General features: G+C 38.4%; 1 long non-coding RNA gene across 1 annotated transcript; it reads left to right on the forward strand.

The window, feature by feature from the left end:
• Positions 1-46,795: 46,795 nt before the first annotated feature.
• LOC146730217 (uncharacterized) lies at positions 46,796-120,254 on the forward strand. Its single transcript, XR_014927777.1, has 2 exons — positions 46,796-47,072; positions 118,482-120,254. It is a non-coding gene; the product is annotated as an uncharacterized LOC146730217 (long non-coding RNA).
• The last annotated feature ends 23,925 nt before the right edge of the window (positions 120,255-144,179 follow it).

Consider the following 144,179-nt stretch of genomic DNA (forward strand, 5'->3'; position numbering starts at 1 on the left):
AATTCAGACTACATTTTTTGTTTAAATTACCTTTTACTGCTGATGAAAAAATATATTTTCATTTGTAGGTACATTGTAGGTAAAGCCATCTTTTGTAAATTTATGTAATTATTTAGCATAACAAAAGAAAATAGATATGTACAAAATAAGGATATACATACAATGTAAAATCAAACTTTTTCAGATTATATTGGAGTTTATTAGATCAGCTATTGTGAACATATGTATTTTTTTCATTATTATCCATTATTTGTGTGTGTCTTGTACGTTATTATTTTGTGAAATAACAATAAATACTGAAATACTTGAAATACTGGTTATTTTAAAATGTTTCAATCTACTAGAATTAGAAAGAAAACCATAGTCTTTATTATTTCAAAAATATTCAGAAAATTGAAAAACTTGTTATTTTGAATTTGTGTAACTCAACTAGAATTAGAAAAAATAAAACAATCTTTATTATTTCAATAATATTCAGAAAATTGAAAAACTTGTATTTTGAATTTGTGTAACTCACTAAAATTAGAAAAAATAAACCACAGTCTTTATTATTTCAATAATATTCAGAAAATTGAAAAACTTGTTATTTTGAATTTGCAACTTTGCAAGGCTGGTAATCGTGTGATCATACCAAGACTGCAGTGATTGGCGGATCGCATTTTTACTCTGCCACGCCTCAGAGACTTGACTTTTGAGATAGAGAGTTTGTAACTTTTTGTAAGAGAAGGAGAAGTGTGAGAGTACTCTACAGCGAGGGGTTACCTCAGCTGACTGATTGATAGAATAAAGTTGGACTATCTGTAATGAACTAATGTGTATTGCTTTGGGTCGAATCTGGTATCTCTACGTGTAAGTGTTATCAACATCAAGTCTTACTCTCAAATTCTGTGTGCTAGAGAGCCCATATGGAAAGATGGATTTGTCAGTTGTCTTGTCTCACAATTGACTCCCTAGCACACAGATTTTGACATCAAGACTTGATGGTGATATTGCGTCATGCTTTGCTTGTTAAATTATGTTGTCCAGGGAGCTAGTTGAGTAGGATATTCACCTCCCCACATTGCAAATTTTGTCTGCTTTATTAGCTGTTAGTGGTATGTCATCGGCTGATTCTGTGGTCCAGGGAGCCAGTTGAGTGGGATATGCACCTCCTCGCATTGCAAATCTTGTCTGCTTTATTTGCTATGAGTGGCATGTCAGCGGCTGATTCTGTGGTCCGGGGAGCCAGTTGAGTGAGATATTCACCTCCTCACATTGCAAATCTTGTCTGCTTTATTTGCTATGAGTGGCATGTCAGCGGCTGATTCTGTGGTCCGAGGAGCCAGTTGAGTGAGATATTCACCTCCTCACATTGCAAATCTTGTCTGCTTTATTTGCTATGAGTGGCATGTCAGCGGCTGATTCTGTGGTCCGAGGAGCCAGTTGAGTGAGATATTCACCTCCTCACATTGCAAATCTTGTCTGCTTTATTTGCTATGAGTGGCATGTCAGCGGCTGATTCTGTGGTCCGGGGAGCCAGTTGAGTGAGATATTCACCTCCTCACATTGCAAATCTTGTCTGCTTTATTTGCTATGAGTGGCATGTCAGCGGCTGATTCTGTGGTCCAGGGGGCCAGTTGAGTGGGATATTCACCTCCTCACATTGCAAATCTTGTCTGGTTTATTTGCTCTGAGTGGCATGTCATCGGCTGATTATGTGGTCCAGGGAGCCAGTTGAGTGGGATATTCACCTCCTCACATTGCAAATCTTGTCTGCTTTATTTGTTATGAGTGGCATCTCATCGGCTGATTATGTGGTCCAGGGAGCCAGTAGAGTGAGATATTCACCTCCTCACATTCCAAATCATGTCTACTTTATTTGCTATGAGTGGCATGTCATCGGCTGATTATGTGGTACAGGGGGCCAGTTGAGTGGGATATTCACCTGTCTGATTTATTTGTCAATTATAACCACAAGAAAGCAAAGGCTAGCAAGTCAATCTACTTTACCAGAAAAACTGTAAATTGAAGTGTCAGTAGTATCAAGTGATCTTGATATATTACCAGTGGGACCTACTAATGTATTAATGCAATAGGCACAGAATCCATCCCAGGCTGCGTTACTTCCGGTTTAGGGTCCACATATTTTGGTGCAGGTTCTGTTCATGTCTTCCCAATGTCATGCATGTTTTCCTAGTCATGGTGTATAGGATCCTTGGATAACGCCGTAATGTGATGAAGCAATAAAATATTTACATCGCTTTGAACTTTAGATGACCCCATAACGTAATGAAGCAATAAAATATTCACATTGCTTTGAACTTTAGATGACCCTGTAACATAGCGAAGCAATAACATATTTACATCACTTTGAACTTTAGATGACCCTGTAACATAACGAAGCAATAAAATATTTACATCACTTTGAACTTCAGATGACACTGTAACATAGCAAAGCAATAACATATTTACATCACTTTGAACTTTAGATGACCCTGTAACATAACGAAGCAATAAAATATTTACATCACTTTGAACTTCAGATGACACCGTAACGTACCTAAGCAATACAATTTTTACATCGCGTTGAACTTTAGATGATGCTGTAACATAACGAAGCAATAAAATATTTACATCGCTTTGAACTTTAGATGACCACATAACGTAACGAAGCAATAAAATATTTACATCACTTTGAACTTTAGATGACCCCATAACGTAACAAAGCAATAAAATATTTACAGCACATACATACGATATCCATGTACATATTGTCTTGTATACAATGTTACGTTCATTGCTGGAAAGTCAGTTAATGAGTATTTTGGAGTTTTGTGCAATAAAATATTTACATCACTTTGAACTTTAGATGACCCCATAATGTAACAAAGCAATAAAATATTTACATCACATACATACGATATCCATGTACATATTGTCTTGTATACAATGTTACGTTCATTGCTGGAAAGTCAGTTAATGAGTATTTTGGAGTGTTGTGCAATAAAATATTTACATTGCTTTGAACTTTAGATGACCCCATAACGAAACGAAGCAATAAAATATTTACATCAAATACATACGATATCCATGTACATATTGTCTTGTATACAATGTTACGTTCATTGCTGGAAAGTCAGTTAATGAGTATTTTGGAGTGTTGTGCAATAAAATATTTACATTGCTTTGAACTTTAGATGACCCCATAACGTAACGAAGCAATACAATATTTACATCACTTTGAACTTCAGATAACCCCATAACGTAACAAAGCAATAAAATATTTACATCACATACATACGATACCCATGTACATATTGTCTTGTATACAATGTTACGTTCATTGCTGGAAAGTCAGTTAATGAGTATTTTGGAGTTTTGTGCAATAAAATATTTACATCACTTTGAACTTTAGATGACCCCATAACGTAACAAAGCAATAAAATATTTACATCACATACATACGATATCCATGTACATATTGTCTTGTATACAATGTTACGTTCATTGCTGGAAAGTCAGTTAATGAGTATTTTGGAGTGTTGTGCAATAAAATATTTACATTGCTTTGAACTTTAGATGACCCCATAACGAAACGAAGCAATAAAATATTTACATCAAAAACATACGATATCCATGTACATATTGTCTTGTATACAATGTTACGTTCATTGCTGGCAAGTCAGTTAATGAGTATTTTGGAGTGTTGTACAATAAAATATTTACATCACTTTGCAGTTTAGATGACCCCATAACGTAATAAAGCAATAAAATATTTACATCACATACATACGATATCCATGTACATATTGTCTTGTATACAATGTTACGTTCATTGCTGGAAAGTCAGTTAATGAGTATTTTGGAGTGTTGTGCAATAAAATATTTACATTGCTTTGAACTTTAGATGACCCCATAACGTAACGAAGCAATAAAATATTTACATCACATACATACGATATCCATGTACATATTGTCTTGTATACAATGTTACGTTCATTGCTGGAAAGTCAGTTAATGAGTATTTAGGAGTGTTGTGCAATAAAATATTTACATTGCTTTGAACTTTAGATGACCCCATAACGTAATGAAGCAATAAAATATTTACATCACATACATACGATATCCATGTACATATTGTCTTGTATACAATGTTACGTTCATTGCTGGAAAGTCAGTTAATGAGTATTTTGGTGTATTGTGCAATAAAATATTTACATCGCTTTCAACTTTAGATGACCCCATAATGTAACGAAGCAATACAATATTTACATCACATACATACGATATCCATGTACATAATGTCTTGTATACAATGTTACGTTCATTGCTGGAAAGTCAGTTAATGAGTATTTTGGAGTGTTGTGCAATAAAATATTTACATCACTTTGAACTTTAGATGACCCCATAACGTAACGAAGCAATAAAATATTTACATTGCTTTGAACTTTAGATGACCCCATAACGTAACGAAGCAATAAAATATTTACATCACATACATACAATATCCATATACATATTGTCTTGTATACAATGTTACGTTCATTGCTGGAAAGTCAGTTAATGAGTATTTTGGAGTGTTGCGCAATAAAATATTTACATTGCTTTGAACTTTAGATGACCCCATAACGTAACGAAGCAATAAAATATTTCCATCACATACATACGATATCCATGTACATATTGTCTTGTATACAATGTTACGTTCATTGATGGAAAGTCAGTTAATGAGTATTTTGGAGTGTTGTGCAATAAAATATTTACATCGCTTTGAACTTTAGATGACCCCATAACGTAACGAAGCAATAAAATATTTACATCGCTTTGAACTTTAGATGTCCCAATAACGTAACGAAGCAATAAAATATTTACATTGCTTTGTACTTTAGATGACCCCATAACGTAACGAAGCAATAAAATATTTACATCACATACATACGATATCCATGTACATATTGTCTTGTATACAATGTTACGTTCATTGCTGGAAAGTCAGTTTATGAGTATTTTGGAGTGTTGTGCAATAAAATATTTACATCACTTTGAACTTTAGATGACCCCATAACGTAACGAAGCAATAAAATATTTACATCACATACATACAATATCCATGTACATATTGTCTTGTATACAATGTTACGTTCATTGCTGGAAAGTCAGTTAATGAGTATTTTGGAGTGTTGTGCAATAAAATATTTACATCACTTTGAACTTTAGATGACCCCATAACGTAACGAAGCAATACAATATTTACATTGCTTTGAACTTTAGATGACCCCATAACGTAACGAAGCAATAAAATATTTACATCACATACATACAATATCCATATACATATTGTCCTGTATACAATGTTACGTTCATTGCTGGAAAGTCAGTTAATGAGTATTTTGGAGTGTTGTGCAATAAAATATTTACATCGCTTTAAACTTTAGATGACCCCCATAACGTAACGAAGCAATAAAATATTTACATTACATACATACGATATCCATGTACATATTGTCTTGTATACAATGTTACGTTCATTGCTGGAAAGTCAGTTAATGAGTCTTTTGAAGTGTTGTGCAATAAAATATTTACATCACTGTGAACTTTAGATGACCCCATAACGTAACGAAGCAATAAAATATTTACATCACTTTGAACTTTAGATGACCCCATAATGTAATGAAGCAATAAAATATTTACATCACATACATACGATATTCATGTACATATTGTCTTGTATACAATGTTACGTTCATTGCTGGAAAGTCAGTTAATGAGTATTTTGGAGTGTTGTGCAATAAAATATTTACATCACTTTGAACTTTAGATGACCCCATAACGTAACAAAGCAATAAAATATTTACATCACATACATACGATATCCATGTACATATTGTCTTGTATATAATTTTACGTTCATTGCTGGAAAGTCAGTTAATGAGTATTTTGAAGTGTTGTGCAATAAAATATTTACATTTCTTTGAACTTTAGATGACCCCATAACGTAACGAAGCAATAAAATATTTCCATCACATACATACGATATCCATGTACATATTGTCTTGTATACAATGTTACGTTCATTGCTGGAAAGTCAGTTAATGAGTATTTTGGAGTGTTGTGCAATAAAATATTTATATTTCTTTGAACTTTAGATGACCCCATAACGTAACGAAGCAATAAAATATTTCCATCACATACATACGATATCCATGTACATATTGTCTTGTATACAATGTTACGTTCATTGCTGGAAAGTCAGTTAATGAGTATTTTGGAGTGTTGTGCAATAAAATATTTACATCGCTTTGAACTTTAGATGACCCCATAACGTAACGAAGCAATAAAATATTTACATCGCTTTGAACTTTAGATGTCCCCATAATGTAACGAAGCAATAAAATATTTACATTGCTTTAAACTTTAGATGACCCCCATAACGTAACGAAGCAATAAAATATTTACATTACATACATACGATATCCATGTACATATTGTCTTGTATACAATGTTACGTTAATTGCTGGAAAGTCAGTTAATGAGTTTTTTGAAGTATTGTGCCATAAAATATTTACATCACTTTGAACTTTAGATGACCCCATAACGTAACGAAGCAATAAAATATTTACATTGCTTTGTACTTTAGATGACCCCATAACGTAACGAAGCAATAAAATATTTACATCACATACATACGATATCCATGTACATATTGTCTTGTATACAATGTTACAATCATTGCTGGAAAGTCAGTTTATGAGTATTTTGGAGTGTTGTGCAATAAAATATTTACATCACTTTGAACTTTAGATGACCCCATAACGTAATGAAGCAATCAAATATTTACATCACATACATACAATATCCATGTACATATTGTCTTGTATACAATGTTACGTTCCTTGCTGGAAAGTCAGTTAATGAGTATTTTGGAGTGTTGTGCAATAAAATATTTACATCACTTTGAACTTTAGATGACCCCATAACGTAACGAAGCAATAAAATATTTACATTGCTTTGAACTTTAGATGACCCCATAACGTAACGAAGCAATAAAATATTTACATCACATACATACAATATCCATATACATATTGTCTTGTATACAATGTTACGTTCATTGCTGGAAAGTCAGTTAATGAGTATTTTGGAGTGTTGTGCAATAAAATATTTGCATCGCTTTAAACTTTAGATGACCCCCATAACGTAACGAAGCAATAAAATATTTACATTACATACATACGATATCCATGTACACATTGTCTTGTATACAATGTTACGTTCATTGCTGGAAAGTCAGTTAATGAGTCTTTTGAAGTGTTGTGCAATAAAATATTTACATCACTTTGAACTTTAGATGACCCCATAACGTAACGAAGCAATAAAATATTTACATCACTTTGAACTTTAGATGACCCCATAATGTAATGAAGCAATAAAATATTTACATCACATACATACGATATTCATGTACATATTGTCTGGTATACAATGTTACGTTCATTGCTGGAAAGTCAGTTAATGAGTATTTTGGAGTGTTGTGCAATAAAATATTTACATCACTTTGAACTTTAGATGACCCCATAACGTAACGAAGCAATAAAATATTTACATCACATACATACGATATCCATGTACATATTGTCTTGTATACAATGTTACGTTCATTGCTGGAAAGTCAGTTAATGAGTATTTTGGAGTGTTGTGCAATAAAATATTTACATCGCTTTGAACTTTAGATGACCCCATAACGTAACGAAGCAATAAAATATTTACATCGCTTTGAACTTTAGATGTCCCCATAATGTAACGAAGCAATAAAATATTTACATTGCTTTAAACTTTAGATGACCCCCATAACGTAACGAAGCAATAAAATATTTACATTACATACATACATACGATATCCATGTACATATTGTCTTGTATACAATGTTACGTTAATTGCTGGAAAGTCAGTTAATGAGTATTTTGGAGTGTTGTGCAATAAAATATTTGCATCGCTTTAAACTTTAGATGACCCCCATAACGTAACGAAGCAATAAAATATTTACATTACATACATACGATATCCATGTACACATTGTCTTGTATACAATGTTACGTTCATTGCTGGAAAGTCAGTTAATGAGTCTTTTGAAGTGTTGTGCAATAAAATATTTACATCACTTTGAACTTTAGATGACCCCATAACGTAACGAAGCAATAAAATATTTACATTGCTTTGTACTTTAGATGACCCCATAACGTAACGAAGCAATAAAATATTTACATCACATACATACGATATCCATGTACATATTGTCTTGTATACAATGTTACGTTCGTTGCTGGAAAGTCAGTTTATGAGTATTTTGGAGTGTTGTGCAATAAAATATTTACATCACTTTGAACTTTAGATGACCCCATAACGTAACGAAGCAATAAAATATTTACATCACATACATACAATATCCATGTACATATTGTCTTGTATACAATGTTATGTTCCTTGCTGGAAAGTCAGTTAATGAGTATTTTGGAGTGTTGTGCAATAAAATATTTACATCACTTTGAACTTTAGATGACCCCATAACGTAACGAAGCAATAAAATATTTACATTGCTTTGAACTTTAGATGACCCCATAACGTAACGAAGCAATAAAATATTTACATCACATACATACAATATCCATATATATATTGTCTTGTATACAATGTTACGTTCATTGCTGGAAAGTCAGTTAATGAGTATTTTGGAGTGTTGTGCAATAAAATATTTACATCGCTTTAAACTTTAGATGACCCCCATAACGTAACGAAGCAATAAAATATTTACATTACATACATACGATATCCATGTACATATTGTCTTGTATACAATGTTACGTTCATTGCTGGAAAGTCAGTTAATGAGTCTTTTGAAGTGTTGTGCAATAAAATATTTACATCACTTTGAACTTTAGATGACCCCATAACGTAACGAAGCAATACAATATTTACATCACTTTGAACTTTAGATGACCCCATAATGTAATGAAGCAATAAAATATTTACATCACATACATACGATATTCATGTACATATTGTCTTGTATACAATGTTACGTTCATTGCTGGAAAGTCAGTTAATGAGTATTTTGGAGTGTTGTGCAATAAAATATTTACATCACTTTGAACTTTAGATGACCCAATAACGTAACAAAGCAATAAAATATTTACATCACATACATACGATATCCATGTACATATTGTCTTGTATATAATTTTACGTTCATTGCTGGAAAGTCAGTTAATGAGTATTTTGGAGTGTTGTGCAATAAAATATTTACATTTCTTTGAACTTTAGATGACCCCATAACGTAACGAAGCAATAAAATATTTCCATCACATACATACGATATCCATGTACATATTGTCTTGTATACAATGTTACGTTCATTGCTGGAAAGTCAGTTAATGAGTATTTTGGAGTGTTGTGCAATAAAATATTTACATCGCTTTGAACTTTAGATGACCCCATAACGTAACGAAGCAATAAAATATTTACATCGCTTTGAACTTTAGATGTCCCCATAACGTAACGAAGCAATAACATATTTACATTGCTTTGTACTTTAGATGACCCCATAACGTAACGAAGCAATAAAATATTTACATCACATACATACGATATCCATGTACATATTGTCTTGTATACAATGTTACGTTCATTGCTGGAAAGTCAGTTTATGAGTATTTTGGAGTGTTGTGCAATAACATATTTACATCACTTTGAACTTTAGATGACCCCATAACGTAACGAAGCAATAAAATATTTACATCACATACATACAATATCCATGTACATATTGTCTTGCATACAATGTTACGTTCATTGCTGGAAAGTCAGTTAATGAGTATTTTGGAGTGTTGTGCAATAAAATATTTACATCGCTTTGAACTTTAGATGACCCCATAACGTAACGAAGCAATAAAATATTTACATCACTTTGAAGTTTAGATGACCCCATAACGTAACGAAGCAATAAAATATTTACATCACATACATACGATATCCATGTACATATTGTCTTGTATACAATGTTACGTTCATTGCTGGAAAGTCAGTTTATGAGTATTTTGGAGTGTTGTGCAATAAAATATTTACATCACTTTGAACTTTAGATGACCCCATAACGTAACGAAGCAATAAAATATTTACATCACATACATACAATATCCATGTACATATTGTCTTGTATACAATGTTACGTTCATTGCTGGAAAGTCAGTTAATGAGTATTTTGGAGTGTTGTGCAATAAAATATTTACATCACTTTGAACTTTAGATGACCCCATAACGTAACGAAGCAATACAATATTTACATTGCTTTGAACTTTAGATGACCCCATAACGTAACGAAGCAATAAAATATTTACATCACATACATACAATATCCATATACATATTGTCCTGTATACAATGTTACGTTCATTGCTGGAAAGTCAGTTAATGAGTATTTTGGAGTGTTGTGCAATAAAATATTTACATCGCTTTAAACTTTAGATGACCCCCATAACGTAACGAAGCAATAAAATATTTACATTACATACATACGATATCCATGTACATATTGTCTTGTATACAATGTTACGTTCATTGCTGGAAAGTCAGTTAATGAGTCTTTTGAAGTGTTGTGCAATAAAATATTTACATCACTGTGAACTTTAGATGACCCCATAACGTAACGAAGCAATAAAATATTTACATCACTTTGAACTTTAGATGACCCCATAATGTAATGAAGCAATAAAATATTTACATCACATACATACGATATTCATGTACATATTGTCTTGTATACAATGTTACGTTCATTGCTGGAAAGTCAGTTAATGAGTATTTTGGAGTGTTGTGCAATAAAATATTTACATCACTTTGAACTTTAGATGACCCCATAACGTAACAAAGCAATAAAATATTTACATCACATACATACGATATCCATGTACATATTGTCTTGTATATAATTTTACGTTCATTGCTGGAAAGTCAGTTAATGAGTATTTTGAAGTGTTGTGCAATAAAATATTTACATTTCTTTGAACTTTAGATGACCCCATAACGTAACGAAGCAATAAAATATTTCCATCACATACATACGATATCCATGTACATATTGTCTTGTATACAATGTTACGTTCATTGCTGGAAAGTCAGTTAATGAGTATTTTGGAGTGTTGTGCAATAAAATATTTATATTTCTTTGAACTTTAGATGACCCCATAACGTAACGAAGCAATAAAATATTTCCATCACATACATACGATATCCATGTACATATTGTCTTGTATACAATGTTACGTTCATTGCTGGAAAGTCAGTTAATGAGTATTTTGGAGTGTTGTGCAATAAAATATTTACATCGCTTTGAACTTTAGATGACCCCATAACGTAACGAAGCAATAAAATATTTACATCGCTTTGAACTTTAGATGTCCCCATAATGTAACGAAGCAATAAAATATTTACATTGCTTTAAACTTTAGATGACCCCCATAACGTAACGAAGCAATAAAATATTTACATTACATACATACGATATCCATGTACATATTGTCTTGTATACAATGTTACGTTAATTGCTGGAAAGTCAGTTAATGAGTTTTTTGAAGTATTGTGCCATAAAATATTTACATCACTTTGAACTTTAGATGACCCATAACGTAAACGAAGCAATAAAATATTTACATTGCTTTGTACTTTAGATGACCCCATAACGTAACGAAGCAATAAAATATTTACATCACATACATACGATATCCATGTACATATTGTCTTGTATACAATGTTACAATCATTGCTGGAAAGTCAGTTTATGAGTATTTTGGAGTGTTGTGCAATAAAATATTTACATCACTTTGAACTTTAGATGACCCCATAACGTAATGAAGCAATCAAATATTTACATCACATACATACAATATCCATGTACATATTGTCTTGTATACAATGTTACGTTCCTTGCTGGAAAGTCAGTTAATGAGTATTTTGGAGTGTTGTGCAATAAAATATTTACATCACTTTGAACTTTAGATGACCCCATAACGTAACGAAGCAATAAAATATTTACATTGCTTTGAACTTTAGATGACCCCATAACGTAACGAAGCAATAAAATATTTACATCACATACATACAATATCCATATACATATTGTCTTGTATACAATGTTACGTTCATTGCTGGAAAGTCAGTTAATGAGTATTTTGGAGTGTTGTGCAATAAAATATTTGCATCGCTTTAAACTTTAGATGACCCCCATAACGTAACGAAGCAATAAAATATTTACATTACATACATACGATATCCATGTACACATTGTCTTGTATACAATGTTACGTTCATTGCTGGAAAGTCAGTTAATGAGTCTTTTGAAGTGTTGTGCAATAAAATATTTACATCACTTTGAACTTTAGATGACCCCATAACGTAACGAAGCAATAAAATATTTACATCACTTTGAACTTTAGATGACCCCATAATGTAATGAAGCAATAAAATATTTACATCACATACATACGATATTCATGTACATATTGTCTGGTATACAATGTTACGTTCATTGCTGGAAAGTCAGTTAATGAGTATTTTGGAGTGTTGTGCAATAAAATATTTACATCACTTTGAACTTTAGATGACCCCATAACGTAACGAAGCAATAAAATATTTACATCACATACATACGATATCCATGTACATATTGTCTTGTATACAATGTTACGTTCATTGCTGGAAAGTCAGTTAATGAGTATTTTGGAGTGTTGTGCAATAAAATATTTACATCGCTTTGAACTTTAGATGACCCCATAACGTAACGAAGCAATAAAATATTTACATCGCTTTGAACTTTAGATGTCCCCATAATGTAACGAAGCAATAAAATATTTACATTGCTTTAAACTTTAGATGACCCCCATAACGTAACGAAGCAATAAAATATTTACATTACATACATACATACGATATCCATGTACATATTGTCTTGTATACAATGTTACGTTAATTGCTGGAAAGTCAGTTAATGAGTATTTTGGAGTGTTGTGCAATAAAATATTTGCATCGCTTTAAACTTTAGATGACCCCCATAACGTAACGAAGCAATAAAATATTTACATTACATACATACGATATCCATGTACACATTGTCTTGTATACAATGTTACGTTCATTGCTGGAAAGTCAGTTAATGAGTCTTTTGAAGTGTTGTGCAATAAAATATTTACATCACTTTGAACTTTAGATGACCCCATAACGTAACGAAGCAATAAAATATTTACATTGCTTTGTACTTTAGATGACCCCATAACGTAACGAAGCAATAAAATATTTACATCACATACATACGATATCCATGTACATATTGTCTTGTATACAATGTTACGTTCGTTGCTGGAAAGTCAGTTTATGAGTATTTTGGAGTGTTGTGCAATAAAATATTTACATCACTTTGAACTTTAGATGACCCCATAACGTAACGAAGCAATAAAATATTTACATCACATACATACAATATCCATGTACATATTGTCTTGTATACAATGTTATGTTCCTTGCTGGAAAGTCAGTTAATGAGTATTTTGGAGTGTTGTGCAATAAAATATTTACATCACTTTGAACTTTAGATGACCCCATAACGTAACGAAGCAATAAAATATTTACATTGCTTTGAACTTTAGATGACCCCATAACGTAACGAAGCAATAAAATATTTACATCACATACATACAATATCCATATATATATTGTCTTGTATACAATGTTACGTTCATTGCTGGAAAGTCAGTTAATGAGTATTTTGGAGTGTTGTGCAATAAAATATTTACATCGCTTTAAACTTTAGATGACCCCCATAACGTAACGAAGCAATAAAATATTTACATTACATACATACGATATCCATGTACATATTGTCTTGTATACAATGTTACGTTCATTGCTGGAAAGTCAGTTAATGAGTCTTTTGAAGTGTTGTGCAATAAAATATTTACATCACTTTGAACTTTAGATGACCCCATAACGTAACGAAGCAATACAATATTTACATCACTTTGAACTTTAGATGACCCCATAATGTAATGAAGCAATAAAATATTTACATCACATACATACGATATTCATGTACATATTGTCTTGTATACAATGTTACGTTCATTGCTGGAAAGTCAGTTAATGAGTATTTTGGAGTGTTGTGCAATAAAATATTTACATCACTTTGAACTTTAGATGACCCAATAACGTAACAAAGCAATAAAATATTTACATCACATACATACGATATCCATGTACATATTGTCTTGTATATAATTTTACGTTCATTGCTGGAAAGTCAGTTAATGAGTATTTTGGAGTGTTGTGCAATAAAATATTTACATTTCTTTGAACTTTAGATGACCCCATAACGTAACGAAGCAATAAAATATTTCCATCACATACATACGATATCCATGTACATATTGTCTTGTATACAATGTTACGTTCATTGCTGGAAAGTCAGTTAATGAGTATTTTGGAGTGTTGTGCAATAAAATATTTACATCGCTTTGAACTTTAGATGACCCCATAACGTAACGAAGCAATAAAATATTTACATCGCTTTGAACTTTAGATGTCCCCATAACGTAACGAAGCAATAACATATTTACATTGCTTTGTACTTTAGATGACCCCATAACGTAACGAAGCAATAAAATATTTACATCACATACATACGATATCCATGTACATATTGTCTTGTATACAATGTTACGTTCATTGCTGGAAAGTCAGTTTATGAGTATTTTGGAGTGTTGTGCAATAACATATTTACATCACTTTGAACTTTAGATGACCCCATAACGTAACGAAGCAATAAAATATTTACATCACATACATACAATATCCATGTACATATTGTCTTGCATACAATGTTACGTTCATTGCTGGAAAGTCAGTTAATGAGTATTTTGGAGTGTTGTGCAATAAAATATTTACATCGCTTTGAACTTTAGATGACCCCATAACGTAACGAAGCAATAAAATATTTACATCACTTTGAAGTTTAGATGACCCCATAACGTAACGAAGCAATAAAATATTTACATCACATACATACGATATCCATGTACATATTGTCTTGTATACAATGTTACGTTCATTGCTGGAAAGTCAGTTAATGAGTATTTTGGAGTGTTTATGCAATAAAATATTTACATCGCTTTGAACTTTAGATGACCCCCATAACGTTACGAAGCAATAAAATATTTACATTACATACATACGATATCCATGTACATATTGTCTTGTATACAATGTTACGTTCATTGCTGGAAAGTCAGTTAATGAGTATTTTGGAGTGTTGTGCAATAAAATATTTACATCGCTTTGAACTTTAGATGACCCATAATGTAACAAAGCAATAAAATATTTACATCACTTTGAACTTTAGATGACCCCGTAACGTAACGAAGCAATAAAATATTTACATCGCCTTGAACTTTAGATGACCCCATAACGTAACGAAGCAATAAAATATTTACATTGCTTTGAACTTTAGATGACCCCATAACGTAACAAAGCAATAAAATATTTACATCACATACATACAATATACATGTACATATTGTCTTGTATACAATGTTACGTTCATTGCTGGAAAGTCAGTTAATGAGTATTTTGGAGTGTTGTGCAATAAAATATTTACATCGCTTTAAACTTTAGATGACCCCCATAACGTAACGAAGCAATAAAATATTTACATTACATACATACGATATCCATGTACATATTGTCTTGTATACAATGTTACGTTCATTGCTGGAAAGTCAGTTAATGAGTATTTTGGAGTGTTGTGCAATAAAATATTTACATCACTTTGAACTTTAGATGACCCCATAACGTAACGAAGCAATAACATATTTACATCACTTTGAACTTTAGATGACCCCATAACGTAACGAAGCAATAAAATATTTACATCACTTTGAACTTTAGATGACCCCATAACGTAACGAAGCAATAAAATATTTACATCACTTTGAACTTTAGATGACCCCATAACGTAACGAAGCAATAAAATATTTACATCACATACATACGATATTCATGTACATATTGTCTTGTGTATAATGTTACGTTCATTGCTGGAAAGTCAGTTAATGAGTATTTTGGAGTGTTGTGCAATAAAATATTTACATTTCTTTGAACTTTAGATGACCCCATAACGTAACGAAGCAATAAAATATTTCCATCACATACATACGATATCCATGTACATATTGTCTTGTATACAATGTTACGTTCATTGCTGGAAAGTCAGTTAATGAGTATTTTGGAGTGTTGTGCAATAAAATATTTACATCGCTTTGAACTTTAGATGACCCCATAACGTAACGAAGCAATAAAATATTTACATCGCTTTGAACTTTAGATGTCCCCATAACGTAACGAAGCAATAAAATATTTACATTGCTTTGTACTTTAGATGACCCCATAACGTAACGAAGCAATAAAATATTTACATCACATACATACGATATCCATGTACATATTGTCTTGTATACAATGTTACGTTCATTGCTGGAAAGTCAGTTTATGAGTATTTTGGAGTGTTGTGCAATAACATATTTACATCACTTTGAACTTTAGATGACCCCATAACGTAACGAAGCAATAAAATATTTACATCACATACATACAATATCCATGTACATATTGTCTTGCATACAATGTTACGTTCATTGCTGGAAAGTCAGTTAATGAGTATTTTGGAGTGTTGTGCAATAAAATATTTACATCGCTTTGAACTTTAGATGACCCCATAACGTAACGAAGCAATAAAATATTTACATCACTTTGAAGTTTAGATGACCCCATAACGTAACGAAGCAATAAAATATTTACATCACATACATACGATATCCATGTACATATTGTCTTGTATACAATGTTACGTTCATTGCTGGAAAGTCAGTTAATGAGTATTTTGGAGTGTTTATGCAATAAAATATTTACATCGCTTTGAACTTTAGATGACCCCCATAACGTAACGAAGCAATAAAATATTTACATTACATACATACGATATCCATGTACATATTGTCTTGTATACAATGTTACGTTCATTGCTGGAAAGTCAGTTAATGAGTATTTTGGAGTGTTGTGCAATAAAATATTTACATCGCTTTGAACTTTAGATGACCCATAATGTAACAAAGCAATAAAATATTTACATCACTTTGAACTTTAGATGACCCCGTAACGTAACGAAGCAATAAAATATTTACATCGCCTTGAACTTTAGATGACCCCATAACGTAACGAAGCAATAAAATATTTACATTGCTTTGAACTTTAGATGACCCCATAACGTAACAAAGCAATAAAATATTTACATCACATACATACAATATACATGTACATATTGTCTTGTATACAATGTTACGTTCATTGCTGGAAAGTCAGTTAATGAGTATTTTGGAGTGTTGTGCAATAAAATATTTACATCGCTTTAAACTTTAGATGACCCCCATAACGTAACGAAGCAATAAAATATTTACATTACATACATACGATATCCATGTACATATTGTCTTGTATACAATGTTACGTTCATTGCTGGAAAGTCAGTTAATGAGTATTTTGGAGTGTTGTGCAATAAAATATTTACATCACTTTGAACTTTAGATGACCCCATAACGTAACGAAGCAATAACATATTTACATCACTTTGAACTTTAGATGACCCCATAACGTAACGAAGCAATAAAATATTTACATCACTTTGAACTTTAGATGACCCCATAACGTAACGAAGCAATAAAATATTTACATCACTTTGAACTTTAGATGACCCCATAACGTAACGAAGCAATAAAATATTTACATCACATACATACGATATTCATGTACATATTGTCTTGTGTATAATGTTACGTTCATTGCTGGAAAGTCAGTTAATGAGTATTTTGGAGTGTTGTGCAATAAAATATTTACATTGCTTTGAACTTTAGATGACCCCATAACGTAACGAAGCAATAAAATATTTACATCACATACATACGATATCCATGTACATATTGTCTTGTATACAATGTTACGTTCATTGCTGGAAAGTCAGTTAATGAGTATTTTGGAGTGTTGTGCAATAAAATATTTACATCGCTTTGAACTTTAGATGACCCCATAACGTAACGAAGCAATAAAATATCTACATCACATACATACGATATCCATGTACATATTGTCTTGTATACAATTTAACGTTCATTGCTGGAAAGTCAGTTAATGAGTATTTTGGTGTGTTGTGCAATAAAATATTTACATCGCTTTCAACTTTAGATGACCCCATAACGTAACGAAGCAATACAATATTTACATCACATACATACGATATCCATGTACATATTGTCTTGTATACAATGTTATGTTCATTGCTGGAAAGTCAGTTAATGAGTATTTTGGAGTGTTGTGCAATAAAATATTTACATCACTTTGAACTTTAGATGACCCCATAACGTAAAGAAGCAATAAAATATTTACATTGCTTTGAACTTTAGATGACCCCATAACGTAACGAAGCAATAAAATATTTACATCACATACATACGATATCCATGTACATATTGTCTTGTATACAATGTTATGTTCATTGCTGGAAAGTCAGTTAATGAGTATTTTGGAGTGTTGTGCAATAAAATATTTACATTGCTTTGAACTTTAGATGACCCCATAACGTAACGAAGCAATAAAATATTTACATCACTTTGAACTTTAGATGACCCCATAACATAACAAAGCAATAAAGAATTTACATTGCTTTGAACTTTAGATGACCCCATAACATAACAAAGTAATAAAATATTTACATCACATACATACGATATCCATGTACATATTGTCTTGTATACAATGTTACGTTCATTGCTGGAAAGTCAGTTAATGAGTATTTTGGAGTGTTGCGCAATAAAATATTTACATTGCTTTGAACTTTAGATGACCCCATAACGTAACGAAGCAATAAAATATTTCCATCACATACATACGATATCCATGTACATATTGTCTTGTATACAATGTTACGTTCATTGCTGGAAAGTCAGTTAATGAGTATTTTGGAGTGTTGTGCAATAAAATATTTACATCGCTTTGAACTTTAGATGTCCCAATAACGTAACGAAGCAATAAAATATTTACATTGCTTTGTACTTTAGATGACCCCATAACGTAACGAAGCAATAAAATATTTACATCACATACATACGATATCCATGTACATATTGTCTTGTATACAATGTTACGTTCATTGCTGGAAAGTCAGTTTATGAGTATTTTGGAGTGTTGTGCAATAAAATATTTACATCACTTTGAACTTTAGATGACCCCATAACGTAACGAAGCAATAAAATATTTACATTACATACATACAATATCCATGTACATATTGTCTTGTATACAATGTTACGTTCATTGCTGGAAAGTCAGTTAATGAGTATTTTGGAGTGTTGTGCAATAAAATATTTACATCACTTTGAACTTCAGATGACCCCATAACGTAACGAAGCAATAAAATATTTACATTGCTTTGAACTTTAGATGACCCCATAACGTAACGAAGCAATAAAATATTTACATCACATACATACAATATCCATATACATATTGTCCTGTATACAATGTTACGTTCATTGCTGGAAAGTCAGTTAATGAGTATTTTGGAGTGTTGTGCAATAAAATATTTACATCGCTTTAAACTTTAGATGACCCCCATAACGTAACGAAGCAATAAAATATTTACATTACATACATACGATATCCATGTACATAGTGTCTTGTATACAATGTTACGTTCATTGCTGGAAAGTCAGTTAATGAGTCTTTTGAAGTGTTGTGCAATAAAATATTTACATCACTTTGAACTTTAGATGACCCCATAACGTAACGAAGCAATAAAATATTTACATCACTTTGAACTTTAGATGACCCCATAATGTAATGAAGCAATGAAATATTTACATCACATACATACGATATTCATGTACATATTGTCTGGTATACAATGTTACGTTCATTGCTGGAAAGTCAGTTAATGAGTATTTTGGAGTGTTGTGCAATAAAATATTTACATCACTTTGAACTTTAGATGACCCCATAACGTAACGAAGCAATAAAATATTTCCATCACATACATATAATATCCATGTACATATTGTCTTGTATACAATGTTACGTTCATTGCTGGAAAGTCAGTTAATGAGTATTTTGGAGTGTTGTGCAATAAAATATTTACATCGCTTTGAACTTTAGATGACCCCATAACGTAACGAAGCAATAAAATATTTACATCGCTTTGAACTTTAGATGTCCCCATAACGTAACGAAGCAAGAAAATATTTACATTGCTTTGTACTTTAGATGACCCCATAACGTAACGAAGCAATAAAATATTTACATCACATACATACGATATCCATGTACATATTGTCTTGTATACAATGTTACGTTCATTGCTGGAAAGTCAGTTAATGAGTATTTTGGAGTGTTGCGCAATAAAATATTTACATTGCTTTGAACTTTAGATGACCCCATAACGTAACGAAGCAATAAAATATTTCCATCACATACATACGATATCCATGTACATATTGTCTTGTATACAATGTTACGTTCATTGCTGGAAAGTCAGTTAATGAGTATTTTGGAGTGTTGTGCAATAAAATATTTACATCGCTTTGAACTTTAGATGACCCCATAACGTAACGAAGCAATAAAATATTTACATCGCTTTGAACTTTAGATGTCCCAATAACGTAACGAAGCAATAAAATATTTACATTGTTTTGTACTTTAGATGACCCCATAACGTAACGAAGCAATAAAATATTTACATCACATACATACGATATCCATGTACATATTGTCTTGTATACAATGTTACGTTCATTGCTGGAAAGTCAGTTTATGAGTATTTTGGAGTGTTGTGCAATAAAATATTTATATCACTTTGAACTTTAGATGACCCCATAACGTAACGAAGCAATAAAATATTTACATTACATACATACAATATCCATGTACATATTGTCTTGTATACAATGTTACGTTCATTGCTGGAAAGTCAGTTAATGAGTATTTTGGAGTGTTGTGCAATAAAATATTTACATCACTTTGAACTTTAGATGACCCCATAACGTAACGAAGCAATAAAATATTTACATTGCTTTGAACTTTAGATGACCCCATAACGTAACGAAGCAATAAAATATTTACATCACATACATACAATATCCATATACATATTGTCCTGTATACAATGTTACGTTCATTGCTGGAAAGTCAGTTAATGAGTATTTTGGAGTGTTGTGCAATAAAATATTTACATCGCTTTAAACTTTAGATGACCCCCATAACGTAACGAAGCAATAAAATATTTACATTACATACATACGATATCCATGTACATATTGTCTTGTATACAATGTTACGTTCATTGCTGGAAAGTCAGTTAATGAGTCTTTTGAAGTGTTGTGCAATAAAATATTTACATCACTTTGAACTTTAGATGACCCCATAACGTAACGAAGCAATACAATATTTACATCACTTTGAACTTTAGATGACCCCATAATGTAATGAAGCAATAAAATATTTACATCACATACATACGATATTCATGTACATATTGTCTTGTATACAATGTTACGTTCATTGCTGGAAAGTCAGTTAATGAGTATTTTGGAGTGTTGTGCAATAAAATATTTACATCACTTTGAACTTTAGATGACCCGATAACGTAACAAAGCAATAAAATATTTACATCACATACATACGATATCCATGTACATATTGTCTTGTATATAATTTTACGTTCATTGCTGGAAAGTCAGTTAATGAGTATTTTGGAGTGTTGTGCAATAAAATATTTACATTTCTTTGAACTTTAGATGACCCCATAACGTAACGAAGCAATAAAATATTTCCATCACATACATACGATATCCATGTACATATTGTCTTGTATACAATGTTACGTTCATTGCTGGAAAGTCAGTTAATGAGTATTTTGGAGTGTTGTGCAATAAAATATTTACATCGCTTTGAACTTTAGATGACCCCATAACGTAACGAAGCAATAAAATATTTACATCGCTTTGAACTTTAGATGTCCCCATAACGTAACGAAGCAATAAAATATTTACATTGCTTTGTACTTTAGATGACCCCATAACGTAACGAAGCAATAAAATATTTACATCACATACATACGATATCCATGTACATATTGTCTTGTATACAATGTTACGTTCATTGCTGGAAAGTCAGTTTATGAGTATTTTGGAGTGTTGTGCAATAACATATTTACATCACTTTGAACTTTAGATGACCCCATAACGTAACGAAGCAATAAAATATTTACATCACATACATACAATATCCATGTACATATTGTCTTGCATACAATGTTACGTTCATTGCTGGAAAGTCAGTTAATGAGTATTTTGGAGTGTTGTGCAATAAAATATTTACATCGCTTTGAACTTTAGATGACCCATAATGTAACAAAGCAATAAAATATTTACATCACTTTGAACTTTAGATGACCCCCGTAACGTAACGAAGCAATAAAATATTTACATCGCCTTGAACTTTAGATGACCCCATAACGTAACGAAGCAATAAAATATTTACATTGCTTTGAACTTTAGATGACCCCATAACGTAACAAAGCAATAAAATATTTACATCACATACATACAATATACATGTACATATTGTCTTGTATACAATGTTACGTTCATTGCTGGAAAGTCAGTTAATGAGTATTTTGGAGTGTTGTGCAATAAAATATTTACATCGCTTTAAACTTTAGATGACCCCCATAACGTAACGAAGCAATAAAATATTGACATTACATACATACGATATCCATGTACATATTGTCTTGTATACAATGTTACGTTCATTGCTGGAAAGTCAGTTAATGAGTATTTTGGAGTGTTGTGCAATAAAATATTTACATCACTTTGAACTTTAGATGACCCCATAACGTAACGAAGCAATAAAATATTTACATCACTTTGAACTTTAGATGACCCCATAACGTAACGAAGCAATAAAATATTTACATCACTTTGAACTTTAGATGACCCCATAACGTAACGAAGCAATAAAATATTTACATCACTTTGAACTTTAGATGACCCCATAACGTAACGAAGCAATAAAATATTTACATCACATACATACGATATTCATGTACATATTGTCTTGTGTATAATGTTACGTTCATTGCTGGAAAGTCAGTTAATGAGTATTTTGGAGTGTTGTGCAATAAAATATTTACATTGCTTTGAACTTTAGATGACCCCATAACGTAACGAAGCAATAAAATATTTACATCACATACATACGATATCCATGTACATATTGTCTTGTATACAATGTTACGTTCATTGCTGGAAAGTCAGTTAATGAGTATTTTGGAGTGTTGTGCAATAAAATATTTACATCGCTTTGAACTTTAGATGACCCCATAACGTAACGAAGCAATAAAATATTTACATCACATACATACGATATCCATGTACATATTGTCTTGTATACAATGTAACGTTCATTGCTGGAAAGTCAGTTAATGAGTATTTTGGTGTGTTGTGCAATAAAATATTTACATCGCTTTCAACTTTAGATGACCCCATAATGTAACGAAGCAATAAAATATTTACATTGCTTTGAACTTTAGATGACCCCATAACGTAACGAAGCAATAAAATATTTACATCACATACATACGATATCCATGTACATATTGTCTTGTATACAATGTTATGTTCATTGCTGGAAAGTCAGTTAATGAGTATTTTGGAGTGTTGTGCAATAAAATATTTACATCACTTTGAACTTTAGATGACCCCATAACGTAAAGAAGCAATAAAATATTTACATTGCTTTGAACTTTAGATGACCCCATAACGTAACGAAGCAATAAAATATTTACATCACATACATACGATATCCATGTACATATTGTCTTGTATACAATGTTATGTTCATTGCTGGAAAGTCAGTTAATGAGTATTTTGGAGTGTTGTGCAATAAAATATTTACATTGCTTTGAACTTTAGATGACCCCATAACGTAACGAAGCAATAAAATATTTACATCACTTTGAACTTTAGATGACCCCATAACATAACAAAGCAATAAAGAATTTACATTGCTTTGAACTTTAGATGACCCCATAACATAACAAAGTAATAAAATATTTACATCACATACATACGATATCCATGTACATATTGTCTTGTATACAATGTTACGTTCATTACTGGAAAGTCAGTTAATGAGTATTTTGGAGTGTTGTGCAATAAAATATTTACATCACTTTGAACTTTAGATGACCCCATAACGTAACGAAGCAATAAAATATTTACATCACATACATACGATATCTATGTACATATTGTCTTGTATACAATGTTACGTTCATTGCTGGAAAGTCAGTTAATGAGTATTTTGGAGTGTTGTGCAATAAAATATTTACATCGCTTTGAACTTTAGATGACCCCATAATGTAACAAAGCAATAAAATATTTACATCACTTTGAACTTTAGATGACCCCGTAACGTAACGAAGCAATAAAATATTTACATCGCCTTGAACTTTAGATGACCCCATAACGTAACGAAGCAATAAAATATTTACATTGCTTTGAACTTTAGATGACCCCATAACGTAACGAAGCAATAAAATATTTACATCACATACATACAATATACATGTACATATTGTCTTGTATACAATGTTACGTTCATTGCTGGAAAGTCAGTTAATGAGTATTTTGGAGTGTTGTGCAATAAAATATTTACATCGCTTTAAACTTTAGATGACCCCCATAACGTAACGAAGCAATAAAATATTTACATTACATACATACGATATCCATGTACATATTGTCTTGTATACAATGTTACGTTCATTGCTGGAAAGTCAGTTAATGAGTATTTTGGAGTGTTGTGCAATAAAATATTTACATCACTTTGAACTTTAGATGACCCCATAACGTAACGAAGCAATAAAATATTTACATCACTTTGAACTTTAGATGACCCCATAACGTAACGAAGCAATAAAATATTTACATCACTTTGAACTTTAGATGACCCCATAACGTAACGAAGCAATAAAATATTTACATCACTTTGAACTTTAGATGACCCCATAACGTAACGAAGCAATAAAATATTTACATCACATACATACGATATTCATGTACATATTGTCTTGTGTATAATGTTACGTTCATTGCTGGAAAGTCAGTTAATGAGTATTTTGGAGTGTTGTGCAATAAAATATTTACATTGCTTTGAACTTTAGATGACCCCATAACGTAACGAAGCAATAAAATATTTACATCACATACATACGATATCCATGTACATATTGTCTTGTATACAATGTTACGTTCATTGCTGGAAAGTCAGTTAATGAGTATTTTGGAGTGTTGTGCAATAAAATATTTACATCGCTTTGAACTTTAGATGACCCCATAACGTAACGAAGCAATAAAATATTTACATCACATACATACGATATCCATGTACATATTGTCTTGTATACAATGTAACGTTCATTGCTGGAAAGTCAGTTAATGAGTATTTTGGTGTGTTGTGCAATAAAATATTTACATCGCTTTCAACTTTAGATGACCCCATAACGTAACGAAGCAATACAATATTTACATCACATACATACGATATCCATGTACATATTGTCTTGTATACAATGTTATGTTCATTGCTGGAAAGTCAGTTAATGAGTATTTTGGAGTGTTGTGCAATAAAATATTTACATCACTTTGAACTTTAGATGACCCCATAACGTAAAGAAGCAATAAAATATTTACATTGCTTTGAACTTTAGATGACCCCATAACGTAACGAAGCAATAAAATATTTACATCACATACATACGATATCCATGTACATATTGTCTGGTATACAATGTTATGTTCATTGCTGGAAAGTCAGTTAATGAGTATTTTGGAGTGTTGTGCAATAAAATATTTACATTGCTTTGAACTTTAGATGACCCCATAACGTAACGAAGCAATAAAATATTTACATCACTTTGAACTTTAGATGACCCCATAACATAACAAAGCAATAAAGAATTTACATTGCTTTGAACTTTAGATGACCCCATAACATAACAAAGTAATAAAATATTTACATCACATACATACGATATCCATGTACATATTGTCTTGTATACAATGTTACGTTCATTACTGGAAAGTCAGTTAATGAGTATTTTGGAGTGTTGTGCAATAAAATATTTACATCACTTTGAACTTTAGATGACCCCATAACGTAACGAAGCAATAAAATATTTACATCACATACATACGATATCTATGTACATATTGTCTTGTATACAATGTTACGTTCATTACTGGAAAGTCAGTTAATGAGTATTTTGGAGTGTTGTGCAATAAAATATTTACATCACTTTGAACTTTAGATGACTCCATAACGTAACGAAGCAATAAAATATTTACATCACATACATACGATATCCATGTTCATATTGTCTTGTATACAATGTTACGTTCATTGCTGGAAAGTCAGTTAATGAGTATTTTGGAGTGTTGTGCAATAAAATATTTACATTGCTTTGAACTTTAGATGACCCCATAACGTAACGAAGCAATAAAATATTTACATTGCTTTGAACTTTAGATGACCCATAACGTAACAAAGCAATAAAATATTTACATCACATACATACGATATCCATGTACATATTGTCTTGTATACAATGTTATGTTCATTGCTGGAAAGTCAGTTAATGAGTATTTTGGAGTGTTGTGCAATAAAATATTTACATTGCTTTGAACTTTAGATGACCCAATAACGTAACAAAGCAATAAAATATTTACATCACTTTGAACTTTAGATGACCCTATAACGTAACGAAGCAATAAAATATTTACATCGCTTTGAACTTTAGATGACCCCATAACGTAACGAAGCAATAAAATATTTACATCGCTTTGAACTTTAGATGTCCCCATAACGTAACGAAGCAATAAAATATTTACATTGCTTTGTACTTTAGATGACCCCATAACGTAACGAAGCAATAAAATATTTACATCACATACATACGATATCCATGTACATATTGTCTTGTATACAATGTTACGTTCATTGCTGGAAAGTCAGTTAATGAGTATTTTGGAGTGTTGCGCAATAAAATATTTACATTGCTTTGAACTTTAGATGACCCCATAACGTAACGAAGCAATAAAATATTTCCATCACATACATACGATATCCATGTACATATTGTCTTGTATACAATGTTACGTTCATTGCTGGAAAGTCAGTTAATGAGTATTTTGGAGTGTTGTGCAATAAAATATTTACATCGCTTTGAACTTTAGATGACCCCATAACGTAACGAAGCAATAAAATATTTACATCGCTTTGAACTTTAGATGTCCCCATAACGTAACGAAGCAATAAAATATTTACATTGCTTTGTACTTTAGATGACCCCATAACGTAACGAAGCAATAAAATATTTACATCACATACATACGATATCCATGTACATATTGTCTTGTATACAATGTTACGTTCATTGCTGGAAAGTCAGTTAATGAGTATTTTGGAGTGTTGCGCAATAAAATATTTACATTGCTTTGAACTTTAGATGACCCCATAACATAACGAAGCAATAAAATATTTCCATCACATACATACGATATCCATGTACATATTGTCTTGTATACAATGTTACGTTCATTGCTGGAAAGTCAGTTAATGAGTATTTTGGAGTGTTGTGCAATAAAATATTTACATCGCTTTGAACTTTAGATGACCCCATAACGTAACGAAGCAATAAAATATTTACATCGCTTTGAACTTTAGATGTCCCAATAACGTAACGAAGCAATAAAATATTTACATTGCTTTGTACTTTAGATGACCCCATCACGTAACGAAGCAATAAAATATTTACATCACATACATACGATATCCATGTACATATTGTCTTGTATACAATGTTACGTTCATTGCTGGAAAGTCAGTTTATGAGTATTTTGGAGTGTTGTGCAATAAAATATTTACATCACTTTGAACTTTAGATGACCCCATAACGTAACGAAGCAATAAAATATTTACATTACATACATACAATATCCATGTACAAATTGTCTTGTATACAATGTTACGTTCATTGCTGGAAAGTCAGTTAATGAGTATTTTGGAGTGTTGTGCAATAAAATATTTACATCACTTTGAACTTTAGATGACCCCATAACATAACGAAGCAATAAAATATTTACATTGCTTTGAACTGTAGATGACCCCATAACGTAACGAAGCAATAAAATATTTACATCACTTTGAACTTTAGATGACCCCATAATGTAATGAAGCAATAAAATATTTACATCACATACATACGATATTCATGTACATATTGTCTTGTATACAATGTTACGTTCATTGCTGGAAAGTCAGTTAATGAGTATTTTGGAGTGTTGTGCAATAAAATATTTACATCACTTTGAACTTTAGATGACCCGATAACGTAACAAAGCAATAAATTATTTACATCACATACATACGATATCCATGTACATATTGTCTTCTATATAATTTTACGTTCATTGCTGGAAAGTCAGTTAATGAGTATTTTGGAGTGTTGTGCAATAAAATATTTACATTTCTTTGAACTTTAGATGACCCCATAACGTAACGAAGCAATAAAATATTTCCATCACATACATACGATATCCATGTACATATTGTCTTGTATACAATGTTACGTTCATTGCTGGAAAGTCAGTTAATGAGTATTTTGGAGTGTTGTGCAATAAAATATTTACATCGCTTTGAACTTTAGATGACCCCATAATGTAACGAAGCAATAAAATATTTACATCGCTTTGAACTTTAGATGTCCCCATAATGTAACGAAGCAATAAAATATTTACATTGCTTTGTACTTTAGATGACCCCATAACGTAACGAAGCAATAAAATATTTACATCACATACATACGATATCCATGTACATATTGTCTTGTATACAATGTTACGTTCATTGCTGGAAAGTCAGTTTATGAGTATTTTGGAGTGTTGTGCAATAACATATTTACATCACTTTGAACTTTAGATGACCCCATAACGTAACGAAGCAATAAAATATTTACATCACATACATACAATATCCATGTACATATTGTCTTGTATACAATGTTACGTTCATTGCTGGAAAGTCAGTTAATGAGTATTTTGGAGTGTTGTGCAATAAAATATTTACATCGCTTTGAACTTTAGATGACCCCATAACGTAACGAAGCAATAAAATATTTACATCACTTTGAACTTTAGATGACCCCATAACGTAACGAAGCAATAAAATATTTACATCACATACATACGATATCCATGTACATATTGTCTTGTATACAATGTTACGTTCATTGCTGGAAAGTCAGTTAATGAGTATTTTGGAGTGTTGTGCAATAAAATATTTACATCGCTTTGAACTTTAGATGACCCCATAATGTAACGAAGCAATAAAATATTTACATCGCTTTGAACTTTAGATGTCCCCATAATGTAACGAAGCAATAAAATATTTACATTGCTTTGTACTTTAGATGACCCCATAACGTAACGAAGCAATAAATTATTTACATCACTTTGAACTTTAGATGACCCCATAACGTAACGAAGCAATAAAATATTTACATCACATACATACGATATCCATGTACATATTGTCTTGTATACAATGTTACGTTCATTGCTGGAAAGTCAGTTTATGAGTATTTTGGAGTGTTGTGCAATAACATATTTACATCACTTTGAACTTTAGATGACCCCATAACGTAACGAAGCAATAAAATATTTACATCACATACATACAATATCCATGTACATATTGTCTTGTATACAATGTTACGTTCATTGCTGGAAAGTCAGTTAATGAGTATTTTGGAGTGTTGTGCAATAAAATATTTACATCGCTTTGAACTTTAGATGACCCCATAACGTAACAAAGCAATAAAATATTTACATCACTTTGAACTTTAGATGACCCCATAACGTAACGAAGCAATAAAATATTTACATCACATACATACGATATCCATGTACATATTGTCTTGTATACAATGTTACGTTCATTGCTGGAAAGTCAGTTAATGAGTATTTTGGAGTGTTGTGCAATAAAATATTTACATCGCTTTGAACTTTAGATGACCCCATAATGTAACGAAGCAATAAAATATTTACATCGCTTTGAACTTTAGATGTCCCCATAATGTAACGAAGCAATAAAATATTTACATTGCTTTGTACTTTAGATGACCCCATAACGTAACGAAGCATTAAAATATTTACATCACTTTGAACTTTAGATGACCCCATAACGTAACGAAGCAATAAAATATTTACATCACTTTGAACTTTAGATGACCCCATAACGTAACGAAGCAATAACATATTTACATCACTTTGAACTTTAGATGACCCCATAACGTAACGAAGCAATAAAATATTTACATCACATACATACGATATTCATGTACATATTGTCTTGTGTATAATGTTACGTTCATTGCTGGAAAGTCAGTTAATGAGTATTTTGGAGTGTTGTGCAATAAAATATTTACATTGCTTTGAACTTTAGATGACCCCATAACGTAACGAAGCAATAAAATATTTACATCACATACATACGATATCCATGTACATATTGTCTTGTATACAATGTTACGTTCATTGCTGGAAAGTCAGTTAATGAGTATTTTGGAGTGTTGTGCAATAAAATATTTACATCGCTTTGAACTTTAGATGACCCCATAACGTAACGAAGCAATAAAATATTTACATCACATACATACGATATCCATGTACATATTGTCTTGTATACAATGTTACGTTCATTGCTGGAAAGTCAGTTAATGAGTATTTTGGAGTGTTGTGCAATAAAATATTTACATCGCTTTGAACTTCAGATGACCCCATAATGTAACAAAGCAATAAAATATTTACATCACTTTGAACTTTAGATGACCCCGTAACGTAACGAAGCAATAAAATATTTACATCGCTTTGAACTTTAGATGACCCCATAACGTAACGAAGCAATAAAATATTTACATTGCTTTGAACTTTAGATGACCCCATAACGTAACGAAGCAATAAAATATTTACATCACATACATACAATATACATGTACATATTGTCTTGTATACAATGTTACGTTCATTGCTGGAAAGTCAGTTAATGAGTATTTTGGAGTGTTGTGCAATAAAATATTTACATCGCTTTAAACTTTAGATGACCCCCATAACGTAACGAAGCAATAAAATATTTACATTACATACATACGATATCCATGTACATATTGTCTTGTATACAATGTTACGTTCATTGCTGGAAAGTCAGTTAATGAGTATTTTGGAGTGTTGTGCAATAAAATATTTACATCACTTTGAACTTTAGATGACCCCATAACGTAACGAAGCAATAAAATATTTACATCACTTTGAACTTTAGATGACCCCATAACGTAACGAAGCAATAAAATATTTACATCACTTTGAACTTTAGATGACCCCATAACGTAACGAAGCAATAAAATATTTACATCACTTTGAACTTTAGATGACCCCATAACGTAACGAAGCAATAAAATATTTACATCACATACATACGATATTCATGTACATATTGTCTTGTGTATAATGTTACGTTCATTGCTGGAAAGTCAGTTAATGAGTATTTTGGTGTGTTGTGCAATAAAATATTTACATCGCTTTCAACTTTAGATGACCCCATAACGTAACGAAGCAATACAATATTTACATCACATACATACGATATCCATGTACATATTGTCTTGAATACAATGTTACGTTCATTGCTGGAAAGTCAGTTAATGAGTATTTTGGAGTGTTGTGCAATAAAATATTTACATCGCTTCGAACTTTAGATTGACCCCCATAACGTAACAAAGCAATAAAATATTTACATCGCTTTGAACTTTAGATGACCCCATAACATAACGAAGCAATAAAATATTTACATCACATACATACGATATCCATGTACATATTGTCTTATATACAATGTTACGTTCATTGCTGGAAAGTCAGTTAATGAGTATTTTGGAGTGTTGTGCAATAAAATATTTACATCGCTTTAAACTTTAGATGACCCCATAACGTAACGAAGCAATAAAATATTTACATCACATACATACGATATCCATGTACATATTGTCTTGTATACAATGTTACGTTCATTGCTGGAAAGTCAGTTAATGAGTATTTTGGAGTGTTGTGCAATAAAATATTTACATCGCTTTAAACTTTAGATGACCCCATAACGTAACGAAGCAATAAAATATTTACATCACATACATACGATATCCATGTACATATTGTCTTGTATACAATGTTACGTTCATTGCTGGAAAGTCAGTTAATGAGTATTTTGGAGTGTTGTGCAATAAAATATTTACATCGCTTTAAACTTTAGATGACCCCATAACGTAACGAAGCAATAAAATATTTACATCACATACATACGATATCCATGTACATATTGTCTTGTATACAATGTTACGTTCATTGCTGGAAAGTCAGTTAATGAGTATTTTGGAGTGTTGTGCAATAAAATATTTACATCGCTTTAAACTTTAGATGACCCCATAATGTAACGAAGCAATAAAATATTTACATCACATACATACGATATCCATGTACATATTGTCTTGTATACAATGTTACGTTCATTGCTGGAAAGTCAGTTAATGAGTATTTTGGAGTGTTGTGCAATAAAATATTTACATCGCTTTAAACTTTAGATGACGCCATAACGTAATGAAGCAATAAAATATTTACATTGCTTTGAACTTTAGATGACCCCATAACGTAACGAAGCAATAACATATTTACATCGCTTTGAACTTTAGATGACCCCATAACGTAACGAAGCAATAAAATATTTACATCACATACATACGATATCCATGTACATATTGTCTTGTATACAATGTTACGTTCATTGCTGGAAAGTCAGTTAATGAGTATTTTGGAGTGTTGTGCAATAAAATATTTACATCGCTTTGAACTTTAGATGACCCCATAACGTAACGAAGCAATAAAATATTTACATCACATACATACGATATCCATGTACATATTGTCTTGTATACAATGTAACGTTCATTGCTGGAAAGTCAGTTAATGAGTATTTTGGTGTGTTGTGCAATAAAATATTTACATCGCTTTCAACTTTAGATGACCCCATAACGTAACGAAGCAATACAATATTTACATCACATACATACGATATCCATGTACATATTGTCTTGAATACAATGTTACGTTCATTGCTGGAAAGTCAGTTAATGAGTATTTTGGAGTGTTGTGCAATAAAATATTTACATCGCTTCGAACTTTAGATTGACCCCCATAACGTAACAAAGCAATAAAATATTTACATCGCTTTGAACTTTAGATGACCCCATAACATAACGAAGCAATAAAATATTTACATCACATACATACGATATCCATGTACATATTGTCTTATATACAATGTTACGTTCATTGCTGGAAAGTCAGTTAATGAGTATTTTGGAGTGTTGTGCAATAAAATATTTACATCACTTTAAACTTTAGATGACCCCATAATGTAACGAAGCAATAAAATATTTACATCACATACATACGATATCCATGTACATATTGTCTTGTATACAATGTTACGTTCATTGCTGGAAAGTCAGTTAATGAGTATTTTGGAGTGTTGTGCAATAAAATATTTACATCGCTTTAAACTTTAGATGACGCCATAACGTAATGAAGCAATAAAATATTTACATTGCTTTGAACTTTAGATGACCCCATAACGTAACGAAGCAATAACATATTTACATCGCTTTGAACTTTAGATGACCTCCTAACGTAACGAAGCAATAAAATATTTACATCACATACATACGATATCCATGTACATATTGTCTTGTATACAATGTTACGTTCATTGCTGGAAAGTCAGTTAATGAGTATTTTGGAGTGTTGTGCAATAAAATATTTACATCGCTTTGAACTTTAGATGACCCCATAACGTAACGAAGCAATAAAATATTTACATCACATACATACGATATCCATGTACATATTGTCTTGTATACAATGTAACGTTCATTGCTGGAAAGTCAGTTAATGAGTATTTTGGTGTGTTGTGCAATAAAATATTTACATCGCTTTCAACTTTAGATGACCCCATAACGTAACGAAGCAATACAATATTTACATCACATACATACGATATCCATGTACATATTGTCTTGAATACAATGTTACGTTCATTGCTGGAAAGTCAGTTAATGAGTATTTTGGAGTGTTGTGCAATAAAATATTTACATCGCTTCGAACTTTAGATTGACCCTCATAACGTAACAAAGCAATAAAATATTTACATCGCTTTGAACTTTAGATGACCCCATAACATAACGAAGCAATAAAATATTTACATCACATACATACGATATCCATGTACATATTGTCTTATATACAATGTTACGTTCATTGCTGGAAAGTCAGTTAATGAGTATTTTGGAGTGTTGTGCAATAAAATATTTACATCGCTTTAAACTTTAGATGACCCCATAACGTAACGAAGCAATAAAATATTTACATCACATACATACGATATCCATGTACATATTGTCTTGTATACAATGTTACGTTCATTGCTGGAAAGTCAGTTAATGAGTATTTTGGAGTGTTGTGCAATAAAATATTTACATCGCTTTAAACTTTAGATGACCCCATAACGTAACGAAGCAATAAAATATTTACATCACATACATACGATATCCATGTACATATTGTCTTGTATACAATGTTACGTTCATTGCTGGAAAGTCAGTTAATGAGTATTTTGGAGTGTTGTGCAATAAAATATTTACATCGCTTTAAACTTTAGATGACCCCATAATGTAAGGAAGCAATAAAATATTTACATCACATACATACGATATCCATGTACATATTGTCTTGTATACAATGTTACGTTCATTGCTGGAAAGTCAGTTAATGAGTATTTTGGAGTGTTGTGCAATAAAATATTTACATCGCTTTAAACTTTAGATGACGCCATAACGTAATGAAGCAATAAAATATTTACATTGCTTTGAACTTTAGATGACCCCATAACGTAACGAAGCAATAACATATTTACATCGCTTTGAACTTTAGATGACCCCATAACGTAACGAAGCAATAAAATATTTACATCACATACATACGATATCCATGTACATAATGTCTTGTATACAATGTTACGTTCAGAGAACTTTATCATGCAAATGTATATAAGGGGATATTCACGTCAAACCCAATAACAATCCCTATAAAAATTGGATTCCTTGTGTTTTGAACAAAGCGTGTTAATAAGTCTTTTCAAAACAAATAATATTGTTGTGTAAGATGTTAGCAAGCGGGATTAACAACTGTAATCACAGGCTAGACGTACAACGTAATCAATCAAATATTTTTTTCGTACACTGTAAAAATGTGTCATTTTTTTTGTACGTACAAAAATTCACATCCAAATAAAAAAATTGTAAAGAATAATCCAGGGAAATTACATTTTAGAAACTGTAAAACGACTAGATGACACAATTCACTACAAAATTGAATGTCAAGACGTAAAAGGCCCTCTAACCGAATGAAGAGCATTACGAGGGTAATATGCGCATGCGTCTCTTCACACGGCGCAGCAATGGTGGAGAATTTGAGTTGGACCATTCAATGTTCCATTTGTTAACACTGTAAACTGTGAAAACGTCTTTTTTTTCTTCGTAAATTGTGAAAAGCCCTTTTTATTTCCCGTAAAACCGTACCAGCTACCCCCCTTGCCTCCCCTCCTGACAAATATCTAATATTTAAAAAAACGCCTCGCGTGGTTCTGTCCTCCCATGAACGCAACTACATCAACGTTTAATCATTCTAAGGTCTATGGTTTAATCAAACACACAAGTCGTGATTTCCTCAAGTCAACGGCGCACGTTCTAGGTCGAAGTAAAAACGTGCATTCCCATTTGTCGACAGAATCCGCGTTACACTGCAGCATTATATAGGGGGATTTTGCGAAGGGCCTACTTCATTACAAAACTGTTGAAATACCACGAAATTAACGAGTTTAATTGTTGTCCATGTCTTGTCTGGGACAAAATTAATTTGAATCCAGCCATTGTTTCCATTGGCTCGCGTGTGAGTTCCTGTCTATCTGTACTGATGATAACTGTACTTCTGTGATTATTTCAACGCTAACATGTCCATTCTTATTTTAACGAAACATAACACTTTTCACTACTTATACAAGTAAAGTGGTTAGGTCGAAGTGTTTGGGGCATTGAGGCTAAGTCTTCTATTTACCCGTAAATGTTGTCTCTATCCCGCTGAAGCAACAGCAGACGCTTCTTTGTTTCAATTTGTTTCAATTTAATTTGATCGGGGTTGCGTGTAAATACACTCCATGTGTGAGGGACATCACACAACATGCACTTTATTTCTTCACCTATACTATCAATTCATGTCGATGTATTATCTTGGAATTGTACGTTAGTTTGCATTTGGCTTGTAGCAAATTTAACACCTCCCCGAGGTGTGACTATTTTTGAAGCCTGCCATTGTTTTTATTTAACCGGCGGCGTGTGACACAAGAATTCCCCTTTATAGTCGTGACCCTTCTGTGACAACCCGTTTTTACTGACTACAAGTATAATTCTATGATTCTTTAACGCAGACCACGGGTTTATACTAATTTTACCGAAACAAAGAACAATTTTCACATGTTAATGTTGAATGTGATGGCTGTTTCATGAAGACACCTTCATGACTAGCCCTGCGTACAGTGCTGTGTGTACGGGGACGCGTTCGGTTGATAGATGTCCCCACCACAGCCCTGCGAACTTCCATAGACAAAGTCCGGGACTTTGAAAAATATAACTTTTTTAATGAAATAACATGCCCAGCTACCAAAAATGATGATCGATTACCAGATATATCCAGAACTCCCAGTTCGGAGTCCAATTGTGGTTGAAATCGCCTACTTTGCCCTAAAAACAAACGCATTCTCTCGAGTGAACGAAATTAAAAATGGCGGCGTTTGGTGAATAATTCCTCCGGTACCTCCGCGTTTACAAGTTGTCCGTCTTTACTCGTCGCTTTTTAAAGACATTTCAGTTTCAGATAACTTTGTAATGGTTGTTACGGATAACTATCGTCATTTCAAAAGATTTCGACTGGAAACTACTTATTTTTAACTTGCGCACCAATTACGGTGCGCTCCCGGACTTTGCCTATGGAGGTACGCAGGGCTGTGGTGGGGACATCTATCAACCGAACGCGTCCCCGTTCACACAGCACTGTACGCAGGGCTACTTCATGACCGTTTATCAAATTATTGTGCTGTCATGTTTCCCGTGCAGTGAAGAGCAAACATCGATTCTATGCAAACGACTAAACGAACTTTTTGATATAAACACTCAAATGAATAATAAACAAAAAGCACTACATGGAAATAGTAGTTCAAGCTTCATTTATTTGCGACCTTCACAATGTTATCCGCGTACAAATATTATCTCATTATCAAAATTAAAAACAATTGATGAGAAATTAAAAGAAGAGTTTACAACTGAGTGGAAAAATGAAATAAATAATGACAATAGGAAAAAATCAAATTCTAAAAATAAACTAAGAACCTACAAACTTTTTAAAACCAAAATAGAACAAGAAAACTACTTAACAATTATGAAAAACAGTGAACTTCGCAAATCCTTAACAAAATTTAGACTTGGCAACCACTGTCTGAAAATTGAAACAGGCCGGCATACAGGATTGGATTTTAAAGACAGAGTCTGCAATATGTGCGACAATGACCATGTTGAAGATGAACAACATTTTGTCACAAATTGTCCTCATTACAATGAAATAAGATCAAAACTTTACATTGTAGCTAATAAACGTATACCAAATTTTGACAAATTTAGTAATGAAAATAAATTCATATCATTACTAAGTGACGAGAAAATGTCAATTCCTTTAGCGCAATATTTAAAAAACTGTTTTAATACAAGACAGCAGCACCTACATAAACTAAGCCAGTAATACATTCCTTGTATTCAACTTATTATCTTTTTTTTTTTTTTATGCCTTTTTGTTCCCTTACTCTTTATGTGGTTATTTTTCTTTTACTAATATCTGATTTGTAACCCTTTTCATCCCCTCCGAGGGATGTTGTGTGTTAATAAATAAAATAAATAAATAAAAAAATAAATAAAACACTGGCCGACTGTAATGTTGAGTACCGGGTTGCGTTCGCTGGCCGACACCTAGACTACTAGATCGCGTTGACACCTATTTGCCATCATTATTTTTCTATATGAATCGCCCCTAAAATAAAAGCTTTAACAACATAATGCCTTAATAATCTAACCAATCATGTACGCACCACTTCCTAATCATGGTAAATATTTGATTTTGCTATGATAAAACGCATTTGAACGTACGTTATTATGCACAAGCGAATCCAGCCATTGATCAAACAGACATTCCTGTAGTACCGAGGTCCCTAACGCATTCTAACGGATACTGTTTACCACTTACAAATGACTCATTTCACCCCTCGCATACACCCGTTTTCCCGGCCTTTGTTTTACCGCTCACAAACAACACATTTGACTCCTCGTATAGGCCTTTTTTGCCACTCGCAAATGATACATTTTACCACTCGCATATGGCATATTTTTCTACTTCTTGTCAGTTTGAAACAAATGCAGTATACGATAGAACACTGCAAAAACCTCAGGATAAAAATGATGATGTAACTGCACAAACCAATGTTTCATACATGTGGGATAATGAATCAAGGTATCGTTTCAGTTGTGCATTACAGGGCGAAAATATAAACAGGTTAATTAACAATTTCAACAATACAAATTTTTCAAACACCCAGCAGTCAATTAACACTGCAAGCATGTTATTAACTGACATATATCTTGAGGCAGCTGGTAAAAGTTTAAAAAAAAATTACCATAAAAATATAAGAAAAAAGCATAAAAAAAAGAAAAAATCAAAATGGTACAGCAATGATCTTTCAGTTATGAAAAAAGACATTCAAAAGCTGTCCAGTAAATTATGTTTAGACCCATTTAATAAAGAATTAAGATCTCAATGTTACAATCTAAAAAAGAATTACAAACATTCTCTCAAAAGAAAAAAGAGAGAATTCAATAACAGTATTTTAAATAAACTAGATAATTTGAGTAAATCAAACCCAAATGATTATTGGGACCTCATAAAAGAATTAAAATGTGATGAGAATGATACAAAAAATGAAAACATTGAGAGCCAAAAATGGTTTAAACATTTCCAGAATTTAAATTCTCAAACATCACAAAATAATATCAATGTAACCATGGATAATGAAAAAAATCAAGGTAACAGTTTCCATATAGATATTCTGGATAATCCTATTTCACAGCTTGAAATTCACAATGCAATTAACAAGTTAAAAAATGGCAAAGCCCCGGGTATTGATAAAATTACAAATGAAATGATTAAGGCAGGCAGGAACACACTAATAAAATCATTAGATAAACTTTTTAATTTGATATTAGCTAGTGGCCAATACCCTAACACCTGGGACCTAGGGATCATCACCCCAATTTTCAAAAAAGGCGACTCTACAGACCCTGGTAATTACAGGGGGATAACTCTCCTCAACACTTTAAGCAAATTGTTTACATCCATTCTCAAACAGCGTTTAAGCAACTATCTCTTGGAAAAAAATTTAATAATCAAAGAGCAGATAGGATTCATGCCAAAATTTGGGACCCGCGATCACATTTTTGTGTTAAAACAGTTGCTAACAAAATATACTACCAATGGAAAGTACCTGTTTTCATGCTTTATCGATTTCAAAAAGGCCTTTGACTCCATCTGGCATGTGGGTCTTTTACACAAGCTCAGAAACAATGGAGTCACTGGTAAATTTTATAATATTATTAAAGCAATCTATACAAACTCTACTGGATGTGTGAAGGTTAAAAACGGCTTGACCAATACTTTCCCAATTGAGAAAGGCATCAGACAGGGCGATGGTCTAAGTCCGCTGCTTTTTAATATATACTTAAATGATATTAAAAGTCATATAAATGCATCAAACAATGACCCACCAACTTTATTAAATAACCAACTTCCATGTTTACTTTATGCAGATGACTTGCTTCTCCTTTCAGAAACCAATACAGGACTTCAGAATGCGATTAATTCCCTGCAATTATACTGCCACAAATGGAAGTTGGAGATCAACATTAAAAAATCTAAAACAATCATATTTAACAAAGCAGGTAGACGCCTAGACAAATATAAATTTTTTATAAACCAGGATGTACTAGAAAGAGTGACATCATACACCTACCTTGGCATAAATTTAAATACAACAGGGAAATTAGAAAAAGCCCAGATAGACCTAAAAAACAAAGCTCTTAAGGCCTGCTTCAAAATGAATCAGCTATTATTTTCGGCAACTTGTATACCACTCAGAATTCATTTGAAGATGTTTGACGCAGTAGTTAGACCAATTCTCTTATACTGCACTGAAATATGGTCTAGTGATATTATTGCCCACACAAAACAGCTTTGGAATTTGTCAACACCCATGGAAAAACTCCATACCAAATTCTGCAAGTTTTTATTAAAGGTGAACAGCAGAGCCTCAAACTTGCCATGTTTAATTGAATTAGGGAGATACCCTCTTACAATACAGGGTACAAAACAATTGTTAAAATATTGGATGAGGGTTCAGGAAATGCCTGAAAATACATTAGTATGTGAAGCATACAAGCTTGGTATTAAGATGCATGATTCTGGTACTAAAAACTGGGTATCTGGTGTGAAAAAGATTTTGGAAAACCTAAATTTAAGTAATATCTGGAAAGATGGGCAAATTAAATACAGCAATGCTACTATTGAAGACATCACAGAAAAACTTAAAATGCAATTCCAGAAAAAAAGTAAAGAATGCATGTTTGATGATGATAAGGGCGTGCATCACAAAAACAAATTGAGAACATACAGAGAAATAAAAACTGATTTTTCTTTTGAGAAATACCTCCAAATAATTAAAAATCCACTATATCGTGCTGCAATGACTAAACTTAGAATAAGTGCCCACCGTTTACAGATTGAATCAGGCAGATACAAAAACATCTCCATCTCTGATAGAATATGCCCTGTCTGTGATCTTGGAGAAATTGAAGATGAGAAACATTTCCTTTTCACGTGCCAGCTATATGATAAAGAAAGAACCAGCCTTTTTACTAAACATAAAATGCATGGAGAGACATTAATAAACATATTAAATAATAAAAACGATCACATAATTAAAGACATTTCAAAACACATTTATACTTGCTTTATGCTTAGGGAGCAAAAAATCAAACAATAACTTCAGTACCAGCTGCCTCAAAAAAAAAAAAAAAAACCCACAAAACACAGATTTACATTTATTTACATTATATTACAATTATTCATTTATCTCTTATTGTGAGATGTGTATTTATTTCATTCATTTACTGTATTTTTAGTATTTCCTTTTATTTTCATTTTTTTATTATTACATGTTTTTGACTTTATTGTACTTTTTGTCAAGATCTCAAATGGGATACGATAGCAATAAAGAATTACTTACTTACTTACTTACTTACTTACTTACTTGCGACTCGCAACTTGGTACTCGCATATGGCATATTTTCTAGGTTGTACATATCTAGAATTCCTGCGCGTGCGGAGGTAACAACCCTCCCACTTTAAATTTAGAGAACTTTATCATGCAAATGTATATCCTCGGGGGCGGAGCTACGTCACAAGACGTTCCACGTTGCTACGACGCGCACCACTGTACGAGCCGGTGAAAATTCGAGAAAACAACACAAACTCAACTTTGAAGTAATCCCAAACAACCAAATTTATATATGTTACACACGTAGGGCTAATCTTGTTATATCCGTTCAGTTGTATCACTATGAATGTTGTATATTGCATTTCATGTATTAGATGCGGGAAACTTTATATTGGTTCTACAGTTCGTCGACTGGGTGATCGGTTTGCTGAGCATCTACGGCAAACTAGACAGAAAAATCGTTATTATCCGGTTTCACTTCATTTTAATTCTAGTGGACATAATATTACAGATATGTCTATTTCTGGTGTATGTGTTGTCAATGGCAACGAAAATCAGCTCAGGCGTGTCGAGGAGGAAACTATATTCCGCCTTGGAACTAAAGAACCCCATGGTATTAACAAACAGTTCAACTCATTTGTTGAGCTCACTACCTAAGGCGCGGTATTTGTTCTATTGTGGAATTTTTTGTGATTCTAACTTATAGTTCATGCGCGTTCTTACGTTCCTATGTTCTACCTGTACGTTATCACACTTGCTTCTATGCTATCGATAAAGAGCCATTGCTCGAAACGTCTAGCTATTTTTAATAGTTATTTAGGACTACGATTACCAAATATTATCTTCAATATATTAATCTTGTTACACTGTTCAGAGGAGTCTCAACAGTCATCCCAAAGTACCGTTTTCTGCGAGTTTTTGGGCCTTTGTTTTCACCGCCGCCGGTTGCCAGGCGGTGAAAATGCCCGGATGTCCGCCCCCGAGGATAAGGGGATATTCACGTCAAACCAAATAACAATCCCTATAAAAATTGGATTCCTTGTGTTTTGAACAAAGCGTGTTAATAAGTCTTTTCAAAACAAATAATATTGTTGTGTAAGTTGTTAGCAAGCGGGATTAACAACTCTGGTTGAAAATGAGATCAGCTGTGTATCAAGTAAACAACTGGGCAGACAGGGGCTTGTCCACTGACTACGGTTATTTTTTTAGTAACCGTGCACTGACGGAGAATCATCGGCGTGCTCTCAAAATTCACAACACCTCGGCGTTTGCTGATTTTCAATTGTCACGCAAGTAAATAAAATAAAAATATTTGTAATTTTATGGAAGTCCCAGCACAAACCTGCGTCATATGACGCCTTACTAGCCGATTTTGGCTAAAATTCCGCTCCGCCGCCTCTTTACAACAGTATTCATACGCGGAACTTGATATTGCTTTTTACAATTTGGGTTGCCTTTGAATCACATATTTTAGTGAAATATTGTTTATAGAGTGAAATATTATTGTCATACATAATTCAATCTTTGAAACAACAGAAACTAACACATAATAACGATAATCAAATTTGTGTTTGAACACAGTCCCTCTATGATAGAGCATGGATGTACTAAGTCCATGGATAGAGGGACTGTGGTTTGAAGTTGGAAAGCAGTTGCGTTATTTCCGGTTTCAACTAGTTCGAAAATAGAACGTCCTTGAGCGCAATAAAATCACGCGTCCGAACCAGACTCTAGCAGCGTAAACTTATTGCAATTTGCGCAATTTGGGCCCAGTTTGTTCTTACAAGTTTTCTAAGTTTCATTTATCATTATTTAGTAAACAGGTCTCTGGAACGATTAAATATATCCGTAAAATACGTGCCAATCGACGATTGACTTCGAAATTTCGAACAAACTCCCGGCACACCTTGCGCGATATGCGTTAATAGTAGTTTATAAATAAATAAACGCTGCTCGGACTGATAAGTATGATATATTGAAGATAATATTTGGTAATCGTAGTCCTAAATAACTATTAAAAATAGCTAGACGTTTCGAGCAATGGCTCTTTATCGATAGCATAGAAGCAAGTGCGTTAGATCGGTGATATGCGTTAGATCGGTGTAGAAGACGCCGAACTGCAGCGTCAATGCCTTCTAAGTAGAGACAATTGTTGTGACTGTTCAATCGAAATAGCCACTGAACTAACAATGAGTTTGAACAATGCTCGATCCATGACAAAAGCTAATGTTTACGAGGGATGTGACCTCAGACTACACTAGGATACTGAGTGGAGAGATCTACAACACTAACTTGGTGATAGGAATGGAGAGTTCGCAAGTCTGACAAATCTCGTTCACCGCAGTATTTTGCTGCAGTTTAGCAGCTCTTATTGGCCGCTTAAGCTATTTTGATATTACGTTGCGGCCATAGAGCTGCAGATCGCGTCCATTGAGAACCGCACAGTTCGCCGCCCCGGGATCCCGGGGCGCACGCTATTTTTGATGTTATCGAACGATTTCAATGAAATTTAAAACGAATAAAAGTTATCCTTGCAAACACAAACATCTTAGGTATCTACTGACCGAAAATGAAGGACTATTTCTTCTTGAAAAGTATATATTTCTGTGTATAATTAGACCGAACGTAATTTAATCGATTGAACGACGGATTTCAAGATGACCTCTGTCATGTGACCTGATCACATGACAATGACGAAGCATGCGCAGTTGACATTTTAACTGAAAATTGAGAATGGCAGGTTCTTGCATTCATTGTGGAGATGAGTTCCAGAAGAAAGTTAAAGGGTATCGCAGGCAATCCATTGCATCTAGACTTAAAACCTCAGAAACTGTTGACAATGCATTAGTGAATGTTCTAAAGCTGAAACCCATTACCCCGTTGGCTTGTTGTCTCTTTCCGCATAATATTGAGGAGCATTGGTGGTAAAATATACATCATACTTTTGCCATACCCTGTTGGTAATATGGCCAATGTGTGTATATTATTTAAAATACAAGTAGTACCTTCTACTTGTTGAGCTTTTAGGTAAAATTTAAAAATATCTTTCAGATTCTGGTCAAAAGATTCAACAATTTTGTCCTTTGTGAATTCCATGCTGTCTGCAGTCTGCTCCTGTGTCACTTGTAACACTCTTTGGCAAGTTACAAGATTATTTTTAGATTTTTCACAATATATAAATAAAACTGCTTGAAAAAAATATTTTTAATAATACATGTACTTTATTTGATTTTTTCAAAAAAAGATGAGTCACTTAATGGTGAAATGAAATTAAAATTATAAAAAGCCGTCTGCCGTTGTTTCGTCACATGAAGTGCTGTCCCAGACAGGCGCCGATGGCCGTCTGCTGTAGTCACGTGATTACACTCGTCACTAAAAGAGCCAAGTCACGTGATAGAGGTCGGCTTCAAAATGGCGGCGTTCAATCGGAGGTTTCACTTCGGCACAGTTTTAACGTGAAATAGTCTCATTTACACGGGCAAATTTGCTTAAAGCTTGCTGTAATCAGTAACAGATATATTTGTGAGAACATATTTGTCTATTTTTTCCTGCAAGTCGAGGTAATTTTATTACAATCACAATTTTAATGATACATAACTGGCATATTTAAAAATCTGTGCATTTCTTTAGGGAAGGGAACTGCAGCTCTCTGGTCGCCCCGCAACGTATACCACGACCAAGAGAGCTGCATAAACTGCAGCAACGCAGTATTATGTCAATCGTGGATCGGATTTACTGTATATTATGAATAAATCTACTAAGCGTTGTATACTGAACTATTCGTTTCTATTCAATGTGTCTACCGCCCTCTAACGATTCCCGTACGATTGCTGAGTTCCCTAAACTAGTAGAAACCCTGACCACACTTCGCGGTGAACCTCGACCACACTTCGCGGTGAACCTCGACCACACTTCGCGGCGGACCTCGACCACACTTGGTGGATAGCCTCGACCACACTAACACGATGTAGTATCTGAAATAGTTGAAATATAGTGTTTGTGAGGTCGAAAGTAGTAAACACAATAGGACCAGATTAAAACAATAATTCCCAGATATTATTGAAGGTAGTCATATGGTGAATACATTTTATAATTAGTTTGTAATTATACAACTTACTAAATTAATATAATAATTATAATAATAAATCCGTACCGGCATTATAATAAGACCAAACATACTGTAGAATAATTTATTTTAGTTGGAATTAATATTCGCTAAAATAATATTTTGTAAATGTAAAATATAGGACAAAAAGTTCGTTGGATTTTATTTTCACAGCTTCATTCCTTCAGTGAAAATAAATTCCATGTGAAAATAAAGTAAAATAAAATAAAATAACATTATTAAAAAATAACGGGAGACAAATGAAACAACAAACAAACACATACACGCCAGGGGCACGGAAATCTCACTCCAAGGGGAGATTTCACACACCGCCCAGAAATTTCACTCGCCACTGAGAAATTACGTCTGCCTCGGAGAATTGTTGTTATGGTGCACCGTAATGAACCCTTTCAATGTCACGCGCAATGTACCATGGGAGTATCTACCCTTGGTCCAACTTATGTTGGTTTTGATTATATAGGGGTATAGCCCTGCGTACTGTGTGTATGGGGCGCGTTCGGTTGATAGACAAAGTCCGGAACTTTGAGAAATATAACTTTTTTTAATGAAATAGCATGCCCAGGTACTAAAGACGATGATCGATTAACACATATATCCCGCACTCCCATGAGCTCGGAGTCGAACTGTGGATAAAATCGGCTACTTTGCCATGAAAACAAACGCATGCATTCTCTCGCTGTCTAATCGCAGGTTTTTCGAAAACCGCCGAAAAAAAAACACAAGAATCAGTAGAATTGTACTTATCACTAAAAAAAATAGTACAAAACTAATAAAGGAAATATTTTGCATAGTTATTCTGTCATCTAATGAGTTTCTCTCTTGATTTCAGCCACATCAATTTTCCCTTTCCCCGGGTTTCAAATGGGTTACCCCTGGCGACCATATAAGGAAACGCCGACTGTTGGAGGAAAGAATGACCATACAAACATATCGCTTACAGGCGCCATTTTCAATAGTGTTCGTAGATTTTAAATCTCACGACCCGGAAGTCATGATGAAGTACTCAGTTCTCCAATTCTACCAAGGAAACACAATTAAAGTTGAACTATTAGAGTATATTGAAGATTTGGATTGTGACTGAAATGAATATCCTGACTATTTTTTTTATTGTGATGTCGAATAACCGACCGTTCAATGTGCGACAAATCGCAGACTCGATCACATCTACTTGGAAGTAAGGTAACGTTGAGTTTATATACTTCCCATTTCAGGATATTTCGATTATAATCATGAATTTAATACAGAAAGATGTCACGTTAGTTTTGTATTTTATCACCGCAAATGACGACAAGTCAACATCGCCCGACACACTGTACACGTCATCTGTTGTATCTTTGTTATCCAAACTTGACCTCATCGATTTCCTCTTTCCCAACCAATCTTGTGTTCAGCCTCTTCCCCAGAATGCCGTAGTGTGTGTCGTGTTCTATGGGTCACCTGATTTTAAAATAAGAACACAAACAAGCGAGATCGTCCGATAGTTGGGGGTGTCCGATGGTTGGGCAAGGAAGTGTACTGTAAACTGTTGAACACACTTGGCGCAGATTTGACGGCAATAATTGTAGAAATAAATTACTATTTCACATCTCGTTTCTAAAACTTTTTTCGATGGTCCCACCGGTTTAATAATAATAAAACTACATTATGTAAAACAAACTACAGTGAGTTGTTCTATGGTCGTATAAAAATGAAATAAAATAAAATAAACTACACTAAAGATACAGTAAATTTAACCAACTAAACAGAATGCTAAATAAAGCTAAATAATATTACAAATGCATAATAAAATCACAATAAATTGGTATGGTACAGTACAATACAGTACTCTAGCTACTATTGCTAAGAAGTGAAAAAATCAAATCAATTAAAATCACATTAAAGTCAAAACTATGGTGGAAAGAATATGACAAGAACTGACAAAAATGTTAGTGTACAACTAACAACTTTTATTACTCAATCAAACCATGTTCTTGATTTGTATTCAAATTCACATAACCGCAATTTGTGTGTTTTCCTCAGTCACAGTATTTATTGTAAAATTTCTGGTATGGGTGCAGGCAAAGATACTGTATGATTTGATGCTATACAACATAAAATTGGTACATCCTGTCACTTACATGCCTGTGTCATATTTTCAGCTCACATCTCAGAACATTTTCCCCTTTCCTTTCATAATAAAGAATGACAATCAAGGGTACTTATCCTGCCATTCATTAAAACAATGGGAAAAAACACTTATTAATTAATGTTGGTTCTGAATGAAATATACTCGGGATAGAGAATCAGTATGAGTGTGGAGCTGTTCATATCTCATTTGCATACCAGTATGAGTGTTGAACACTGTGGAGCTGTTCATATCTCATTTGCATACCAGTATGAGTGTTGAACACTGGAGCTGTTCATATCTCATTTGCATACCAGTATGAGTGTTGAACACTGTGGAGCTGTTCATATCTCATTTGCATACCAGTATGAGTGTTGAACACTGTGGAGCTGTTCATATCTCATTTGCATACCAGTATGAGTGTTGAACACTGTGGAGCTGTTCATATCTCATTTGCATACCAGTATGAGTGTTGAACACTGTGGAGCTGTTCATATCTCATTTGCATACCAGTATGAGTGTTGAACACTGTGGAGCTGTTCATATCTCATTTGCATACCAGTATAAGTGTTGAACACTGTGGAGCTGTTCATATCTCATTTGCATACCAGTATGAGTGTTGAACACTGTGGAGCTGTTCATATCTCATTTGCATACCAGTATGAGTGTTGAACACTGTGGAGCTGTTCATATCTCATTTGCATACCAGTATGAGTGTTGAACACTGTGGAGCTGTTCATATCTCATTTGCATACCAGTATGAGAGTTGAACACTGTGGAGCTGTTCATATCTCATTTGCATACCAGTATGAGTGTTGAACACTGTGGAGCTGTTCATATCTCATTTGCATACCAGTATGAGTGTTGAACACTGTGGAGCTGTTCATATCTCATTTGCATACCAGTATGAGTGTTGAACACTGTGGAGCTGTTCATATCTCATTTGCATACCAGTATGAGTGTTGAACACTGTGGAGCTGTTCATATCTCATTTGCATACCAGTATGAGTGTTGAACACTGTGGAGCTGTTCATATCTCATTTGCATACCAGTATGAGTGTTGATTCCTGTGGAGCTGTTCATATCTCATTTGCATACCAGTATGAGTGTTGAACACTGTGGAGCTGTTCATATCTCATTTGCATACCAGTATGAGTGTTGAACACTGTGGAGCTGTTCATATCTCATTTGCATACCAGTATGAGTGTTGAACACTGTGGAGCTGTTCATATCTCATTTGCATACCAGTATGAGTGTTGAACACTGTGGAGCTGTTCATATCTCATTTGCATACCAGTATGAGTGTTGAACACTGTGGAGCTGTTCATATCTCATTTGCATACCAGTATGAGAGTTGAACACTGTGGAGCTGTTCATATCTCATTTGCATACCAGTATGAGTGTTGAACACTGTGGAGCTGCTCATATCTCATTTGCATACCAGTATGAGTGTTGAACACTGTGGAGCTGTTCATATCTCATTTGCATACCAGTATGAGTGCTGAACACTGTGGAGCTGTTCATATCTCATTTGCATACCAGTATGAGTGTTGAACACTGTGGAGCTGTTCATATCTCATTTGCATACCAGTATGAGTGTTGAACACTGTGGAGCTGTTCATATCTCATTTGCATACCAGTATGAGTGTTGAACACTGTGGAGCTGTTCATATCTCATTTGCATACCAGTATGAGTGTTGAACACTGTGGAGCTGCTCATATCTCATTTGCATACCAGTATGAGCGTTGAACACTGTGGAGCTGTTCATATCTCATTTGCATACCAGTATGAGTGTTGAACACTGTGGAGCTGTTCATATCTCATTTGCATACCAGTATGAGTGTTGAACACTGTGGAGCTGCTCATATCTCATTTGCATACCAGTATGAGTGTTGAACACTGTGGAGCTGCTCATATCTCATTTGCATACCAGTATGAGTGCTGAACACTGTGGAGCTGCTCATATCTCATTTGCATACCAGTATGAGTGTTGAACACTGTGGACAGTGTTCTCCCCAAAGCGTTTTAGCGTAGCGGGGCCGCTACTCCATTATTTATGCCGCTACTCTGAGAGATTGCCCGCTACTCTGTGGCATTTCCTGTTACTCTTTCTTTTAGCTTGTTAATACACGTGCGAATCTGTTAGTCAGCGTTATCAGCGTCCGGTACTGTGAGCCAAATCAGGTATGAATGGAAACATGTCAGTGATTACGCAAAGACAATGGACTAATACAGCTTCGTACTTCGACAATAAACACTTTCGCCCTATTTAATTGGGGTAATAGCGAGTATTTTCTCAGTAGCATATTTGGCTGGAAGAAGCAACGATGTCAAACAGCAGAAATACTACGTTGTGGTTCCGCGTAGAACGCCCTGCTGGGCCCCTGGTTGCGAGCGATAAACCCACCAGCAACGCGGTCACCGGTACCCCTGTCGGCAGTGGTACTAAACGTGTCCAAGATGATGTTACAACGAAAAGTGCAAAAAAATAAACTCTAGATTTGATGCACAATGGACAACAAAATATACGTGGCTGAGAGAAACATCCGATGGCAAAGGTAAAAAAAGTATTTATTTGTAGCGTTTTACTTGGAAGCGAGTTTTGACCTAGTTTAGTAAATTTTTGTATGGCTTCATTTTTTGCCGATCGTCGAAACATTTTTTTGGAAACGACCTTCTTTCTGGAAGTTCAAAAATTGTTGGCTACGATTTATCAAAGTAACTAATACTAGTATTGTGTTTTGAAATAGTTGGGTAAAGTTTATCGTGGCAATTTTTAAGTTTAGCGACTTTTCAAAATGGCGGCAATTTGTTTATTTTCGTGTTGATCGTGACGATATTTTTTAAATACAAGTATTGATTCGCTCCTATTTCTTATCTTTTAGGAATGCTGTGACACATATGTGGAAAATTCAACTTAAAAACATCCAGAAATAGTTCTTTGGTATGGAATTCTATGCCATGTATAACTATTACGAAATATGCTATCGATAAACACGCACACTCGGAGATGCACAAGAAGGCCATGTCATTTAATAGAAGTGGGAAGCAAAGAAAATCACGGCGTTCTCAAAAGCTGCAGATCACTGGGCTTCCATGAAAGTCCGAAGAATCAACATTACATAGAAATCACACAGCAGCAGATTCATTTAATCTTCTACATAAATTTGTTAAAAAATAAAGACACATTTTCATCCATGCAAGCCTGTCATTATTGTTTTCTTTATCTTCAGACAAATGCTAATGATATGTAAATTATATGCAAATTAGCCGCCACTCTGATACATTTTTCTGGGGAGAACACTGTGTGGAGCTGTTCATATCTCATTTGCATACCAGTATGAGTGTTAAACACTGTGGAGCTGTTCATATCTCATTTGCATACCAGTATGAGTGTTGAACACTGTGGAGCTGTTCATATCTCATTTGCATACCAGTATGAGTGCTGAACACTGTGGAGCTGCTCATATCTCATTTGCATACCAGTATGAGTGTTGAACACTGTGGAGCTGTTCATATCTCATTTGCATACCAGTATGAGTGTTGAACACTGTGCAGCTGCTCATATCTCATTTGCATACCAGTATGAGCGTTGAACACTGTGGAGCTGTTCATATCTCATTTGCATACCAGTATGAGTGTTGAACACTGTGGAGCTGTTCATATCTCATTTGCATACCAGTATGAGTGTTGAACACTGTGGAGCTGTTCATATCTCATTTGCATACCAGTATGAGTGTTGAACACTGTGGAGCTGTTCATATCTCATTTGCATACCAGTATGAGTGTTGAACACTGTGGAGCTGTTCATATCTCATTTGCATACCAGTATGAGTGTTGAACACTGTGGAGCTGTTCATATCTCATTTGCATACCAGTATGAGTGTTGAACACTGTGGAGCTGCTCATATCTCATTTGCATACCAGTATGAGCGTTGAACACTGTGGAGCTGTTCATATCTCATTTGCATACCAGTATGAGTGTTGAACACTGTGGAGCTGTTCATATCTCATTTGCATACCAGTATGAGTGTTGAACACTGTGGAGCTGCTCATATCTCATTTGCATACCAGTATGAGCGTTGAACACTGTGGAGCTGCTCATATCTCATTTGCATACCAGTATGAGTGTTGAACACTGTGGAGCTGTTCATATCTCATTTGCATACCAGTATGAGTGTTGAACACTGTGGAGCTGTTCATATCTCATTTGCATACCAGTATGAGTGTTGAACACTGTGGAGCTGTTCATATCTCATTTGCATACCAGTATGAGTGTTGAACACTGTGGAGCTGCTCATATCTCATTTGCATACCAGTATGAGTGTTGAACACTGTGGAGCTGTTCATATCTCATTTGCATACCAGTATAAGTGTTGAACACTGTGGAGCTGTTCATATCTCATTTGCATACCAGTATGAGTGTTGAACACTGTGGAGCTGTTCATATCTCATTTGCATACCAGTATGAGTGTTGATTCCTGTGGAGCTGTTCATATCTCATTTGCATACCAGTATGAGTGTTGAACACTGTGGAGCTGTTCATATCTCATTTGCATACCAGTATGAGTGTTGAACACTGTGGAGCTGTTCGTATCTCATTTGCATACCAGTATGAGTGTTGAACACTGTGGAACTGTTCATATCTCATTTGCATACCAGTATGAGTGTTGAACACTGCAGCTGTTCATATCTCATTTGCATACCAGTATAAGTGTTGAACACTGTGGAGCTGTTCATATCTCATTTGCATACCAGTATGAGTGTTGAACACTGTGGAGCTGCTCATATCTCATTTGCATACCAGTATGAGCGTTGAACACTGTGGAGCTGTTCATATCTCATTTGCATACCAGTATGAGTGTTGAACACTGTGGAGCTGTTCGTATCTCATTTGCATACCAGTATGAGTGTTGAACACTGTGGAGCTGTTCATATCTCATTTGCATACCAGTATGAGTGTTGAACACTGCAGCTGTTCATATCTCATTTGCATACCAGTATAAGTGTTGAACACTGTGGAGCTGTTCATATCTCATTTGCATACCAGTATGAGTGTTGAACACTGTGGAGCTGTTCATATCTCATTTGCATACCAGTGTGAGTGTTGAACACTGTGCAGCTGTTCATATCTTATTTGCATACCAGTATGAGTGTTGAACACTGTGCAGCTGTTCATATCTCATTTGCATACCAGTATGAGTGTTGAACACTGTGGAGCTGTTCATATCTCATTTGCATACCAGTATGAGTGTTGAACACTGTGGAGCTGTTCATATCTCATTTGCATACCAGTATGAGTGTTGAACACTGTGGAGCTGTTCGTATCTCATTTGCATACCAGTATGAGTGTTGAACACTGTGCAGCTGTTCATATCTCATTTGCATACCAGTATGAGTGTTGAACACTGTGGAGTTGTTCATATCTCATTTGCATACCAGTATGAGCGTTGAACACTGTGCAGCTGTTCATATCTCATTTGCATACCAGTATGAGTGTTGAACACTGTGGAGCTGTTCATATCTCATTTGCATACCAGTATGAGTGTTGAACACTGTGGAGCTGTTCATATCTCATTTGCATACCAGTATGAGTGTTGAACACTGTGGAGCTGTTCATATCTCATTTGCATACCAGTATGAGTGTTGAACACTGTGGAGCTGTTCATATCTCATTTGCATACCAGTATGAGTGTTGAACACTGTGGAGCTGTTCATATCTCATTTGCATACCAGTATGAGTGTTGAACACTGTGGAGCTGTTCATATCTCATTTGCATACCAGTATGAGTGTTGAACACTGTGGAGCTGTTCATATCTCATTTGCATACCAGTATGAGTGTTGAACACTGTGGAGCTGCTCGTATCTCATTTGCATACCAGTATGAGCGTTGAACACTGCAGCTGTTCATATCTCATTTGCATACCAGTATGAGTGTTGAACACTGTGGAGCTGTTCATATCTCATTTGCATACCAGTATGAGTGTTGAACACTGTGGAGCTGTTCATATCTCATTTGCATACCAGTATGAGTGTTGAACACTGTGGAGCTGTTCATATCTCATTTGCATACCAGTATGAGTGTTGAACACTGTGGAGCTGTTCATATCTCATTTGCATACCAGTATGAGTGTTGAACACTGTGGAGCTGTTCATATCTCATTTGCATACCAGTATGAGTGTTGAACACTGTGGAGCTGTTCATATCTCATTTGCATACCAGTATGAGTGTTGAACACTGTGGAGCTGTTCATATCTCATTTGCATACCAGTATGAGTGTTGAACACTGTGGAGCTGTTCATATCTCATTTGCATACCAGTATGAGTGTTGAACACTGTGGAGCTGTTCATATCTCATTTGCATACCAGTATGAGTGTTGAACACTGTGGAGCTGTTCATATCTCATTTGCATACCAGTATGAGTGTTGAACACTGTGGAGCTGTTCATATCTCATTTGCATACCAGTATGAGTGTTGAACACTGTGGAGCTGCTCGTATCTCATTTGCATACCAGTATGAGCATTGAACACTGCAGCTGTTCATATCTCATTTGCATACCAGTATGAGTGTTGAACACTGTGGAGCTGTTCATATTTCATTTGCATACCAGTATGAGTGTTGAACACTGTGGAGCTGTTCATATCTCATTTGTATACCAGTATGAGTGTTGAACACTGTGGAGCTGTTCATATCTCATTTGCATACCAGTATGAGTGTTGAACACTGTGGAGCTGTTCATATCTCATTTGCATACCAGTATGAGTGTTGAACACTGTGGAGCTGTTCATATCTCATTTGCATACCAGTATAAGTGTTGAACACTGTGGAGCTGTTCATATCTCATTTGCATACCAGTATGAGTGTTGAACACTGCAGCTGTTCATATCTCATTTGCATACCAGTATAAGTGGTGAACACTGTGGAGCTGTTCATATCTCATTTGCATACCAGTATGAGTGTTGAACACTGTGCAGCTGTTCATATCTCATTTGCATACCAGTATGAGTGTTGAACACTGTGGAACTGTTCATATCTCATTTGCATACCAGTATGAGTGTTGAACACTGTGGAGCTGTTCATATCTCATTTGCATACCAGTATGAGTGTTGAACACTGTGGAGCTGTTCATATCTCATTTGCATACCAGTATGAGTGTTGATTCCTGTGGAGCTGTTCATATCTCATTTGCATACCAGTATGAGTGTTGAACACTGTGGAGCTGTTCATATCTCATTTGCATACCAGTATCAGTGTTGAACACTGTGGAGCTGTTCATATCTCATTTGCATACCAGTATGAGTGTTGAACACTGTGGAGCTGCTCATATCTCATTTGCATACCAGTATGAGTGTTGAACACTGTGGAGCTGTTCGTATCTCATTTGCATACCAGTATGAGTGTTGATTCCTGTGGAGCTGTTCATATCTCATTTGCATACCAGTATGAGTGTTGAACACTGTGGAGCTGTTCGTATCTCATTTGCATACCAGTATGAGTGTTGAACACTGGAGCTGTTCATATCTCATTTGCATACCAGTATGAGTGTTGAACACTGCAGCTGTTCATATCTCATTTGCATACCAGTATAAGTGTTGAACACTGTGGAGCTGTTCATATCTCATTTGCATACCAGTATGAGTGTTGAACACTGTGGAGCTGTTCATATCTCATTTGCATACCAGTGTGAGTGTTGAACACTGTGCAGCTGTTCATATCTCATTTGCATACCAGTATGAGTGTTGAACACTGTGCAGCTGTTCATATCTCATTTGCATACCAGTATGAGTGTTGAACACTGTGGAGCTGTTCATATCTCATTTGCATACCAGTATCAGTGTTGAACACTGTGGAGCTGTTCATATCTCATTTGCATACCAGTATGAGTGTTGAACACTGTGGAGCTGTTCGTATCTCATTTGCATACCAGTATGAGTGTTGAACACTGTGCAGCTGTTCATATCTCATTTGCATACCAGTATGAGTGTTGAACACTGTGGAGCTGTTCATATCTCATTTGCATACCAGTATGAGCGTTGAACACTGTGCAGCTGTTCATATCTCATTTGCATACCAGTATGAGTGTTGAACACTGTGGAGCTGTTCATATCTCATTTGCATACCAGTATGAGTGTTGAACACTGTGGAGCTGTTCATATCTCATTTGCATACCAGTATGAGTGTTGAACACTGTGGAGCTGTTCATATCTCATTTGCATACCAGTATGAGTGTTGAACACTGTGGAGCTGTTCATATCTCATTTGCATACCAGTATGAGTGTTGAACACTGTGGAGCTGTTCATATCTCATTTGCATACCAGTATGAGTGTTGAACACTGTGGAGCTGTTCATATCTCATTTGCATACCAGTATGAGTGTTGAACACTGTGGAGCTGTTCATATCTCATTTGCATACCAGTATGAGTGTTGAACACTGTGGAGCTGTTCATATCTCATTTGCATACCAGTATGAGTGTTGAACACTGTGGAGCTGCTCGTATCTCATTTGCATACCAGTATGAGCGTTGAACACTGCAGCTGTTCATATCTCATTTGCATACCAGTATGAGTGTTGAACACTGTGGAGCTGTTCATATCTCATTTGCATACCAGTATGAGTGTTGAACACTGTGGAGCTGTTCATATCTCATTTGCATACCAGTATGAGTGTTGAACACTGTGGAGCTGTTCATATCTCATTTGCATACCAGTATGAGTGTTGAACACTGTGGAGCTGTTCATATCTCATTTGCATACCAGTATGAGTGTTGAACACTGGAGCTGTTCATATCTCATTTGCATACCAGTATGAGTGTTGAACACTGTGGAGCTGTTCATATCTCATTTGCATACCAGTGTGAGTGTTGAACACTGTGGAGCTGTTCATATCTCATTTGCATACCAGTATGAGCGTTGAACACTGCAGCTGTTCATATCTCATTTGCATACCAGTATGAGTGTTGAACACTGTGGAGCTGTTCATATTTCATTTGCATACCAGTATGAGTGTTGAACACTGTGGAGCTGTTCATATCTCATTTGTATACCAGTATGAGTGTTGAACACTGTGGAGCTGTTCATATCTCATTTGCATACCAGTATGAGTGTTGAACACTGTGGAGCTGTTCATATCTCATTTGCATACCAGTATGAGTGTTGAACACTGTGGAGCTGTTCATATCTCATTTGCATACCAGTATAAGTGTTGAACACTGTGGAGCTGTTCATATCTCATTTGCATACCAGTATGAGTGTTGAACACTGCAGCTGTTCATATCTCATTTGCATACCAGTATAAGTGGTGAACACTGTGGAGCTGTTCATATCTCATTTGCATACCAGTATGAGTGTTGAACACTGTGGAGCTGTTCATATCTCATTTGCATACCAGTATCAGTGTTGAACACTGTGGAGCTGTTCATATCTCATTTGCATACCAGTATGAGTGTTGAACACTGTGCAGCTGTTCATATCTCATTTGCATACCAGTATGAGTGTTGAACACTGTGGAACTGTTCATATCTCATTTGCATACCAGTATGAGTGTTGAACACTGTGGAGCTGTTCATATCTCATTTGCATACCAGTATGAGTGTTGAACACTGTGGAGCTGTTCATATCTCATTTGCATACCAGTATGAGTGTTGATTCCTGTGGAGCTGTTCATATCTCATTTGCATACCAGTATGAGTGTTGAACACTGTGGAGCTGTTCATATCTCATTTGCATACCAGTATCAGTGTTGAACACTGTGGAGCTGTTCATATCTCATTTGCATACCAGTATGAGTGTTGAACACTGTGGAGCTGTTCATATCTCATTTGCATACCAGTATGAGTGTTGAACACTGTGGAGCTGCTCATATCTCATTTGCATACCAGTATGAGTGTTGAACACTGTGGAGCTGTTCGTATCTCATTTGCATACCAGTATGAGTGTTGATTCCTGTGGAGCTGTTCATATCTCATTTGCATACCAGTATGAGTGTTGAACACTGTGGAGCTGTTCATATCTCATTTGCATACCAGTATGAGTGTTGAACACTGTGGAGCTGTTCATATCTCATTTGCATACCAGTATGAGTGTTGAACACTGTGGAGCTGTTCATATCTCATTTGCATACCAGTATGAGTGTTGAACACTGTGGAGCTGTTCATATCTCATTTGCATACCAGTATGAGTGTTGAACACTGTGGAGCTGTTCATATCTCATTTGCATACCAGTATGAGTGTTGAACACTGTGGAGCTGTTCATATCTCATTTGCATACCAGTATGAGTGTTGAACACTGTGGAGCTGTTCATATCTCATTTGCATACCAGTGTGAGTGTTGAACACTGTGGAGCTGTTCATATCTCATTTGCATACCAGTGTGAGTGTTGAACACTGTGGAGCTGTTCATATCTCATTTGCATACCAGTGTGAGTGTTGAACACTGTGGAGCTGTTCATATCTCATTTGCATACCAGTATGAGTGTTGAACACTGTGGAGCTGTTCATATCTCATTTGCATACCAGTATGAGTGTTGAACACTGTGGAGCTGTTCATATCTCATTTGCATACCAGTGTGAGTGTTGAACACTGTGGAGCTGTTCATATCTCATTTGCATACCAGTATGAGTGTTGAACACTGTGGAGCTGTTCATATCTCATTTGCATACCAGTATGAGTGTTGAACACTGTGGAGCTGTTCATATCTCATTTGCATACCAGTATGAGTGTTGAACACTGTGGAGCTGTTCATATCTCATTTGCATACCAGTATGAGTGTTGAACACTGTGGAGCTGTTCATATCTCATTTGCATACCAGTGTGAGTGTTGAACACTGTGGAGCTGTTCATATCTCATTTGCATACCAGTGTGAGTGTTGAACACTGTGGAGCTGTTCATATCTCATTTGCATACCAGTATGAGTGTTGAACACTGTGGAGCTGTTCATATCTCATTTGCATACCAGTATGAGTGTTGAACACTGTGGAGCTGTTCATATCTCATTTGCATACCAGTATGAGTGTTGAACACTGTGGAGCTGTTCATATCTCATTTGCATACCAGTATGAGTGTTGAACACTGTGGAGCTGTTCATATCTCATTTGCATACCAGTATGAGTGTTGAACACTGTGGAGCTGTTCATATCTCATTTGCATACCAGTATGAGTGTTGAACACTGTGGAGCTGTTCATATCTCATTTGCATACCAGTAGGAGTGTTGAACACTGTGGAGCTGTTCATATCTCATTTGCATACATTTCTGTATATAGTGTGCAGTTCTTATTCCTGAACTATATTTCATAATTCGATTTTTTCCAGTTTATTGAACTCACTATAATTTAGTATAATTTCCTTACAGTACTTGAATAATTCAATTCTGTGTGTATTGTAAAGACTGCAGTCCATAAGGAAATGTATCTCATCTTCAATCTGCTTTTATCACAGTATTTACATACTCTTTCATTCCTTGGTAGTTTGCGATGCCTGCCAGTTTCAATATGAAGTTTTCGATCAGAGATTCTGAACTTGCATAAGGCTTCTCTCAGTTTAACATTACTCATTGTTATTAAATATTTTTTCCATTTTAAACTGTGTTTTAATTTGACATATTTTGTTTGTTCCACCATTTGCTCTGTTGTCATCAAATATAGCTTCTTTCCATTTTATTATATAATTCTCTTTCAACAAAGCAGATATAGTCGTGGTTTGGAGTTGTTTCTTCTTTTTTATTTGTTGTTTTATTGCATTATCAAGATTGTTGTCACTGACTATTTTGTCAACATTTTTTGTCCACCCAGTTTTTATTGTGTTGACCTCATTAACTTGTGCGTCTCTGAGAGTTTTGATCTGAACCAGTATTTAATTATTTGTGTGTTAATTTTTATGACGAGAGGGTATCTTCCCAATTTCCCTAATATTGCAAGCTTAGTCGCATTCTTTTTAACCCCCAAGAGTAATCTGCAGAAATAATAGTAAACATTTTCAATAATATCTCTATTTTTAGTGACTTCCTCTCTCCATACTTCACACCCATAGCTAATGATGGAAGCTATCAATTTATCAAATAAATTTAAAGCTGTGCTTATTTTGAGGTTTGAGACAGAATTGAGTGTTTGTTTTAGTAAGAACATTGCCTTCATTGCTTTTTTTTTAGAGTTTTACAAGCCAATTTAAACTTTCCATTTGACGTAAATACTATTCCCAAGTAATCCGACCACATCAATTTCATTTCCTTTATAGAAAAAGATTTATGTTTGACAATTTGGTTCCTCTTATTAAAGATAATTAATTTTGTTTTGCTTAAACTTACAGTTAATTTCCACACATCATATTCTGCCAAAACATCTAAACTGTTTTTGCATACCTTCCTGTGACCACAGGGAGTTGGACAAACTTGTGTATTTTAATAAATTATTAAATAATAAAATGTTATATAACTTTTCTTTTACCCCCCCCCCCCTGGTCTTTTACCCCCCTTTGTTTATACCACTCTTTCCTTTATCACAACTTTGTTACGCGCTAATGTTATATGCAAATTTTAACGCGCGATGTAGACACACCCTATTATAGTAAAATATCCCAAGGGTTGAAACGCGCCAGGACTGTGGCATAAAATCACCGTCCGTGCGTCTGTGCGTTTCAGGTGTGGGGGCTATGAAAGCTGCAATGTTAACATTCACTCACAACTTGTTTCAGTTGTGGGGGCTATGATAGCTGCAATGTTAACATTCACTCACAACTTGTTTCAGGTGTGGGGGCTACGAAAGCTGCATTGTTAACATTCACTCACAACTTGTTTCAGGTGTGGGGGCTACGAAAGCTGCAATGTTAACATTCACTCACAACTTGTTTCAGTTGTGGGGGCTATGATAGCTGCAATGTTAACATTCACTCACAACTTGTTTCAGGTGTGGGCGCTACAAAATCTGCATTGTTAACATTCACTCACAACTTGTTTCAGTTGTGGGGGCTATGATAGCTGCAATGTTAACATTCACTCACAACTTGTTTCAGGTGTGGTGGCTACGAAAGCTACAATGTTAACATTTTCTCACAACTTGTTTCAGGTGTGGGGGCTATGGAAGCTGCAATGTTAACATTCACTCACAACTTGTTTCAGTTGTGGGGGCTACGAAAGCTGCAATGTTAACATTTTCTCACAACTTGTTTCAGGTGTGGAGGCTACGAAAGCTGCAATGTTAACATTCACTCACAACTTGTTTCAGTTGTGGGGGCTATGAAAGCTGCAATGTTAACATTCACTCACAACTTGTTTCAGGTGTGGGGGCTACGAAAGCTGCCATGTTAACATTCACTCACAACTTGTTTCAGTTGTGGGGGCTATGAAAGCTGCATTGTTAACATTCACTCACAACTTGTTTCAGTTGTGGGGGCTATGAAAGCTGCAATGTTAACATTCACTCACAACTTGTTTCAGTTGTGGGGGCTATGAAAGCTGCAATGTTAACATTCACTCACAACTTGTTTCAGTTGTGGGGGCTATGAAAGCTGCAATGTTAACATTCACTCACAACTTGTTTCAGTTGTGGGGGCTACGAAAGCTGCATTGTTAACATTCACTCACAACTTGTTTCAGTTGTGGGGGCTACGAAAGCTGCAATGTTAACATTCACTCACAACTTGTTTCAGGTGTGGGGGCTATGAAAGCTGCAATGTTAACATTCACTCACAACTTGTTTCAGTTGTGGGGGCTATGATAGCTGCAATGTTAACATTCACTCACAACTTGTTTCAGGTGTGGGGGCTACGAAAGCTGCATTGTTAACATTCACTCACAACTTGTTTCAGGTGTGGGGGCTACGAAAGCTGCAATGTTAACATTCACTCACAACTTGTTTCAGTTGTGGGGGCTATGATAGCTGCAATGTTAACATTCACTCACAACTTGTTTCAGGTGTGGGCGCTACAAAATCTGCATTGTTAACATTCACTCACAACTTGTTTCAGTTGTGGGGGCTATGATAGCTGCAATGTTAACATTCACTCACAACTTGTTTCAGGTGTGGTGGCTACGAAAGCTACAATGTTAACATTTTCTCACAACTTGTTTCAGGTGTGGGGGCTATGGAAGCTGCAATGTTAACATTCACTCACAACTTGTTTCAGTTGTGGGGGCTACGAAAGCTGCAATGTTAACATTTTCTCACAACTTGTTTCAGGTGTGGAGGCTACGAAAGCTGCAATGTTAACATTCACTCACAACTTGTTTCAGTTGTGGGGGCTATGAAAGCTGCAATGTTAACATTCACTCACAACTTGTTTCAGGTGTGGGGGGCTACGAAAGCTGCCATGTTAACATTCACTCACAACTTGTTTCAGTTGTGGGGGCTATGAAAGCTGCATTGTTAACATTCACTCACAACTTGTTTCAGTTGTGGGGGCTATGAAAGCTGCAATGTTAACATTCACTCACAACTTGTTTCAGTTGTGGGGGCTATGAAAGCTGCAATGTTATCATTCACTCACAACTTGTTTCAGGTGTGGGGGCTACGATAGCTGCAATGTTAACATTCACTCACAACTTGTTTCAGGTGTGGGGGCTATGAAAGCTGCAATGTTAACATTCACTCACAACTTGTTTCAGGTGTGGGGCTATGAAAGCTGCAATGTTAACATTCACTCACAACTTGTTTCAGGTGTGGGGGCTATGAAAGCTGCAATGTTAACATTCACTCACTTGTTTCAGTTGTGGGGGCTATGAAAGCTGCAATGTTAACATTCACTCACAACTTGTTTCAGGTGTGAGGGCTACGAAAGCTGCATTGTTAACATTCACTCACAACTTGTTTCAGTTGTGGGGGCTATGAAAGCTGCAATGTTAACATTCACTCACAACTTGTTTCAGGTGTGGGGGCTACGAAAGCTGCATTGTTAACATTCACTCACAACTTGTTTCAGGTGTGGGGGCTACGAAAGCTGCAATGTTAACATTCACTCACAACTTGTTTTAGTTGTGGGGGCTATGAAAGCTGCAATGTTAACATTCACTCACAACTTGTTTCAGTTGTGGGGGCTATGAAAGCTGCAATGTTAACATTCACTCACAACTTGTTTCAGGTGTGGGGGCTACGAAAACTGCAATGTTAACATTCACTCACAACTTGTTTTAGTTGTGAGGGCTATGAAAGCTGCAATGTTAACGTTCACTCACAACTTGTTTCAGTTGTGGGGGCTATGAAAGCTGCAATGTTAACATTCACTCACAACTTGTTTCAGTTGTGAGGGCTATGAAAGCTGCAATGTTAACATTCACTCACAACTTGTTTCAGGTGTGGGGGCTATGAAAGCTGCCATGTTAAAATTCACTCACAACTTGTTTCAGGTGTGGGGCTATGAAAGCTGCAATGTTAACATTCACTTACAACTTGATTCAGTTGTGGGGGCTATGAAAGCCGCAATGTTAACATTCACTCACAACTTGTTTCAGTTGTGGGGGCTATGAAAGCTGCCATGTTAAAATTCACTCACAACTTGTTTCAGGTGTGGGGGCTATGAAAGCTGCAATGTTAACATTCACTCACAACTTGTTTCAGGTGTGGGGGCTACGAAAGCTGCCATGTTAAAATTCACTCACAACTTGTTTCAGGTGTGGGGCTATGAAAGCTGCAATGTTAACATTCACTCACAACTTGATTCAGTTGTGGGGGCTATGAAAGCTGCAATGTTAACATTCTCTCACAACTTGTTTCAGTTGTGGGGGCTATGAAAGCTGCAATGTTAACATTCACTCACAACTTGTTTTAGTTGTTGGGCTATGAAAGCTGAAATGTTAACATTCACTCACAACTTGTTTCAGTTGTGGGGGCTATGAAAGCTGCAATGTTAACATTCACTCACAACTTGTTTCAGTTGTGGGGGCTATGAAAGCTGCATTGTTAACATTCACTCACAACTTTTTTCAGTTGTGGGGGCTATGAAAGCTGCAATGTTAACATTCACTCACAACTTGTTTCAGTTGTGGGGGCTACAAAAGCTGCAATGTTAACATTCACTCACAACTCGTTTCAGTTGTGGGGGCTACAAAAGCTGCAATGTTAACATTCACTCACAACTCGTTTCAGTTGTGGGGGCTACGAAAGCTGCAATGTTAACATTCACTCAACTTGTTTCAGTTGTGGGGGCTACAAAAGCTACAATGTTAACATTCACTCACAACTTGTTTCTGTTGTGGGGGCTATGAAAGCTGCAATGTTAACATTCACTCACAACTTGTTTCAGGTGTGGAGGCTACGAAAGCTGCAATGTTAACATTCACTCACAACTTGTTTCAGGTGTGGGGGCTATGAAAGCTGCAATGTTAACATTCACTCACAACTTGTTTTAGTTGTGGGGGCTATGAAAGCTGCAATGTTAACATTCACTCACAACTTGTTTCAGGTGTGGGGGCTATGAAAGCTGCAATGTTAACATTCACTCACAACTTGTTTCAGGTGTGGGGGCTACGAAAGCTGCAATGTTAACATTCACTCACAACTTGTTTTAGTTGTGGGGGCTATGAAAGCTGCAATGTTAACATTCACTCACAACTTGTTTCAGTTGTGGGGGCTATGAAAGCTGCAATGTTAACATTCACTCACAACTTGTTTCAGGTGTGGGGGCTACGAAAACTGCAATGTTAACATTCACTCACAACTTGTTTTAGTTGTGGGGGCTATGAAAGCTGCAATGTTAACATTCACTCACAACTTGTTTCAGTTGTGGGGGCTATGAAAGCTGCAATGTTAACATTCACTCACAACTTGTTTCAGGTGTGGGGGCTATGAAAGCTGCAATGTTAACATTCACTCACTTGTTTCAGTTGTGGGGGCTATGAAAGCTGCAATGTTAACATTCACTCACAACTTGTTTCAGGTGTGGGGGCTACGAAAGCTGCATTGTTAACATTCACTCACAACTTGTTTCAGTTGTGGGGGCTATGAAAGCTGCAATGTTAACATTCACTCACAACTTGTTTCAGGTGTGGGGGCTACGAAAGCTGCATTGTTAACATTCACTCACAACTTGTTTCAGGTGTGGGGGCTACGAAAGCTGCAATGTTAACATTCACTCACAACTTGTTTTAGTTGTGGGGGCTATGAAAGCTGCAATGTTAACATTCACTCACAACTTGTTTCAGTTGTGGGGGCTATGAAAGCTGCAATGTTAACATTCACTCACAACTTGTTTCAGGTGTGGGGGCTACGAAAACTGCAATGTTAACATTCACTCACAACTTGTTTTAGTTGTGAGGGCTATGAAAGCTGCAATGTTAACATTCACTCACAACTTGTTTCAGTTGTGGGGGCTATGAAAGCTGCAATGTTAACATTCACTCACAACTTGTTTCAGTTGTGAGGGCTATGAAAGCTGCAATGTTAACATTCACTCACAACTTGTTTCAGGTGTGGGGGCTACGAAAGCTGCCATGTTAAAATTCACTCACAACTTGTTTCAGGTGTGGGGCTATGAAAGCTGCAATGTTAACATTCACTTACAACTTGATTCAGTTGTGGGGGCTATGAAAGCCGCAATGTTAACATTCACTCACAACTTGTTTCAGTTGTGGGGGCTATGAAAGCTGCCATGTTAAAATTCACTCACAACTTGTTTCAGGTGTGGGGGCTATGAAAGCTGCAATGTTAACATTCACTCACAACTTGTTTCAGGTGTGGGGGCTACGAAAGCTGCCATGTTAAAATTCACTCACAACTTGTTTCAGGTGTGGGGCTATGAAAGCTGCAATGTTAACATTCACTCACAACTTGTTTCAGGTGTGGAGGCTACGAAAGCTGCAATGTTAACATTCACTCACAACTTGTTTCAGGTGTGGGGGCTATGAAAGCTGCAATGTTAACATTCACTCACAACTTGTTTTAGTTGTGGGGGCTATGAAAGCTGCAATGTTAACATTCACTCGCAACTTGTTTCAGGTGTGGGGGCTATGAAAGCTGCAATGTTAACATTCACTCACAACTTGTTTCAGGTGTGGGGGCTATGAAAGCTGCAATGTTAACATTCACTCACAACTTGTTTTAGTTGTGGGGGCTATGAAAGCTGCAATGTTAACATTCACTCACAACTTGTTTCAGTTGTGGGGGCTATGAAAGCTGCAATGTTAACATTCACTCACAACTTGTTTCAGGTGTGGGGGCTACGAAAACTGCAATGTTAACTTTCTCTCACAACTTGTTTTAGTTGTGGGGGCTATGAAAGCTGCAATGTTAACATTCACTCACAACTTGTTTCAGTTGTGGGGGCTATGAAAGCTGCAATGTTAACATTCACTCACAACTTGTTTCAGGTGTGGGGGCTATGAAAGCTGCAATGTTAACATTCACTCACTTGTTTCAGTTGTGGGGGCTATGAAAGCTGCAATGTTAACATTCACTCACAACTTGTTTCAGGTGTGGGGGCTACGAAAGCTGCATTGTTAACATTCACTCACAACTTGTTTCAGTTGTGGGGGCTATGAAAGCTGCAATGTTAACATTCACTCACAACTTGTTTCAGGTGTGGGGGCTACGAAAGCTGCATTGTTAACATTCACTCACAACTTGTTTCAGGTGTGGGGGCTACGAAAGCTGCAATGTTAACATTCACTCACAACTTGTTTTAGTTGTGGGGGCTATGAAAGCTGCAATGTTAACATTCACTCACAACTTGTTTCAGTTGTGGGGGCTATGAAAGCTGCAATGTTAACATTCACTCACAACTTGTTTCAGGTGTGGGGGCTACGAAAGCTGCCATGTTAAAATTCACTCACAACTTGTTTCAGGTGTGGGGCTATGAAAGCTGCAATGTTAACATTCACTTACAACTTGATTCAGTTGTGGGGGCTATGAAAGCCGCAATGTTAACATTCACTCACAACTTGTTTCAGTTGTGGGGGCTATGAAAGCTGCCATGTTAAAATTCACTCACAACTTGTTTCAGGTGTGGGGGCTATGAAAGCTGCAATGTTAACATTCACTCACAACTTGTTTCAGGTGTGGGGGCTACGAAAGCTGCCATGTTAAAATTCACTCACAACTTGTTTCAGGTGTGGGGCTATGAAAGCTGCAATGTTAACATTCACTCACAACTTGATTCAGTTGTGGGGGCTATGAAAGCTGCAATGTTAACATTCTCTCACAACTTGTTTCAGTTGTGGGGGCTATGAAAGCTGCAATGTTAACATTCACTCACAACTTGTTTTAGTTGTTGGGCTATGAAAGCTGAAATGTTAACATTCACTCACAACTTGTTTCAGTTGTGGGGGCTATGAAAGCTGCAATGTTAACATTCACTCACAACTTGTTTCAGTTGTGGGGGCTATGAAAGCTGCAATGTTAACATTCACTCACAACTTGTTTCAGTTGTGGGGGCTATGAAAGCTGCAATGTTAACATTCACTCACAACTTGTTTCAGTTGTGGGGGCTACAAAAGCTGCAATGTTAACATTCACTCACAACTCGTTTCAGTTGTGGGGGCTACAAAAGCTGCAATGTTAACATTCACTCACAACTCGTTTCAGTTGTGGGGGCTACGAAAGCTGCAATGTTAACATTCACTCAACTTGTTTCAGTTGTGGGTAGCTACGAAAGCTACAATGTTAACATTCACTCACAACTTGTTTCTGTTGTGGGGGCTATGAAAGCTGCAATGTTAACATTCACTCACAACTTGTTTCAGGTGTGGAGGCTACGAAAGCTGCAATGTTAACATTCACTCACAACTTGTTTCAGGTGTGGGGGCTACGAAAGCTGCAATGTTAACATTCACTCACAACTTGTTTTAGTTGTGGGGGCTATGAAAGCTGCAATGTTAACATTCACTCACAACTTGTTTCAGGTGTGGGGGCTACGAAAACTGCAATGTTAACATTCACTCACAACTTGTTTTAGTTGTGAGGGCTATGAAAGCTGCAATGTTAACATTCACTCACAACTTGTTTCAGTTGTGGGGGCTATGAAAGCTGCAATGTTAACATTCACTCACAACTTGTTTCAGTTGTGAGGGCTATGAAAGCTGCAATGTTAACATTCACTCACAACTTGTTTCAGGTGTGGGGGCTACGAAAGCTGCCATGTTAAAATTCACTCACAACTTGTTTCAGGTGTGGGGCTATGAAAGCTGCAATGTTAACATTCACTTACAACTTGATTCAGTTGTGGGGGCTATGAAAGCCGCAATGTTAACATTCACTCACAACTTGTTTCAGTTGTGGGGGCTATGAAAGCTGCCATGTTAAAATTCACTCACAACTTGTTTCAGGTGTGGGGGCTATGAAAGCTGCAATGTTAACATTCACTCACAACTTGTTTCAGGTGTGGGGGCTACGAAAGCTGCCATGTTAAAATTCACTCACAACTTGTTTCAGGTGTGGGGCTATGAAAGCTGCAATGTTAACATTCACTCACAACTTGATTCAGTTGTGGGGGCTATGAAAGCTGCAATGTTAACATTCTCTCACAACTTGTTTCAGTTGTGGGGGCTATGAAAGCTGCAATGTTAACATTCACTCACAACTTGTTTTAGTTGTTGGGCTATGAAAGCTGAAATGTTAACATTCACTCACAACTTGTTTCAGTTGTGGGGGCTATGAAAGCTGCAATGTTAACATTCACTCACAACTTGTTTCAGTTGTGGGGGCTATGAAAGCTGCAATGTTAACATTCACTCACAACTTGTTTCAGTTGTGGGGGCTATGAAAGCTGCAATGTTAACATTCACTCACAACTTGTTTCAGTTGTGGGGGCTACAAAAGCTGCAATGTTAACATTCACTCACAACTCGTTTCAGTTGTGGGGGCTACAAAAGCTGCAATGTTAACATTCACTCACAACTCGTTTCAGTTGTGGGGGCTACGAAAGCTGCAATGTTAACATTCACTCAACTTGTTTCAGTTGTGGGGGCTACGAAAGCTACAATGTTAACATTCACTCACAACTTGTTTCTGTTGTGGGGGCTATGAAAGCTGCAATGTTAACATTCACTCACAACTTGTTTCAGGTGTGGAGGCTACGAAAGCTGCAATGTTAACATTCACTCACAACTTGTTTCAGGTGTGGGGGCTATGAAAGCTGCAATGTTAACATTCACTCACAACTTGTTTTAGTTGTGGGGGCTATGAAAGCTGCAATGTTAACATTCACTCACAACTTGTTTCAGGTGTGGGGGCTATGAAAGCTGCAATGTTAACATTCACTCACAACTTGTTTCAGGTGTGGGGGCTGCGAAAGCTGCAATGTTAACATTCACTCACAACTTGTTTTAGTTGTGGGGGCTATGAAAGCTGCAATGTTAACATTCACTCACAACTTGTTTCAGTTGTGGGGGCTATGAAAGCTGCAATGTTAACATTCACTCACAACTTGTTTCAGGTGTGGGGGCTACGAAAACTGCAATGTTAACATTCACTCACAACTTGTTTTAGTTGTGGGGGCTATGAAAGCTGCAATGTTATCATTCACTCACAACTTGTTTCAGTTGTGGGGGCTATGAAAGCTGCAATGTTAACATTCACTCACAACTTGTTTCAGTTGTGAGGGCTATGAAAGCTGCAATGTTAACATTCACTCACAACTTGTTTCAGGTGTGGGGGCTACGAAAGCTGCCATGTTAAAATTCACTCACAACTTGTTTCAGGTGTGGGGCTATGAAAGCTGCAATGTTAACATTCACTCACAACTTGATTCAGTTGTGGGGGCTATGAAAGCCGCAATGTTAACATTCACTCACAACTTGTTTCAGTTGTGGGGGCTATGAAAGCTGCCATGTTAAAATTCACTCACAACTTGTTTCAGGTGTGGGGCTATGAAAGCTGCAATGTTAACATTCACTTACAACTTGATTCAGTTGTGGGGGCTATGAAAGCCGCAATGTTAACATTCACTCACAACTTGTTTCAGTTGTGGGGGCTATGAAAGCTGCCATGTTAAAATTCACTCACAACTTGTTTCAGGTGTGGGGGCTATGAAAGCTGCAATGTTAACATTCACTCACAACTTGTTTCAGGTGTGGGGGCTACGAAAGCTGCCATGTTAAAATTCACTCACAACTTGTTTCAGGTGTGGGGCTATGAAAGCTGCAATGTTAACATTCACTCACAACTTGATTCAGTTGTGGGGGCTATGAAAGCTGCAATGTTAACATTCTCTCACAACTTGTTTCAGTTGTGGGGGCTATGAAAGCTGCAATGTTAACATTCACTCACAACTTGTTTTAGTTGTTGGGCTATGAAAGCTGAAATGTTAACATTCACTCACAACTTGTTTCAGTTGTGGGGGCTATGAAAGCTGCAATGTTAACATTCACTCACAACTTGTTTCAGTTGTGGGGGCTATGAAAGCTGCAATGTTAACATTCACTCACAACTTGTTTCAGTTGTGGGGGCTATGAAAGCTGCAATGTTAACATTCACTCACAACTTGTTTCAGTTGTGGGGGCTACAAAAGCTGCAATGTTAACATTCACTCACAACTCGTTTCAGTTGTGGGGGCTACAAAAGCTGCAATGTTAACATTCACTCACAACTCGTTTCAGTTGTGGGGGCTACGAAAGCTGCAATGTTAACATTCACTCAACTTGTTTCAGTTGTGGGGGCTACGAAAGCTACAATGTTAACATTCACTCACAACTTGTTTCTGTTGTGGGGGCTATGAAAGCTGCAATGTTAACATTCACTCACAACTTGTTTCAGGTGTGGAGGCTACGAAAGCTGCAATGTTAACATTCACTCACAACTTGTTTCAGGTGTGGGGGCTATGAAAGCTGCAATGTTAACATTCACTCACAACTTGTTTTAGTTGTGGGGGCTATGAAAGCTGCAATGTTAACATTCACTCACAACTTGTTTCAGGTGTGGGGGCTATGAAAGCTGCAATGTTAACATTCACTCACAACTTGTTTCAGGTGTGGGGGCTGCGAAAGCTGCAATGTTAACATTCACTCACAACTTGTTTTAGTTGTGGGGGCTATGAAAGCTGCAATGTTAACATTCACTCACAACTTGTTTCAGTTGTGGGGGCTATGAAAGCTGCAATGTTAACATTCACTCACAACTTGTTTCAGGTGTGGGGGCTACGAAAACTGCAATGTTAACATTCACTCACAACTTGTTTTAGTTGTGGGGGCTATGAAAGCTGCAATGTTATCATTCACTCACAACTTGTTTCAGTTGTGGGGGCTATGAAAGCTGCAATGTTAACATTCACTCACAACTTGTTTCAGTTGTGAGGGCTATGAAAGCTGCAATGTTAACATTCACTCACAACTTGTTTCAGGTGTGGGGGCTACGAAAGCTGCCATGTTAAAATTCACTCACAACTTGTTTCAGGTGTGGGGCTATGAAAGCTGCAATGTTAACATTCACTCACAACTTGATTCAGTTGTGGGGGCTATGAAAGCCGCAATGTTAACATTCACTCACAACTTGTTTCAGTTGTGGGGGCTATGAAAGCTGCCATGTTAAAATTCACTCACAACTTGTTTCAGGTGTGGGGGCTATGAAAGCTGCCATGTTAAAATTCACTCACAACTTATTTTAGTTGTGAGGGCTATGAAAGCTGCAATGTTAACATTCACTCACAACTTGTTTCAGTTGTGGGGGCTATGAAAGCTGCAATGTTAACATTCACTCACAACTTGTTTCAGTTGTGAGGGCTATGAAAGCTGCAATGTTAACATTCACTCACAACTTGTTTCAGGTGTGGGGGCTACGAAAGCTGCCATGTTAAAATTCACTCACAACTTGTTTCAGGTGTGGGGCTATGAAAGCTGCAATGTTAACATTCACTTACAACTTGATTCAGTTGTGGGGGCTATGAAAGCCGCAATGTTAACATTCACTCACAACTTGTTTCAGGTGTGGGGGCTATGAAAGCTGCAATGTTAACATTCACTCACTACTTGTTTCAAGTGTGGGGGCTACGAAAGCTGCCATGTTAAAATTCACTCACAACTTGTTTCAGGTGTGGGGCTATGAAAGCTGCAATGTTTACATTCACTCACAACTTGATTCAGTTGTGGGGGCTATGAAAGCTGCAATGTTAACATTCTCTCACAACTTGTTTCAGTTGTGGGGGCTATGAAAGCTGCAATGTTAACATTCACTCACAACTTGTTTCAGTTGTTGGGCTATGAAAGCTGCAATGTTAACATTCACTCTCAACTTGTTTCAGTTGTGGGGGCTATGAAAGCTGCAATGTTAACATTCACTCACAACTTGTTTCAGTTGTGGGGGCTATGAAAGCTGTAATGTTAACATTCACTTACAACTTGTTTCAGTTGTGGGGGCTATGAAAGCTGCAATGTTAACATTCACTCACAACTTGTTTCAGTTGTGGGGGCTACAAAAGCTGCAATGTTAACATTCACTCACAACTCGTTTCAGTTGTGGGGGCTACAAAAGCTGCAATGTTAACATTCACTCACAACTCGTTTCAGTTGTGGGGGCTACGAAAGCTGCAATGTTAACATTCACTCAACTTGTTTCAGTTGTGGGGGCTACGAAAGCTACAATGTTAACATTCACTCACAACTTGTTTCTGTTGTGGGGGCTATGAAAGCTGCAATGTTAACATTCACTCACAACTTGTTTCAGGTGTGGAGGCTATGAAAGCTGCAATGTTAACATTCACTCACAACTTGTTTCAGGTGTGGGGGCTATGAAAGCTGCATTGTTAACATTCACTCACAACTTGTTTCAGGTGTGGGGGCTACGAAAGCTGCAATGTTAACATTCACTCACAACTTGTTTCAGTTGTGGGGGCTATGAAAGCTGCAATGTTAACATTCACTCACAACTTGTTTCAGGTGTGGGGGCTACGAAAGCTGCATTGTTAACATTCACTCACAACTTGTTTCAGTTGTGGGGGCTATGAAAGCTGCAATGTTAACATTCACTCACAACTTGTTTCAGGTGTGGGGGCTATGAAAGCTGCAATGTTAACATTCACTCACAACTTGTTTCAGTTGTGGGGGCTACTAAAGCTGCATTGTTAACATTCACTCACAACTTGTTTCAGGTGTGGGGGCTACGAAAGCTGCAATGTTAACATTCACTCACAACTTGTTTCAGTTGTGGGGGCTACGAAAGCTGCAATGTTAACATTCACTCACAACTTGTTTCAGGTGTGGGGGCTACGAAAGCTGCATTGTTAACATTCACTCACAACTTGTTTCAGTTGTGGGGGCTATGAAAGCTGCAATGTTAACATTCACTCACAACTTGTTTCAGGTGTGGGGGCTACGAAAGCTGCATTGTTAACATTCACTCACAACTTGTTTCAGGTGTGGGGGCTACGAAAGCTGCAATGTTAACATTCACTCACAACTTGTTTTAGTTGTGGGGGCTATGAAAGCTGCAATGTTAACATTCACTCACAACTTGTTTCAGTTGTGGGGGCTATGAAAGCTGCAATGTTAACATTCACTCACAACTTGTTTCAGGTGTGGGGGCTACGAAAACTGCAATGTTAACATTCACTCACAACTTGTTTTAGTTGTGAGGGCTATGAAAGCTGCAATGTTAACATTCACTCACAACTTGTTTCAGTTGTGGGGGCTATGAAAGCTGCAATGTTAACATTCACTCACAACTTGTTTCAGTTGTGAGGGCTATGAAAGCTGCAATGTTAACATTCACTCACAACTTGTTTCAGGTGTGGGGGCTACGAAAGCTGCCATGTTAAAATTCACTCACAACTTGTTTCAGGTGTGGGGCTATGAAAGCTGCAATGTTAACATTCACTTACAACTTGATTCAGTTGTGGGGGCTATGAAAGCCGCAATGTTAACATTCACTCACAACTTGTTTCAGTTGTGGGGGCTATGAAAGCTGCCATGTTAAAATTCACTCACAACTTGTTTCAGGTGTGGGGGCTATGAAAGCTGCAATGTTAACATTCACTCACAACTTGTTTCAGGTGTGGGGGCTACGAAAGCTGCCATGTTAAAATTCACTCACAACTTGTTTCAGGTGTGGGGCTATGAAAGCTGCAATGTTAACATTCACTCACAACTTGTTTCAGGTGTGGAGGCTACGAAAGCTGCAATGTTAACATTCACTCACAACTTGTTTCAGGTGTGGGGGCTATGAAAGCTGCAATGTTAACATTCACTCACAACTTGTTTTAGTTGTGGGGGCTATGAAAGCTGCAATGTTAACATTCACTCGCAACTTGTTTCAGGTGTGGGGGCTATGAAAGCTGCAATGTTAACATTCACTCACAACTTGTTTCAGGTGTGGGGGCTACGAAAGCTGCAATGTTAACATTCACTCACAACTTGTTTTAGTTGTGGGGGCTATGAAAGCTGCAATGTTAACATTCACTCACAACTTGTTTCAGTTGTGGGGGCTATGAAAGCTGCAATGTTAACATTCACTCACAACTTGTTTCAGGTGTGGGGGCTACGAAAACTGCAATGTTAACATTCACTCACAACTTGTTTTAGTTGTGGGGGCTATGAAAGCTGCAATGTTAACATTCACTCACAACTTGTTTCAGTTGTGGGGGCTATGAAAGCTGCAATGTTAACATTCACTCACAACTTGTTTCAGGTGTGGGGGCTATGAAAGCTGCAATGTTAACATTCACTCACTTGTTTCAGTTGTGGGGGCTATGAAAGCTGCAATGTTAACATTCACTCACAACTTGTTTCAGGTGTGGGGGCTACGAAAGCTGCATTGTTAACATTCACTCACAACTTGTTTCAGTTGTGGGGGCTATGAAAGCTGCAATGTTAACATTCACTCACAACTTGTTTCAGGTGTGGGGGCTACGAAAGCTGCATTGTTAACATTCACTCACAACTTGTTTCAGGTGTGGGGGCTACGAAAGCTGCAATGTTAACATTCACTCACAACTTGTTTTAGTTGTGGGGGCTATGAAAGCTGCAATGTTAACATTCACTCACAACTTGTTTCAGTTGTGGGGGCTATGAAAGCTGCAATGTTAACATTCACTCACAACTTGTTTCAGGTGTGGGGGCTACGAAAACTGCAATGTTAACATTCACTCACAACTTGTTTTAGTTGTGAGGGCTATGAAAGCTGCAATGTTAACATTCACTCACAACTTGTTTCAGTTGTGGGGGCTATGAAAGCTGCAATGTTAACATTCACTCACAACTTGTTTCAGTTGTGAGGGCTATGAAAGCTGCAATGTTAACATTCACTCACAACTTGTTTCAGGTGTGGGGGCTACGAAAGCTGCCATGTTAAAATTCACTCACAACTTGTTTCAGGTGTGGGGCTATGAAAGCTGCAATGTTAACATTCACTTACAACTTGATTCAGTTGTGGGGGCTATGAAAGCCACAATGTTAACATTCACTCACAACTTGTTTCAGTTGTGGGGGCTATGAAAGCTGCCATGTTAAAATTCACTCACAACTTGTTTCAGGTGTGGGGGCTATGAAAGCTGCAATGTTAACATTCACTCACAACTTGTTTCAGGTGTGGGGGCTACGAAAGCTGCCATGTTAAAATTCACTCACAACTTGTTTCAGGTGTGGGGCTATGAAAGCTGCAATGTTAACATTCACTCACAACTTGATTCAGTTGTGGGGGCTATGAAAGCTGCAATGTTAACATTCTCTCACAACTTGTTTCAGTTGTGGGGGCTATGAAAGCTGCAATGTTAACATTCACTCACAACTTGTTTTAGTTGTTGGGCTATGAAAGCTGAAATGTTAACATTCACTCACAACTTGTTTCAGTTGTGGGGGCTATGAAAGCTGCAATGTTAACATTCACTCACAACTTGTTTCAGTTGTGGGGGCTATGAAAGCTGCAATGTTAACATTCACTCACAACTTGTTTCAGTTGTGGGGGCTATGAAAGCTGCAATGTTAACATTCACTCACAACTTGTTTCAGTTGTGGGGGCTACAAAAGCTGCAATGTTAACATTCACTCACAACTCGTTTCAGTTGTGGGGGCTACAAAAGCTGCAATGTTAACATTCACTCACAACTCGTTTCAGTTGTGGGGGCTACGAAAGCTGCAATGTTAACATTCACTCAACTTGTTTCAGTTGTGGGTAGCTACGAAAGCTACAATGTTAACATTCACTCACAACTTGTTTCTGTTGTGGGGGCTATGAAAGCTGCAATGTTAACATTCACTCACAACTTGTTTCAGGTGTGGAGGCTACGAAAGCTGCAATGTTAACATTCACTCACAACTTGTTTCAGGTGTGGGGGCTACGAAAGCTGCAATGTTAACATTCACTCACAACTTGTTTTAGTTGTGGGGGCTATGAAAGCTGCAATGTTAACATTCACTCACAACTTGTTTCAGGTGTGGGGGCTACGAAAACTGCAATGTTAACATTCACTCACAACTTGTTTTAGTTGTGAGGGCTATGAAAGCTGCAATGTTAACATTCACTCACAACTTGTTTCAGTTGTGGGGGCTATGAAAGCTGCAATGTTAACATTCACTCACAACTTGTTTCAGTTGTGAGGGCTATGAAAGCTGCAATGTTAACATTCACTCACAACTTGTTTCAGGTGTGGGGGCTACGAAAGCTGCCATGTTAAAATTCACTCACAACTTGTTTCAGGTGTGGGGCTATGAAAGCTGCAATGTTAACATTCACTTACAACTTGATTCAGTTGTGGGGGCTATGAAAGCCGCAATGTTAACATTCACTCACAACTTGTTTCAGTTGTGGGGGCTATGAAAGCTGCCATGTTAAAATTCACTCACAACTTGTTTCAGGTGTGGGGGCTATGAAAGCTGCAATGTTAACATTCACTCACAACTTGTTTCAGGTGTGGGGGCTACGAAAGCTGCCATGTTAAAATTCACTCACAACTTGTTTCAGGTGTGGGGCTATGAAAGCTGCAATGTTAACATTCACTCACAACTTGATTCAGTTGTGGGGGCTATGAAAGCTGCAATGTTAACATTCTCTCACAACTTGTTTCAGTTGTGGGGGCTATGAAAGCTGCAATGTTAACATTCACTCACAACTTGTTTTAGTTGTTGGGCTATGAAAGCTGAAATGTTAACATTCACTCACAACTTGTTTCAGTTGTGGGGGCTATGAAAGCTGCAATGTTAACATTCACTCACAACTTGTTTCAGTTGTGGGGGCTATGAAAGCTGCAATGTTAACATTCACTCACAACTTGTTTCAGTTGTGGGGGCTATGAAAGCTGCAATGTTAACATTCACTCACAACTTGTTTCAGTTGTGGGGGCTACAAAAGCTGCAATGTTAACATTCACTCACAACTCGTTTCAGTTGTGGGGGCTACAAAAGCTGCAATGTTAACATTCACTCACAACTCGTTTCAGTTGTGGGGGCTACGAAAGCTGCAATGTTAACATTCACTCAACTTGTTTCAGTTGTGGGGGCTACGAAAGCTACAATGTTAACATTCACTCACAACTTGTTTCTGTTGTGGGGGCTATGAAAGCTGCAATGTTAACATTCACTCACAACTTGTTTCAGGTGTGGAGGCTACGAAAGCTGCAATGTTAACATTCACTCACAACTTGTTTCAGGTGTGGGGGCTATGAAAGCTGCAATGTTAACATTCACTCACAACTTGTTTTAGTTGTGGGGGCTATGAAAGCTGCAATGTTAACATTCACTCACAACTTGTTTCAGGTGTGGGGGCTATGAAAGCTGCAATGTTAACATTCACTCACAACTTGTTTCAGGTGTGGGGGCTGCGAAAGCTGCAATGTTAACATTCACTCACAACTTGTTTTAGTTGTGGGGGCTATGAAAGCTGCAATGTTAACATTCACTCACAACTTGTTTCAGTTGTGGGGGCTATGAAAGCTGCAATGTTAACATTCACTCACAACTTGTTTCAGGTGTGGGGGCTACGAAAACTGCAATGTTAACATTCACTCACAACTTGTTTTAGTTGTGGGGGCTATGAAAGCTGCAATGTTATCATTCACTCACAACTTGTTTCAGTTGTGGGGGCTATGAAAGCTGCAATGTTAACATTCACTCACAACTTGTTTCAGTTGTGAGGGCTATGAAAGCTGCAATGTTAACATTCACTCACAACTTGTTTCAGGTGTGGGGGCTACGAAAGCTGCCATGTTAAAATTCACTCACAACTTGTTTCAGGTGTGGGGCTATGAAAGCTGCAATGTTAACATTCACTCACAACTTGATTCAGTTGTGGGGGCTATGAAAGCCGCAATGTTAACATTCACTCACAACTTGTTTCAGTTGTGGGGGCTATGAAAGCTGCCATGTTAAAATTCACTCACAACTTGTTTCAGGTGTGGGGCTATGAAAGCTGCAATGTTAACATTCACTTACAACTTGATTCAGTTGTGGGGGCTATGAAAGCCGCAATGTTAACATTCACTCACAACTTGTTTCAGTTGTGGGGGCTATGAAAGCTGCCATGTTAAAATTCACTCACAACTTGTTTCAGGTGTGGGGGCTATGAAAGCTGCAATGTTAACATTCACTCACAACTTGTTTCAGGTGTGGGGGCTACGAAAGCTGCCATGTTAAAATTCACTCACAACTTGTTTCAGGTGTGGGGCTATGAAAGCTGCAATGTTAACATTCACTCACAACTTGATTCAGTTGTGGGGGCTATGAAAGCTGCAATGTTAACATTCTCTCACAACTTGTTTCACTTGTGGGGGCTATGAAAGCTGCAATGTTAACATTCACTCACAACTTGTTTTAGTTGTTGGGCTATGAAAGCTGAAATGTTAACATTCACTCACAACTTGTTTCAGTTGTGGGGGCTATGAAAGCTGCAATGTTAACATTCACTCACAACTTGTTTCAGTTGTGGGGGCTATGAAAGCTGCAATGTTAACATTCACTCACAACTTGTTTCAGTTGTGGGGGCTATGAAAGCTGCAATGTTAACATTCACTCACAACTTGTTTCAGTTGTGGGGGCTACAAAAGCTGCAATGTTAACATTCACTCACAACTCGTTTCAGTTGTGGGGGCTACAAAAGCTGCAATGTTAACATTCACTCACAACTCGTTTCAGTTGTGGGGGCTACGAAAGCTGCAATGTTAACATTCACTCAACTTGTTTCAGTTGTGGGGGCTACGAAAGCTACAATGTTAACATTCACTCACAACTTGTTTCTGTTGTGGGGGCTATGAAAGCTGCAATGTTAACATTCACTCACAACTTGTTTCAGGTGTGGAGGCTACGAAAGCTGCAATGTTAACATTCACTCACAACTTGTTTCAGGTGTGGGGGCTATGAAAGCTGCAATGTTAACATTCACTCACAACTTGTTTTAGTTGTGGGGGCTATGAAAGCTGCAATGTTAACATTCACTCACAACTTGTTTCAGGTGTGGGGGCTATGAAAGCTGCAATGTTAACATTCACTCACAACTTGTTTCAGGTGTGGGGGCTGCGAAAGCTGCAATGTTAACATTCACTCACAACTTGTTTTAGTTGTGGGGGCTATGAAAGCTGCAATGTTAACATTCACTCACAACTTGTTTCAGTTGTGGGGGCTATGAAAGCTGCAATGTTAACATTCACTCACAACTTGTTTCAGGTGTGGGGGCTACGAAAACTGCAATGTTAACATTCACTCACAACTTGTTTTAGTTGTGGGGGCTATGAAAGCTGCAATGTTATCATTCACTCACAACTTGTTTCAGTTGTGGGGGCTATGAAAGCTGCAATGTTAACATTCACTCACAACTTGTTTCAGTTGTGAGGGCTATGAAAGCTGCAATGTTAACATTCACTCACAACTTGTTTCAGGTGTGGGGGCTACGAAAGCTGCCATGTTAAAATTCACTCACAACTTGTTTCAGGTGTGGGGCTATGAAAGCTGCAATGTTAACATTCACTCACAACTTGATTCAGTTGTGGGGGCTATGAAAGCCGCAATGTTAACATTCACTCACAACTTGTTTCAGTTGTGGGGGCTATGAAAGCTGCCATGTTAAAATTCACTCACAACTTGTTTCAGGTGTGGGGGCTATGAAAGCTGCCATGTTAAAATTCACTCACAACTTATTTTAGTTGTGAGGGCTATGAAAGCTGCAATGTTAACATTCACTCACAACTTGTTTCAGTTGTGGGGGCTATGAAAGCTGCAATGTTAACATTCACTCACAACTTGTTTCAGTTGTGAGGGCTATGAAAGCTGCAATGTTAACATTCACTCACAACTTGTTTCAGGTGTGGGGGCTACGAAAGCTGCCATGTTAAAATTCACTCACAACTTGTTTCAGGTGTGGGGCTATGAAAGCTGCAATGTTAACATTCACTTACAACTTGATTCAGTTGTGGGGGCTATGAAAGCCGCAATGTTAACATTCACTCACAACTTGTTTCAGGTGTGGGGGCTATGAAAGCTGCAATGTTAACATTCACTCACAACTTGTTTCAAGTGTGGGGGCTACGAAAGCTGCCATGTTAAAATTCACTCACAACTTGTTTCAGGTGTGGGGCTATGAAAGCTGCAATGTTTACATTCACTCACAACTTGATTCAGTTGTGGGGGCTATGAAAGCTGCAATGTTAACATTCTCTCACAACTTGTTTCAGTTGTGGGGGCTATGAAAGCTGCAATGTTAACATTCACTCACAACTTGTTTCAGTTGTTGGGCTATGAAAGCTGCAATGTTAACATTCACTCTCAACTTGTTTCAGTTGTGGGGGCTATGAAAGCTGCAATGTTAACATTCACTCACAACTTGTTTCAGTTGTGGGGGCTATGAAAGCTGCAATGTTAACATTCACTCACAACTTGTTTCAGTTGTGGGGGCTATGAAAGCTGCAATGTTAACATTCACTCACAACTTGTTTCAGGTGTGGGGGCTACGAAAGCTGCATTGTTAACATTCACTCACAACTTGTTTCAGGTGTGGGGGCTACGAAAGCTGCAATGTTAACATTCACTCACAACTTGTTTTAGTTGTGGGGGCTATGAAAGCTGCAATGTTAACATTCACTCACAACTTGTTTCAGTTGTGGGGGCTATGAAAGCTGCAATGTTAACATTCACTCACAACTTGTTTCAGGTGTGGGGGCTACGAAAACTGCAATGTTAACATTCACTCACAACTTGTTTTAGTTGTGAGGGCTATGAAAGCTGCAATGTTAACATTCACTCACAACTTGTTTCAGTTGTGGGGGCTATGAAAGCTGCAATGTTAACATTCACTCACAACTTGTTTCAGTTGTGAGGGCTATGAAAGCTGCAATGTTAACATTCACTCACAACTTGTTTCAGGTGTGGGGGCTACGAAAGCTGCCATGTTAAAATTCACTCACAACTTGTTTCAGGTGTGGGGCTATGAAAGCTGCAATGTTAACATTCACTTACAACTTGATTCAGTTGTGGGGGCTATGAAAGCCGCAATGTTAACATTCACTCACAACTTGTTTCAGTTGTGGGGGCTATGAAAGCTGCCATGTTAAAATTCACTCACAACTTGTTTCAGGTGTGGGGGCTATGAAAGCTGCAATGTTAACATTCACTCACAACTTGTTTCAGGTGTGGGGGCTACGAAAGCTGCCATGTTAAAATTCACTCACAACTTGTTTCAGGTGTGGGGCTATGAAAGCTGCAATGTTAACATTCACTCACAACTTGTTTCAGGTGTGGAGGCTACGAAAGCTGCAATGTTAACATTCACTCACAACTTGTTTCAGGTGTGGGGGCTATGAAAGCTGCAATGTTAACATTCACTCACAACTTGTTTTAGTTGTGGGGGCTATGAAAGCTGCAATGTTAACATTCACTCGCAACTTGTTTCAGGTGTGGGGGCTATGAAAGCTGCAATGTTAACATTCACTCACAACTTGTTTCAGGTGTGGGGGCTACGAAAGCTGCAATGTTAACATTCACTCACAACTTGTTTTAGTTGTGGGGGCTATGAAAGCTGCAATGTTAACATTCACTCACAACTTGTTTCAGTTGTGGGGGCTATGAAAGCTGCAATGTTAACATTCACTCACAACTTGTTTCAGGTGTGGGGCTATGAAAGCTGCAATGTTAACATTCACTCACAACTTGTTTTAGTTGTGGGGGCTATGAAAGCTGCAATGTTAACATTCACTCACAACTTGTTTCAGTTGTGGGGGCTATGAAAGCTGCAATGTTAACATTCACTCACAACTTGTTTCAGGTGTGGGGGCTATGAAAGCTGCAATGTTAACATTCACTCACTTGTTTCAGTTGTGGGGGCTATGAAAGCTGCAATGTTAACATTCACTCACAACTTGTTTCAGGTGTGGGGGCTACGAAAGCTGCATTGTTAACATTCACTCACAACTTGTTTCAGTTGTGGGGGCTATGAAAGCTGCAATGTTAACATTCACTCACAACTTGTTTCAGGTGTGGGGGCTACGAAAGCTGCATTGTTAACATTCACTCACAACTTGTTTCAGGTGTGGGGGCTACGAAAGCTGCAATGTTAACATTCACTCACAACTTGTTTTAGTTGTGGGGGCTATGAAAGCTGCAATGTTAACATTCACTCACAACTTGTTTCAGTTGTGGGGGCTATGAAAGCTGCAATGTTAACATTCACTCACAACTTGTTTCAGGTGTGGGGGCTACGAAAACTGCAATGTTAACATTCACTCACAACTTGTTTTAGTTGTGAGGGCTATGAAAGCTGCAATGTTAACATTCACTCACAACTTGTTTCAGTTGTGGGGGCTATGAAAGCTGCAATGTTAACATTCACTCACAACTTGTTTCAGTTGTGAGGGCTATGAAAGCTGCAATGTTAACATTCACTCACAACTTGTTTCAGGTGTGGGGGCTACGAAAGCTGCCATGTTAAAATTCACTCACAACTTGTTTCAGGTGTGGGGCTATGAAAGCTGCAATGTTAACATTCACTTACAACTTGATTCAGTTGTGGGGGCTATGAAAGCCGCAATGTTAACATTCACTCACAACTTGTTTCAGTTGTGGGGGCTATGAAAGCTGCCATGTTAAAATTCACTCACAACTTGTTTCAGGTGTGGGGGCTATGAAAGCTGCAATGTTAACATTCACTCACAACTTGTTTCAGGTGTGGAGGCTACGAAAGCTGCAATGTTAACATTCACTCACAACTTGTTTCAGGTGTGGGGGCTACGAAAGCTGCAATGTTAACATTCACTCACAACTTGTTTTAGTTGTGGGGGCTATGAAAGCTGCAATGTTAACATTCACTCACAACTTGTTTCAGGTGTGGGGGCTACGAAAACTGCAATGTTAACATTCACTCACAACTTGTTTTAGTTGTGAGGGCTATGAAAGCTGCAATGTTAACATTCACTCACAACTTGTTTCAGTTGTGGGGGCTATGAAAGCTGCAATGTTAACATTCACTCACAACTTGTTTCAGTTGTGAGGGCTATGAAAGCTGCAATGTTAACATTCACTCACAACTTGTTTCAGGTGTGGGGGCTACGAAAGCTGCCATGTTAAAATTCACTCACAACTTGTTTCAGGTGTGGGGCTATGAAAGCTGCAATGTTAACATTCACTTACAACTTGATTCAGTTGTGGGGGCTATGAAAGCCGCAATGTTAACATTCACTCACAACTTGTTTCAGTTGTGGGGGCTATGAAAGCTGCCATGTTAAAATTCACTCACAACTTGTTTCAGGTGTGGGGGCTATGAAAGCTGCAATGTTAACATTCACTCACAACTTGTTTCAGGTGTGGGGGCTACGAAAGCTGCCATGTTAAAATTCACTCACAACTTGTTTCAGGTGTGGGGCTATGAAAGCTGCAATGTTAACATTCACTCACAACTTGATTCAGTTGTGGGGGCTATGAAAGCTGCAATGTTAACATTCTCTCACAACTTGTTTCAGTTGTGGGGGCTATGAAAGCTGCAATGTTAACATTCACTCACAACTTGTTTTAGTTGTTGGGCTATGAAAGCTGAAATGTTAACATTCACTCACAACTTGTTTCAGTTGTGGGGGCTATGAAAGCTGCAATGTTAACATTCACTCACAACTTGTTTCAGTTGTGGGGGCTATGAAAGCTGCAATGTTAACATTCACTCACAACTTGTTTCAGTTGTGGGGGCTATGAAAGCTGCAATGTTAACATTCACTCACAACTTGTTTCAGTTGTGGGGGCTACAAAAGCTGCAATGTTAACATTCACTCACAACTCGTTTCAGTTGTGGGGGCTACAAAAGCTGCAATGTTAACATTCACTCACAACTCGTTTCAGTTGTGGGGGCTACGAAAGCTGCAATGTTAACATTCACTCAACTTGTTTCAGTTGTGGGGGCTACGAAAGCTACAATGTTAACATTCACTCACAACTTGTTTCTGTTGTGGGGGCTATGAAAGCTGCAATGTTAACATTCACTCACAACTTGTTTCAGGTGTGGAGGCTACGAAAGCTGCAATGTTAACATTCACTCACAACTTGTTTCAGGTGTGGGGGCTATGAAAGCTGCAATGTTAACATTCACTCACAACTTGTTTTAGTTGTGGGGGCTATGAAAGCTGCAATGTTAACATTCACTCACAACTTGTTTCAGGTGTGGGGGCTATGAAAGCTGCAATGTTAACATTCACTCACAACTTGTTTCAGGTGTGGGGGCTGCGAAAGCTACAATGTTAACATTCACTCACAACTTGTTTTAGTTGTGGGGGCTATGAAAGCTGCAATGTTAACATTCACTCACAACTTGTTTCAGTTGTGGGGGCTATGAAAGCTGCAATGTTAACATTCACTCACAACTTGTTTCAGGTGTGGGGGCTACGAAAACTGCAATGTTAACATTCACTCACAACTTGTTTTAGTTGTGGGGGCTATGAAAGCTGCAATGTTATCATTCACTCACAACTTGTTTCAGTTGTGGGGGCTATGAAAGCTGCAATGTTAACATTCACTCACAACTTGTTTCAGTTGTGAGGGCTATGAAAGCTGCAATGTTAACATTCACTCACAACTTGTTTCAGGTGTGGGGGCTACGAAAGCTGCCATGTTAAAATTCACTCACAACTTGTTTCAGGTGTGGGGCTATGAAAGCTGCAATGTTAACATTCACTCACAACTTGATTCAGTTGTGGGGGCTATGAAAGCCGCAATGTTAACATTCACTCACAACTTGTTTCAGTTGTGGGGGCTATGAAAGCTGCCATGTTAAAATTCACTCACAACTTGTTTCAGGTGTGGGGCTATGAAAGCTGCAATGTTAACATTCACTTACAACTTGATTCAGTTGTGGGGGCTATGAAAGCCGCAATGTTAACATTCACTCACAACTTGTTTCAGTTGTGGGGGCTATGAAAGCTGCCATGTTAAAATTCACTCACAACTTGTTTCAGGTGTGGGGGCTATGAAAGCTGCAATGTTAACATTCACTCACAACTTGTTTCAGGTGTGGGGGCTACGAAAGCTGCCATGTTAAAATTCACTCACAACTTGTTTCAGGTGTGGGGCTATGAAAGCTGCAATGTTAACATTCACTCACAACTTGATTCAGTTGTGGGGGCTATGAAAGCTGCAATGTTAACATTCTCTCACAACTTGTTTCACTTGTGGGGGCTATGAAAGCTGCAATGTTAACATTCACTCACAACTTGTTTTAGTTGTTGGGCTATGAAAGCTGAAATGTTAACATTCACTCACAACTTGTTTCAGTTGTGGGGGCTATGAAAGCTGCAATGTTAACATTCACTCACAACTTGTTTCAGTTGTGGGGGCTATGAAAGCTGCAATGTTAACATTCACTCACAACTTGTTTCAGTTGTGGGGGCTATGAAAGCTGCAATGTTAACATTCACTCACAACTTGTTTCAGTTGTGGGGGCTACAAAAGCTGCAATGTTAACATTCACTCACAACTCGTTTCAGTTGTGGGGGCTACAAAAGCTGCAATGTTAACATTCACTCACAACTCGTTTCAGTTGTGGGGGCTACGAAAGCTGCAATGTTAACATTCACTCAACTTGTTTCAGTTGTGGGGGCTACGAAAGCTACAATGTTAACATTCACTCACAACTTGTTTCTGTTGTGGGGGCTATGAAAGCTGCAATGTTAACATTCACTCACAACTTGTTTCAGGTGTGGAGGCTACGAAAGCTGCAATGTTAACATTCACTCACAACTTGTTTCAGGTGTGGGGGCTATGAAAGCTGCAATGTTAACATTCACTCACAACTTGTTTTAGTTGTGGGGGCTATGAAAGCTGCAATGTTAACATTCACTCACAACTTGTTTCAGGTGTGGGGGCTATGAAAGCTGCAATGTTAACATTCACTCACAACTTGTTTCAGGTGTGGGGGCTGCGAAAGCTGCAATGTTAACATTCACTCACAACTTGTTTTAGTTGTGGGGGCTATGAAAGCTGCAATGTTAACATTCACTCACAACTTGTTTCAGTTGTGGGGGCTATGAAAGCTGCAATGTTAACATTCACTCACAACTTGTTTCAGGTGTGGGGGCTACGAAAACTGCAATGTTAACATTCACTCACAACTTGTTTTAGTTGTGGGGGCTATGAAAGCTGCAATGTTATCATTCACTCACAACTTGTTTCAGTTGTGGGGGCTATGAAAGCTGCAATGTTAACATTCACTCACAACTTGTTTCAGTTGTGAGGGCTATGAAAGCTGCAATGTTAACATTCACTCACAACTTGTTTCAGGTGTGGGGGCTACGAAAGCTGCCATGTTAAAATTCACTCACAACTTGTTTCAGGTGTGGGGCTATGAAAGCTGCAATGTTAACATTCACTCACAACTTGATTCAGTTGTGGGGGCTATGAAAGCCGCAATGTTAACATTCACTCACAACTTGTTTCAGTTGTGGGGGCTATGAAAGCTGCCATGTTAAAATTCACTCACAACTTGTTTCAGGTGTGGGGGCTATGAAAGCTGCCATGTTAAAATTCACTCACAACTTATTTTAGTTGTGAGGGCTATGAAAGCTGCAATGTTAACATTCACTCACAACTTGTTTCAGTTGTGGGGGCTATGAAAGCTGCAATGTTAACATTCACTCACAACTTGTTTCAGTTGTGAGGGCTATGAAAGCTGCAATGTTAACATTCACTCACAACTTGTTTCAGGTGTGGGGGCTACGAAAGCTGCCATGTTAAAATTCACTCACAACTTGTTTCAGGTGTGGGGCTATGAAAGCTGCAATGTTAACATTCACTTACAACTTGATTCAGTTGTGGGGGCTATGAAAGCCGCAATGTTAACATTCACTCACAACTTGTTTCAGGTGTGGGGGCTATGAAAGCTGCAATGTTAACATTCACTCACAACTTGTTTCAAGTGTGGGGGCTACGAAAGCTGCCATGTTAAAATTCACTCACAACTTGTTTCAGGTGTGGGGCTATGAAAGCTGCAATGTTTACATTCACTCACAACTTGATTCAGTTGTGGGGGCTATGAAAGCTGCAATGTTAACATTCTCTCACAACTTGTTTCAGTTGTGGGGGCTATGAAAGCTGCAATGTTAACATTCACTCACAACTTGTTTCAGTTGTTGGGCTATGAAAGCTGCAATGTTAACATTCACTCTCAACTTGTTTCAGTTGTGGGGGCTATGAAAGCTGCAATGTTAACATTCACTCACAACTTGTTTCAGTTGTGGGGGCTATGAAAGCTGCAATGTTAACATTCACTCACAACTTGTTTCAGTTGTGGGGGCTATGAAAGCTGCAATGTTAACATTCACTCACAACTTGTTTCAGTTGTGGGGGCTACAAAAGCTGCAATGTTAACATTCACTCACAACTCGTTTCAGTTGTGGGGGCTACAAAAGCTGCAATGTTAACATTCACTCACAACTCGTTTCAGTTGTGGGGGCTACGAAAGCTGCAATGTTAACATTCACTCAACTTGTTTCAGTTGTGGGGGCTACGAAAGCTACAATGTTAACATTCACTCACAACTTGTTTCTGTTGTGGGGGCTATGAAAGCTGCAATGTTAACATTCACTCACAACTTGTTTCAGGTGTGGAGGCTATGAAAGCTGCAATGTTAACATTCACTCACAACTTGTTTCAGGTGTGGGGGTTATGAAAGCTGCATTGTTAACATTCACTCACAACTTGTTTCAGGTGTGGGGGCTATGAAAGCTGCAATGTTAACATTCACTCACAACTTGTTTCAGGTGTGGGGGCTATGAAAGCTGCAATGTTAACATTCACTCACAACTTGTTTCAGTTGTGGGGGCTACTAAAGCTGCATTGTTAACATTCACTCACAACTTGTTTCAGGTGTGGGGGCTACGAAAGCTGCAATGTTAACATTCACTCACAACTTGTTTCAGTTGTGGGGGCTACGAAAGCTGCATTGTTAACATTCACTCACAACTTGTTTCAGTTGTGGGGGCTACGAAAGCTGCAATGTTATCATTCACTCACAACTTGTTTCAGGTGTGGGGGCTATGGAAGCTGCAATGTTAACATTCACTCACAACTTGTTTCAGTTGTGGGGGCTACGAAAGCTGCAATGTTAACATTTTCTCACAACTTGTTTCAGGTGTGGGGGCTACGAAAGCTGCAATGTTAACATTCACTCACAACTTGTTTCAGTTGTGGGGGCTATGAAAGCTGCAATGTTAACATTCACTCACAACTTGTTTCAGGTGTGGGGGCTACGAAAGCTGCCATGTTAACATTCACTCACAACTTGTTTCAGTTGTGGGGGCTATGAATGCTGCATTGTTAACATTCACTCACAACTTGTTTCAGTTGTGGGGGCTATGAAAGCTGCAATGTTAACATTCACTCACAACTTGTTTCAGTTGTGGGGGCTATGAAAGCTGCAATGTTAACATTCACTCACAACTTGTTTCAGTTGTGGGGGCTATGAAAGCTGCAATGTTATCATTCACTCACAACTTGTTTCAGGTGTGGGGGCTACGATAGCTACAATGTTAACATTCACTCACAACTTGTTTCAGGTCTGGGGGCTATGAAAGCTGCAATGTTAACATTCACTCACAACTTGTTTCAGGTGTGGGGCTATGAAAGCTGCAATGTTAACATTCACTCACAACTTGTTTCAGGTGTGGGGGCTATGAAAGCTGCAATGTTAACATTCACTCACAACTTGTTTCAGTTGTGGGGGCTATGAAAGCTGCAAAGTTAACATTCACTCACAACTTGTTTCAGGTGTGGGGGCTACGAAAGCTGCATTGTTAACATTCACTCACAACTTGTTTCAGTTGTGGGGGCTATGAAAGCTGCAATGTTAACATTCACTCACAACTTGTTTCAGGTGTGGGGGCTACGAAAGCTGCATTGTTAACATTCACTCACAACTTGTTTCAGGTGTGGGGGCTACGAAAGCTGCAATGTTAACATTCACTCACAACTTGTTTTAGTTGTGGGGGCTATGAAAGCTGCAATGTTAACATTCACTCACAACTTGTTTCAGTTGTGGGGGCTATGAAAGCTGCAATGTTATCATTCACTCACAACTTGTTTCAGGTGTGGGGGCTACGAAAACTGCAATGTTAACATTCACTCACAACTTGTTTTAGTTGTGAGGGCTATGAAAGCTGCAATGTTAACATTCACTCACAACTTGTTTCAGTTGTGGGGGCTATGAAAGCTGCAATGTTAACATTCACTCACAACTTGTTTCAGTTGTGAGGGCTATGAAAGCTGCAATGTTAACATTCACTCACAACTTGTTTCAGGTGTGGCGGCTACGAAAGCTGCCATGTTAAAATTCACTCACAACTTGTTTCAGGTGTGGGGCTATGAAAGCTGCAATGTTAACATTCACTTACAACTTGATTCAGTTGTGGGGGCTATGAAAGCCGCAATGTTAACATTCACTCACAACTTGTTTCAGTTGTGGGGGCTATGAAAGCTGCCATGTTAAAATTCACTCACAACTTGTTTCAGGTGTGGGGGCTACAAAAGCTGCAATGTTAACATTCACTCAACTTGTTTCAGTTGTGGGGGCTACGAAAGCTACAATGTTAACATTCACTCACAACTTGTTTCTGTTGTGGGGGCTATGAAAGCTGCAATGTTAACATTCACTCACAACTTGTTTCAGGTGTGGAGGCTATGAAAGCTGCAATGTTAACATTCACTCACAACTTGTTTCAGGTGTGGGGGCTATGAAAGCTGCAATGTTAACATTCACTCACAACTTGTTTTAGTTGTGGGGGCTATGAAAGCTGCAATGTTAACATTCACTCACAACTTGTTTCAGGTGTGGGGGCTATGAAAGCTGCAATGTTAACATTCACTCACAACTTGTTTCAGGTGTGGGGGCTACGAAAGCTGCAATGTTAACATTCACTCACAACTTGTTTCAGTTGTGGGGGCTATGAAAGCTGCAATGTTAACATTCACTCACAACTTGTTTCAGGTGTGGGGCTATGAAAGCTGCAATGTTAACATTCACTCACAACTTGTTTCAGGTGTGGGGGCTATGAAAGCTGCAATGTTAACATTCACTCACAACTTGTTTCAGTTGTGGGGGCTATGAAAGCTGCAAAGTTAACATTCACTCACAACTTGTTTCAGTTGTGGGGGCTACGAAAGCTGCATTGTTAACATTCACTCACAACTTGTTTCAGTTGTGGGGGCTATGAAAGCTGCAATGTTAACATTCACTCACAACTTGTTTCAGGTGTGGGGGCTACGAAAGCTGCATTGTTAACATTCACTCACAACTTGTTTCAGGTGTGGGGGCTACGAAAGCTGCAATGTTAACATTCACTCACAACTTGTTTTAGTTGTGGGGGCTATGAAAGCTGCAATGTTAACATTCACTCACAACTTGTTTCAGTTGTGGGGGCTATGAAAGCTGCAATGTTAACATTCACTCACAACTTGTTTCAGTTGTGAGGGCTATGAAAGCTGCAATGTTAACATTCACTCACAACTTGTTTCAGGTGTGGGGGCTACGAAAACTGCAATGTTAACATTCACTCACAACTTGTTTTAGTTGTGAGGGCTATGAAAGCTGCAATGTTAACATTCACTCACAACTTGTTTCAGTTGTGGGGGCTATGAAAGCTGCAATGTTAACATTCACTCACAACTTGTTTCAGTTGTGAGGGCTATGAAAGCTGCAATGTTAACATTCACTCACAACTTGTTTCAGGTGTGGGGGCTACGAAAGCTGCCATGTTAAAATTCACTCACAACTTGTTTCAGGTGTGGGGCTATGAAAGCTGCAATGTTAACATTCACTTACAACTTGATTCAGTTGTGGGGGCTATGAAAGCCGCAATGTTAACATTCACTCACAACTTGTTTCAGTTGTGGGGGCTATGAAAGCTGCCATGTTAAAATTCACTCACAACTTGTTTCAGGTGTGGGGGCTACAAAAGCTGCAATGTTAACATTCACTCACAACTCGTTTCAGTTGTGGGGGCTACGAAAGCTGCAATGTTAACATTCACTCAACTTGTTTCAGTTGTGGGGGCTACGAAAGCTACAATGTTAACATTCACTCACAACTTGTTTCTGTTGTGGGGGCTATGAAAGCTGCAATGTTAACATTCACTCACAACTTGTTTCAGGTGTGGAGGCTATGAAAGCTGCAATGTTAACATTCACTCACAACTTGTTTCAGGTGTGGGGGCTATGAAAGCTGCAATGTTAACATTCACTCACAACTTGTTTTAGTTGTGGGGGCTATGAAAGCTGCAATGTTAACATTCACTCACAACTTGTTTCAGGTGTGGGGGCTATGAAAGCTGCAATGTTAACATTCACTCACAACTTGTTTCAGGTGTGGGGGCTACGAAAGCTGCAATGTTAACATTCACTCACAACTTGTTTTAGTTGTGGGGGCTATGAAAGCTGCAATGTTAACATTCACTCACAACTTGTTTCAGTTGTGGGGGCTATGAAAGCTGCAATGTTAACATTCACTCACAACTTGTTTCAGGTGTGGGGGCTACGAAAACTGCAATGTTAACATTCACTCACAACTTGTTTTAGTTGTGGGGGCTATGAAAGCTGCAATGTTAACATTCACTCACAACTTGTTTCAGTTGTGGGGGCTATGAAAGCTGCAATGTTAACATTCACTCACAACTTGTTTCAGTTGTGAGGGCTATGAAAGCTGCAATGTTAACATTCACTCACAACTTGTTTCAGGTGTGGGGGCTACGAAAGCTGCCATGTTAAAATTCACTCACAACTTGTTTCAGGTGTGGGGCTATGAAAGCTGCAATGTTAACATTCACTCACAACTTGATTCAGTTGTGGGGGCTATGAAAGCCGCAATGTTAACATTCACTCACAACTTGTTTCAGTTGTGGGGGCTATGAAAGCTGCCATGTTAAAATTCACTCACAACTTGTTTCAGGTGTGGGGGCTATGAAAGCTGCCATGTTAAAATTCACTCACAACTTATTTTAGTTGTGAGGGCTATGAAAGCTGCAATGTTAACATTCACTCACAACTTGTTTCAGTTGTGGGGGCTATGAAAGCTGCCATGTTAAAATTCACTCACAACTTGTTTCAGGTGTGGGGCTATGAAAGCTGCAATGTTAACATTCACTTACAACTTGATTCAGTTGTGGGGGCTATGAAAGCCGCAATGTTAACATTCACTCACAACTTGTTTCAGGTGTGGGGGCTATGAAAGCTGCAATGTTAACATTCACTCACAACTTGTTTCAAGTGTGGGGGCTATGAAAGCTGCAATGTTAACATTCACTCACAACTTGTTTCAGGTGTGGAGGCTATGAAAGCTGCAATGTTAACATTCACTCACAACTTGTTTCAGGTGTGGGGGCTATGAAAGCTGCAATGTTAACATTCACTCACAACTTGTTTTAGTTGTGGGGGCTATGAAAGCTGCAATGTTAACATTCACTCACAACTTGTTTCAGGTGTGGGGGCTATGAAAGCTGCAATGTTAACATTCACTCACAACTTGTTTCAGGTGTGGGGGCTACGAAAGCTGCAATGTTAACATTCACTCACAACTTGTTTTAGTTGTGGGGGCTATGAAAGCTGCAATGTTAACATTCACTCACAACTTGTTTCAGTTGTGGGGGCTATGAAAGCTGCAATGTTAACATTCACTCACAACTTGTTTCAGTTGTGGGGGCTATGAAAGCTGCAATGTTAACATTCACTCACAACTTGTTTCAGTTGTGGGGGCTATGAAAGCTGCAATGTTAACATTCACTCACAACTTGTTTCAGTTGTGGGGGCTATGAAAGCTGCAATGTTAACATTCACTCACAACTTGTTTCAGTTGTGGGGGCTATGAAAGCTGCAATGTTAACATTCACTCACAACTTGTTTCAGGTGTGGGGGCTATGAAAGCTGCAATGTTAACATTCACTCACAACTTGTTTCAGTTGTGGGGGCTATGAAAGCTGCAATGTTAACATTCACTCACAACTTGTTTCAGGTGTGGGGGCTACGAAAACTGCAATGTTAACATTCACTCACAACTTGTTTTAGTTGTGGGGGCTATGAAAGCTGCAATGTTAACATTCACTCACAACTTGTTTCAGTTGTGGGGGCTATGAAAGCTGCAATGTTAACATTCACTCACAACTTGTTTCAGTTGTGAGGGCTATGAAAGCTGCAATGTTAACATTCACTCACAACTTGTTTCAGGTGTGGGGGCTACGAAAGCTGCCATGTTAAAATTCACTCACAACTTGTTTCAGGTGTGGGGCTATGAAAGCTGCAATGTTAACATTCACTCACAACTTGATTCAGTTGTGGGGGCTATGAAAGCCGCAATGTTAACATTCACTCACAACTTGTTTCAGTTGTGGGGGCTATGAAAGCTGCCATGTTAACATTCACTCACAACTTGTTTCAGGTGTGGGGGCTATGAAAGCTGCCATGTTAAAATTCACTCACAACTTATTTTAGTTGTGAGGGCTATGAAAGCTGCAATGTTAACATTCACTCACAACTTGTTTCAGTTGTGGGGGCTATGAAAGCTGCAATGTTAACATTCACTCACAACTTGTTTCAGTTGTGAGGGCTATGAAAGCTGCAATGTTAACATTCACTCACAACTTGTTTCAGGTGTGGGGGCTACGAAAGCTGCCATGTTAAAATTCACTCACAACTTGTTTCAGGTGTGGGGCTATGAAAGCTGCAATGTTAACATTCACTTACAACTTGATTCAGTTGTGGGGGCTATGAAAGCCGCAATGTTAACATTCACTCACAACTTGTTTCAGGTGTGGGGGCTATGAAAGCTGCAATGTTAACATTCACTCACAACTTGTTTCAAGTGTGGGGGCTATGAAAGCTGCAATGTTAACATTCACTCACAACTTGTTTCAGGTGTGGAGGCTATGAAAGCTGCAATGTTAACATTCACTCACAACTTGTTTCAGGTGTGGGGGCTATGAAAGCTGCAATGTTAACATTCACTCACAACTTGTTTTAGTTGTGGGGGCTATGAAAGCTGCAATGTTAACATTCACTCACAACTTGTTTCAGGTGTGGGGGCTATGAAAGCTGCAATGTTAACATTCACTCACAACTTGTTTCAGGTGTGGGGGCTACGAAAGCTGCAATGTTAACATTCACTCACAACTTGTTTTAGTTGTGGGGGCTATGAAAGCTGCAATGTTAACATTCACTCACAACTTGTTTCAGTTGTGGGGGCTATGAAAGCTGCAATGTTAACATTCACTCACAACTTGTTTCAGTTGTGGGGGCTATGAAAGCTGCAATGTTAACATTCACTCACAACTTGTTTCAGTTGTGGGGGCTATGAAAGCTGCAATGTTAACATTCACTCACAACTTGTTTCAGTTGTGGGGGCTATGAAAGCTGCAATGTTAACATTCACTCACAACTTGTTTCAGTTGTGGGGGCTATGAAAGCTGCAATGTTAACATTCACTCACAACTTGTTTCAGGTGTGGGGGCTACGAAAACTGCAATGTTAACATTCACTCACAACTTGTTTTAGTTGTGGGGGCTATGAAAGCTGCAATGTTAACATTCACTCACAACTTGTTTCAGTTGTGGGGGCTATGAAAGCTGCAATGTTAACATTCACTCACAACTTGTTTCAGTTGTGAGGGCTATGAAAGCTGCAATGTTAACATTCACTCACAACTTGTTTCAGGTGTGGGGGCTACGAAAGCTGCCATGTTAAAATTCACTCACAACTTGTTTCAGGTGTGGGGCTATGAAAGCTGCAATGTTAACATTCACTCACAACTTGATTCAGTTGTGGGGGCTATGAAAGCCGCAATGTTAACATTCACTCACAACTTGTTTCAGTTGTGGGGGCTATGAAAGCTGCCATGTTAAAATTCACTCACAACTTGTTTCAGGTGTGGGGGCTATGAAAGCTGCCATGTTAAAATTCACTCACAACTTATTTTAGTTGTGAGGGCTATGAAAGCTGCAATGTTAACATTCACTCACAACTTGTTTCAGTTGTGGGGGCTATGAAAGCTGCAATGTTAACATTCACTTACAACTTGATTCAGTTGTGGGGGCTATGAAAGCCGCAATGTTAACATTCACTCACAACTTGTTTCAGGTGTGGGGGCTATGAAAGCTGCAATGTTAACATTCACTCACAACTTGTTTCAAGTGTGGGGGCTATGAAAGCTGCAATGTTAACATTCACTCACAACTTGTTTCAGGTGTGGAGGCTATGATAGCTGCAATGTTAACATTCACTCACAACTTGTTTCAGGTGTGGGGGCTATGAAAGCTGCAATGTTAACATTCACTCACAACTTGTTTTAGTTGTGGGGGCTATGAAAGCTGCAATGTTAACATTCACTCACAACTTGTTTCAGGTGTGGGGGCTATGAAAGCTGCAATGTTAACATTCACTCACAACTTGTTTCAGGTGTGGGGGCTACGAAAGCTGCAATGTTAACATTCACTCACAACTTGTTTTAGTTGTGGGGGCTATGAAAGCTGCAATGTTAACATTCACTCACAACTTGTTTCAGTTGTGGGGGCTATGAAAGCTGCAATGTTAACATTCACTCACAACTTGTTTCAGGTGTGGGGGCTACGAAAACTGCAATGTTAACATTCACTCACAACTTGTTTTAGTTGTGGGGGCTATGAAAGCTGCAATGTTAACATTCACTCACAACTTGTTTCAGTTGTGGGGGCTATGAAAGCTGCAATGTTAACATTCACTCACAACTTGTTTCAGTTGTGAGGGCTATGAAAGCTGCAATGTTAACATTCACTCACAACTTGTTTCAGGTGTGGGGGCTACGAAAGCTGCCATGTTAAAATTCACTCACAACTTGTTTCAGGTGTGGGGCTATGAAAGCTGCAATGTTAACATTCACTCACAACTTGATTCAGTTGTGGGGGCTATGAAAGCCGCAATGTTAACATTCACTCACAACTTGTTTCAGTTGTGGGGGCTATGAAAGCTGCCATGTTAAAATTCACTCACAACTTGTTTCAGGTGTGGGGGCTACGAAAGCTGCCATGTTAAAATTCACTCACAACTTATTTTAGTTGTGAGGGCTATGGAAGCTGCAATGTTAACATTCACTCACAACTTGTTTCAGTTGTGGGGGCTATGAAAGCTGCAATGTTAACATTCACTCACAACTTGTTTCAGTTGTGAGGGCTATGAAAGCTGCAATGTTAACATTCACTCACAACTTGTTTCAGGTGTGGGGGCTACGAAAGCTGCCATGTTAAAATTCACTCACAACTTGTTTCAGGTGTGGGGCTATGAAAGCTGCAATGTTAACATTCACTTACAACTTGATTCAGTTGTGGGGGCTATGAAAGCCGCAATGTTAACATTCACTCACAACTTGTTTCAGGTGTGGGGGCTATGAAAGCTGCAATGTTAACATTCACTCACAACTTGTTTCAAGTGTGGGGGCTACGAAAGCTGCCATGTTAAAATTCACTCACAACTTGTTTCAGGTGTGGGGCTATGAAAGCTGCAATGTTTACATTCACTCACAACTTGATTCAGTTGTGGGGGCTATGAAATCTGCAATGTTAACATTCACTCACAACTTGTTTTAGTTGTGGGGGCTATGAAAGCTGCAATGTTAACATTCACTCACAACTTGTTTCAGTTGTGGGGGCTATGAAAGCTGCAATGTTAACATTCACTCACAACTTGTTTCAGTTGTGAGGGCTATGAAAGCTGCAATGTTAACATTCACTCACAACTTGTTTCAGGTGTGGGGGCTACGAAAGCTGCCATGTTAAAATTCACTCACAACTTGTTTCAGGTGTGGGGCTATGAAAGCTGCAATGTTAACATTCACTCACAACTTGATTCAGTTGTGGGGGCTATGAAAGCCGCAATGTTAACATTCACTCACAACTTGTTTCAGTTGTGGGGGCTATGAAAGCTGCCATGTTAAAATTCACTCACAACTTGTTTCAGGTGTGGGGGCTATGAAAGCTGCCATGTTAAAATTCACTCACAACTTATTTTAGTTGTGAGGGCTATGAAAGCTGCAATGTTAACATTCACTCACAACTTGTTTCAGTTGTGGGGGCTATGAAAGCTGCAATGTTAACATTCACTTACAACTTGATTCAGTTGTGGGGGCTATGAAAGCCGCAATGTTAACATTCACTCACAACTTGTTTCAGGTGTGGGGGCTATGAAAGCTGCAATGTTAACATTCACTCACAACTTGTTTCAAGTGTGGGGGCTATGAAAGCTGCAATGTTAACATTCTCTCACAACTTGTTTCAGGTGTGGAGGCTATGATAGCTGCAATGTTAACATTCACTCACAACTTGTTTCAGGTGTGGGGGCTATGAAAGCTGCAATGTTAACATTCACTCACAACTTGTTTTAGTTGTGGGGGCTATGAAAGCTGCAATGTTAACATTCACTCACAACTTGTTTCAGGTGTGGGGGCTATGAAAGCTGCAATGTTAACATTCACTCACAACTTGTTTCAGGTGTGGGGGCTACGAAAGCTGCAATGTTAACATTCACTCACAACTTGTTTTAGTTGTGGGGGCTATGAAAGCTGCAATGTTAACATTCACTCACAACTTGTTTCAGTTGTGGGGGCTATGAAAGCTGCAATGTTAACATTCACTCACAACTTGTTTCAGGTGTGGGGGCTACGAAAACTGCAATGTTAACATTCACTCACAACTTGTTTTAGTTGTGGGGGCTATGAAAGCTGCAATGTTAACATTCACTCACAACTTGTTTCAGTTGTGGGGGCTATGAAAGCTGCAATGTTAACATTCACTCACAACTTGTTTCAGTTGTGAGGGCTATGAAAGCTGCAATGTTAACATTCACTCACAACTTGTTTCAGGTGTGGGGGCTACGAAAGCTGCCATGTTAAAATTCACTCACAACTTGTTTCAGGTGTGGGGCTATGAAAGCTGCAATGTTAACATTCACTCACAACTTGATTCAGTTGTGGGGGCTATGAAAGCCGCAATGTTAACATTCACTCACAACTTGTTTCAGTTGTGGGGGCTATGAAAGCTGCCATGTTAAAATTCACTCACAACTTGTTTCAGGTGTGGGGGCTACGAAAGCTGCCATGTTAAAATTCACTCACAACTTATTTTAGTTGTGAGGGCTATGGAAGCTGCAATGTTAACATTCACTCACAACTTGTTTCAGTTGTGGGGGCTATGAAAGCTGCAATGTTAACATTCACTCACAACTTGTTTCAGTTGTGAGGGCTATGAAAGCTGCAATGTTAACATTCACTCACAACTTGTTTCAGGTGTGGGGGCTACGAAAGCTGCCATGTTAAAATTCACTCACAACTTGTTTCAGGTGTGGGGCTATGAAAGCTGCAATGTTAACATTCACTTACAACTTGATTCAGTTGTGGGGGCTATGAAAGCCGCAATGTTAACATTCACTCACAACTTGTTTCAGGTGTGGGGGCTATGAAAGCTGCAATGTTAACATTCACTCACAACTTGTTTCAAGTGTGGGGGCTACGAAAGCTGCCATGTTAAAATTCACTCACAACTTGTTTCAGGTGTGGGGCTATGAAAGCTGCAATGTTTACATTCACTCACAACTTGATTCAGTTGTGGGGGCTATGAAATCTGCAATGTTAACATTCTCTCACAACTTGTTTCAGTTGTGGGGGCTATGAAAGCTGCAATGTTAACATTCACTCACAACTTGTTTCAGTTGTTGGGCTATGAAAGCTGCAATGTTAACATTCACTCACAACTTGTTTCAGTTGTGGGGGCTATGAAAGCTGCAATGTTAACATTCACTCACAACTTGTTTCAGTTGTGGGGGCTATGAAAGCTGCAATGTTAACATTCACTCACAACTTGTTTCAGTTGTGGGGGCTATGAAAGCTGCAATGTTAACATTCACTCACAACTTGTTTCAGTTGTGGGGGCTACAAAAGCTGCGATGTTAACATTCACTCACAACTCGTTTCAGTTGTGGGGGCTACAAAAGCTACAATGTTAACATTCACTCACAACTCGTTTCAGTTGTGGGGGCTACGAAAGCTGCAATGTTAACATTCACTCAACTTGTTTCAGTTGTGGGGGCTACGAAAGCTACAATGTTAACATTCACTCACAACTTGTTTCTGTTGTGGGGGCTATGAAAGCTGCAATGTTAACATTCACTCACAACTTGTTTCAGGTGTGGAGGCTATGAAAGCTGCAATGTTAACATTCACTCACAACTTGTTTCAGGTGTGGGGGCTATGAAAGCTGCAATGTTAACATTCACTCACAACTTGTTTTAGTTGTGGGGGCTATGAAAGCTGCAATGTTAACATTCAGTCACAACTTGTTTCAGGTGTGGGGGCTATGAAAGCTGCAATGTTAACATTCACTCACAACTTGTTTCAGGTGTGGGGGCTACGAAAGCTGCAATGTTAACATTCACTCACAACTTGTTTTAGTTGTGGGGGCTATGAAAGCTGCAATGTTAACATTCACTCACAACTTGTTTCAGTTGTGGGGGCTATGAAAGCTGCAATGTTAACATTCACTCACAACTTGTTTCAGTAAGCAAATAACACCGAATAAACGGCAAGGTAAAGACTATGTCTAATTATAGTAAATACGTACTGCGTGCGTGACTCGAACCGGCGCTCGCGTACGGCACCTAATCGCCTAGCTTCACGCCACTACACGTCTTCCCCTCGGCCACCGGGCATCCCCAAAAAAGGATGCTTAATAACCGAGCTTATTACGTGCAGAGAACATTCTGGCCATGCTGTGTGGCGCGTATCGCGTGGACGGGTTTCACGTTCTCTGCACGTAATAAGCTCGGTTATTAAGCATCCTTTTTTGGGGGATTCCCGGTGGCCGAGGGGAAGACGTGTAGTGGCGTGAAGCTAGGCGATTAGGTGCCGTACGCGAGCGCCGGTTCGAGTCACGCACGCAGTACGTATTTACTATAATTAGACATAGTCTTTACCTTGCCGTTTATTCGGTGTTATTTGCTTACTTTACTTCCTATGTCGACAGCAATTATGAGTTCAACTTGTTTCAGGTGTGGGGGCTACGAAAACTGCAATGTTAACATTCACTCACAACTTGTTTTAGTTGTGGGGGCTATGAAAGCTGCAATGTTAACATTCACTCACAACTTGTTTCAGTTGTGGGGGCTATGAAAGCTGCAATGTTAACATTCACTCACAACTTGTTTCAGGTGTGGGGGCTACAATAGCTGCAATGTTAACATTCACTCACAACTTGTTTCAGGTGTGGGGGCTACGAAAGCTGCAATGTTAACATTCACTCACAACTTGTTTCAGGTGTGGGGGCTATGAAAGCTGCAATGTTAACATTCACTCACAACTTGTTTCAGGTGTGGCGGCTACGAAAGCTGCAATGTTAACATTCACTCACAACTTGTTTCAGTTGTGGGGGCTATGAAAGCTGCAATGTTAACATTCACTCACAACTTGTTTCAGGTGTGAGGGCTATGAAAGCTGCAATGTTAACATTCACTCACAACTTGTTTCAGTTGTGGGGGCTATGAAAGCTGCAATGTTAACATTCACTCACAACTTGTTTCAGTTGTGGGGGCTATGAAATCTGCAATGTTAACATTCACTCACAACTTGTTTCAGTTGTGGGGGCTATGAAAGCTGCAATGTTAACATTCACTCACAACTTGTTTCAGTTGTGGGGGCTATGAAAGCTGCAATGTTAACATTCACTCACAACTCGTTTCAGTTGTGGGGGCTACAAAAGCTGCAATGTTAACATTCACTCACAACTCGTTTCAGTTGTGGGGGCTACAAAAGCTGCAATGTTAACATTCACTCACAACTCGTTTCAGTTGTGGGGGCTACGAAAGCTGCAATGTTAACATTCACTCAACTTGTTTCAGTTGTGGGGGCTACGAAAGCTACAATGTTAACATTCACTCACAACTTGTTTCTGTTGTGGGGGCTATGAAAGCTGCAATGTTAACATTCACTCACAACTTGTTTCAGGTGTGGGGGCTATGAAAGCTGCAATGTTAACATTCACTCACAACTTGTTTCAGGTGTGGGGGCTATGAAAGCTGCAATGTTAACATTCACTCACAACTTGTTTCAGTTGTGGGGGCTATGAAAACTGCAATGTTAACATTCACTCACAACTTGTTTCAGATGTGGGGGCTACGAAAGCTGCATTGTTAACATTCACTCACAACTTGTTTCAGGTGTGGGGGCTACAATAGCTGCAATGTTAACATTCACTCACAACTTGTTTCAGGTGTGGGGGCTACGAAAGCTGCAATGTTAACATTCACTCACAACTTGTTTTAGTTGTGGGGGCTATGAAAGCTGCAATGTTAACATTCACTCACAACTTGTTTCAGTTGTGGGGGCTATGAAAGCTGCAATGTTAACATTCACTCACAACTTGTTTCAGTTGTGAGGGCTATGAAAGCTGCAATGTTAACATTCACTCACAACTTGTTTCAGGTGTGGGGGCTACGAAAGCTGCCATGTTAAAATTCACTCACAACTTGTTTCAGGTGTGGGGCTATGAAAGCTGCAATGTTAACATTCACTCACAACTTGATTCAGTTGTGGGGGCTATGAAAGCCGCAATGTTAACATTCACTCACAACTTGTTTCAGTTGTGGGGGCTATGAAAGCTGCCATGTTAAAATTCACTCACAACTTGTTTCAGGTGTGGGGCTATGAAAGCTGCAATGTTAACATTCACTCACAACTTGATTCAGTTGTGGGGGCTATGAAAGCCGCAATGTTAACATTCACTCACAACTTGTTTTAGTTGTGGGGGCTATGAAAGCTGCAATGTTAACATTCACTCACAACTTGTTTCAGGTGTGGGGGCTATGAAAACTGCAATGTTAACATTCACTCACAACTTGTTTCAGGTGTGGGGGCTACGAAAGCTGCAATGTTAACATTCACTCACAACTTGTTTTAGTTGTGGGGGCTATGAAAGCTGCAATGTTAACATTCACTCACAACTTGTTTCAGTTGTGGGGGCTATGAAAGCTGCAATGTTAACATTCACTCACAACTTGTTTCAGGTGTGGGGGCTACGAAAACTGCAATGTTAACATTCACTCACAACTTGTTTTAGTTGTGGGGGCTATGAAAGCTGCAATGTTAACATTCACTCACAACTTGTTTCAGTTGTGGGGGCTATGAAAGCTGCAATGTTAACATTCACTCACAACTTGTTTCAGTTGTGAGGGCTATGAAAGCTGCAATGTTAACATTCACTCACAACTTGTTTCAGGTGTGGGGGCTACGAAAGCTGCCATGTTAAAATTCACTCACAACTTGTTTCAGGTGTGGGGCTATGAAAGCTGCAATGTTAACATTCACTCACAACTTGATTCAGTTGTGGGGGCTATGAAAGCCGCAATGTTAACATTCACTCACAACTTGTTTCAGTTGTGGGGGCTATGAAAGCTGCCATGTTAAAATTCACTCACAACTTGTTTCAGGTGTGGGGGCTACGAAAGCTGCCATGTTAAAATTCACTCACAACTTATTTTAGTTGTGAGGGCTATGAAAGCTGCAATGTTAACATTCACTCACAACTTGTTTCAGTTGTGGGGGCTATGAAAGCTGCAATGTTAACATTCACTCACAACTTGTTTCAGTTGTGAGGGCTATGAAAGCTGCAATGTTAACATTCACTCACAACTTGTTTCAGGTGTGGGGGCTACGAAAGCTGCCATGTTAAAATTCACTCACAACTTGTTTCAGGTGTGGGGCTATGAAAGCTGCAATGTTAACATTCACTCACAACTTGATTCAGTTGTGGGGGCTATGAAAGCCGCAATGTTAACATTCACTCACAACTTGTTTCAGTTGTGGGGGCTATGAAAGCTGCCATGTTAAAATTCACTCACAACTTGTTTCAGGTGTGGGGGCTACGAAAGCTGCCATGTTAAAATTCACTCACAACTTATTTTAGTTGTGAGGGCTATGAAAGCTGCAATGTTAACATTCACTCACAACTTGTTTCAGTTGTGGGGGCTATGAAAGCTGCAATGTTAACATTCACTCACAACTTGTTTCAGTTGTGAGGGCTATGAAAGCTGCAATGTTAACATTCACTCACAACTTGTTTCAGGTGTGGGGGCTACGAAAGCTGCCATGTTAAAATTCACTCACAACTTGTTTCAGGTGTGGGGCTATGAAAGCTGCAATGTTAACATTCACTTACAACTTGATTCAGTTGTGGGGGCTATGAAAGCCGCAATGTTAACATTCACTCACAACTTGTTTCAGGTGTGGGGGCTATGAAAGCTGCAATGTTAACATTCACTCACAACTTGTTTCAAGTGTGGGGGCTACGAAAGCTGCCATGTTAAAATTCACTCACAACTTGTTTCAGGTGTGGGGCTATGAAAGCTGCAATGTTTACATTCACTCACAACTTGATTCAGTTGTGGGGGCTATGAAAGCTGCAATGTTAACATTCTCTCACAACTTGTTTCAGTTGTGGGGGCTATGAAAGCTGCAATGTTAACATTCACTCACAACTTGTTTCAGTTGTTGGGCTATGAAAGCTGCAATGTTAACATTCACTCACAACTTGTTTCAGTTGTGGGGGCTATGAAAGCTGCAATGTTAACATTCACTCACAACTTGTTTCAGTTGTGGGGGCTATGAAAGCTGCAATGTTAACATTCACTCACAACTTGTTTCAGTTGTGGGGGCTATGAAAGCTGCAATGTTAACATTCACTCACAACTTGTTTCAGTTGTGGGGGCTACAAAAGCTGCAATGTTAACATTCACTCACAACTCGTTTCAGTTGTGGGGGCTACAAAAGCTGCAATGTTAACATTCACTCACAACTCGTTTCAGTTGTGGGGGCTACGAAAGCTGCAATGTTAACATTCACTCAACTTGTTTCAGTTGTGGGGGCTACGAAAGCTACAGTGTTAACATTCACTCACAACTTGTTTCTGTTGTGGGGGCTATGAAAGCTGCAATGTTAACATTCACTCACAACTTGTTTCAGGTGTGGAGGCTATGAAAGCTGCAATGTTAACATTCACTCACAACTTGTTTCAGGTGTGGGGGCTATGAAAGCTGCAATGTTAACATTCACTCACAACTTGTTTTAGTTGTGGGGGCTATGAAAGCTGCAATGTTAACATTCAGTCACAACTTGTTTCAGGTGTGGGGGCTAGGAAAGCTGCAATGTTAACATTCACTCACAACTTGTTTCAGGTGTGGGGGCTACGAAAGCTGCAATGTTAACATTCACTCACAACTTGTTTTAGTTGTGGGGGCTATGAAAGCTGCAATGTTAACATTCACTCACAACTTGTTTCAGTTGTGGGGGCTATGAAAGCTGCAATGTTAACATTCACTCACAACTTGTTTCAGTAAGCAAATAACACCGAATAAACGGCAAGGTAAAGACTATGTCTAATTATAGTAAATACGTACTGCGTGCGTGACTCGAACCGGCGCTCGCGTACGGCACCTAATCGCCTAGCTTCACGCCACTACACGTCTTCCCCTCGGCCACCGGGCATCCCCAAAAAAGGATGCTTAATAACCGAGCTTATTACGTGCAGAGAACATTCTGGCCATGCTGTGTGGCGCGTATCGCGTGGACGGGTTTCACGTTCTCTGCACGTAATAAGCTCGGTTATTAAGCATCCTTTTTTTGGGGATGCCCGGTGGCCGAGGGGAAGACGTGTAGTGGCGTGAAGCTAGGCGATTAGGTGCCGTACGCGAGCGCCGGTTCGAGTCACGCACGCAGTACGTATTTACTATAATTAGACATAGTCTTTACCTTGCCGTTTATTCGGTGTTATTTGCTTACTTTACTTCCTATGTCGACAGCAATTATGAGTTCAACTTGTTTCAGGTGTGGGGGCTACGAAAACTGCAATGTTAACATTCACTCACAACTTGTTTTAGTTGTGGGGGCTATGAAAGCTGCAATGTTAACATTCACTCACAACTTGTTTCAGTTGTGGGGGCTATGAAAGCTGCAATGTTAACATTCACTCACAACTTGTTTCAGGTGTGGGGGCTACAATAGCTGCAATGTTAACATTCACTCACAACTTGTTTCAGGTGTGGGGGCTACGAAAGCTGCAATGTTAACATTCACTCACAACTTGTTTCAGGTGTGGGGGCTATGAAAGCTGCAATGTTAACATTCACTCACAACTTGTTTCAGGTGTGGCGGCTACGAAAGCTGCAATGTTAACATTCACTCACAACTTGTTTCAGTTGTGGGGGCTATGAAAGCTGCAATGTTAACATTCACTCACAACTTGTTTCAGGTGTGAGGGCTATGAAAGCTGCAATGTTAACATTCACTCACAACTTGTTTCAGTTGTGGGGGCTATGAAAGCTGCAATGTTAACATTCACTCACAACTTGTTTCAGTTGTGGGGGCTATGAAATCTGCAATGTTAACATTCACTCACAACTTGTTTCAGTTGTGGGGGCTATGAAAGCTGCAATGTTAACATTCACTCACAACTTGTTTCAGTTGTGGGGGCTATGAAAGCTGCAATGTTAACATTCACTCACAACTCGTTTCAGTTGTGGGGGCTACAAAAGCTGCAATGTTAACATTCACTCACAACTCGTTTCAGTTGTGGGGGCTACAAAAGCTGCAATGTTAACATTCACTCACAACTCGTTTCAGTTGTGGGGGCTACGAAAGCTGCAATGTTAACATTCACTCAACTTGTTTCAGTTGTGGGGGCTACGAAAGCTACAATGTTAACATTCACTCACAACTTGTTTCTGTTGTGGGGGCTATGAAAGCTGCAATGTTAACATTCACTCACAACTTGTTTCAGGTGTGGGGGCTATGAAAGCTGCAATGTTAACATTCACTCACAACTTGTTTCAGGTGTGGGGGCTATGAAAGCTGCAATGTTAACATTCACTCACAACTTGTTTCAGTTGTGGGGGCTATGAAAGCTGCAATGTTAACATTCACTCACAACTTGTTTCAGATGTGGGGGCTACGAAAGCTGCATTGTTAACATTCACTCACAACTTGTTTCAGGTGTGGGGGCTACAATAGCTGCAATGTTAACATTCACTCACAACTTGTTTCAGGTGTGGGGGCTACGAAAGCTGCAATGTTAACATTCACTCACAACTTGTTTTAGTTGTGGGGGCTATGAAAGCTGCAATGTTAACATTCACTCACAACTTGTTTCAGTTGTGGGGGCTATGAAAGCTGCAATGTTAACATTCACTCACAACTCGTTTCAGTTGTGGGGGCTACAAAAGCTGCAATGTTAACATTCACTCACAACTCGTTTCAGTTGTGGGGGCTACAAAAGCTGCAATGTTAACATTCACTCACAACTCGTTTCAGTTGTGGGGGCTACGAAAGCTGCAATGTTAACATTCACTCAACTTGTTTCAGTTGTGGGGGCTACGAAAGCTACAATGTTAACATTCACTCACAACTTGTTTCTGTTGTGGGGGCTATGAAAGCTGCAATGTTAACATTCACTCACAACTTGTTTCAGGTGTGGGGGCTATGAAAGCTGCAATGTTAACATTCACTCACAACTTGTTTCAGGTGTGGGGACTATGAAAGCTGCAATGTTAACATTCACTCACAACTTGTTTCAGTTGTGGGGGCTATGAAAGCTGCAATGTTAACATTCACTCACAACTTGTTTCAGATGTGGGGGCTACGAAAGCTGCATTGTTAACATTCACTCACAACTTGTTTCAGGTGTGGGGGCTACAATAGCTGCAATGTTAACATTCACTCACAACTTGTTTCAGGTGTGGGGGCTACGAAAGCTGCAATGTTAACATTCACTCACAACTTGTTTTAGTTGTGGGGGCTATGAAAGCTGCAATGTTAACATTCACTCACAACTTGTTTCAGTTGTGGGGGCTATGAAAGCTGCAATGTTAACATTCACTCACAACTTGTTTCAGTTGTGAGGGCTATGAAAGCTGCAATTACGAGCTTATTACGTGCAGAGAACATTCTGGCCATGCTGTGTGGCGCGTATCGCGTGGACGGGTTTCACGTTCTCTGCACGTAATAAGCTCGGTTATTAAGCATCCTTTTTTTGGGGATGCCCGGTGGCCGAGGGGAAGACGTGTAGTGGCGTGAAGCTAGGCGATTAGGTGCCGTACGCGAGCGCCGGTTCGAGTCACGCACGCAGTACGTATTTACTATAATTAGACATAGTCTTTACCTTGCCGTTTATTCGGTGTTATTTGCTTACTTTACTTCCTATGTCGACAGCAATTATGAGTTCAACTTGTTTCAGGTGTGGGGACTACGAAAACTGCAATGTTAACATTCACTCACAACTTGTTTTAGTTGTGGGGGCTACGAAAGCTGCAATGTTAACATTCACTCAACTTGTTTCAGTTGTGGGGGCTACGAAAGCTACAGTGTTAACATTCACTCACAACTTGTTTCTGTTGTGGGGGCTATGAAAGCTGCAATGTTAACATTCACTCACAACTTGTTTCAGGTGTGGAGGCTATGAAAGCTGCAATGTTAACATTCACTCACAACTTGTTTCAGGTGTGGGGGCTATGAAAGCTGCAATGTTAACATTCACTCACAACTTGTTTTAGTTGTGGGGGCTATGAAAGCTGCAATGTTAACATTCAGTCACAACTTGTTTCAGGTGTGGGGGCTAGGAAAGCTGCAATGTTAACATTCACTCACAACTTGTTTCAGGTGTGGGGGCTACGAAAGCTGCAATGTTAACATTCACTCACAACTTGTTTTAGTTGTGGGGGCTATGAAAGCTGCAATGTTAACATTCACTCACAACTTGTTTCAGTTGTGGGGGCTATGAAAGCTGCAATGTTAACATTCACTCACAACTTGTTTCAGTAAGCAAATAACACCGAATAAACGGCAAGGTAAAGACTATGTCTAATTATAGTAAATACGTACTGCGTGCGTGACTCGAACCGGCGCTCGCGTACGGCACCTAATCGCCTAGCTTCACGCCACTACACGTCTTCCCCTCGGCCACCGGGCATCCCCAAAAAAGGATGCTTAATAACCGAGCTTATTACGTGCAGAGAACATTCTGGCCATGCTGTGTGGCGCGTATCGCGTGGACGGGTTTCACGTTCTCTGCACGTAATAAGCTCGGTTATTAAGCATCCTTTTTTTGGGGATGCCCGGTGGCCGAGGGGAAGACGTGTAGTGGCGTGAAGCTAGGCGATTAGGTGCCGTACGCGAGCGCCGGTTCGAGTCACGCACGCAGTACGTATTTACTATAATTAGACATAGTCTTTACCTTGCCGTTTATTCGGTGTTATTTGCTTACTTTACTTCCTATGTCGACAGCAATTATGAGTTCAACTTGTTTCAGGTGTGGGGGCTACGAAAACTGCAATGTTAACATTCACTCACAACTTGTTTTAGTTGTGGGGGCTATGAAAGCTGCAATGTTAACATTCACTCACAACTTGTTTCAGTTGTGGGGGCTATGAAAGCTGCAATGTTAACATTCACTCACAACTTGTTTCAGGTGTGGGGGCTACAATAGCTGCAATGTTAACATTCACTCACAACTTGTTTCAGGTGTGGGGGCTACGAAAGCTGCAATGTTAACATTCACTCACAACTTGTTTCAGGTGTGGGGGCTATGAAAGCTGCAATGTTAACATTCACTCACAACTTGTTTCAGGTGTGGCGGCTACGAAAGCTGCAATGTTAACATTCACTCACAACTTGTTTCAGTTGTGGGGGCTATGAAAGCTGCAATGTTAACATTCACTCACAACTTGTTTCAGGTGTGAGGGCTATGAAAGCTGCAATGTTAACATTCACTCACAACTTGTTTCAGTTGTGGGGGCTATGAAAGCTGCAATGTTAACATTCACTCACAACTTGTTTCAGTTGTGGGGGCTATGAAATCTGCAATGTTAACATTCACTCACAACTTGTTTCAGTTGTGGGGGCTATGAAAGCTGCAATGTTAACATTCACTCACAACTTGTTTCAGTTGTGGGGGCTATGAAAGCTGCAATGTTAACATTCACTCACAACTCGTTTCAGTTGTGGGGGCTACAAAAGCTGCAATGTTAACATTCACTCACAACTCGTTTCAGTTGTGGGGGCTACAAAAGCTGCAATGTTAACATTCACTCACAACTCGTTTCAGTTGTGGGGGCTACGAAAGCTGCAATGTTAACATTCACTCAACTTGTTTCAGTTGTGGGGGCTACGAAAGCTACAATGTTAACATTCACTCACAACTTGTTTCTGTTGTGGGGGCTATGAAAGCTGCAATGTTAACATTCACTCACAACTTGTTTCAGGTGTGGGGGCTATGAAAGCTGCAATGTTAACATTCACTCACAACTTGTTTCAGGTGTGGGGGCTATGAAAGCTGCAATGTTAACATTCACTCACAACTTGTTTCAGTTGTGGGGGCTATGAAAGCTGCAATGTTAACATTCACTCACAACTTGTTTCAGATGTGGGGGCTACGAAAGCTGCATTGTTAACATTCACTCACAACTTGTTTCAGGTGTGGGGGCTACAATAGCTGCAATGTTAACATTCACTCACAACTTGTTTCAGGTGTGGGGGCTACGAAAGCTGCAATGTTAACATTCACTCACAACTTGTTTTAGTTGTGGGGGCTATGAAAGCTGCAATGTTAACATTCACTCACAACTTGTTTCAGTTGTGGGGGCTATGAAAGCTGCAATGTTAACATTCACTCACAACTCGTTTCAGTTGTGGGGGCTACAAAAGCTGCAATGTTAACATTCACTCACAACTCGTTTCAGTTGTGGGGGCTACAAAAGCTGCAATGTTAACATTCACTCACAACTCGTTTCAGTTGTGGGGGCTACGAAAGCTGCAATGTTAACATTCACTCAACTTGTTTCAGTTGTGGGGGCTACGAAAGCTACAATGTTAACATTCACTCACAACTTGTTTCTGTTGTGGGGGCTATGAAAGCTGCAATGTTAACATTCACTCACAACTTGTTTCAGGTGTGGGGGCTATGAAAGCTGCAATGTTAACATTCACTCACAACTTGTTTCAGGTGTGGGGACTATGAAAGCTGCAATGTTAACATTCACTCACAACTTGTTTCAGTTGTGGGGGCTATGAAAGCTGCAATGTTAACATTCACTCACAACTTGTTTCAGATGTGGGGGCTACGAAAGCTGCATTGTTAACATTCACTCACAACTTGTTTCAGGTGTGGGGGCTACAATAGCTGCAATGTTAACATTCACTCACAACTTGTTTCAGGTGTGGGGGCTACGAAAGCTGCAATGTTAACATTCACTCACAACTTGTTTTAGTTGTGGGGGCTATGAAAGCTGCAATGTTAACATTCACTCACAACTTGTTTCAGTTGTGGGGGCTATGAAAGCTGCAATGTTAACATTCACTCACAACTTGTTTCAGTTGTGAGGGCTATGAAAGCTGCAATTACGAGCTTATTACGTGCAGAGAACATTCTGGCCATGCTGTGTGGCGCGTATCGCGTGGACGGGTTTCACGTTCTCTGCACGTAATAAGCTCGGTTATTAAGCATCCTTTTTTTGGGGATGCCCGGTGGCCGAGGGGAAGACGTGTAGTGGCGTGAAGCTAGGCGATTAGGTGCCGTACGCGAGCGCCGGTTCGAGTCACGCACGCAGTACGTATTTACTATAATTAGACATAGTCTTTACCTTGCCGTTTATTCGGTGTTATTTGCTTACTTTACTTCCTATGTCGACAGCAATTATGAGTTCAACTTGTTTCAGGTGTGGGGACTACGAAAACTGCAATGTTAACATTCACTCACAACTTGTTTTAGTTGTGGGGGCTATGAAAGCTGCAATGTTAACATTCACTCACAACTTGTTTCAGTTGTGGGGGCTATGAAAGCTGCAATGTTAACATTCACTCACAACTTGTTTCAGGTGTGGGGGCTACAATAGCTGCAATGTTAACATTCACTCACAACTTGTTTCAGGTGTGGGGGCTACGAAAGCTGCAATGTTAACATTCACTCACAACTTGTTTCAGGTGTGGGGGCTATGAAAGCTGCAATGTTAACATTCACTCACAACTTGTTTCAGGTGTGGCGGCTACGAAAGCTGCAATGTTAACATTCACTCACAACTTGTTTCAGTTGTGGGGGCTATGAAAGCTGCAATGTTAACATTCACTCACAACTTGTTTCAGGTGTGAGGGCTATGAAAGCTGCAATGTTAACATTCACTCACAACTTGTTTCAGTTGTGGGGGCTATGAAAGCTGCAATGTTAACATTCACTCACAACTTGTTTCAGTTGTGGGGGCTATGAAATCTGCAATGTTAACATTCACTCACAACTTGTTTCAGTTGTGGGGGCTATGAAAGCTGCAATGTTAACATTCACTCACAACTTGTTTCAGTTGTGGGGGCTATGAAAGCTGCAATGTTAACATTCACTCACAACTCGTTTCAGTTGTGGGGGCTACAAAAGCTGCAATGTTAACATTCACTCACAACTCGTTTCAGTTGTGGGGGCTACAAAAGCTGCAATGTTAACATTCACTCACAACTCGTTTCAGTTGTGGGGGCTACGAAAGCTGCAATGTTAACATTCACTCAACTTGTTTCAGTTGTGAGGGCTACGAAAGCTACAATGTTAACATTCACTCACAACTTGTTTCTGTTGTGGGGGCTATGAAAGCTGCAATGTTAACATTCACTCACAACTTGTTTCAGGTGTGGGGGCTATGAAAGCTGCAATGTTAACATTCACTCACAACTTGTTTCAGGTGTGGGGGCTACAATAGCTGCAATGTTAACATTCACTCACAACTTGTTTCAGGTGTGGGGGCTACGAAAGCTGCAATGTTAACATTCACTCACAACTTGTTTCAGGTGTGGGGGCTATGAAAGCTGCAATGTTAACATTCACTCACAACTTGTTTCAGGTGTGGCGGCTACGAAAGCTGCAATGTTAACATTCACTCACAACTTGTTTCAGTTGTGGGGGCTATGAAAGCTGCAATGTTAACATTCACTCACAACTTGTTTCAGGTGTGAGGGCTATGAAAGCTGCAATGTTAACATTCACTCACAACTTGTTTCAGTTGTGGGGGCTATGAAAGCTGCAATGTTAACATTCACTCACAACTTGTTTCAGTTGTGGGGGCTATGAAATCTGCAATGTTAACATTCACTCACAACTTGTTTCAGTTGTGGGGGCTATGAAAGCTGCAATGTTAACATTCACTCACAACTTGTTTCAGTTGTGGGGGCTATGAAAGCTGCAATGTTAACATTCACTCACAACTCGTTTCAGTTGTGGGGGCTACAAAAGCTGCAATGTTAACATTCACTCACAACTCGTTTCAGTTGTGGGGGCTACAAAAGCTGCAATGTTAACATTCACTCACAACTCGTTTCAGTTGTGGGGGCTACGAAAGCTGCAATGTTAACATTCACTCAACTTGTTTCAGTTGTGGGGGCTACGAAAGCTACAATGTTAACATTCACTCACAACTTGTTTCTGTTGTGGGGGCTATGAAAGCTGCAATGTTAACATTCACTCACAACTTGTTTCAGGTGTGGGGGCTATGAAAGCTGCAATGTTAACATTCACTCACAACTTGTTTCAGGTGTGGGGGCTATGAAAGCTGCAATGTTAACATTCACTCACAACTTGTTTCAGTTGTGGGGGCTATGAAAGCTGCAATGTTAACATTCACTCACAACTTGTTTCAGGTGTGGGGGCTACAATAGCTGCAATGTTAACATTCACTCACAACTTGTTTCAGGTGTGGGGGCTACAATAGCTGCAATGTTAACATTCACTCACAACTTGTTTCAGGTGTGGGGGCTACAATAGCTGCAATGTTAACATTCACTCACAACTTGTTTCAGGTGTGGGGGCTATGAAAGCTGCAATGTTAACATTCACTCACAACTTGTTTCAGATGTGGGGGCTACGAAAGCTGCATTGTTAACATTCACTCACAACTTGTTTCAGGTGTGGGGGCTACAATAGCTGCAATGTTAACATTCACTCACAACTTGTTTCAGGTGTGGGGGCTACGAAAGCTGCAATGTTAACATTCACTCACAACTTGTTTTAGTTGTGGGGGCTATGAAAGCTGCAATGTTAACATTCACTCACAACTTGTTTCAGTTGTGGGGGCTATGAAAGCTGCAATGTTAACATTCACTCACAACTTGTTTCAGTTGTGGGGGCTATGAAATCTGCAATGTTAACATTCACTCACAACTTGTTTCAGGTGTGGGGGCTACGAAAGCTGCCATGTTAACATTCACTCACAACTTGTTTCAGGTGTGGGGCTATGAAAGCTGCAATGTTAACATTCACTCACAACTTGATTCAGTTGTGGGGGCTATGAAAGCCGCAATGTTAACATTCACTCACAACTTGTTTCAGTTGTGGGGGCTACAAAAGCTGCCATGTTAAAATTCACTCACAACTTGTTTCAGGTGTGGGGGCTATGAAAGCTGCCATGTTAACATTCACTCACAACTTGTTTCAGGTGTGGGGGCTACGAAAGCTGCCATGTTAAAATTCACTCACAACTTGTTTCAGGTGTGGGGCTATGAAAGCTGCAATGTTAACATTTACTCACAACTTGATTCAGTTGTGGGGGCTATGAAAGCTGCAATGTTAACATTCTCTCACAACTTGTTTCAGTTGTGGGGGCTATGAAAGCTGCAATGTTAACATTCACTCACAACTTGTTTCAGTTGTTGGGCTATGAAAGCTGCAATGTTAACATTCACTCACAACTTGTTTCAGGTGTGGGGGCTACGAAAGCTGAAATGTTAATAGTTCACTCACAACTTGTTTCAGTTGTGGGGGCTACGAAAGCTGCAATGTTAACATTCACTCACAACTCGTTTCAGGTGTGGGGGCTATGAAAGCTGCAATGTTAACATTCACTCACAACTCGTTTCAGTTGTGGGGCTATGAAAGCTGCAATGTTAACATTCACTCACAACTTGTTTCAGTTGTGGGGCTATGAAAGCTGCAATGTTAACATTCACTCACAACTTGTTTCAGGTGTGGGGGCTACAATAGCTGCAATGTTAACATTCACTCACAACTTGTTTCAGGTGTGGGGGCTACGAAAGCTGCAATGTTAACATTCACTCACAACTTGTTTCAGGTGTGGGGGCTATGAAAGCTGCAATGTTAACATTCACTCACAACTTGTTTCAGGTGTGGCGGCTACGAAAGCTGCAATGTTAACATTCACTCACAACTTGTTTCAGTTGTGGGGGCTATGAAAGCTGCAATGTTAACATTCACTCACAACTTGTTTCAGGTGTGAGGGCTATGAAAGCTGCAATGTTAACATTCACTCACAACTTGTTTCAGTTGTGGGGGCTATGAAAGCTGCAATGTTAACATTCACTCACAACTTGTTTCAGTTGTGGGGGCTATGAAATCTGCAATGTTAACATTCACTCACAACTTGTTTCAGTTGTGGGGGCTATGAAAGCTGCAATGTTAACATTCACTCACAACTTGTTTCAGTTGTGGGGGCTATGAAAGCTGCAATGTTAACATTCACTCACAACTTGTTTCAGTTGTGGGGGCTACAAAAGCTGCAATGTTAACATTCACTCACAACTCGTTTCAGTTGTGGGGGCTACAAAAGCTGCAATGTTAACATTCACTCACAACTCGTTTCAGTTGTGGGGGCTACAAAAGCTGCAATGTTAACATTCACTCAACTTGTTTCAGTTGTGGGGGCTACGAAAGCTACAATGTTAACATTCACTCACAACTTGTTTCTGTTGTGGGGGCTATGAAAGCTGCAATGTTAACATTCACTCACAACTTGTTTCAGGTGTGGGGGCTATGAAAGCTGCAATGTTAACATTCACTCACAACTTGTTTCAGGTGTGGGGGCTATGAAAGCTGCAATGTTAACATTCACTCACAACTTGTTTCAGTTGTGGGGGCTATGAAAGCTGCAATGTTAACATTCACTCACAACTTGTTTCAGATGTGGGGGCTACGAAAGCTGCATTGTTAACATTCACTCACAACTTGTTTCAGGTGTGGGGGCTACAATAGCTGCAATGTTAACATTCACTCACAACTTGTTTCAGGTGTGGGGGCTACGAAAGCTGCAATGTTAACATTCACTCACAACTTGTTTTAGTTGTGGGGGCTATGAAAGCTGCAATGTTAACATTCACTCACAACTTGTTTCAGTTGTGGGGGCTATGAAAGCTGCAATGTTAACATTCACTCACAACTTGTTTCAGTTGTGAGGGCTATGAAAGCTGCAATGTTAACATTCACTCACAACTTGTTTCAGGTGTGGGGGCTACGAAAGCTGCCATGTTAAAATTCACTCACAACTTGTTTCAGGTGTGGGGCTATGAAAGCTGCAATGTTAACATTCACTCACAACTTGATTCAGTTGTGGGGGCTATGAAAGCCGCAATGTTAACATTCACTCACAACTTGTTTCAGTTGTGGGGGCTATGAAAGCTGCCATGTTAAAATTCACTCACAACTTGTTTCAGGTGTGGGGGCTATGAAAGCTGCCATGTTAACATTCACTCACAACTTGTTTCAGGTGTGGGGGCTACGAAAGCTGCCATGTTAAAATTCACTCACAACTTGTTTCAGGTGTGGGGCTATGAAAGCTGCAATGTTAACATTTACTCACAACTTCATTCAGTTGTGGGGGCTATGATAGCTGCAATGTTAACATTCTCTCCCAACTTGTTTCAGTTGTGGGGGCTATGAAAGCTGCAATGTTAACATTCACTCACAACTTGTTTCAGTTGTTGGGCTATGAAAGCTGCAATGTTAACATTCACTCACAACTTGTTTCAGGTGTGGGGGCTACGAAAGCTGAAATGTTAATAGTTCACTCACAACTTGTTTCAGTTGTGGGGGCTACGAAAGCTGCAATGTTAACATTCACTCACAACTCGTTTCAGTTGTGGGGCTATGAAAGCTGCAATGTTAACATTCACTCACAACTTGTTTCAGTTGTGGGGCTATGAAAGCTGCAATGTTAACATTCACTCACAACTTGTTTCAGGTGTGGGGGCTACAATAGCTGCAATGTTAACATTCACTCACAACTTGTTTCAGGTGTGGGGGCTATGAAAGCTGCAATGTTAACATTCACTCACAACTTGTTTCAGGTGTGGCGGCTATGAAAGCTGCAATGTTAACATTCACTCACAACTTGTTTCAGTTGTGGGGGCTATGAAAGCTGCAATGTTAACATTCACTCACAACTTGTTTCAGGTGTGAGGGCTATGAAAGCTGCAATGTTAACATTCACTCACAACTTGTTTCAGTTGTGGGGGCTATGAAAGCTGCAATGTTAACATTCACTCACAACTTGTTTCAGTTGTGGGGGCTATGAAATCTGCAATGTTAACATTCACTCACAACTTGTTTCAGTTGTGGGGGCTATGAAAGCTGCAATGTTAACATTCACTCACAACTTGTTTCAGTTGTGGGGGCTATGAAAGCTGCAATGTTAACATTCACTCATAACTTGTTTCAGTTGTGGGGGCTACAAAAGCTGCAATGTTAACATTCACTCACAACTCGTTTCAGTTGTGGGGGCTACAAAAGCTGCAATGTTAACATTCACTCCAAACTCGTTTCAGTTGTGGGGGCTACGAAAGCTGCAATGTTAACATTCACTCAACTTGTTTCAGTTGTGGGGGCTACGAAAGCTACAATGTTAACATTCACTCACAACTTGTTTCTGTTGTGGGGGCTATGAAAGCTGCAATGTTAACATTCACTCACAACTTGTTTCAGGTGTGGGGGCTATGAAAGCTGCAATGTTAACATTCACTCACAACTTGTTTTAGGTGTGGGGGCTATGAAAGCTGCAATGTTAACATTCACTCACAACTTGTTTCAGTTGTGGGGGCTATGAAAGCTGCAATGTTAACATTCACTCACAACTTGTTTCAGATGAGGGGGCTACGAAAGCTGCATTGTTAACATTCACTCACAACTTGTTTCAGGTGTGGGGGCTACGAAAGCTGCAATGTTAACATTCACTCACAACTTGTTTTAGTTGTGGGGGCTATGAAAGCTGCAATGTTAACATTCACTCACAACTTGTTTCAGGTGTGGGGGCTATGAAAGCTGCAATGTTAACATTCACTCACAACTTGTTTCAGTTGAGGGGGCTATGATAGCGGCAATGTTAACATTCACTCACAACTCGTTTCAGTTGTGGGGCTATGAAAGCTGCAATGTTAACATTCACTCACAACTTGTTTCAGGTGTGGGGGCTACGATAGCTGCAATGTTAACATTCACTCACAACTTGTTTCAGTTGTGGGGGCTATGAAAGCTGCAATGTTAACATTCACTCACAACTTGTTTCAGTTGTGGGGCTATGAAAGCTGCAATGTTAACATTCACTCACAACTTGTTTCAGGTGTGGGGGCTACGATAGCTGCAATGTTAACATTCACTCACAACTTGTTTCAGTTATGGGGGCTATGAAAGCTGCAATGTTAACATTCACTCACAACTTGTTTCAGTTGTGGGGGCTATGAAAGCTGCAATGTTAACATTCACTCATAACTTGTTTCAGGTGTGGGGGCTATGAAAGCTGCAATGTTAACATTCACTCATAACTTGTTTCAGGTGTGGGGGCTACGATAGCTGCAATGTAAACATTCACTCACAACTTGTTTCAGGTGTGGGGGCTACGATAGCTGCAATGTTAACATTCACTCACAACTTGTTTCAGTTGTGGGGGCTATGGAAGCTGCAATGTCAACATTCACTCACAACTTGTTTCAGGTGTGGGGCTATAAAGCTGCAATGTTAACATTCACTCACAACTTGTTTCAGGTGTGGGGCTACAAAAGCTGCAATGTTAACATGCACTCACAACGTGTTTCAGGTGTGGGGGCTATGAAAGCTGCAATGTTAACATTCACTCATGGGTCGATACGGGTGACATCATGGGTCGATACGGGTGACATCATGGGTCGACACGGGTGACATCATGGGTCGACACGGGTGACATCATGGGTCGACACGGGTGACATGTGTCGACACGGGTGACATCATGGGTTGACACGGGTGACGACATACATGTAGAATGTGAGTGACGCCATAGGTTGATATGAGTGACTTCATAGGCTCGTATTATCCATGAAACAAAGGTGAAATTATTCTTTCATTTCTTTTATTTCTAGGGTGAATTTGTGGATGGAACAGAAACTCATTTCAAAGTATGTGATCATGCGTGTTATATAAAAGCGGTTAGCAGCGGTGAAAGACATGATTGGATCGTACACACACTCTTTGTAGATAGAAACAAAATATATGAATCAAGGGAAGAATCAGCCTGACCACCCCTATTTACATAATAGTTTACTCCAAGAATTCAATTTCCTGTTGATTATAATACATATCCTTATACCTGAATTGATGAGATGTATGACCTTTAACCTCCAACATCCTGGCATTTTGTGACTTGCATATTTATATAGGTTATAACCGAGAGTTGTTATGGTGTTGACCATTAGAATCTGGGTGGGGGAGGGGGTGGAATAACTTGCACATGAACAAATTCTGTCTTGAAAAAAAAACTTGCACAGTTTCCTTCCCTCCCATAGTTTCTAATGATTCATCCCCTTAGCTCTGTGAAACGTGAATTCATCTCCATGACTTGCCAAACTGTCATGGCAACACTGCATCTGGTGATGATTAGCAAAACATATTTTTAGAGAGTTGCTAATAGCCTGGTGTGTATTTAGGGGAAAGCTTGCAAGGCCACACCAACAAATTATCTTGTTTATCTGATTTTTCTTTTGAAAAGCTTGGGACAACTAGTGTACTGTGAAATACTTAATTTTAGCTGGAATAAATTTTTTGAGTATTTTGTATGGATTTTATTTTCACTGATTTTTGATGAGTTGAATGTAAAATATACGAAAAACAGTATATTTGCTGAATTTTATTTTCACTGAATTATTCCTTCAGCGAAAATAGCAAAAATTAATTCCAAGCAAAAATAAAGTATTTTACAGTATTTTATGTTTATACTCTGATCTTGGATGTTTTTGCAAACATTGAAGCAGACAGTTTTTAATCAGCAGTGAACAATTGCTATGAATGTGGTTGATTCTCATGATTTTTTGGCACAAAGAAATTAAATCCAAAAATGTTATCTGGCCAGTGTGAGCAGGTCTGTTATTTTTTTTTCGTCTTGCCTAAAAACAATTGTCATTTTTGGTTTGATCAAATTCCAGCCATGTTACATTTAAATGAACTGTTAATAGCACAGCTTGCATGACATATGTGTAGACCAATTTCATTTGTCTTGATGAATATTGTTCAGACACAATAATAATGTGATTTCTTAGAGAATTTATCCTTTTTTAACTTTATTTAATATGTAATTTAATTATGGTGTAATAGCATCACTTTTTTTATTCAACCACTTTGGGTGTAATAGTTAGTCTACATAACATTCAATTTAAATTATGAAATGAAATTTTTTATTATCTTTTTCTGTACTTATTGAATTCTTCACATTTGTGAAGTGTAATTTCTTTTGATAAGATCCATTGTAATGTAGTGGAATAATATGTACAACTGGTTTGCTCTTACATGGGACCCAAGCTGATTCTTTTGGGGAATGATATCATAAATTCAAGAATTTTGTTGAGCTGATTGTCAACCATAGTCCAGTTATTCACTTGTAATCTACCAAATGTCATCAGTGAACTGCCCACAAGCTCACTGAATGGGCTATGTCCTCTTCTGTACAGATTCAAAGATGGCCTATCACAAATACCATTTACTTTCAAACTGCTTTACATTTATTAGGGCATTTATAGGCGTGTGCATTTGTGTATGTTTCAAGTATGCAGTAACTTGTTGACAAAAATCAGTAATTCTCACCCAAAGATAAAATTATGACGTTGTTTGTTGCAGTTATTAAATATACATCATTACATGCATGTGTTCTGTTTACTTAAACTTATGGACAATGTTGTCATAGCAATTGCTGTACAGTGAAAACATTTATCATCAGACATTTGTATGCTGATTGGCGAAAACGACTGCCTATTTAACTTTTTACTCATAAACAAAAAAAACCAGAACTTAGGTAAATAAATACATAACAAAAATAAATAAAGTTTGTAAATTGTAAGATGCACAAACCAACATTGGGTAAAATTTCCCCACTTCACCTGAAAAAATTCCATAGTGTTATTTTTACTCCATGTACAATTTTCCATAACTACCGTAGTATTTGTATATAAAACATTATGATTTAGTTTCCACTGGAATTCTTGGAGTTTTGTTTCATTGGTAACTCTAAAATCATTTCCCACTTAATTTCATTTAATTGAATAAAATAAAGATGATAGAGCTTTCTGTATTACTTTACATGTTACCGTATTCTATGGACAAACCAATGGGCAATTCTGGTCTAACAAAAAAAGGGAGTACAGCCTCTCCATTCTAGTGGTATAGCGGATATTGTCCGAGAGTAAATCCAATTTGTTGTACCAGTAGTTGTGTCCAATATTTAATTTACCCATTTTTAATAAAAAGGTCTGAGATATAAACAGTGCCCTTTAAAATGTAATCTAAATAACATCCACTCTTGTTATCAATGAGAATGTTGGCATTATTCCAAATTATATTGTTAGCAACTGTTTAAACTGGTTGCTGGGATTGTAATTTCCACCAACTGCACAATAGACTGTGATAGAAAGAAGGTAAAATAACAGGTAGTAGCTCAATTTTACAAGTCATCTGAAGATTACACAGCCCCCACTTGTCAGATGTGATTATAGTTGGCTATGAATTATATAGTTTGATTGTATATGTATAAAATCGGGTAGAAATATTAAGTTGAAAATCAAAAGCATGTTACTCAAAGTGAACGGGTAGGATATTGCTATTAAATTTGGTAAAATTTGCATCAATTTTAACAAAAATTCACAATTGAGTCAATATTAAATAGTGAAATACATGAACTATTAAATATTTCACAAGATATTATTAAAAGAATGGCTGCCACTAGTCTGCTATATTGATTAAAAAAAACGATGTGCATATACACCAGTGGTCTCTGTCAATCTATAAAGTTTGAAGTGCACTCATCTCGTAGAAATAATAACATGCCAAAAGGCTGGACTTTACTAGATTTGGACTGCTTTGGCGCCTTGTCAGGTAAGAGTGCAGTAGCCGAAAAGAACTGTTTATTCTTGGCAGGACTACCATAACTGCCAGTAAAATAACCAATCCCTTGCCACAACATGCTTCTATTAATTTTTCACACCAAGGTTCATAAAATAGTGTGCTGAATTTCAATTACTGTTTTAGTCGCATTGCCCCCTACTCAAACCACAACTCGTTGGTAAATAATCGATGAAATAGTTTGTCTGGACACATTCAAGTTCCTCTCACTGTCACCTTAAAGCTGTGAAAATTTGGTGTTAATCCGACGACAATAAGTATACGTTATTTTTTGTTAAAGACTTCTAAACTCCTAGAAAACGTCCATGAAGTAACAGCAAAGATTTTCAAGCTTGTTTATCGGCACAATCAATTTGTTTTCCCATCAAGGTCTGTTTTAACATGTGTAGGGGCATCCAAATGTGTAAGGCTATTGGAAACCAAAAAAATAAAGGAATGGGATAGCGATAATTGGATAAAATCGGCAGATGAAAACACCAAAATCAATGATTTTTTTCAGTGGCTGTGTGACTTTGTGTCTTTGTGTCTGACACATTCATATGCAAATGACTAATCTGTGAAACAAACAGAGGCGGAGACAAACCACTCAAATGTTTGGAAACACTCATTGTGTGTCAGATAGCTAACTGATAACATATCCTAACATTGCTTTGTCTTGAGTTTATCTTTGAAACTTATAGGCACACAGATTAAACCTGTGTTGTTGATTTTGGAAAACACTACTGAGGCTGCCTTGCTTCCCTTCTTAAATGACATTATGTTGACTTTATCACATGAAAGTTTATAGTGCATTTCATCAATTAATAAATAAATGTGGAAATCGTAATTTTCAACACAAATAATAGTCTCGCTACCTTAAGTTGAAACCCAATTGCCTAGCATACATCTTATATTGAAAAATCAAGTCTCTACCAAGTATGGTCTGATTTGGACTATTAGTTCACAAGAATTCAAATTAATAATTAAATGAGCTCATTGATTCCTTGAAAAAATAAATCAATGTGCAGTGCCAGTGGTCACTCTGTCTTTGTACCAAGTCTCAGAAAAATCGGTCCAGGCATGAAATGATGGACACTCCCTAAATACTGGATTTTACAGGATTTTGACATTCAAAATTGCCGCCATGTGAATCCATGTGAATATGTATACCTCCTGTGTCTTGTACCTAGTATCATTGAAATCAGTCGAGGCATCTCCGAGAAACGTCAATGGACAGCCAAAAGCCATGATTAACAATCAAAATGGCTACCAGTCAGCCATATTTTATCATTTAAAAAAAGTAAAACAACGTGAATCTGTATGGGTGGTCTCAACAAAATCGATCAAGCCATCTCCGAGAAATGACGATGGACACACCACAAGGACCAAATTTGACTGAATTTTGGCATTAAAAATGGCCGCCATTCTGCCATATTTGATCGAATCAGAAAATAAATTCACATGAACATGTATGGTTGACCACTATGTCTTTGTACCAAGTTCCAAAAAAATTGGTCCAGCATCTCTGAGAAATCACTCTGGACCGACTGACGAAGGCAAAACTACAAGCCCCCTCCCGGACTTTGTCTGGGTGGGGGCTAATAATTACATCTTAAGATTAAAGTACCACCAAGGGGAAGCAGATAGTATAAGAAAAATTGTTTCCAGGGATAATTAATTTTTGGATTAAGATGCGCTGTTTCTATTTAACTTAAAAATATTTGACCTGGATTCCAGTCATTTTAAAAACAGTAGATTCTCAGAAAAAAATATTACATGAACTATTTTTCAAGAAATGGAAACTGGATGTAGTTTGTGTATTTTATTCTTGCATAACGTACAGTTCATCTAATTTCACTGAGGATATTTAAGTGGCTTTCATGAATGTTTTTTTTAATTTCAGTCCTTGACTTTAAAGTACGACATCGTCAAATAATCTTTGGTTTGTCCCAGTATATAACATATTAGTATGACTTGCCTTTCTGTTAATAGTGTATGTACTTAGTATATAAATGACGAGTGTCTGTGGTCAAAATAATCCACTATAACAATACTGTATTTGCTCTGTTCTCAGGGTGGACATCCATGCATTTTCATTACCTAGCAACTGTTGCCGGTTAATAGTGTACCACCACAATAACTTCACATTCTGCCAACACAAAAACGCACATTTTTTTAATTTCTGCAAGTCACGTATGCAACATGTACTTTGGTACAGGATTCATTGCACAACTACGCATGGGGAAAGTATAGTTACTGAGTTGCAAGTCTCACCAGTGATGCACTGTGGGTAATAATAACAACCATACAGCAGTCTGTGCAATTGAAATTGCTTTAGTATTTAATGAGAATTCAGATCAGAATTTAACAAAGTTAAATAACAGAAGCAGGTTAGCAGTGACATAAAGCAATAACATTTTTAGTTTCTCAACCAGTAACCATAGTAACCCTAGATTGATATTTAGATGTTTACGTATCCATTAGTGTATACTGTAACTAACTGTTGCCACAAATTTGTTTACATACTTTGCTGAATGGCACAATCACTTTTTTCCTACCTGTCAAATAAACTGTGTACATGTAGTACAAGAATACATGACTGTCAAAATTATGATAAAGTTGGCAAATGTCAAAACCAAACTTCGGGCTGCATATATTTGTATAAACCCTGTAAACCAAAACCACAATTTAATTTTATATGTTGAATTAATATTGTAAAACCATTTATTTTCATTGGAATCTAACTTGGCAGGGAAACGATGAGTTCTATTATTTTCCCTGGTCACATAAACTTAGATATCAGTAAAAAATGAATGAACTTACAGTAATTTGTTTTTGAGGAAATCATCGCAATTCAGCAAAACTGTTCCATTGCATAAAATATGGGAATTTTTCAGGGCAAATGTGCACAAGAAATCACAAAAAATGTTTAATTTTGGCCTAGAATACATCACTAATTTTTACTACAGAACAGTTTGGCCAAAAATGACGGTATCCATGGAATGGCTGCTCATTGGGAATCACCAACTTCAGTTATTGTATTAACTTCTCACACCAGTTCAGAAAATGTAAAATATTTCAAAAGCACAATATTTAATAATGGAATAAATCAAAACTGTTTGCAGAAAAAAATAGAAAATAACTAACTTGATACATACATGTGTAGTGGCAATATTTGGAAATGAGGACAATTGATGATTAAAAACAAACTGGAAAGGCAAGTTATTTGATTTGAGGGAAGTAGTAAAAGTTAATTTTGTATTGTTTTCATAAAAACTAAAATAAGAGATGATACACAAAAAAGAAATGTTTTAAGGTAATTTGAACACGTTGGCATCATCCCATCGTTTTCATTGGTTAATTATCGATTTGACCTGTCAGGTCAGGTCAGGTCAAAACATGGCGGATATTCATTTCCACAGCATCGAGCGTTGAAAATATGATCGGAATTATTTGCTTACAATGAAATAAGTTTAAATTTATTTGCATTTTACAACAATTCAACGAATTTATTTTTTGCACGTTATTATAATCACTACTAGGTAATAATCAACAATTGTAAAACGCAGCATGACCGGATTGCGCTACCACGATCATTTGCTACTAAGCAATGCAGTTGTGTTCGTTGTTATTTGAAACTTCTTTTAGAATATACTTTCGTTACTAATAAAATGAAACAAAATAATTGTATTTGGCGCACAAGGTGCGTTAATGTGATTTTTTTGGAGAATGATGCGTGGTCTACTTTTTAATCCAGCTAGAAAAAAATGTATACAATTTTAGTTTCTTTCGTTTTGGGTTGTCCAACTGCCGGTGTTGAAAGTTGACGTAGGTGGATTTTTCAATGAAAATATAAGCCCCTAAAAATATTTAATGATAATTTTTTTGAAAATTTGAACCCCAAATAAGGGCCCACTAGCCGTGAAACCGCCCAGGGTGTTTTTTCGGATGGGCGAATTTACGGCAGAATCCGGTAATATTGCATTTAGTTGTTGGATCCACAGCCTCTATTTCAGTCATTTCATCCAGTGTTGTATGACATCACATGATGTCATATCTAGTGATTGAATAGTCTGGTATTTGTGAATACTAATGCAATGGAATGGTCGTCACATGATGTCATATCTAGTGATGGAATAGTCTGGTATTTGTGAATACTAATGCAATGGAATGGTCGTCACATGCTTCAGTTATAACCTGGTCTTGAGTTGATCCCAATGGTGAAGCAATGTATTAAACACCACTCTGAAAATATAAAAAAAATTCCACTCATAGTTATACCTAGATAGATGAAGAACACTTCCTCTTCAATTGTAACCTGTACAAATTTGAAAGAGATGCTTTGTTTGAAAACGTAAACTTATCCAGTAATCTGAAAGCACTTCTCAATAACAAAAATTCTGAAACCGTCCAAGCAATTGCCAAGTTTATCAGCGACTGTTTCACTAAAAGAGAGAATTTCATGAAAAGCAATTTACCAGCTGCCTCAAAATAACACCAAAAAATATTTATATAATAATATTTTCACAGTATTACTATTTATTTCTTTTTTATTATTATTATTATTATTATTATTACTTATGTATTTTATTGTTCCTTATATCCTTATTGTATTCTAATCTAGATCCCAGAAGGGATACGATATCAATAAAGGTTGTTACATTACATTACCTGTTCTGGACCTGTTTAAATATTGTGACGTTAAATGCGGGGGGGGGGGGGGCTTTATGGGGCTACACCGTATTCAGGATCGGGGAGCTTGTCTTTAATACCGGTCTAATAGTCTTTGGTAGCGTGCTTATCTTATAAGTCTCCTCCCTCTCAGCTCGTCCGCTGTCACGGGGTAGGGATCGTTTGGTGAATGTATATCACCACAACTGAGACTGTGCAGAGAAAGAAATATACCAGTAACGATTATAACAAATCAACACAACACAATATATACGGTTTCCTGTACTTTAATAAACAAATAACAGGGATGCAGGTCACTGGAACCAGCAAGGAGGGGAATACACTGTAAAATAAAATAAATTAGAGACTTGATCGATGCTGCAGGGAACACTCCACTCTCCATTGGACAGCAATGTGCAATGTTGCATTCCTTCGTATCTGGCACACTGTCGAAGCAGCTGCACTACAATTTAAACTCGTGCTCTGTGTCCAGGGAGTATCGGCAACTGCACTGCTATCTGCTGCCACTGGTAGCACTGGTACAACGGGAGTAGTTCAGGCAGTGAGCTTCAGTGGTTCCTGTTGATCAGCAGGGATTACTGCACAGCACGTCTGCATATGTACCCCTGTATAGGGTACAGCTCACTGGAGTCAGGAATCAGCATCACAAGATGCTACAGGATCAAGTCAGGTCACCTTCCTGACTAAAGATTTTCCCTTATGTTTTAACTTAAATACCCCTAGCTAATTTATGGCCATGCAAATAATAAAATGTATATAACGAAATGATTGGTTATCTCGAAATAGCCGACAAATCAGTGTACAGAGGATGCCAATTTTGGTAGTGGAATAAACCACTCTTAATCCAAGCTCTACCAATTTAAAGTAGGAGACTCGGGTCAATGATGTCATATCTATTTTCATTGCCAACAACACTGGGCTCAGCACATTCCAAGGTCACTGTCTGAGCCATACCATTATGCCACAGGGAGAGACAGGATGTATGTATCTCAAATTCTGCTGACAACACAATCCAGTGATTGTATCAGCAGTCTTAAAAATAAACATGTGCAATGGGTTGTTGCAAAGTATCCAAACATGTGCGCTTTTATTTCACACAGCCAGGGCTCTGTACTTTTCACTTACAATTTATGTCACAATATGTTTAACACTGCATAAACTAGCAACCTGCCAGAACCAATATACTGTAAAAGGGTTAATTATTCACTGGGTTTTAATTTTGCTTATTTAGCTGACTGAAAATGCGCTAAATTAAAACCTAGTAAATATGTAAAATTACGCATAGAACACATTATCTAAATGATAAAACCGTGAATTTAAAACTCACTGAATATCCCTGAAATGGTAAATCAGCGAAATTTAAACCCAGTGAAAATTAGTCATTTAACAGTAACCCTGTGTAAACTAGAAACTGGTATAATCTTGTCTAAACAAGCAACTAGTTTAAACTGGTATAATCCTGAATAAACTGATTTAACTAAGTATAAGCTAGCAACCTGTTAAAACTGGTCTAAACCAGTATAACCCTGTATAAATTGGCAACCTGTTTAAACCAGTCTAAGCCTGTATAAACTAGCAACCGTTCTGAACCTGTTCAAAGTGGTCTAAACCAGTCTAACTCAGTATAAAATAGCAAACTGTCTAAACCAGTCTAACCCTGCATACACTAGCAACTGATCTAACCCTGTATAAACTTTTAATCTGTCTAAACCAGTCTAACCCTGCATACACTAGCAACCATTCTAACCCTGTATAAACTCTCAATCTGTCTAAACCAGTCTAACCCTGTATACACTAGCAACTGATCTAACCCTGTATAAACTTTCAATCTGTGTAAACCAGTCTAACCCTGTATAAACTAGCAACTGTTCTAACCCTCTATAAACTTTCAACCTGTCTAAACCAGTCTAACCCTGCATACACTAGCAACTGATCTAACCCTGTATAAACTTTTAATCTGTCTAAACCAGTCTAACCCTGTATACACTAGCAACCATTCTAACCCTGTATAAACTTTCAATCTGTCTAAACCAGTCTAACCCTGTATAAACTAGCAACTGATCTAACCCTGTATAAACTTTCAACCTGTCTAAACCAGTCTAACCCTGCATACACTAGCAACTGATCTAACCCTGTATAAACTTTTAATCTGTCTAAACCAGTCTAACCCTGTATACACTAGCAACCATTCTAACCCTGTATAAACTTTCAATCTGTCTAAACCAGTCTAACCCTGTATAAACTAGCAACTGATCTAACCCTGTATAAACTTTCAATCTGTCTAAACCGGTCTAACCCTGTATACACTAGCAACTAATCTAACCCTGTCTAAACCAGTCAAACCCTGTATAAACTAGCAACTGATCTAACCCTGTATAAACTTTCAATCTGTCTAACCCTGTATACAGTAGCAAATGATCTAACCCTGTATAAACTTTTAATCTGTCTAAACCAGTCTAACCCTGTATACAGTAGCAACTGATCTAACCTTGTATAAACTGGCAAACTGTCAACCTGTTTAAACCAGTCTGACCCTTTTTAAACTAGCAACCGTTCTGAACCTGTTCAAACTGGTCCAAACCAGTCTAACTCTGTATAAACAAGCAAGTTGTCTAAACCAGTCTAATCCTTATAAACTAGCAGTCGTTCTGAACATGTTCAAACTGGCCTAAATATGTTTAAACCGGTCTAACCCTTTTATAAACTAGCAACCGTTTTGAACCTGTTCAAACTGGTCTAAACCAGTCTAACTATGTATAAACTAGCAAACTGTCTGAACCAGTCTACCCCTGTATAAACTTTCAATCTGTCTAAACCAGTCTAACTTTGTATAAACTAGCAACCATTCTGAATCTGTTCAAAGTGGTCTAACTCTTTATAAACTAGCAAACTGCCTGAACCAGTCTAATTCTGTATGAACTAGCAAACTGTCTAAACCAGTGTAACCCTGTAAAAACTAGCAACCGTTCTGAACCTGTTCAAACTGGTCTAAACCTGTTCAAACCAGTCTAACCTCAAGTAAACAAGCAAGTTGTCTAAACCAGTCTAATTCTTATAAACTAACAATTGTTCTGAAGCTGTTCAAAATGGTCTAAACCTGTTTAAACCGGTCTAACCCTTTTATAAACAAGCAACCATTCTAACCCTGTATAAACTTTCAATCTATCTAAACCAGTCTAACCCTGCATACACTAGCAACTGATCTAACCCTGTATAAACTTTCAATCTGTCTAAACCAGTCTAACCCTGTATACAGTAGCAACTGTTCTGAACCTGTTCAAACTGTCTAAACCAGTCTAACTCTGTATAAACTAGCAAACTGTCTAAACCAGTCTAATTCTGTATGAACTAGCAAACTGTCTAAACCAGTCTAACCCTGAAAAAACTAGCAACCGTTCTGAACCTGTTCAAACTGGTCTAAACCTGTTCAAACCAGTCTAACCTAATATAAACAAGCAAGTTGTCTAAACCAGTCTAATCCTTATAAACTAGCAATCGTTCTGAACCTGTTCAAACTGGTCTAAACCAGTCTAACTCTGTATAAACTGGCAAACTGCCAGTGGTGTATAATGAGCAATATTGAGTAGATCAGCCATTGCTGTGTGGTAAGCAATATTGAGTAAATCAGCCAGTGGTGTGTGGTGAGTAACATTGAGTAGATCAGCCATTGCTGGGTGGTGAGCAATGTTGAGTAGATCAGCCAGCGGTGTATGATGAGCAATATTGAGTAGATCAGCCATTGCTGTGTGGTGAGCAATATTTAGTAGATCAGCCATTGCTGTGTGGTGAGCAATATTGAGTAGATCAGCCATTGCTGTGTGGTGAGCAATATTGAGTAGATCAGCCAGTGGTGTGTGATGAGCAATATTGAGTAGATCAGCCATTGCTGTGTGGTGGGCAATATTGAGTAGATCAGCCATTGCTGTATGATGAGCAATATTGAGTAGATCAGCTATTGCTGTGTGGTGAGCAATATTGAGTAGATCAGCCATTGCTGTGTGGTGGGCAATATTGAGTAGATCAGCCATTGCTGTATGGTGAGCAATATTGAGTAGATTAGGCATTGCTGTATGATGAGCAATATTGAGTAGATCAGCCATTGCTGTATGATGAGCAATATTGAGTAGATCAGCCATTGCTGGGTGGTGAGCAATATTGAGTAGATCAGCCAATGCTGTGTGGTGGGCAATATTGAGTAGATCAGCCATTGCTGTGTAGTGGGCAATATTGAGTAGATCAGCCAGTGGTGTATGATGAGCAATATTGAGTAGATCAGCCATTGCTGTATGATGAGCAATATTGAGTAGAACAGCCATTGCTGTGTGGTGGGCAACATTAAGTAGATCAGCCAGTGGTGTATGATGAGCAATATTGAGTAGATCAGCCATTGCTGTATGATGAGCAATATTGAGTAGATCAGCCATTGCTGTGTGGTGAGCAATATTGAGTAGATCAGCCAGTAGTGTATGATGAGCAATATTGAGTAGATCAGCCATTGCTGTGTGGTGAGCAATATTGAGTAGATCAGCCAGTGGTGTATGATGAGCAACATTGAGTAGATCAGCCATTGCTGTGTGGTGGGCAATATTGAGTAGATCAGCCATTGCTGTGTGGTGAGCAATATTGAGTAGATCAGCCAGTAGTGTATGATGAGCAACATTGAGTAGATCAGCCATTGCTGTGTGGTGAGCAATATTGAGTAGATCAGCCAGTGGTGTATGATGAGCAAAATTGAGTAGATCAGCCATTGCTGTATGATGAGCAATATTGAGTAGATCAGCCATTGCTGGGTGGTGAGCAATATTGAGTAGATCAGCCATTGCTGTGTGGTGGGCAATATTGAGTAGATCAGCCATTGCTGTGTGGTGAGCAATGTTGAGTAGATCAGCCAGTGGTGTATGAAGAGCAATATTGAGTAGATCAGCCATTGCTGTGTGGTGAGCAATATTGAGTAGATCAGCCAGTGGTGTATGAAGAGCAATATTGAGTAGATCAGCCATTGCTGTGTGGTGAGCAATATTGAGTAGATCAGCCATTGCTGTGTGGTGAGCAATATTGAGTAGATCAGCCATTGCTGTGTGGTGAGCAATATTGAGTAGATCAGCCAGTGGTGTATGATGAGCAATATTGAGTAGATCAGCCATTGCTGTATGATGAGCAATATTGAGTAGATCAGCCATTGCTGTGTGGTGGGCAATATTGAGTAGATCAGCCAGTGGTGTATGATGAGCAATATTGAGTAGATCAGCCATTGCTGTATGATGAGCAATATTGAGTAGATCGGCCATTGCTGTGTGGTGGGCAATATTGAGTACATCAGCCATTGCTGTGTGGTGAGCAATATTGAGTAGATCAGCCAGTGGTGTATGATGAGCAATATTGAGTAGATCAGCCATTGCTGTATGATGAGCAATATTGAGTAGATCAGCCATTGCTGGGTGGTGAGCAATATTGAGTAGATCAGCCATTGCTGTGTGGTGGCCAATATTGAGTAGATCAGCCATTGCTGTGTGGTGAGCAATATTGAGTAGATCAGCCAGTAGTGTATGATGAGCAATATTGAGTAGATCAGCCATTGCTGTGTGGTGAGCAATATTGAGTAGATCAGCCAGTGGTGTATGATGAGCAACATTGAGTAGATCAGCCATTGCTGTGTGGTGGGCAATATTGAGTAGATCAGCCATTGCTGTGTGGTGAGCAATATTGAGTAGATCAGCCAGTAGTGTATGATGAGCAACATTGAGTAGATCAGCCATTGCTGTGTGGTGAGCAATATTGAGTAGATCAGCCAGTGGTGTATGATGAGCAATATTGAGTAGATCAGCCATTGCTGTATGATGAGCAATATTGAGTAGATCAGCCATTGCTGGGTGGTGAGCAATATTGAGTAGATCAGCCATTGCTGTGTGGTGGGCAATATTGAGTAGATCAGCCATTGCTGTGTGGTGAGCAATGTTGAGTAGATCAGCCAGTGATGTATGAAGAGCAATATTGAGTAGATCAGCCATTGCTGTGTGGTGAGCAATATTGAGTAGATCAGCCAGTGGTGTATGAAGAGCAATATTGAGTAGATCAGCCATTGCTGTGTGGTGAGCAATGTTGTGTAGATCAGCCATTGCTGGGTGGTGAGCAATATTGAGTAGATCAGCCATTGCTGGGTGGTGAACAATATTGAGTAGATCAGCCATTGCTGTGTGGTGGGCAATATTGAGTAGATCAGCCATTGCTGTGTGGTGAGCAATGTTGAGTAGATCAGCCAGTGATGTATGAAGAGCAATATTGAGTAGATCAGCCATTGCTGTGTGGTGAGCAATATTGAGTAGATCAGCCAGTGGTGTATGAAGAGCAATATTGAGTAGATCAGCCATTGCTGTGTGGTGAGCAATGTTGTGTAGATCAGCCATTGCTGTATGAAGAGCAATATTGAGTAGATCAGCCATTGCTGTGTGGTGAGCAATGTTGAGTAGATCAGCCAGTGGTGTATGAAGAGCAATATTGAGTAGATCAGCCATTGCTGTGCGGTGAGCAATATTGAGTAGATCAGCCAGTAGTGTATGATGAGCTATATTGAGTAGATCAGCAATTGCTGTGTGGTGAACATTATTGAGTAGATCAGCCATTGCTGTGTGGTGAGCAATATTGAGTAGATCAGCCAGTAGTGTATGATGAGCAATATTGAGTAGATCAGCCATTGCTGTGTGGTGAACAATATTGAGTAGATCAGCCATTGCTGTATGATGAGCAATATTAAGTAGATCAGCCAGTGGTGTATGATGAGCAATATTGAGTAGATCAGCCATTGCTGTATGATGAGCAATAATAAGTAGATCAGCCAGTGGTGTATGATGAGCAATATTGAGTAGATCAGCCATTGCTGTGTGGTGAGCAATATTGAGTAGATCAGCCAGTGGTGTATGATGAGCAATATTGAGTAGATCAGCCATTGCTGTGTGGTGAGCAATATTGAGTAGATCAGCCATTGCTGTGTGGTGAGCAATATTGAGTAGATCAGCCATTGCTGTATGAGGAGCAATATTGAGTAGATCAGCCAGTGGTGTATGATGAGCAATATTGAGTAGATCAGCCATTCCTGTATGATGAGCAATATTGAGTAGATCAGCCATTGCTGTGTGGTGAGCAATATTGAGTAGATCAGCCATTGCTGTATGAGCAATATTGAGTAGATCATCCAGTGGTGTATGATGAGCAATATTGAGTAGATCAGTCATTGCTGTATGATGAGCAATATTGCGTAGATCAGCCATTGCTGTGTGGTGAGCAATATTGAGTAGATCAGCCATTGCTGTGTGGTGAGCAATATTGAGTAGATCAGCCAGTAGTGTATGATGAGCAATATTGAGTAGATCAGCCATTGCTGGGTGGTGAGCAATATTGAGTAGATCAGCCATTGCTGTGTGGTGAGCAATATTGAGTAGATCAGCCATTGCTGTGTGGTGGGCAATATTGAGTAGATCAGCCATTGCTGTGTGGTGAGCAATATTAAGTAGATCAGCCAGTAGTGTATGATGAGCAATATTGAGTAGATCAGCCACTGCTGTGTGGTGAACAATATTGAGTAGATCAGCCATTGCTGTGTGGTGAGCAACATTGAGTAGATCAGCCAGTGGTGTATGAAGAGCAATATTGAGTAGATCAGCCATTGCTGTGTGGTAAGCAATGTTGAGTAGATCAGCCAGTGGTGTATAATGAGCAGTATTAAGTAGATCAGCCAGTGGTGTATGATGAGCAATATTGAGTAGATCAGCCATTGCTGTGTGGTGAGCAATGTTGAGTAGATCAGGCATTGCTGTATGAAGAGCAATATTGAGTAGATCAGCCATTGCTGTGAGGTGAGTAATATTGAGTAGATCAGCCAGTGGTGTATGAAGAGCAATATTGAGTAGATCAGCCATTGCTGTGTGGTGAGCAATGTTGAGTAGATCAGGCATTTCTGTATGAAGAGCAATATTGAGTAGATCAGCCATTGCTGTGTGGTGAGCAATATTGAGTAAATCAGCCAGTGGTGTATGAAGAGCAATATTGAGTAGATCAGCCATTGGTGTATGAAGAGCAATATTGAGTAGATCAGCCATTGCTGTGTGGTGAACAATATTGAGTAGATCAGCCATTGCTGTGTGGTGAGCAATATTGAGTAGATCAGCCATTGCTGTATGATGAGCAATATTGAGTAGATCAGCCAGTGGTGTATGATGAGCAATATTGAGTAGATCAGCCATTGCTGTGTGGTGAACAATATTGAGTAGATCAGCCATTGCTGTGTGGTGAACAATATTGAGTAGATCAGTCATTGCTGTGTGGTGAACAATATTGAGTAGATCAGCCATTGCTGTGTGGTGAGCAATATTGAGTAGATCAGCCATTGCTGTATGATGAGCAATATTGAGTAGATCAGCTATTGCTGTGTGGTGAGCAATATTGAGTAGATCAGCCATTGCTGTGTGGTGGGCAATATTGAGTAGATCAGCCATTGCTGTATGGTGAGCAATATTGAGTAGATCAGCCAGTAGTGTATGATGAGCAATATTGAGTAGATCAGCCATTGCTGTGTGGTGAGCAATATTGAGTAGATCAGCCAGTGGTGTATGATGAGCAACATTGAGTAGATCAGCCATTGCTGTGTGGTGGGCAATATTGAGTAGATCAGCCATTGCTGTGTGGTGAGCAATATTGAGTAGATCAGCCAGTAGTGTATTATGAGCAACATTGAGTAGATCAGCCATTGCTGTGTGGTGAGCAATATTGAGTAGATCAGCCAGTGGTGTATGATGAGCAAAATTGAGTAGATCAGCCATTGCTGTATGATGAGCAATATTGAGTAGATCAGCCATTGCTGGGTGGTGAGCAATATTGAGTAGATCAGCCATTGCTGTGAGGTGGGCAATATTGAGTAGATCAGCCATTGCTGTGTGGTGAGCAATGTTGAGTAGATCAGCCAGTGGTGTATGAAGAGCAATATTGAGTAGATCAGCCATTGCTGTGTGGTGAGCAATATTGAGTAGATCAGCCAGTGGTGTATGAAGAGCAATATTGAGTAGATCAGCCATTGCTGTGTGGTGAGCAATATTGAGTAGATCAGCCATTGCTGTGTGGTGGGCAATATTGAGTAGATCAGCCATTGATGTATGATGAGCAATATTGAGTAGATCAGCCAGTGGTGTATGATGAGCAATATTGAGTAGATCAGCCAGTGGTGTATGATGAGCAACATTAAGTAGATCAGCCAGTGGTGTATGATGAGCAATATTGAGTAGATCAGCCATAGCTGTGTAGTGGGCAATATTGAGTAGATCAGCCAGTGGTGTATGATGAGCAATATTGAGTAGATCAGCAATTGCTGTATGATGAGCAATATTGAGTAGATCAGCCATTGCTGTGTGGTGGGCAACATTAAGTAGATCAGCCAGTGGTGTATGATGAGCAATATTGAGTAGATCAGCCATTGCTGTATGATGAGCAATATTGAGTAGATCAGCCATTGCTGGGTGGTGAGCAATATTGAGTAGATCAGCCATTGCTGTGGTGGGCAATATTGAGTAGATCAGCCAGTGGTGTATGATGAGCAACATTGAGTAGATCAGCCATTGCTGTGTGGTGGGCAATATTGAGTAGATCAGCCATTGCTGTGTGGTGAGCAATATTGAGTAGATCAGCCAGTTGTGTATGATGAGCAACATTGAGTAGATCAGCCATTGCTGTGTGGTGAGCAATATTGAGTAGATCAGCCAGTGGTGTATGATGAGCAACATTGAGTAGATCAGCCATTGCTGTGTGGTGGGCAATATTGAGTACATCAGCCATTGCTGTGTGGTGAGCAATATTGAGTAGATCAGCCAGTAGTGTATGATGAGCAACATTGAGTTGATCAGCCATTGCTGTGTGGTGAGCAATATTGAGTAGATCAGCCAGTGGTGTATGATGAGCAAAATTGAGTAGATCAGCCATTGCTGTATGATGAGCAATATTGAGTAGATCAGCCATTGCTGTGTGGTGAGCAATGTTGAGTAGATCAGCCAGTGGTGTATGAAGAGCAATATTGAGTAGATCAGCCATTGCTGTGTGGTGGGCAATATTGATTAGATCAGCCATTGCTGTGTGGTGAGCAATGTTGAGTAGATCAGCCAGTGGTGTATGAAGAGCAATATTGAGTAGATCAGCCATTGCTGTGTGGTGAGCAATATTGACTAGATCAGCCATTGCTGTGTGGTGAGCAATATTGAGTAGATCAGCCAGTGGTGTATGATGAGCAATATTGAGTAGATCAGCCATTGCTGTACGATGAGCAATATTGAGTAGATCAGCCATTGCTGTGTGGTGGGCAATATTGAGTAGATCAGCCATTGCTGTGTGGTGAGCAATATTGAGTAGATCAGCCAGTGGTGTATGATGAGCAATATTGAGTGGATAAGCCATTGCTGTATGATGAGCAATATTGAGTAGATCAGCCATTGCTGTGTGGTGGGCAATATTGAGTACATCAGCCATTGCTGTGTGTTGAGCAATATTGAGTAGATCAGCTAGTGGTGTATGATGAGCAATATTGAGTAGATCAGCCAGTGGTGTATGATGAGCAATATTGAGTAGATCAGCCAGTGGTGTATGATGAGCAATATTGAGTAGATCAGCCATTGCTGTGTGGCGAGCAACCTTAAGTAGATCAGCCAGTGGTGTATGATGAGCAACATTAAGTAGATCAGCCAGTGGTGTATGATGAGCAATATTGAGTAGATCAGCCATTGCTGTGTGGTGGGCAATATTGATTAGATCAGCCATTGCTGTGTGGTGAGCAATGTTGAGTAGATCAGCCAGTGGTGTATGATGAGCAATATTGAGTAGATCAGCCATTGCTGTGTGGTGAGCAATATTGACTAGATCAGCCATTGCTGTGTGGTGAGCAATATTGAGTAGATCAGCCAGTGGTGTATGATGAGCAATATTGAGTAGATCAGCCATTGCTGTACGATGAGCAATATTGAGTAGATCAGCCATTGCTGTGTGGTGGGCAATATTGAGTAGATCAGCCATTGCTGTGTGGTGAGCAATATTGAGTAGATCAGCCAGTGGTGTATGATGAGCAATATTGAGTGGATAAGCCATTGCTGTATGATGAGCAATATTGAGTAGATCAGCCATTGCTGTGTGGTGGGCAATATTGAGTACATCAGCCATTGCTGTGTGTTGAGCAATATTGAGTAGATCAGCTAGTGGTGTATGATGAGCAATATTGAGTAGATCAGCCAGTGGTGTATGATGAGCAATATTGAGTAGATCAGCCAGTGGTGTATGATGAGCAATATTGAGTAGATCAGCCATTGCTGTGTGGCGAGCAACCTTAAGTAGATCAGCCAGTGGTGTATGATGAGCAACATTAAGTAGATCAGCCAGTGGTGTATGATGAGCAATATTGAGTAGATCAGCCATTGCTGTGTGGCGAGCAACCTTAAGTAGATCAGCCAGTGGTGTATGATGAGCAATATTGAGTAGATCAGCCATTGCTGTGTGGTGAGCAATATTGCGTAGATCAGCCATTGCTGTGTGGTGAGCAATATTGAGTAGATCAGCCATTGCTGTATGATGAGCAATATTGAGTAGATCAGCCAGTGGTGTATGATGAGCAATATTGAGTAGATCAGCCAGTGGTGTATGATGAGCAACATTAAGTAGATCAGCCAGTGGTGTATGATGAGCAATATTGAGTAGATCAGCCATTGCTGTGTGGTGAGCAATATTGCGTAGATCAGCCATTGCTGTGTGGTGAGCAATATTGAGTAGATCAGCCATTGCTGTATGATGAGCAATATTGAGTAGATCAGCCAGTGGTGTATGCTGAGCAATATTGAGTAGATCAGCCATTGATGTGTGGTGAGCAATATTGAGTAGATCAGTCATTGATATATGATGAGCAATATTGAGTAGCTCAGCCAGTGGTGTATGATGAGCAATATTGAGTAGATCAGCCAGTGGTGTATGATGAGCAACATTAAGTAGATCAGCCAGTGGTGTATGATGAGCAATATTGAGTAGATCAGCCATTGCTGTGTGGTGAGCAATATTGAGTAGATCAGCCAGTGGTGTATGATGAGCAATATTGAGTAGATCAGCCATTGATGTGTGGTGAGCAATATTGAGTAGATCAGCCAGTGGTGTATGATGAGCAATATTGAGTAGATCAGCCATTGCTGTTTGGTGAGCAATATTGAGTAGATCAGCCATTGCTGTGTGGTGAGCAATATTGAGTAAATCAGCCAGTGGTGTATGATGAGCAATATTGAGTAGATCAGCCATTGATGTGTGGTGAGCAATATTGAGTAGATCAGCCAGTGGTGTATGATGAGCAACATTAAGTAAATCAGCCAGTGGTGTATGATGAGCAATATTGAGTAGATCAGCCATTGCTGTGTGGTGGGCAATATTGAGTAGATCGGCCATTGCTGTGTGGTGAGCAATATTGAGTAGATCAGCCAGTAGTGTATGATGAGCAACATTAAGTAGATCAGCCAGTGGTGTATGATGAGCAACATTAAGTAGATCAGCCAGTGGTCTATGATGAGCAATATTGAGTAGATCAGCCATTGCTGTGTGGTGAGCAACATTGAGTAGATCAGCCAGTGGTGTATGAAGAGCAATATTGAGTAGATCAGCCATTGCTGTGTGGTGAGCAATGTTGTGTAGATCAGCCATTGCTGGGTGGTGAGCAATATTGAGTAGATCAGCCATTGCTGAGTGGTGAACAATATTGAGTAGATCAGCCATTGCTGTGTGGTGGGCAATATTGAGTAGATCAGCCATTGCTGTGTGGTGAGCAATGTTGAGTAGATCAGCCAGTGATGTATGAAGAACAATATTGAGTAGATCAGCCATTGCTGTGTGGTGAGCAATATTGAGTAGATCAGCCAGTGGTCTATGAAGAGCAATATTGAGTAGATCAGCCATTGCTGTGTGGTGAGCAATGTTGTGTAGATCAGCCACTGCTGTATGAAGAGCAATATTGAGTAGATTAGCCATTGCTGTGTGGTGAGCAATGTTGAGTAGATCAGCCAGTGGTGTATGAAGAGCAATATTGAGTAGATCAGCCATTGCTGTGCGGTGAGCAATATTGAGTAGATCAGCCAGTAGTGTATGATGAGCTATATTGAGTAGATCAGCCATTGCTGTGTGGTGAACATTATTGAGTAGATCAGCCATTGCTGTGTGGTGAGCAATATTGAGTAGATCAGCCAGTAGTGTATGATGAGCAATATTGAGTAGATCAGCCATTGCTGTGTGGTGAACAATATTGAGTAGATCAGCCATTGCTGTATGATGAGCAATATTAAGTAGATCAGCCAGTGGTGTATGATGAGCAATATTGAGTAGATCAGCCATTGCTGTATGATGAGCAATATTAAGTAGATCAGCCAGTGGTGTATGATGAGCAATATTGAGTAGATCAGCTATTGCTGTGTGGTGAGCAATATTGAGTAGATCAGCCAGTAGTGTATGATGAGCAATATTGAGTAGATCAGCCATTGCTGTGTGGTGAGCAATATTGAGTAGATCAGCCAGTGGTGTATGATGAGCAATATTGAGTAGATCAGCCATTGCTGTGTGGTGAGCAATATTGAGTAGATCAGCCATTGCTGTGTGGTGAGCAATATTGAGTAGATCAGCCATTGCTGTATGAGGAGCAATATTGAGTAGATCAGCCAGTGGTGTATGATGAGCAATATTGAGTAGATCAGCCATTCCTGTATGATGAGCAATATTGAGTAGATCAGCCATTGCTGTGTGGTGAGCAATATTGAGTAGATCAGCCATTGCTGTATGAGCAATATTGAGTAGATCAGCCATTGCTGTATGATGAGCAATATTGCGTAGATCAGCCATTGCTGTGTGGTGAGCAATATTGAGTAGATCAGCCATTGCTGTGTGGTGAGCAATATTGAGTAGATCAGCCAGTAGTGTATGATGAGCAATATTGAGTAGATCAGCCATTGCTGTGTGGTGAGCAATGTTGTGTAGATCAGCCATTGCTGTATGAAGAGCAATATTGAGTAGATTAGCCATTGCTGTGTGGTGAGCAATGTTGAGTAGATCAGCCAGTGGTGTATGAAGAGCAATATTGAGTAGATCAGCCATTGCTGTGTGGTGAGCAATATTGAGTAGATCAGCCATTGCTGTATGAGCAATATTGAGTAGATCATCCAGTGGTGTATGATGAGCAATATTGAGTAGATCAGCCATTGCTGTATGATGAGCAATATTGCGTAGATCAGCCAGTGATGTATGAAGAACAATATTGAGTAGATCAGCCATTGCTGTGTGGTGAGCAATATTGAGTAGATCAGCCAGTGGTCTATGAAGAGCAATATTGAGTAGATCAGCCATTGCTGTGTGGTGAGCAATGTTGTGTAGATCAGCCATTGCTGTATGAAGAGCAATATTGAGTAGATTAGCCATTGCTGTGTGTTGAGCAATGTTGAGTAGATCAGCCAGTGGTGTATGAAGAGCAATATTGAGCAGATCAGCCATTGCTGTGCGGTGAGCAATATTGAGTAGATCAGCCAGTAGTGTATGATGAGCTATATTGAGTAGATCAGCCATTGCTGTGTGGTGAACATTATTGAGTAGATCAGCCATTGCTGTGTGGTGAGCAATATTGAGTAGATCAGCCAGTAGTGTATGATGAGCAATATTGAGTAGATCAGCCATTGCTGTGTGGTGAACAATATTGAGTAGATCAGCCATTGCTGTATGATGAGCAATATTAAGTAGATCAGCCAGTGGTGTATGATGAGCAATATTGAGTAGATCAGCCATTGCTGTATGATGAGCAATATTAAGTAGATCAGCCAGTGGTGTATGATGCGCAATATTGAGTAGATCAGCTATTGCTGTGTGGTGAGCAATATTGAGTAGATCAGCCAGTAGTGTATGATGAGCAATATTGAGTAGATCAGCCATTGCTGTGTGGTGAGCAATATTGAGTAGATCAGCCAGTGGTGTATGATGAGCAATATTGAGTAGATCAGCCATTGCTGTGTGGTGAGCAATATTGAGTAGATCAGCCATTGCTGTGTGGTGAGCAATATTGAGTAGATCAGCCATTGCTGTATGAGGAGCAATATTGAGTAGATCAGCCAGTGGTGTATGATGAGCAATATTGAGTAGATCAGCCATTCCTGTATGATGAGCAATATTGAGTAGATCAGCCATTGCTGTGTGGTGAGCAATATTGAGTAGATCAGCCATTGCTGTATGAGCAATATTGAGTAGATCATCCAGTGGTGTATGATGAGCAATATTGAGTAGATCAGCCATTGCTGTATGATGAGCAATATTGCGTAGATCAGCCATTGCTGTGTGGTGAGCAATATTGAGTAGATCAGCCATTGCTGTGTGGTGAGCAATATTGAGTAGATCAGCCAGTAGTGTATGATGAGCAATATTGAGTAGATCAGCCATTGCTGGGTGGTGAGCAATATTGAGTAGATCAGCCATTGCTGTGTGGTGAGCAATATTGAGTAGATCAGCCATTGCTGTGTGGTGAGCAATATTGAGTAGATCAGCCATTGCTGTGTGGTGAGCAATATTAAGTAGATCAGCCAGTAGTGTATGATGAGCAATATTGAGTAGATCAGCCATTGCTGTGTGGTGAACAATATTGAGTAGATCAGCCATTGTTGTGTGGTGAGCAACATTGAATAGATCAGCCAGTGGTGTATGAAGAGCAATATTGAGTAGATCAGCCATTGCTGTGTGGTAAGCAATGTTGAGTAGATCAGCCAGTGGTGTATAATGAGCAGTATTAAGTAGATCAGCCAGTGGTGTATGATGAGCAATATTGAGTAGATCAGCCATTGCTGTGTGGTGAGCAATGTTGAGTATATCAGGCATTGCTGTATGAAGAGCAATATTGAGTAGATCAGCCATTGCTGTGAGGTGTGCAATATTGAGTAGATCAGCCAGTGGTGTATGAAGAGCAATATTGAGTAGATCAGCCATTGCTGTGTGGTGAGCAATGTTGAGTAGATCAGGCATTTCTGTATGAAGAGCAATATTGAGTAGATCAGCCATTGCTGTGTGGTGAGCAATATTGAGTAAATCAGCCAGTGGTGTATGAAGAGCAATATTGAGTAGATCAGCCATTGGTGTATGAAGAGCAATATTGAGTAGATCAGCCATTGCTGTGTGGTGAGCAATATTGAGTAGATCAGCCATTGCTGTGTGGTGGGCAATATTGAGTAGATCAGCCATTGCTGTATGGTGAGCAATATTGAGTAGATCAGCCAGTAGTGTATGATGAGCAATATTGAGTAGATCAGCCATTGCTGTGTGGTGAGCAATATTGAGTAGATCAGCCAGTGGTGTATGATGCGCAACATTGAGTAGATCAGCCATTGCTGTGTGGTGGGCAATATTGAGTAGATCAGCCATTGCTGTGTGGTGAGCAATATTGAGTAGATCAGCCAGTAGTGTATGATGAGCAAAATTGAGTAGATCAGCCATTGCTGTATGATGAGCAATATTGAGTAGATCAGCCATTGCTGGGTGGTGAGCAATATTGAGTAGATCAGCCAGTAGTGTATGATGAGCAATATTGAGTAGATCAGCCATTGCTGTGTGGTGAGCAATATTGAGTAGATCAGCCAGTGGTGTATGATGAGCAATATTGAGTAGATCAGCCAGTGGTGTATGATGAGCAAAATTGAGTAGATCAGCCATTGCTGTATGATGAGCAATATTGAGTAGATCAGCCATTGCTGGGTGGTGAGCAATATTGAGTAGATCAGCCATTGCTGTGTGGTGGGCAATATTGAGTAGATCAGCCATAGCTGTGTGGTGAGCTATATCAGCCAGTGGTGTATGAAGAGCAATATTGAATAGATCAGCCATTGCTGTGTGGTGAGCAATATTGAGTAGATCAGCCAGTGGTGTATGAAGAGCAATATTGAGTAGATCAGCCATTGCTGTGTGGTGAGCAATATTGAGTAGATCAGCCATTGCTGTGTGGTGGGCAATATTGAGTAGATCAGCCATTGATGTATGATGAGCAATATTGAGTAGATCAGCCAGTTGTGTATGAAGAGCAATATTGAGTAGATCAGCCATTGCTGTGTGGTGAGCAATATTGAGTAGATCAGCCATTGCTGTGTGGTGGGCAATATTGAGTAGATCAGCCATTGATGTATGATGAGCAATATTGAGTAGATCAGCCAGTGGTGTTTGATGAGCAATATTGAGTAGATCAGCCAGTGGTGTATGATGAGCAACATTAAGTAGATCAGCCAGTGGTGTATGATGAGCAATATTGAGTAGATCAGCCATTGCTGTGTAGTGGGCAATATTGAGTAGATCAGCCAGTGGTGTATGATGAGCAATATTGAGTAGATCAGCCATTGCTGTATGATGAGCAATATTGAGTAGATCAGCCATTGCTGTGTGGTGGGCAACATTAAGTAGATCAGCCAGTGGTGTATGATGAGCAATATTGAGTAGATCAGCCATTGCTGTATGATGAGCAATATTGAGTGGATCAGCCATTGCTGGGTGGTGAGCAATATTGAGTAGATCAGCCATTGCTGTGTGGTGGGCAATATTGAGTAGATCAGCCATTGCTGTGTGGTGAGCAATATTGAGTAGATCAGCCAGTGGTGTATGATGAGCAACATTGAGTAGATCAGCCATTGCTGTGTGGTGGGCAATATTGAGTAGATCAGCCATTGCTGTGTGGTGAGAAATATTGAGTAGATCAGCCAGTAGTGTATGATGAGCAACATTGAGTAGATCAGCCATTGCTGTGTGGTGAGCAATATTGAGTAGATCAGCCAGTGGTGTATGATGAGCAACATTGAGTAGATCAGCCATTGCTGTGTGGTGGGCAATATTGAGTAGATCAGCCATTGCTGTGTGGTGAGAAATATTGAGTAGATCAGCCAGTAGTGTATGATGAGCAACATTGAGTAGATCAGCCATTGCTGTGTGGTGAGCAATATTGAGTAGAT

The sequence above is a fragment of the Saccoglossus kowalevskii genome, chromosome 20 (genome assembly GCF_978046115.1).
Source record: "Saccoglossus kowalevskii chromosome 20, keSacKowa6.1, whole genome shotgun sequence".
Classification (NCBI taxonomy): Eukaryota; Metazoa; Hemichordata; class Enteropneusta; family Harrimaniidae; genus Saccoglossus; species Saccoglossus kowalevskii.